Source organism: Spinacia oleracea, chromosome 6 (genome assembly GCF_020520425.1).
Source record: "Spinacia oleracea cultivar Varoflay chromosome 6, BTI_SOV_V1, whole genome shotgun sequence".
NCBI classification, from domain to species: domain Eukaryota; kingdom Viridiplantae; phylum Streptophyta; class Magnoliopsida; order Caryophyllales; family Amaranthaceae; genus Spinacia; species Spinacia oleracea.
The window spans coordinates 119,853,674-119,997,852 of record NC_079492.1 but is presented as its reverse complement, the minus strand read 5'-3'; the positions used below and the strand labels follow the sequence as shown (position 1 = coordinate 119,997,852).

Genomic DNA, 144,179 nt, shown 5'->3' with positions numbered 1-144,179 from the left:
TTGCTATTTCTCCTTTTTATTTAACGAATCTCAATTATGGGACAGGATACGTTCTGTTCGATTTATGGATCGATTGCGACAGAACGCGTGAACAGTTTCGCAGCGAGAGGCTTAGGCTAAGGGGTTTAGAGTCAATACTCAGAATATATTATGTGTTGTTGTGTGTTGTTTCACGTCGAAATTAGGGGCCTATTTATAGGGAAGAGTCCGTGGAAAGATAGAATTGCAAAGTTCTAATCCACAAAGAATTAGGAAAAGAGACGTACCCAGGTATTTTCAGCGCCCAGGCCTGGGCGCCGAAGATTTCGGCGCCTAGAGCCAGGTGTTGAAAATAGGGTCTGGGCAGTTTCGTTTAGTCAGATTCGGATTCCTAAAATCCGTAGAGTTTCAGATTAATTCGAGTCTTTTAGCGCGTATCAATTTTATGACGGAATGCGTCTGGGCCCGTTACGAACTCTAGGTTCGTTAGGATTTTAATTAATACATAACTCTTATTTCCGAATCCTATTAGAAATAGGATTCTCGCAGTTTTCTATCTCATTTAGGATTTATGTTGGAGTGCAACACCTAATTCTGACAGGTTTCTATCTTTTATGATTTGCCACTTTTAGAAGCTAACTTTTACGGCAGATACTATTTTTAGCAGGTTTCCATAAATAGCAGGTTTCGGGTGAAATAAAATGGGGAATCGAGATTCGTTTATTTTATAGGAGATGCGTTGTCAAGTGGAGTTTTTATGCTTTCATCATCGAACCTTTCCCTTGCGGGAACGGGGACAAAAGTAGGTGTCTACAGTTAGCCCCCACTTTGACTGAGTCTTGGAGTAAGACGATGGTCAAAGTATTAGACGGAGTGCGTCACACAAGCAATGGTGTATGTGACCTGTTTTGCGAGGGTCTCACGAGCCCCCGAGTGATAACATTTGACTTAAGGGTCATCACTTGAAGTATCGACATATCCCTCACGTGTCATTGGGATTTGTCACCTTATAGTGTAGAAACTTCCTCACTTTGTCATTGGAAGGATCTAAAGATGCGTAGAAACTCCCTCACTTTGTCATTGGGAGTAACTACAGATGTTTTCGAAATTAAAGCTGTAAAGTGTAATTGGGCCTGGCCAAGCCCAACCACGAGGTAAAACATTTTTAAAGATTCTCATTTTCAGGGCTAGCTAAACGAGAAAACCCCCTTGTTTTTATAGGACGTAAAACGAAGGAAAATCCAACACATCGCTCTTTTTTGGAAAAACGAAAAACCAATCCTTTAATTTTTGGAAAAAGGGAAAACCAATCCTTTAATTTTCGGAAAAAGGGAAAACCGGTCCTTTAATTTTCGGAAAAAGGGAAAACCGATCCTTTGATTTTCGGAAAAAGGGAAAACCGATCCTTTGATTTTCGGAAAAAGGGAATACCGATCCTTTGATTTTCGGAAAAAGGGAAAACCGATAAAAGTTATCGCTGCAGCGACTAAGGACCTGCGCTGTTAGTGACGCAGACCCCGCCCGCTGAAGGTGGGCGAGTCTGTCCGCTGAGGGTGGACCCCCCGTCCGATAGAAGTGGACGAATATGTTTGATGTTTTTGAAAATAAGGGCCTACGCGGTTTGTGACGTAGACCCCGCCGGCTGAAGATGGCGAACCTGTCCGCTGAGGATGGACGCCCCGTCCGATAGAAGTGGACAAATCTGTTTTGAAATTTTTGTTTTTTTTTTTGAAAATAAGGACCTACGTGGTTTGCGCCGTAGACCCCGCCGGCTGAAGATGGCGAGCCTATTTTAAATTTGAAGACTTTATTCTTCGAAAAACTGAGGACCTGCGCGGCTTAGTGACGTAGACCCCGCCCGCTGAGGGTGGGCGAGCCCATTTTGAATTTCTTATTTTTCCTATGTAGAAGGGCTTTTGTGATTACAACCTGTTGGTGGGCCGTAATATTTCCTGATTAGATGTGTCCTATAAGTGGGTCCACATTGTGTATTTTTTGTTTAACAATATTTTTGTTTAACAATATTTTTCTTCTCTTTTTTTTTGGGATAGAAATATCAAGATAACGGATATCTTACACAAAATAGGGGAGTACGCGTGCCCGACAGCGAATATTCGCTGTATAGGAAGCATTTTCAGCGCCCAGCAGTGGGCGCGAGAATTTCTAACGCCCAGAGCTGGGCGTTGAAAATGCGAAGGGGGGCTGGTCTTTAAATTCGTGGACCGTCTCCTTCCTTTCCCATTTCCACCATTTTCGCTCAAACTTCTTCACTTCTCTCTACTGATTTTTGCTCGTTTTCTTCACTTTCCTTCACGAATTCTACTCCAAATTACTTCCCAATCTTCCCAATGTAAGAAATTTTCAATAATTTTGAGCTTTTTTGTCAATTTCAGTATTTTTGTCAAGTATTTTCGTGCATGAAATTGATTTGGGGGTTTTTGATTTTGTGCCCCTTTTCTTCAATTAGATAGTTGGAAATGTTCCACATACATGTTAATTAGTTTGTGCATGTTAATTTTTGCAAGTATGTTGATTTTTGTTGAATTTGGGCATTTTCATGCTAGCCCCCAAGTATACCTACGAATCTAGTATTTTCTTATAATTTAGGTGTTCTTGGTATATTGCTTGCGTTCCTCATAATTCATGAATGACAAATTATGGGAGAATTTTGATTTTGCTGGAGTTAATTTTTACTTAGGGAATTTTGCTAAGTATGAACTTAGTATCATGTTTTTAGGGAACAAAAATTGTATGACTCCATTTCATGAGTGAAATGCACTCTTTTTAGGGATCGGTATGAGTGCCGATTTTGTCAAAGGTATAATGCCTTGTTGTATTGTTGATCAGCATGTCTGACGAGTCGTTACCCCCTCCTGGTGGCCACGAGGTGCGTGGCATGACGCGTCAGTCGACTGGCCCGGATCCCCTATGGGTGGGCCCTGAGCTTTACGATGGTCGTGATCTGCACTACGACCTAGAGCACCATGTGACTTCCCGCCTTCACGCGAGGAGAGAGACTACGGTTCGCGGCTATGGCGCCGCGACGAGTGAGACCGTTTTTAGCTATCTGAGCTCGGACGCCCAGGCCTTGGTGAGGGCGAGCTCACTATTTCCGGTGGTTGAGACCTTCTGGGAGATACTGCGGCTCAACATCTCCCTGTCCTTTCTGCGGTCGTTCATGAGGTGGTGGTGGGATACCACCAACACCTTCCATTTTCCTTGGGGCGAGATGACGATCACTCCTGAGGACTACACACCTTTGACGGGTTTGACCTTTACAGGGAACCCCGTTCGTCTGAGGTCGGACGGCCCATCGCCGACGGTTGCTGAGGGTACCAGGCTCCTGGGCTCGTGGATGGGTAGTAGGTTACCTTCGTACCAGCCCCGTGGGATACCTTTCGCTGACCTGATGTGGGCTTTGGAGCACGGGGTAGAGGAGTCGCCTTCGAGACAGGCTCGGCTGTTCTACCTCTATTTTATTACTTCCACTTTTCTATCGGGTCCGACTGACACCTTTGACCCGAGGTGGATAGGCATGGTGGAGGATGTGTCTACACTGGGTGACTATCGCTTGGGCGATTTGGGCTATGCGACGCTTGTCGGCCAGATGAGTTTGTCGGTGCGCGACTCGGACCCGAGTAGTCGTCACTTTGTGATTACATTAGCGGGAGTGCCGCGTTTGATCGAGGTATGTGCCTAGACTTTCTTTTGTTTTTCTCGCTTTTACCCGGCCTCTTTTTTTAACGTTTTATTGCCCTTTTCTTTTTGCAGCTGTGGGCCTTTGAGCACTTACCTTGGCTAGCTCCCCGAAAGGGGCAGAGGCCTTTGGAGTTCCCTGCCGGTCGCCGTTGGGGTTGGAAGAAGAAGCTGACAGTGCGTCCACCGCCCGATACCGTGTGGGATCTTATCCGGGACGGGAACTCTGAGCATGTACAGAATCTTATCCTCTATCTCGTATTCTTTTATATTATATTTTATGTGCGAGTTCTGACTGTGTTTGTACAAAAACAGGTGGTTTGGACCCCATGGCTCTCTTTTAGGGGTACCCATGCTTCGGTTAGGGATAGTTATGCCCTGAGCCAGATGCGGGTCTTGTTCGTTGGCCGCCGGGACCCCGTCTGGTACCTGGGAGAGCGGGTACGTATGCAGACGGTCGGGGTTTTTTCGGTGCCCAGGCCTCCGCCTGCGACCATGCTGTCTACTCGCTCGATAGGCGAGTCGTGGAGGGTCCACTCGAGGACTGGTGTGCCAGCGACAGAGTTGGTGATATAGGGAGCTAGCTATTACCAGTTTATCCAGGATTCTCTTCGTCTCCCGGAGCCTGGCGCTGTAAGTTGCCTCCTCTCTTTGTATTGATTTTAGCGTTTTCATGTTCGTGCCCATGTGTTTATGCCTACTGTATTTTGTGCAGGAGGGTCCCGACCCTTTGTTGGGGGGATGGGTGCTTCCCGATGCTCGGATCTCGTATACCGGAGAGAGTGAATCCGAGATTGTGGACACTTTCCCGGAAGACCGGGTTTTCCATGCTCCGCTCCCTGAGGGAGTAGAGGCGGTATGCACCTTTTATTTGTGTACTCTTCTTTATATTTTTTCTTTCTTTTTTACTGACATTCTTGTTTTAGGTTCCGGCCCGTACGGCTAATGCGATGGTGGGGGTGATCAACCAGTTGAAGTCCGCGTTGGTTCGAGCTCGGTATGCACTTTCTTGCAGGATCCCCCACTCTACTCGGGTAATGTGCCCTTTCTTTTTTCCTTTTGATCTGTACCTTTGGTTTGGCTTTCGGTTATTCACTCTCTTTTTTGTCCCTTTTTGCAGACGGCTACTGGGCGTGCTGGGGCCGACGGCGCGGGTCCCTCGGGCGGGGGACACGGTCGTCGCGAGAGAGAGAGAGAGAGCACGGCACTCGCCCCTACGGCATCGCCGTTCTGACGCGGGGGTGAGTTCTTCCGGGGAGAGGTCCGAGCCGGAGCGTAGGCGGCGTTCCGTATCGGTGGCCCGAGAGCCTAGCCCCGAGTTGCAGTCGCAACCTCATTTTTGGGGTGACTCTGGCTGGGGTCCCTCATACCACGGGGAGTGGAGTGGATGGACCGGCGAGGCTTGGAGACATGGAGCCGATGACGAGTCTTAGGCTGACCTCCTGTTTTATACATATTCATTCTTGTGTTCCGCATGTATATATATATTTTTTGCGATTTTTGATGCAAGAATGTTTTGAGCCTTCCGTGGGCTTTGTTTTAACATATTATAGCAATATTAGCTTCCTAAACCAACGACGAATTTTGAAAAGGAAAAGACTTTCGTAAAAATAATGAGTTCATATAAGAGTGCACATATATTTTTAGACTAACCGACTACTTGGGGTATTACATATGCATGTTCACTATTTTTTGTTTTTTGCCGACTCGTGTCATACTCCTTTGTTGGGCTTGTTCCTGGAAACTCTTGTGGCTTTTTCATTTTATTTGGTCTTGCCCGTGCATGGGTTAGGGTAGAGTGCCCTTTGCAATATCTTTTCTTCTTGATGCGTTGCATGACTTTATTATTTTTTAATTTTTTTATTGGACCGAATCCTTGAGAAGGATTGCCTACGTATCTTGTCAGAATCAGGTCGCGCGTAGTTCTAGCTTTTTTGGAAAAAAAAACTTTTTGAAAGGGTGTTCATTACTCCTCTGCTTCCCCCCAAGTGTTCGTGGTTCTTTTGAGGGTTAGAAAAAGGAGTACGAACACTTTGTAGAAGCGGGAGGGTAGGTGGCAAGAGAGAACGACGCCCGATTTAGGGCGAAGGAAATATCGGCGCCCAGACCTCGGCGTGAGAAATTACAGCGCCCAGTCCTGGGCGTTGAAGTTTTGTCCTTCGCTTTTTCTACTTTATCGAGTTTTATGCCGTTTGTTTAGAGTAATGCGCAGAATGTTTGCTTATGAGTCTTAATATGTTTTATTAGATGCCTTAACTACAGACTGAATTTTATTAAATACAGTACTTTTTCAATTGGTCTAAGTTCGTGAGGTTAGCGAATTCCGCTCCATCTATGTCGGCTAGTTGGACTGCTCCGCCAGGTAGGATGGTCTTTACAAAATATGGTCCTGTCCAGTTAGGCCGGAATTTCCCTCGAGGGTCCGTAGTAGGTGCGCAGACTTCTTTTAATACAAAATCGCCTTCTTTGATATTTCGAGGTTTGACTCTTTTGTTGAATTGCCTTGCGATGCGCTTTTGATACACTTGCACGTGATGTAGAGCTCTCAACCTCCGTTCGTCTAAAAGGACGAGTTCGTCGTACCTAGCTTGAACCCAATCAGCTTCGGGCAGCTTGCTTTCTAGGACGATCCGGAGGGAGGGAATCTCCAACTCGACCGGTTGGACTGCTTCCATTCCGTATACCAAGGAGTAGGGTGTTACTCCAATGGAGGTGCGGATTGAGATTCAATAGCCCCATAGTGCGAAGTGTAATTTATTGGGCCAGTCCTTATAATTTTCGGCCATTTTTTCGATTATGACTTTAATATTTTTGTTGGCCGCCTCTACCGCGCCGTTCATTTGCGGCCTGTAGGGAGAGGATTTATGGTGTTTGACATGATATTTTTTGAGCAGGTCTTGGACTTCGGCCCTGAAGTGGGAACCTTGGTCGCTTATGATTTCATGTGGAACCCCGTATCGACAGAATATGTTCCTTTCTAGGAATCGGGCGACATGTTTGGCTGTTAACTTTGCATAGGAGACTGCCTCTACCCATTTAGTGAAGTAATCAATTGCAACTAAAACGTACTCGTGTCCCCCTACGCCTGTTGGTGTTACCTTGCCGATTATATCTATACCCCAGGTGGAAAAGGGCCATGGCCGGAGAAGTGAAGGTGTATAGTTCTGAGGGAGGTAAATGGTTAAGGTTACTGAAGATTTGGCATTTTGGGCAAGTTTTTACAAAGTGATGGCAATCGGTTTCCATAGTGGTCCAATAGTACCCTGAGCGGGATATTTTTCGGGATAGCATTTTTCCTTTCATATGGGGTCCGCACACGCCGTTATGGTATTCTTCCATTAGTCTTTGGGCTTGGTTTTGATGGACACAAAGTAACTTGATTTTATTCGGCGTGTATTTGTAAAGTTCTCCCAGAATTATGCTATATTGTGAAGCGAGGAGGCGTAGGGCCTTTTGTGCTCGCGGGGAAGTGTTTGGGGGGGAATTCCCCACTTGTTTTGTAACGAAGGATGTCCATGTACCATGGTTCTTCTTCGGTGTTTACAGGTTCGTAGTCTATGGCACAACAATAAGCCGGCTCTTTCCTTCGCTTGACCCGAAGGGTCATTCCGTCCCATTCATTCGGGATGTTGAGCATTGAAGCTAGCTTCGCTAGTGCATCCGCGAATTGGTTGTCGTCTCTTGGCAAGTACGTATGCTCGATTTTTTCAAATTGCTCGAATATTTGGTCCAAGTGAGCTTGATATTTTGAGAGACTAGTGCTTCGGACCTTCCATCTTTTGGATATATGGTTGATTATTAGGGAAGAATCCCCGAAGACTTGTAGGTATTTGACTCCGAGGCTAACTGCGGCCTCTAGCCCGACTATGCAGGCCTCGTATTCGGCGGCATTGTTTGTGGCCTCGAAGTCAAGTTTGACGGAAATTGGTATATGGGCTCCTTCGGGACTGACTAGGAGAACTCCGACGCCGCATCCTTTTTGGTTGGACGCGCCATCGAAGTATAGTGTCCAATTGTCATCATGTATCATCAGAAGTTCCTCGTAGGGGAGGAGGTAAGCTTCCGGGGTTTCCTCATTCGTGGCATGCTCGGCCAGGAATTCGGCTACCGCTCTTCCTTTGATTGTTTTTTCCGGCATGAATTTTAGGTCGAATTCTGAGAGCATGACTAGCCACCTGGACAGGCGACCACTCAGGGCGGGCTTTTCGAACACGTATTTTAAGGGATCTAGTTGTGACACTATATGAACAGTGTGGGCCAATAGGTAATGTCTGAGTTTTTTGGATGCCCAGACGAGGGCGAGACAGGTTTTCTCAAGTTCTGTGTATCTCGTCTCGTACTGTATGAACTTCTTGCTCAAGTAGTAAATGGCTCGCTCGGATCCATGTACACACTGTGAGAGCATAGCTCCTGCTGCAGTATCCGTGACGGTTAGGTATAGGCGTAAAGGGATTCCAGGCAAAGGTGGGGAAAGGACGGGTGGCTTGCTTAGGTATTCTTTGATTTTATCGAAGGCAGTTTGGCATTGTTCATCCCATTCGGCCTTTTCCTCTTTTCTTAATTTTTTGAATATTGGCTCACAAGTCATAGTAAGCTTGGAAATGAGCCTACTAATGTATTGCAGCTTTCCTAGGAAGCCCCTTATCTGTTTTTCAGTTTTTGGTGGGGGCATTTCGGTAATGGCTTTGATCTTAGATGGGTCAATCTCGACTCCTCACGTACTAACAACATATCCTAGCAATTTTCCCGAGGTTACCCCGAACACACATTTTTGTGGATTTAGTCTCATGTTATATTTCAAGATTCGAGTGAAGAACTTTTTAAGTGCCGGGAGGTGACCGCGCCGGTCTTTAGATTTGACGATCATGTCATCCACGTAGACCTCGATTTCTTTATGTATCATGTCATGGAGTAACGTGGTGGTTGTTCTTTGATAGGTGGCCCCCGCGTTTTTCAAACCAAAAGGCATTACAGTGTAACAATATGTTCTCCAAGGGGTAATGAAAGTTGTTTTGTCCATGTCTTCTTCTGCCATTAGTATTTGGTTATATCCGGCGTACCCGTCCATAAAGGAGAGGAGCGCGTGTTTTGCGGTGTTGTCTACTAGTATGTCAATGTGAGGTAGGGGGAAGTCATCTTTAGGACTGGCTTTGTTGAGGTCTCGAAAGTCTACGCACATTCGTACTCGTCCGTCTTTTTTAGCTACGGGGACAATATTGGCTACCCATTCTGGGTAGTTGGAGACTTTTATAAAGCCGGCGTCTAATTGTTTAGTGACTTCTTCTTTTATTTTCAAGGCTATCTCTGGTTTGAGCCGCCGTAGCTTTTGTTTTACTGGCGTCATTTTGGGATCTAGCGGAATTTTATGCTCAGCGATTTCTCGATCTGTTCCCGACATGTCTTTGTAGGACCAAGCAAAGACACCCTCGAATTCTCGCAAAGTGGAGATTAGATCGGCCTTTTCAGTGGGAGTTAAGGTGAGGCCAATTTTAATAATTTTAGGATTTTCTTCTGTTCCAATATTTACCGATTCTGTGTCCTCAATTATAGGAGTTTTGAGTTCTTGTTCATTTACAGCTTTTATTAGTTCGGTATATTCCTCTTCTGGCTCTTTTTCGTGCTCATTAGTGGCGAGACATTCTGCATTATTACTCTGATTTTTAAGCGGCACATACTCAAAAGTTTTGTTTATCTTATTAAAGTCATGAAGCATTACATCAAAAAGATCTCCCGGAGTAGAGATTTCCGGGTCTAAACTATTTTTGGGAGGGGTTACAATTTTGCTAGGTTCGGACTCGGAGTCAGACTCGGATTCAGACTCTAATTCTTCGTACATCAGACCCTCTCCCGCAGATATCTTGAACTTTATCCCACGAGCATTAGTCCATTTGAAAGTCTTGCGCCTCCCTCGTTGGATTCGGTCATCTTTTGAGGGTGATGGAGCGATCAATTTAGTAGGACCGAACACTTCATCTTGGAGAGCTAGTGCCATAATTTCTGTTTCTTTCTTCGCTCTTTTCTTTTCTAACCCAAACAATAGCCCGAAAGCATGTGAGTTGGGGAGCGTTTTTGGCATAGCATGGTTCTTTGGGGCGAGTGGCCTTTGAGAACGTAAAGGGTCGTGTCCCAGAGCATGCATCTCTTGGGTTTGTGCGACCTCTAGGTACAGATGTTCGGGATATGCTTCTTCCACCACGTTTCTTGATGGCTATCACGGGCAAGTACTCAGGGGCCCTGCATTATTGTTGTGGAGTAGGAGACACATTAGTTTGTTTCGTGAGTCGGTTTTTTAGGCATTCCATGACTACCCTCAAGTCGGACTAGTATATTTGGACTGTTATGTGTGCATTTTGAACTCTTTATATTTTTTTGAAAATATCTGCCCGTGTGACATTCATGATTATTTGCATGGTCGACTTTTAGTGTCGAGCATTGCCGTTGTAGGAGGCCTAACAACGACGCAAAGAGTTATTTATTTTTCGCGAGTCGCTTTTGAAATCGAATGCTTTCCTTACGCCCTCGTAGCAATTCTTTTTACGAACATTTTTTGCTACGTATTTTCCTTTCGTGCGGGTACCGAAGCTGTTGTGCCTGACCAGAAGGCCAAGCAGCAACTTCAGCGCCCAGCTAGGGGCGTGAGAAATTATGGCGCCCAGCCAGGGGCGTTGAAAATGCGTCCCTGGCTGGTTCTCGTTTTCTGCTTTCTGTTTATGCGACTTCGATTTGCGTGCTTGCCTAATAACGTCCTTTACGCGTAACATCGTTTGTGGGATTCGTTACAGGCCATCCCGAGCGTCGCTTATTTTGTGGCGATCATTCGGGTTTGCGGAACACGTGTTTCGGTATAATTCTTTGGCAAATTATTCTATGAATGTTTGGGCAGTTTTTAAGGTCGTTGGTTTTCTAGGATAGTTTGTCACACACAATCACATATTTCGCTACACATAACTACATTGCAAACATGGATTCGAAAATTAAATATGCCACGTAGTTTATGATAGGCTTCTATGGGTAGTTTATCTGCGCCTGGCTTGGTACCGCTTCTATCGTAGATCCAACACATGCCCCAGTCGAGGTAGTGTCTTCAACAGACGAATTTCGCTCAAGAGGCCAACCCGCAAGTGCAAGCCAAGGGGGCATGCAGGCGAGAGGGACCTAATGGGCGAGCGATTGGGTTCGGGATAGGTGTACTACCTGCACAAGTACCGAGTGGGAAACATGCGCGGCGTATGCACCCCCCTATTGGCGAAAAAAGGTATCCTTAGTCCCAACTCCCGAGGGAGCCAAGATTCGTTATGATGTTCTGCCCGTTCACATTAATATGCTGATTTTCAGGTCGTCCCAACTTGATGGGGAAATAAACGCGGGGTAGGATCGTTTCACCCTTCGGCTATTTTGATTACCTACAAGCACGAGTATTTCCTTCACTATCCCCAGTGGAGTCGCCACTGTGAGGGGGTCGAAAAAGCGCGAGGCTAATGCGTGACCTTGTCCCTCGTGGGTGTGACGATTATTTTTATTCAATCAAGTGTAATTAGATTTCCTGTGAGTATACACCCAATTGACTAGTAATATAGGAGTCGCCATTCAGTTTTTAACAACAATGAGAAAAACTGACAAAACCCGGTTATCGTGACATAAAGGGAGTGCAATTATGTTTGACCACGACGGCCGTAGGTTCCCTTGTGATCCCTGGTGTGGGGATCTCTCAATATACACCCGCAAGGTAGAGATTGAGGGTTCGGGGGACTGTAACTACCGAGAGGAGTAATTCGCTCGTCGATAACTCCAGAGGCAGGATATCCTTACTAGCTCAGCATAAATAATTGAAGGGACATGCGTTAACTATTAAACTAATCTGGATTGATTTTAGCAATATGCAACATATAATACTAATTCGATCGTGATTATCTGATTTAAATAACATTAAGGGACCTAGCATGATAATCCGATTTCCAAAAAATATTATATTTGTTAGGCGTGATTGAACATTCAAATTAGGTTAGTTTAACAGTTCATAAAAAGGGCGAGGAAAGCGGTTAAATCATCGAAAAGGGACACATTACGACGCACCCTTGGGAGGTGCGTCACGGTTCTCAGAAAACTAACCACTTTGACTTTGCTATTTCTCCTTTTTATTTAACGAATCTCGATTATGGGACAGGATACGTTCTGTTCGATTTATGGATCGATTGCGACAGAACGCGTGAACAGTTTTGCAGCGAGAGGCTTAGGCTAAGGGGTTTAGAGTCAATACTCAGAATATATTATGTGTTGTTGTGTGTTTTCACGTCGAAAGTAGGGGCCTATTTATAGGGAAGAGTTCATGGAAAGATAGAATTGCAGAGTTCTAATCCGCAAAGAATTAGGAAAAGAAACGTACCCAGGTATTTTCAGCGCCCAGAGCCAGGCGTTGAAAATAGGGTCTGGGCAGTTTTGTTTAGTCAGATTCGGACTCCTAAAATCCGTAGAGTTTGAGATTAATTCGAGTCTTTTAGCGCGTATCAATTTTATGACGGAATGCGTCTGGGCCCGTTACGAACTCTAGGTTCGTTAGGATTTTAATTAATACGTAACTCCTATTTTCGAATCCTATTAGGAATAGGATTCTCGAGGTTTTCTATCTCATTTAGGATTTATGTTGGAATGCAACACCTAATTCTGACAGGTTTCTATCTTCTATGATTTTCCACTTTTAGAAGCTACCTTTTACGGTAGTTACTATTTTTAGCAGGTTTCCATAAATAGCAGGTTTCGGGTGAAATGAAATGGGGAATCGAGATTCGTTTATTTTATAGGAGATGCGTTGTCAAGTGGAGTTTTTATGCTTTCATCATCGAACCTTTCCCTTGCGGGAATGGGGACAAAAGTAGGTGTCTACAACGGTTACGAGCACAAAATATGGATAAAAAGCAAAATACGAACAATAAAAATAAAAGACTTGCCCGCATATTTCTTAGCTAAAAAGTACTTTTTAGGGGCATTATAAATTTCATTGATGCTAAAAAGAAGGTTTTAGAGGCAAATATTACTTTATTAAAACTAAAAGAAATAGGGAAATTCTATTTGGTAGCATTATACTTTTGCAAATTCTCATTTATAACAAATATTTTGTCACTTTCTCTAAAATAGCTAGCCTTAGTAATCTATGTTTTCTCTAATATAACATTATTTCAATAATTTTGACTTAATTAATCTAATTAGAGTTGACCATGAATTAAAATTATAACATTTCTTTAATATAACATTATTTCTTTAATTTTGACATAATATTTTTTTTTTAATTATTGTATACCGAATCTTACTGCTATAAAGTACTTTTTAGGGGCAACCATTATTTCATTAATGCTAAACAATACTTTTTAGGGGCAACGAAATTTTAATTGATGCTAAAAAAGAAGTTTTAGAGGCAACCATTATTTTATGTTTCTAAAATAAATATTTTAGAGGCAACCATTATTTCATTAATGCTAAAAAGTACTTTTTAGGGGCAACATAAATTTTATTGATGCTAAAAAAAAGGTTATAGAGGCAACCATTATTTTCGGATGCTAAATATATGTTTTAGAGGCAACCATTATTTCATTAATGCTAAAAAGTACCTTTTAGGGGCAACGTAAATTTCATTGACGCTAAAAAACAGTTTTAGATGCAAATATTATTCCATTAATGCTAAAAGGTACTTTTTAGGGGCAACTTAATTTCTTTTGATGCTAAAGAAACTTTTTAGGGGCAACCATTATTTTATTAATGCTAAAAAGTACCTTTAGGGGCAGGTTAAATTTCACCGACCCTAAAAATAACTTTTAGAGGCTACCATAATTAACTAATGCTAAAAGGCACTTTTAGAGGCCATAAAAAAAGAATTGCCTCAAGGTGTTGCCTCTGTATCTAAATTTTCTTGTAGTGTGTAATTAGATCGGCCGGAAGAATACCCCCTACAATGTAGTTTGCATAATCTGCGAACCATGGTGACTGACTGGAAAGTGCAAGTAAGTGATCATCCGAAAATGAATCATCGATCGGTGTAGACACTGTGCCATCATCATACCTCAATCTAGACAAGTGGTCTGCAACCACATTCTCAGCCCCTTTCTTGTCGCGAATCTCTAGATCGAACTCCTGTAGCAGTAGTATCCATCTAATAAGCCTAGGCTTGGCTTCCTTTTTTGAGAGCAGATACTTAAGAGCCGCATGGTCAGTATAGACTATCACCTTGGACCCAATTATATAAGTGCGAAATTTGTCCTAGGCATAGACTATGGCTAGAAGCTCCTTCTCAGTAGTAGCATAATTAACTTGAGCTTCATCTAAGGTCTTACTTGCATAGTATATGGCATGCAAGACCTTTTCCTTTCTCTGACCCAAAACTGCCCCAACTGCGTAGTCACTTGCATCACACATTATCTCGAACGGAAGATCCCATTCGGGAGAACGGATGATAGGAGCCGAAAATTAGTGCTTGTTTAATCCTGTCAAAAGCCTCAAGACAAGGATCAGTAAACACAAATGGGGCATCCTTGAGGAGGAGCTGGGGTCAGTGGTTTAACAATTTTAAAAAAATCCTTGATAAAGCGGCGATAAAACCCCGCATGACCAAGAAAACTTCTAACACCCTTCACATTAACTGGAGGGGCAATTGTTCAATCACTTGGACCTTGGCTCGATCCACCTGAATGCCCTTATCAGATATTAAATGCCCCAAGACCACTCCTTCAGTAACCATGAAATGACATGTTTCCCAATTTAGGACTAGATTACATTCTTCACACCTTTTCAACACTTAAGTCAAATTTGTCAAATAAGAATCAAAAGAAGTACCATAGACACTAAAGTCATCCATAAACACTTCCATGATAGACTCAATAAACTCATAAAAGATGCTCATCATACAACGTTGGAAAGTAGCAAGTGCATTACACAGACCAAAGGGCATCCTACGATATGCAAAGGTACCATAGGGACAGGTGAAGGTGGTCTTTTCCTGGTCGTCTGGATGTATGGGAATTTGGAAAAACCAGAGTAACCATCTAGATAACAGAAAAACTTGTGACAGGCTAGCCTTTCTAACATTTGATCAATAAAGGGAAGGGGAAAGTGGTCCTTTTTAGTAGCTACATTTAGACGCCTATAATCAATGCACATGCGCCAACCTGTGACTACCCTAGTTGGAATCAACTCATTTTTCTCATTTCTAACCACTGTTGTCCCCCCTTTTTTTGGCACTACCTGAATAGGACTCACCCACTTAGAATCAGACACAACATAGACAATACCCGAATCAAGCAATTTCATAACTTCAACTTTCACAACATCTTGCATGATGGGAATCAAACGACGCTGGGGTTGAATGCATGGTTTTTTTTATTATCATCTAGATTTATCCTATGCATACAAAAATCAGGGCTAATACCATTTAAATCATCAATACTGTACCCAATGGCCTTTTTGTGCTTTTTCAACATAGTAAGAAGTTGGGACAACTGGTCTGCATCAAGTGCAGTACTGACGATTACAGGGCAAACTTATTCATCATCTAGAAATGCATATTTAAGATTAGCAGGAAGAGGCTTAAGTTCGGGTTTCGTTACCTCTTTAAAAGGACACACCGGTCGAACTAACCTCTTCAATTCGGTGCTCTCTGGTTCAGACCCTCCACCATCAAGAGCCAACTCTAGAGCATCCACTTCAGCATTCCAAGATGTAATAGCCCAGATTTTCAGCAACTTTTGATTTACTGTTAAGTATACTTATTAGCTTAAATTCGTTCTTAAACGACTTTTAAGATTAATTCGAAAGTAGGATTTAGAATTTTGTTAATCTAAAATAGTTTACTTACCATCAATGAGTAAATATAAAATCAAGATTTCTATTTTATATCGAATTTACCAACATATTTTGATAATGTATTTGCTGTTCAATATAATTATTTTCTTAATCTCACTCTTAAAATTTATTTTACGACAAACTCGAGTAAATGATTTGAGGTTTTATTAAAAACTGGATTTAATTTTATTATTATCTCTCAAAATTAGCTATAAATGAATTCTTGAGTTTTACCCAAAGATAATTTATTTATTTATTTATTTATTTATTTATTTAGAGATGTTCGTTCAAAGCATTTAAACTTTGAACGAACATCTCTAAATAAATAATTCCATCTTTCTTTCACTCTCTCGATCTCCCTCTCACTCCTCTCATTTTCTCACTCTTCACCTTCTCCTCTCCCTCCCCTTTACCACGCATCCCTCTCCTCCTTGCTCGTCGCACCGTCGCGCCGCCGGCCGTCCCTCTCTCGCCGGCGACATCAGTTCTGCTGTGATGTTGGTCATTGTTGTTACTAGTTGTGATGCTTCTTCCTCGTTCTCCCGTCTCCTCTTGTCCGTACATGTGCCGCCGTCGACGGTGGCTGACATTAACCATCATCAATGCTCCATCATCAAACGGTAATTGATTTGAAATCCTTACTCAATTGATTGATTAATTGATTCAAGATGTTAAACCCTAACTCAATTTTTCTCTTTCCTTTGAGTGGTAGCCACCACCGTCGCCTCCCCCTCGTTGCTGCATGCGGCGACTCTACTCCGTCGCCGCCGCCGCTGTTGTTGTTGTTGTGGTTCTCGGTCCTGTTATTGCTGAATTCACTTCTTGCCTTTCCATTTAAATTTAAGGGTATACCTCAACTCCTTTTGATTTATTTTAGATTAGCCCAATTAGATTGAAATAGTTATTAGAAATCAATTTGTCATTTAATGTTTTTATTTTACGAAAATAATTTTTGATAGTTTAATTAAGTGATTCGATTCTTGTAATTGAACAACTCAGTTTATTATTTTGTATTCTAAAGTATCTTCTTGATGATAATGTAACTAAAATTTTCTAGTTTGGTTTTATTGATTTAGTAGTCTTTATAAAACACCTTATTAAGTTATTATTGAATAATCACTTTTATTACTTGGAAATGATTTTTGAGTTTTTCTAATTAAGCCGATTTTGATAATATGTTTGAGCAATTCATGTTGTTTTTTTTCATAATACAAAGAAGGGTTCTAATGTAGAGATATGATTGAGTTTTTCCTAAATTGATTTTGTTAATCAAATTGAATGTTATAATTATGATTTTAAATCATAATCCATGTCTATCAACCCAAGTCGATTTTCTCGAGGTAGGATGTGTCATGTTCGTTCTAACTATGTTTTCGAAAATCATTTAAGAATCTAGAGAGTTCATCAAGTTCTAGTTGATTCTAGTAAGTAGTTTGTTAATTCGAGTGCTTCTTGTCGAGGTAATTGATTGGAGAATGATTAAAGAGATTTGAATCATGGAGTGAGGTGGAGAACGATGACCGAATGAGACTTGGGATCTATGTGTGGCGATGCGAGGTAAACATTGTCCAACCATCTTCGATGTTGAAACTATATTTTGTTTTTATTTAATATGTATATGTATATATGTATGAATTTTGAATTGTGCCTTACAAGTTGAATTGTGTTTTGCAAATTAAAATCGTTCTTTGAAAATGAATTGTGTTGCTTTTAAGAATCTCGATTTGAATAAATGAAGGTTGATGACGTCTTCTAAATTCAAATGAGAAATAATTTGAGTTTGAAATATCTAGAAGAGAGCTAAGAATGTTGGTTTAGGTATTGAACCTATCGAAAGTACTTTGGGTTGAATAGAGGAAATAGACAACGTTAAGGTAAAATATGAAGTATGCAAATGAGAAGATAGTCTAAGAAGAGGTATGCCAATAAGAGGATTATAGTGAGGATGCTAATGGTAATTCAAGTGGAGTCGAACTCAAGGGTCATGAGGTTGCATCGAGTGTTAATATGAGTCACTGTCTATAGATCGCATGTTAATAATGAAGGAAACAAAAGGTTAGAACAAAGGTATTAAACTATATTGAGTATGTAACTAAAAAGCAAGTTTTATATTTTTTTTTCTTAAAGGCAATAATTCTTTTAAAAGATATACTATAAATTATTTTTATTAAACCAATTTGAGCCTTCAAAAATCAAACATATTCTTAAAATCGTGAATTTCAAATTAAGAAAAGCTTTGAATGTCGACAAAGAGCTTTAAGGATCATATGTATTTGAATAACGATAATTGAAATATATATTTTAGCGTGAAACATGTTTTCCTTAAATCTTTAACGTATTGGAGTTTTCTAAACACACCATGTGTTCTTAAATTTACTATTCATGGATCTTGAACTAGATTTGAACAACGTTAAAGTGTTTTTAATTAACTTAAGAGTTAGAACTATTATACTAAAAATGTTTCCCATTTGTTTTGAGCTCTTAAAATCACAATAATTGCAAATAAAGAAATATTCAATAAGTTTTAAAAGGAGTTCATTTCAAAGAGTAAACAACGTGTTCTAAAATTTAAAAATCAAGTTTTCGTGTTTTATAACTTATGAGTTTGAAATATAGCTAGTAGGCAATCTAAGAATATTAAAGTTCTGTGAATATTGATGTTGATTTCGAGCATTTAAGTTTCATGTAAATATTTATTAAATACATTTCAGGCACACTAAACTCAGCTAGTTGAATTTAACATTTATAATTAAATCAAACTACGTGTCATATTAATATTATATTAGAGTCTCAAGATAATTTATGTTTAAGGATATCACATTAGAAGTCGAATTATGGATTAGTGGTTTAAGAAAGTTTAATCAAAGGAGTAAATCAAGAAAGGCGCTCATGTCCTACTGGTTCACTATGGTCTAAGTGTTGTAAGGTTAAAGAGTCAACGAGTCTTGAGGATGATAATTAATTGGGTTTAGAATTTTTCTGAGAAAGGAATTGATTTGAACTATATAAGAATGAAGCTAACACTTGAATAAGGGAATGCGAATAAGTTTTGGGCAACAAATTAAGATAATTGATAATAAAATGCTTAAGTAGGGGAAAGTAGCCGTGTATGTGTTGCATAGTGCTCACGTGCATCGGTGATGGAAAAACATTGGAAGCGAGTGCTACATCAGTAGACTCGTGGTAAATGGGCTTGACCCATATTTGGAAGCGAGTGCTACATCAGTAGACTCGTGGTAAGCGGGCTTGACCCGTAGTTCGACGGGATAGACCCGTTAAAGCGGCTTGGCCGTAAAGCGAGTGCTACAAAAGTAGACTCGTAGAAGCGGGATAGACCCGTAGTTAGGGACATGTCCTAGTTAAGTCTTGCAAGCGTATGTTAATCGGGAGGGTGACGACCCCCACCGTATAGAGCAGCTGGTCATGTTGACCCCTCTCTATTCGTGTTCACTTTCCCCAACAACAATCTAATATGTTGAAATGAATTATTTCTTTTCGCTTTGAATTATGAAATTATATCGAATATGCATTGTGAGTTTGAATTGTGTTTGTGGTAATATTATGTAGCAAAGTTACATGACTTTTGGCAGTACTGTGGCAATAAGTTTCGCATTGAGTTGTGAATACATATCCTGTATTTCACTTGTGGCAAAAACTATAAATTGGGGAAAAAGATATACTTATAATACTCGAGCTATCGTTATGAGTCATTGTCGAATTAGGTTATGATTGAAAATGATTAAGAGTATGAGAATGACAAGATGAATCTTAAGTTGTGAGTCTAATTCAGTTGATGTGATCGTAAATTTAGAAACTTTATGACATGGTAAGTAAAGTCTGAAGCTTTTTCGAGTAATGCTAGTGTACCGTTTTCCAAATCGTTGTTTGAATAATAAGGATTTTGCGAAATAGATTTCAAAGAAGTTATAATGTTTTATCAAGTTATGTTTTTCAATCAAGTTTGATAAGCGAAGTTGTTTTTCAAAACAAAACATAAAAACTATAAATAAAATTATTTGAGCCATCTATCAAATGCATTTTAGGTTGGATGTGTGTACTCAGATTTCCGCTGATTTTGTTCAATGAACCTGTCCTGGTGGGGGCAGAGTTAAAATGTTTTGCAGGCAGCGAGAATCGAGTCTCAGTTCAGGTTCAAGGTGCGTAGAGTCCTCCAAGGGCCTTATATGTTCCAGGGCGGGCTTATGGATTCTCCAAGTGTATTTAAGTCTTTCCTAATTTATTAATGGGTTGTATTATTTCGTTCTAGACTTTTTGGTTATTATTTATGGATTATATATCCTTGTTGAGTTTGGTGTCACCCTAATGATGTTTTGGGAATTATTATATGTTGGCACTACTACATTTCTGATCAGATGCAACGGTCTAGAAAAGGCTAATGCGACACCTTAACGAGAACCTTGCAATAGAAAGGACTAATGCAACAGTGCCTTATGTAGCATTTCATAAATTCGGGCTAATGCAACGGTTGGTCTTAGCCGTTGCAATAGAGGAACAAATGCAATGGCATATTGGGCTAATGCAACGGACGTGGTAATGAAATATATTTCCCCGCCTACACTTTTACTTTATTCCCTCCATTGTTTCCCAAATTTCAAAACCAAGCGCACTTGATTTGTTCCGAAAATTTAAATGAAAAAAATTTAAGAACAAACACTTTCCTTATTCTAGAACATCTCCACCACCGAAAAATAGAGATGAGAGAGACTGAGAGCGAATACGCAGAGGTTTCTTTACAAGGTTAGGGTTTCAACCAAATTGTCGCAAGATCTAACAATTTGGTCTGCAATTCGCAATTAGGTCCCAGCTTAATCATATTTCTTGTAAGGTGTAGCAATTGGCTGCGAGAATTCTCTCACGTCGCTTAATTGCTGCTCGAAATGGTCTATGCATCGAGAGGGTTGAATTGGGGCTTTTCAATAATAATTCAAACAAGTCATCCTCTACTATTCACGGTAAGCAATTGATTCACAATTCAGATTTGTGTATTAATAATATGAATTTGGATAATTTTGTGAGGGTTTTGTTCGATATTTGTTCTGTTTTCCCCTTTCCTGGGAAGAAAATTAAACACTTGCTGAAATTATTCATAGTTGATTATTGGAATATTTTGTAAATTTTAAATATTTGATTTAGTTTTACTAAATTTTGATGATGGAAGGTCAAACAGTCATGAGTTTCTAGCCTATAACTTAGGGCTACTTTCAATTGTGTTGTATTTGGGAATATTTGTTAAATGTACAGAACATTACTTACATGAATTTTGAGCATTTAACAAGTAATGTAGCATAGGCTGAACAAGGAATTGATAACTAATGTTAAGTTCATGTTACAACTTTTACACTCACCATACAGCTTTTAAAATCCCATTAACAAAAAATGAAAACTGAAATGGATAGGCTCTTAGCATTTCTTTTAATAGAGTAAGTTCTGAAATAATTTATTCCTAGGAAATTTGGTTAGTTTTGAATGAAATGATTTGAGTTGGGTTTTAAAAAATTGTAATGTTCAATGGTTGATTTTATCATGATTCGATTAATACTTGGTCTTGCAAACAAAAGGGTATCTTGATTTTTTTATTAATCTGGTTGTTCCGTTTGTTGAATTTGATATTGGCTATTCTCGGGATAATAATTTAAGGGTCTTGCAACAATATCTTGATTGCGCAAAGTCCAAGCACTGTAACCTGGGTTATCAAGCTCGTGACGAGATGGTCAGGTATAGTAATCTCAAGCTCTCGTCAATATTCAGACTTCAGAGAATACATACACTGCTAAAGGGCTAATGGATGTTTTTGCTTTCATTCGTATCACATGTGTTCAGTCAACATCAGTGCCCTGCTTGTTTATCTTTTGTTGGTCTTTACAAGGTTTTGATTTTTCCAGCTTGTGTGTGCAACTTGTCCCGCATTGTTTAATTTACTTCTTTGCTCCTTTTTATGTCTCGATGCATTTGATAAGCTTGTCGATATTGGTATATAATTAGATATTGATATTTGACAGGGCACAAAAAGTGCAGCAGCTGTTAAATTATATCCATAATCATGTGTCTGCGAGTTAGCTTCTAGATTATTTATGTTCACAAATTGTGAGTCCATTCCAACTTCAGATAGGGCAAATGAAACATTTGTGTGTTTGACTCTGTGTGTTTTGTACGTACCCCATTCTTCTATCAAGCTTAGGTTGTTTAATAGTAGCTTATATTTCCCTAGAATAATGTCCATGGCTACTTCCTTTCTTTTTTCATGACCTCCATTTCCAAAATTGAATACAACTTATCCTCTAAGATTCTGGGTTCTCAAAATTGTCTTTTGAACACTTTTTCACATACTCTCTGCTTCACCTTGATCATTGCACCATTACTCAATAGTTTTTCTTTGTGTCGTTGGTTGTTAAGCATTGATTTTGTACCAGAATTCAATATCAGGTTCAATTTGAAGAGGATATGAGAGCTGAAAAGGCTTCAAAACCTGCTTTTATGGCAGAACAATATTGTGGGTACTATTCCTGATGAACTGTAGGGATGCACCAATATTAGAACTTACTCATATGAAGCATACCGAAAAGTTTCTGGAACCTCTTGGGTTTACAAGAGCTTCAGCTGAGTGTGAACCGGATATCAGGAACCATACCTCCTGAGCTCAACCACTGCACAACCCTCACTCACCTAGAAGTTGACAACAACACTCTTTCAGGTGAGATACCGGAAAGTATTGGCAAATTGAAGCTTGACTCTTTTCTTTGCCTGGATAATAACCTCACAGGGAAAATTCCCACGAGCCTAGCTCAGTGCGAGAGCTGCAAGCACTTGGTCTCTCTTACAACAGTTTTTCTTGCTAATTTCCCAATTAGTTTGCATGTGAATAAAGAAATCTATGCTTAATTAAACATTTATTTATGTTGTTCCAATTTCATGCTTAATTTCCTCAATTTAAGAAAGAATCGCTTCACTAGAAGTATACCACTTTCTTTGTCAGGTTGCTCAAGCCTGGAATTCTTCGACGTGCACTCGTATGGGCTCACAGGCTCCTTGCCAGATGCATTGTCTAAACGTCTACAGTTTGTAGACATATCAGACAATAGACTCTGTAGCTGATATCTTTTTGTTTAGTCTCCTTTCTTTTTTGCACACGCATATGGATGATTGCAAAGAGGCAGACAAGAGAACAGATGAAGCAACACATAGGATTTCAAGGGGACTTTATGAAAAGGTATATGTTTGACCCTTCTAAATCTCCCTTTTTGGATATCTATGAAGTTGGGTTATCTAGTTTTACTCGAGTCTTGACTCTTGACTATGGTTACTTGTGGTCTTCATATTTACTATTTAGGTTGGTGCTACTGAATCAAATAGAAGAGAGAGAAAATAAAAGAGTTATACCAAACTGTCCTTTGTTACCATGGTTGTGTCCTATTTATATATCTTGATGTCGGTGCTTACATAGGATTAGCATACCTTTACCATATTAATTCCCCTTTTGGGTGCAACAAACAATTATTATTGGAATTTCATAAACGAGATACTCATGATGCTTCTACTAGTGATCAAGGTCTTTAAAAGTTGTAATAGATCTATTTATGAAAAGATGGATGCGTCAATCTAAGCCATTTTCATAGAAGGGATGAACTTATTCTGTTTATACTTTTGGTTCACTGAATAATTCCGTTTATAGCAGCATTTATTCTGAACTTATTTTACAGGGCCATTCAGTTACTAGGAAGCTAAATTCAGATGGCAATGTGGACATACAAACACTGTATAATCTGAATGAAGGTAAGATCGTTGTAGATTAATGGAAAATGTATTGTTTTTCTTCTCGTTAGCTGTGAGTTGTAAAAAAGGATAATTAAATTTCCTGATGAACTCGAAAGCTTTGAAGATGCTTGGAAAAGAAACGGCGAAAACCATCTGCCACCACGTCCAGGTATATTCACTTATTCAGCATCCAGTTTACCCACTGACTAAGATTTAGTTCACTTGTGTGAAATAGTATTGATTATAAGATCTAGGAACTATCATGCTGTCAGACGCTTCACAAGTTTCTGTGTACTGTTAATGACCATAACATTCAACCTTATGTATCTTTTGTCTTATATCATGAACTATTACTAACATATGAGAGACACTGTTAAAGTTTCTAATTTCTATCAGCTCTTGATCTCTTTTGCCTTTGTTATTTTCTGAAATCTGCTGCTTGCTTGTTATACTTAAAGGGAATCTTTGAAAGGTTTTTAATGACCGATGCAAATGAAGAGTTTTCCACTAGTGATCTCTAACTTGTGCCCTTTCGTGATTTAAACTTGCAGGAGCATGGTGAGCTAAATGGAGAAGAAATGTAGATCTAGCAATGACACGGTGGAGACTCTTGTTTGTTTTTGAGTCATTTTGTGATTTCTAGTAATGTACGTTGAATTTGTTTATGTGGATTTTAATTTTATGCATTTTGTATTTAGAAACAGTAAATTAATTAGTGAACGATTATTTTGTAATGCATGTGTCCTATGGGCACTAATATTGTAATATTACTCTTTAAGTCAATGAAAATCTTTTATTATTGACATCCTTTCTTAATTTAGAATAATAATTTTAATTCTTATTATGAATAAATGAACTCGTTGCATTAGGCTAAAACGTGTTGCATTATTTCTTTAAGCCATTGTAGATATCCGTCGCATTAGCTAAAATAACCGTCGCATTAGCTAAAACAAACCGTCGCATTAGCTTAAATGTCAGTCGCATTAGCTAAAGAACTGATGCGACACCCATCTAAGGACCATCGCATTAGATGTTTATCTAATGCGACGGTATTAATTTTACCGTTGCATTAGGTCACTGATCGTCGCATTAGGCCTAATGCAACGCCACCGGATGTAAGGGTCATTTGTCGCCGCATTAGGTCTAATGCGACGGATTTTGATGCCTAATGCTACGTTTTTAGGCGTTGCATCTGATAAGAAATGTAGTAGTGTGGAATGATGTAATAGCAGGTGAAAAAAAAATTATATATATATGACGTAATTTCCTAAACAATATTTTTAGGTTGTCCATATTTAGGGGAAGTGCTGCCGAAATTTCTAATAAATTAATTAAGTTTAAGACTTAATTTGTGATTAAATCTCTGAAGTTGTTTGAGGAGTTAAGTTCGTTTAGCAAGGTTAATTGTAATTTGCAAGCATCTCGTTAAGGGTGGGCTGTTACACAAGAACTGCTATCACCTGTAGAAGATTCACAACAAAGCACTGCCTCCAAAGGATCCCTTTCGAGAACTTGGGAGACGTTATCACGCATAATAAAATCAACTACATCAATTCGATAGCATTGTTCTTCCTCTAGCATGGGACTCTTTAAGGCACTATTCAGATTAAAAGTCACCTTATCATCCCCAACAGGCAAAGTCAATTTCCCACATCAATGACCGCCCCCGCCGTGTGAAGGAAGGGTCTACCTAAGATAATGGGAATTTGCGAGTCCTCTTGCATGTCTAGTACCACAAAGTCTACAGGTATATAGAATTTACCTACTCTAACAGGGACGTCCTCTAAAACACCTAAGGGGTATTTAACAGAACGGTCGGCCATTTGCAGAGTAATATTGGTAACCTTAAGCTCACCCATATTCAGTTTAGTATAGATAGACAAGGGCATAACAGACACACTAGCACCTAAATCACACAAAGCTTTATCAATAAATACGGTGCCAATGTTGCATGGGATGGAAAAACTCCCGGGGTCTTTAAGTTTAGGTGGAGACTTATTTTGCAAATAGGCACTACATTCCTCAGTAAAAGCTACAGTCTCTACATCACAAAAAGCACGTTTCCTGGTCAAAATATCTTTCATAAATTTAGCATATGCAGGAACCTGTAAAATTAATTCAGTAAAAGGAACCGTTACCTGCAAGTTTTTGACCACTTCCAAGAATTTGCCAAACTGTTTGTCTAGCTTATTCTTGAGTTGCCGGTTTGGGAAGGGGAGTACAATAGGTGGCACTTGAATATTTGTCCCCTTCTTAACCTCAGTTGTAGCCTCGTTCTCACAAACTACCTTTTCAGCTTCCTTACCATCCATGACTATCTTTGGGATCTCCTCACTAACCAGGCCACTAGCAGACACCCCAGAATCAACCTCAACGGGCATAGAAGGACCATCATAACCCCTACCATTCCTCAATGTAATAGCATTCGCAGTTTCCCTATTTTCAGGTTGTGAAGGAAGTTGGCCGGGGGGCCTCCCTGCAAAAGTAGTAGCCATCTGTGCCAGTTGTGTATCAATGATCTTATTGTGAGCAGTAAGAGCATCGATTTTATCATCCTTTTCACTTAGATATTTCTGCATCTGTAACATCATGTTTCTCATCTCTACTAGCATAGGGTCAGACTGTGTGGGTTGAGGTTGTGGTGGTGGAGGTGATGTGTGTTTTCTAGGGAACCCAGGTGGTCCACTAGACTGTTGGTTGTAGTTGTTCCGTGGTTGGTATGATTGTTGTGGTGGGGGTGTTAGGTTATGATACATATGAATAAACATAAATCATGCGGAAAAACCATAATGCCAGGAAACATATTATTAACACATAATCATTTAGCATAATTCAGATGCATACACTTTGTAGCGTGCCCTCCCTAGCTGCGCCCGAACCGAACAAGAACAAGTCTTTAGGACTCCAAGTGTCGTCCCTCCGTAGATAGTCCACAGCACGTCCGGATCCGCTTGACCAACTAGAATCGCCCTTAAGGTACTTAGAATTTTCGGCTATTTGTAGGCAATGATGTGACTGAATTTTTGCTCTCAAAAATCACTTTGAATACTTCAAAATCGTCTATCAAATATGTGACCCTAGGCCCTTATTTATAGAGTTCATGGAAAGGAATTATAATCCTACTAGGATATGGATTTATTAATTAGAATCCTAATAGAACTCTAAATAATAAATTTAATCTTTTAGGATTAGGATTTAATCAATGCACGAATTCCGATAGGTTTAGGATTCGTTGTGAACACGAGCACAGGCCCACGCATGCACGCTCGCACGCAGGCCTTGCGGCCCACGCCGAGCGCAAAGCGCATGCGGCCTCTCAGCCCATGGGCTTCGTGCGCGCCAGCCAGTGCTTGGCTGGGCCTGGCCTTGCGCTGGGCCTGGTCGAGCAATTGGCGTGTGGCTTGCTGTGCGTTGGCCTAGCCTCATGCTGGGCCTTCGTCTAGCAAGCCTCATCCGATGCTAATTCGTACGATTACGCTTTCCGATTAAATTCCCGATTCCGGAATTCATTTCCGATACGAACAATATTTAATATTTCCGATTCCGGAATTAATTTCCGTTTCGAACAAATATTTAATATTTCCGTTTCCGGAATTATTTTCCGATTCCGATAATATTTCCGATTCTGACAATATTTCCGTTTCCGGCAATATTTCCGATTCCGGCAATATTTCCATTTCCATTAATATTTTCCGATACGTACCATGTTTCCGTTTCCGGCAACATCTACGACTTGGATAATATTTATATTTCCGATACGATCCATATTTCCGTTTCCGGCAATATCATCGTTTCCGGAGTATTCATTTGCTTGCCTTTGACGATCTTAGCTCCCACTGAAACCAAGATCCGTCGATTCCGAATATCCATAGATGGAGTATTTAATGCCATTAAATACTTGATCCGTTTACGTACTATTTGTGTGACCCTACGGGTTCAGTCAAGAGTAAGTTGTGGATTAATATTATTAATTCCACTTGAACTGAAGCGGCCTCTAGATAGGCATTCAGCTCACTTGATCTCACTGAATTATTAACTTGTTAATTAATACTGAACCACATTTATTAGACTTAATAATATATGCATACTTGGACCAAAGGCATTATTTCCTTCAGTCTCCCACTTGTCCTTAGGGACAAGTGTGCATTTCCTAATTCCTTTGTCGCTCGATGCTTGCTCTTGAACATAAGGTAAGAGTTGTCATCCTTATTATGTCCAGAGGTGTTTCTCGGTTTCAGAGTTCAACTAATCAAATAAACAGATAATCATAACCTATGATTCATCCGAGCACGGCCATGCATTTCACAGTTTCTAGCTCTCCGAGTGGCCTTGTACAACTTTTAAGCATCTCATCCCGATTTATGGGAGGACAATCCTAATCTTGCGATCTTGAGATTAGACTTCGTTTGATAGGTGATTACCTGAGCGTTGCCTTTATAGCCTCCTTTTACGGTGTGACGGTTGGTCAACGTCAGGGTAACCAGTTCTCAAACAAGTAATCTCAAATCATTCAGGTATTGAGGATTTAGTGTCTAATAATTTTAATGAAATTTACTTATGATAGATTTTCATCTCTTACAGTAAAGTTTCATAGGTCTGTCCGATACTAGTCTTCCCAAAGTAAGTATCTATGCAAATGATTACGACATTTCCATGTCCACATAGTTCAAGAAACAGAACTACTGATCGTCTTGCATTCTAGTCGTCTAACGTTTTCTATGCGTCCATCTTTATAGAAAACTCCGACCAGGGACCATTTTCAACTTTTGACATTCAAGTTCACTTGATAGACATTTCTTAGTCACAGGACTGGTCCTGGCAGTCTATCTTGAATATATCGTCAAATTGAAGGGACTCATCATCTATATATTATACTAAAAGAGAGGGAATCAATGTGGTGATGACAAATGTTACTCATTGATTCGCCTCTCTTTTTAATTAAAAAAAATTAATTAATTTTTTTGTGCTGGAATTAGAATATTTTATTTAAGGAAGTGTATTATTTAATTTTATTACAAATTCCTAAAGATTCTGTTGATAATATACATTCTAAAAATATTTTCTGCACAAACAAATCAGTTATATATACGGAATATATATTTCAGTTCATTATCATATTATGAAATATGTTTTAGCTTATAGTTCAATATCATATTACGAAGTATGTTTTCAAAGTACGGTTTATGGAATTATTCTCTACAATTTAGAGAAACAATTCCCAAACTCTTCCCACTGTAAGACCACCACCCAAACCAATGCAAATCGATCTATAACATCAAAAACAAAAAAGTAATTCAACACCAACAATGTCAATCATCCATAAAAGAGCTCCATTGTTCAACATTAAACAACACGAGGAACAAACGAACAAGGTTGAAATAAAAGTTGGTTATTTTTATTAATAGCGGCATAACGTCTGTTTAATAGAATCAAACAACTAAGACACTATTTCTTTTTAATAGCGGTTGTTTAATAGAATCAAACAACAAAAAGTATTACATACTAATTATTTACCTTCAAGTAAATTTGTACACTATTGTGCAAATAGTTTGTCGTATCTAAATAGATTAAACAACACGAGGAACAACCGAACAAGGTTGAAATATAAGTTGGTTATTTTTATTAATAGCGGCATAGCGCCTGTTTAATAGAATCAAACAACTAAGACACTATTTCTTTTTAATAGCGTCTGTTTAATAGAATCAAACAACAAAAAGTATTGCATACTAATTGTTTACGTTCAAGTAAATTTGAATGAAATACTTACTATCTAAAATATTGTGCAAATATTTTGTCGTCTCTGAATAGATTATAACAAAATATCAATATTGCAAATATTGTGCATAAATATAAATTTATTTGTCGTATTTAAGGAAAAATATGCACCTGAAATATATTGTGGTTGTTATAAATCGTAAATATTCTTTTGATATTGAACATCTTAAAAATTTACATATAAATGTAAATCATCAAGATTCCATTCTTAAAGTTCATATAATTATGTATAAAAAAATAAGTACGTTATTTTCCTCAAACTAAAAATCTGACGACATGGTGCTGACAAGTATACCTGTCTCTTTTATTTGCTCACTAGGTTAGGTCCCGTGCAACGCACGGTTATTACTAAAATATTTTACTATTTCAATAGTATCTAAATAAAAGACTTGTGATATTAGGAAAACGTGAAAGTAAAAAGAATATATGCAAAATCATGAATTCATAGTGTATAAAATAAATATCCAAATAAGCTAAATATGCATATTAGTACAATACGGAATACAAAGTTAAGGATTATATAGTTTTATACTTACCACTTATTATTATTATTTTAATTAACATCCGTACTCACCGTGTATTATTATTAGACTAACATTAGAAATCAATTCTTCAACATTATATAAATTAATTAATAAGTTATAACAATACATAAATAAAATCAAATTGTAAAGGATAAAATAATATTGATTCACCTTTCCTCCAATAATATATTATGTACTACGTAGTTACATTTATGGTTGTGAGAAATAATTCCCATGACTTTCATTGATTGTTTATTGTCGATCAGTATATATACAAACTATATGTTGTACAATAGCGTGATATGAGGCTATTAATTTTGTATCTAATTAATACATAATTTTTACAAAATAACTGCATATTCTATCACACCTCCGCAGTCGAAGTGGGAGATTGTCGTACGTTGAGACTGTCCAAAAAATCATCAAAAAGTACGGGCGGAAGACCTTTTGTAAAAATATCAGCAATTTGGTGGCGGGACGGTAAATGAAGGACATCAGTATATATACAAACTATCTGCTGTACAATAGCGTGATATGAGGCTATTAATTAGGAATCTAATTAATACATAATATTTACAAAATAACTGCATATTCTATTAATGGTAATTCAATTATATTTTTATTTCATTTTTATCTTAGTTTCCTAGAAAAAATGCAAGGTAAATCTTTTTAAAAAGGTTAAAAAAAAATTGGCGGGAAAAAATCGCACCAGGAAATGACACTTGTCATTCCTGGTGTCTCTTTTAGTATATAGTAATAGATTTTATAATATAGAAAATTATATTACACATAAATTAATTAATAGATAAATTAGAGTCATACTAAACTGAATGCATTATATTTCATGGTAACAGTGACTTATCAATATGGAAAATTAATTTTAAAAAATTCAATGTTTTACGTACGTAGGAAATTGACACCTAATATCTTAATTATATGGAGTACTACCTAATAAAATTGTATCTTATCATGCATATTTTTCTTAAATAATATATCATGAATATTTTATTATGCAATACAATTTTATGCAGTATCTTTATACACAATAATATCATTGACAACATTACTAACATAAATACATACTTATTTAATCCATTATACAATTTTATGGTACACTCTCACGTCTTTATAGAATGGAACTGAATATCTATGCATATTTTTAAAATAAGAATTATAAACAAATATCATATTATTTTTACTAATAATATGAATTGCATAGTAATTTCTTAGAGGGGATAATTTATGTAAGAGTACACAAGATATGAATCTTAAACTTAAATTATTTTTATATTTGATAAAATGTACTACTATAGAAAAACAATTAAATTTTAATAAAATTAGTTTACCTTCCCTATATAATATAGGAATTAACACAATTTTTGTCTATCAAGGAATGAAAGCATTTTAGTATATACTACTCTTCGTTCTTTTGAGCGCTACTATGTTATTCATATTGACCAAAATCGTGGAATACTCAACAACCAATTTGACAATATAACAATAAGCTGTTAGTTATAATTTGTTAATGGTTGTTTTAATTTTTATTATTAACCTTTTACGAAGTATACATTAGAAACATATCAATGAAGTACGAACACTATATCCAAATAAAGTAACTAATATCTAAGATATTATGACTATACGAGAAATATTATTCTCAATTGCATGACATTATTATCTACAATATCTCCATATAAATATGTTAAATCATAATTTTTAAAAAAACGGTGGAACATATTTAATGGACATTCATCTGTCTCCGCCCTGTTTAGACGTGAATAAGTAGTGGTTTGATAAGTGATGAACATTTATAGAGATAAAATAATATTCTCCATGGTGACGTGGTGAGTTTGGTTTTAAGTTTTAGCCAATATAGTTTATTTCTTCATAAATACAATCCACAAAGTACAACCAATTTTGTAAATTTTATTTTGACCACATAAAAACAAATGGAACAAAAAAAATGGTTGTAGGGTGCATTCTTTTCACCTTATATAAAATTAATTTAAATTTATCTAAACTTATTGGATTTGGACTTGATTAAATCTAATAGACCTATTTAACCTTATTGGATTTGATCATAACTGATTTCAAAAGAGTAATCTTCAAATAGAGCGAGTAACAAAATGAGGTGGGCAACAAAATGATACGGGTAACACAATAAAAAAAATGTCATAATATCTGAACATATAACTTTTTTTGTTCAAGGGTGAAGAAAACACATATGTAATATAAGTTATAATCATTTGTTTTGAATATTTCCATAATTTTTATAGTTAATAACATATTTTGTTAATAAAATAAGTTCAACATTCTCAAAGTGAGTAGATATACTGCACATTTTATATCCATTCATATTTAAATTTTAAAGTTATTATGTAAGGTAAAAGAAATTTCGGATAAGATGTATTTGTAGTGGGATAATAACTAGAGATGGCCAACGTGGCGTGTTGGATGGCTCATGAGTGAGTTTGGTGGGTCGTGGGGCTGGGATAATTAACACACAAACCCCGCGGTAAAATCAGGGTGGGTCGAGTCGTGGGTTGTGTCGGAAAAAATGGACAAAGTACATGATGGGTCGTGGGTTACATGGGTCGTGGTGATTTGTGCGTGTCGAGTGCGTCCGACGGGTTTGGTGGGTTACGACGGGTTTGGCCCATATGTGACTCCAATGGGTCAGGTGTATTAGGTGGGTTTGGTGGGTTTAGACGAGTTTTAGGAACTGGTGTGGGTTAGGTGCGTTTAGACGATTTTTTAAGCGTTAAAAAGTTACAAAATTTATATGAATTTAAATGAATTAATATATGTTATTCACATACTTACATAAATGTGATTAATGTATATTTAAACAATACAATTAGATTTTTTAGTATTTTAAATATACAAAGTAGTTTAAATTAGAAATGGTTTGGTGGATTTAGTTCGTGTATCGGGTGGGTTTGGTTCGGTTGTTGAGTTGGATGCATCGGATGTACCGTGGTGGGTTGTGTCGAGTTCGATGGGGTCGGTCGAAATGGATTGCGTCGAAAAAACTCGAATGACGACACCTTGTGTCATGGGTCATAAGTGGGTCTGACCCACGTAACCTTCTATGTGCTGTGTCAGGATGGGAAATGTCAGACCCGACTCACTGTCCATCTCGATCTAATAAAGACTAATGAGGCATGTAATCAAATGGGTACGGGTAACACAATAAAAAAAAAGATAGTATAGGATGTTAATTGATTTTTATACCTAACATTAAATTATGGGTGACGGGTGCAAATGAGAATGAAAAATCCACAATTTTTTTCTAAACAAATTTAACTTCGCACTTAAAGTTAAGATTTGTAAACCATGCATCACACGGGTCCTATACTAGTTTAATACTAAACCAAGATTAAATGGAATATGAAAATACATTTCATATATGATAAATGTTCAACCCCAATGTTTTGCAACCATGGGCCTCAAACCCATCTTTAAAACAGTTCATGGAATTCAAAGCTATGCTTGATTTCCAGTGCTACAACGTGAGTGTTGCTTCTCACTTGTTGCATAGGTTTAGTTATCATGCTTTGCCAATCTTAATATCCTTTTCATCGAATGTTCTTCGAGATATGATGATAAGATCTTTTGAGTATGTTTATTTTGTGATCTAGTCTTTCTAGCTACATTAGTGGTTCTACGCATTTTGCAATGAAGAACCATCAAGTCAACAGACATGTGATCCACCCAAGTTCAGTGAAGAACTCTTTAACATAAACAACCCTGTTTTATTGCTTCTTAGGCAATAAGTACTTTTACTTCAACTGTATAGGTTGCTAGTGATGCTTTGTTTGGATTTACCTATCCAAGCAGTTCATAGATATGTGGAAGACTTTCCAGCTGTATCTTAGAACATAGAAATTAATATTTAATTTCCCATGCAACAACTCATGGTCTCTAATCCATGTTGCCATTTTAAAACAAGATGCTCTATAGCTCGTCCTTGCCAATGGTTAACTCCAAAGATTTCTTGCTTGATCCTTTTCCAGTGTTTATGCGTGTAGCATCAATATTTAGCATATCTTCATTTCCTTGAATCAACAACTATTCCTATGTACCTTTTCAAGTACCATAAGTATTCTTGATCTCAATCTAGTTGATCTTCACTTAGATCAATAGAGATTGGTATATGTTCGTCATGCCTAAAGTCATACGATACGTTTTTGGCGATCCTCATATTATATCATACATGATAAATTCTTTTGCAGAATAATTCCCAATTGAATTTTATTCATGTAACTTTAGCTCATTCAGTTTTAGTAGATACTAAATCCAGCTAAATTCTTTGACATATGATATAGGTTAAGAATCTCACTTAGATCCTTTGATGTTTAACTTAGTAAATGCTTATACATAGTTCAAACATTCTTTACTTAGATTTATTCACATGGGTCGAATATCTCCAATGGAGTATTTCGTGTTTTGATTTAGTAAATTCCATTACTTAATCCAAAACAATATTATAAGATCTTTGTAAATAGATCTTAATACCCAGTATGTACTAAGTTTCGCCATGGTCCATCATTGATGAATAATTTCAAATCTAAGTCATTAGCATTTGAATGTTATTTCACAATAGAGAGATATGTGTGTGATACACATAGGACCAATTAAGTTTTACGTACTCCCACTAAACTTCTTATATATCTATAAGAATCATGTACATTTTATGAAACCAAAATACTTATTAGCTTCACTAAAATACAATTCCAATTCCCAATTGCTTGCTTAAATCTGTACTTAGATTTCATAAGCTAGCTTTCCTTTTCAAGCATTTATTTGGATCCACAAATCCTATGACATACCATGTACATAGTTTATTCCAACATTTGATTGAGGAATACGTTTTGTCATCTAATTGCCATATGTACCAATATGAAATCATTGCTTGATTTATAGACTTGAGCATTACGATTATGCATGAGGTTTCAACATAATCCACGCCGTGAATTTGCTTGTAACTTTTAGTAACTAATCTAGCTTTGTGTGTGAACACAATTCCATGTTTTTATGGTTTTTATTCTTAAAACCAATTTGCAACCAATAGGTGTAAACCATTCTTGCAAATCAACAAAATTTCAATTTTGTCATTAAAACATTGGTTATGTTTTATGGACTTTAACCATTTAAAACATTGAGTCTATATATGGCCTCTAACCATTTTAGGGAATCTATATTTCGTCATAGCTTTCTCACAAGTCACAAACTCATTAATCTACGTGATAATAGTTTGACTGCAAGTTGTAGGTTTCTTCACTATCTAATAGAAGAATCTTATTGACCTGAACTTTATGTTTCTTCACTATCTAATAGAAGAATCTCATAGTTTCAGTGACTTGAACTCTATGCCTCCTTGGGTATAGAACATCAAACAATAGAATATCAACAGACACTTTGAAAGTCCTTTGAATATTCTGTTCTCCTTGAAGCACTTGTAAAGTCTTCTGAGAGATGTTTATTCTTTAAAGCCACTTCTAAAGTCCTTAAGAATATGTGTTCGGATTTTCTGAAGAACTTCGGAAAGCCTCCGGAATGTCCGTTTATGTTTGTTGTTCGCCTCGAAGACTTCCGAGGTCTATTTTCTCCCACTTGTCATTTTGGAAACGAATCTCCAAAAGGATATTATTTCGAGCAAACAAACATTATGTTCTCAAAAATTCGTGGTAGAAACAATACCCCTGTGTCTCATTTGAATAAATCACAATGAAACATATATCTATACTTGGGCCTTAGTTTGTTGAATAACAAACACTAAGCTCCCACTGAGTTTAGGAACTCTTTAGATATATAGTTATGAAAAGATATTTTGAAATTACTTTTCAATAGCTTTGACGAATTTGGTATAGTTTGGTGGTAGTTGAGCATTTTGTTTTAGAAATTATAGGAAAAGTCTTTATGATTCATCATTGATCGAATCAAGTACTAATTGACTTCGATCATTCCAACTTAGATATGCCATATCTTATGGAGCTCGATCGTGAAATTACAACACATAATCATTGATGATCTTTTTTTGTCTCAAGTAATCATTAACATGATCTATCCTAGATCTTTATGATTTCTTGCCAAGTGGATTTTATACTTCTGAATCTTTGAACTAGCCAAACAGATTCAAACTTATATCACATTGAGTAAATAAACCAATATTAACTCAAATCTAGGTGAAATAATAAAGTCATAAAATCTTTCTTTAGCTTTGAACTCTATTGTCTAGGCGTTCTAACAATAGTTCATATCTTTTGTTACTTTCAACAAGTAAGACTAGCTTGTCTTGAATGATCTAGAAATCAATCAACTTTCAAAAGTCCATCAAAATAGAGCTTTAGAATGTTAACTTGTTGATATGGTCTAAGTAACAATGCCAAAGACTTGTGGAACTCAAATCAAGAGGTTGATTTGAACCTAGTAAAGTTTTTATTGTTAAAGAGTTGTTTGTTTTAATCAAGCATATTGACTCAACCCGTAAATGACCATTTCATTCAAATAAACAAACAAACAAACAAACATGCATTGTTTTTGTTTTTCTTGAATGTGAGTCTTTTTGTGTTCGAAGCAGAAATTTAGGTATGCTGATTATGGAACAAAATAGCCATTAAGTTCCAGCCTTTGAAAGGACTTAAAACAAACTAGATGACCTTACAACTAATGTAGCATTGCCATGCTTCATTTCCCGCTTGTAGGTCATTAGTGTATCATAGCTTCCATTGTTTGAGTTATTACCGAATTAAAAACCTCAAGCGGTATATGATACCAAGGAAGTTTGATTGCTAGGTCACTTCTCTTTAAACATAAACTTATAGGTAGAAACGAAATCGTAAATTCCTTTTCATTTGTTCCTTGTTTTCCTATTTCTTGTACCCTTTCTTATAGTCTTAAGAATTGAATTCTTTAGTGTTGACTTTTATACTTTGTTAGACATGTCCAATGTCACTCCAACAAAGTTCTTACCATTTAATTTATGTTGAATATTTTGTTTCAACTAGATGATCTTACCAGAAGCTTCTAAAGTTCTCTAAGCATCGATCTATTCGAATGTCTAGGGACCAGACTCATTCGAGAATTAAATGGACAAAGATATTAGGTTGTTAACCATTGGTAAGGCTGAGCGTTTAAACTCAATGCTTTATGATCTCAAAACTACATTGTATTTTGAATTCACAAGCACCAATCGGTTTGCCATTCGACTTTGATACTCGAAAACAACCATAAAAGTCACTAAAAGAAACGTACATTTTAAATTGCTCACATCTCTCATTTCCGTGAATCGTTCTTGGATTCACTACCAATCGAGGAAATTTACTGTTACCTTTCTAAAAGGATTTATTTCAGTGCAAGATATTTAATTATAAACAATAATTAAAACATACATTGAAGCATGCAAAGTCTAAACATTTATCATGAGTAATAACTTGAAAATTAAAGCAATCATGCAATTTAAACAAGTTATTAGCATTTTATTCGATTTTATTGTTCCGTCAGGTGTGAATAAAATGATTCCAAGACCCTAAAACCATTGAAGAATTAAGCACATTATGTATTTAGACTCAATTCTAAAATATTTTAGGTAAGCAAAAGCCTTTTGCTAATAGTCTAGAAACTACTCTTGGTTGATAGGTACGTCTAAGAACTTATTAGGTAAACCTATCGATTTTGCCACGACATAAAAGGACTCCTTACTTATATCGTTGAGTTTCACCAAAACTAACATGTACTCACAATTATTTGTGTACCTTACCCCTTTAGTATCGATAAGTAACACCTCGCTATGGCGGAAAACTATTACTAAGATAGATGAAAAAAGGATATCCAAGTAAGTGTTATTTTGGCATGGCACTTTTTAACTCAATTTTTAAGTTTGGAACTTAAGGCTCTTACTATGTTGGTTAGATTTTAAGTGAACTAAAATCCTTAATCATGCAACATAATCAAGCTTCGATCTCATGCATATTTAAGACATATTTAAAAGCAATAAATAACTTAAAGCATGCATAAGATAAATGTGATCTAATATGGCCCGACTTCATCTTGAAGCTTCAACTTCAAAGTCCGCCTTGAAAATCTCCGTGGGAGGCGCCATTTTCTTCAAATAGGATAAGCTATAATTAAACTAATTACAACTATTTGATGGTACGCAAACCATATTTTAATTAAAAAATAAATTTGGTGCTTTAGACCAATTACATTCAAATTAATGGTACGCAGACCATATTTTCTATCCTATTTGGGTCATACTAGTCACTTCATAACCTCCAAAACAGTACATATACAATATATACCATTGACCCATTCATTATCATGAATGGCCCACATAGCTGGTTAGTAAAAACACGTTATGCATCACATAAATATTTGGAGCAATTAATCAAGAGCACCAATAATCTACCAATTATTCAGTCCTTATTAATTCTAATCAAGTTGTTTAACCTTAAAGGATTTGTAGACCTAATCAAGAGTTTATGACTAAAATTGCTCCCACTTAAACCAATAAATTCATATGCTTTACTAATTTTAAACATAAAATTGTATTTCTAGTCTAACCGGAAACATACGAATTTAATTAAAATTTAAAGCTCATATAAATTTATAATTGAATCCATTTTATTTAATTTATTTTTCAGTTTAATTTAAATTAATTCAAGGTTTTTAATTTTAGTAAAATAATTAGAATAAATTAAAATTTATAATAATTATAATATTCAAAATTAAAATCCAAGAAAAAAATTTAAATTATTAATTTTAAAATTAATTAAAATTACTCGAACTGAAAATCTCAAATTAAAATTTAAAACGATTTAATCGTAACACAAGGTACGCACATCACCACGCAACGCACAACCATAGGCCACACGCACACGTAGCCATCGCTGGCCACGATGCGCGCAGCCTCTGTGCTGTGTCGCGTCTGCTGCTGCTCACCCTCGCAAGGCACCGCTCGCTTGCACGCGAGCCATCGCTCGCTGCGCGAGCTTTGCTTGCATGCGCGAGGCAGTGCGCATTGTGGCGCAGCTCGCTTGCTGCCCACATGCGACTGCTCGCTTGCCTTGCCTCGCCTACGCCCATCGCATAGCACACACGGCCAGCACCTTTGCTTCGCGCGCGCGCTACTCTATGTTGCTCGCTGCATTCGTACCGCACGGGCGACGAGCTCCCTTGCTCGTCGTCGCTTGCCCGCACTATACAACACCCCTTAAGGGTAACACGTAGCTTCCATTGCTTTGTGCGTGCAACATTCATGAGAGTTTTCATAAAAAAATTTAATTTTTAATTTAAAATTAATGACAAATTAATAAAACATATTACTTTCATAATTTTAGGGCGAAAAATCGAAAATTTATTAATTAATTAATTTCCGATTAACATGGATTCAAATCTAGGTCATAAAAATTAAAAATTTAACATAAATTTACAATTTTTATGGTGGATTTTAATCATTGGTACCTAATTAAATTATTAATTAATTATGAAAAAGAAATCAATTCTAAATTATTCGAATTTCAACAAATTAATCATAATTACAAATTAGGTTGTATAATTAACAAGTCTAGGCATTCATAATTGTTAAACATATACAGTAGGTCAATCAAAAACTTAAGATTTATCAACAAGAATCGCAAATACTTAATTTAACATCTTAAATTTACAAACTTTTGCGTTCGAAAAACTAAAACCTCCGAAAAGTCATAGTTAGGCTTCGAATTTGGGAATTCTGGCTTCGGCCGGAAAAAAAATTGTCAAAAATTTAGAATGCCTTTTACATGCGGAATTGACACAAAAATCACTCGATTTGGATGAGTAACGAAGAAGCTGCCGAAAAACTGCGTACATATAATTAAATAAACGCAATTTGCAATTAATTACGATAATTAATCACCCCTTTAATTCTTTGCAAATTTGTAAAATTTAACCATGTTCATGCAATTTAGATTATGAAAATAATAAGAGGCTTGTGATACCACTGTTAGGTTATGATACATATGAATAAACATAAATCATGCGGAAAAACCATAATGCCAGGAAACATATTATTAACACATAATCATTTAGCATAATTCAGATGCATACACTTTGTAGCGTGCCCTCCCTAGCTGCGCCCGAACCGAACAAGAACAAGTCTTTAGGACTCCAAGTGTCGTCCCTCCGTAGATAGTCCACAGCACGTCCGGATCCGCTTGACCAACTAGAATCGCCCTTAAGGTACTTAGAATTTTTGGCTATTTGTAGGCAATGATGTGACTGAATTTTTGCTCTCAAAAATCACTTTGAATACTTCAAAATCATCTATCAAATATGTGACCCTAGGCCCTTATTTATAGAGTTCATGGAAAGGAATTATAATCCTACTAGGATATGGATTTATTAATTAGAATCCTAATAGAACTCTAAATAATAAATTTAATCTTTTAGGATTAGGATTTAATCAATGCACGAATTCCGATAGGTTTAGGATTCGTTGCGAACACGAGCACACGCACACGCATGCACGCCCGCACGCAGGCCTTGCGGCCCACGCCGAGCGCACAACGCATGCGGCCTCTCAGCCCATGGGCTTCGTGCGCGCCTGCCAGTGCTTGGCTGGGCCTAGCCTTGCGCTGGGCCTTTATCAAGCACTTGGCGTGTGGCTTGCTGGGCGTTGGCCTAGCCTCGTGCTGGGCCTTCGTCTAGCAAGCCTCGTCCGATGCTAATTCGTACGATTACGCTTTCCGATTAAATTCCCGATTCCGGAATTCATTTCCGATACGAACAATATTTAATATTTCCGATTCCGGAATTAATTTCCGTTTTGAACAAATATTTAATATTTCCGTTTCCGGAATTATTTTCCGATTCGATAATATTTCCGATTCTGACAATATTTCCGTTTCCGGCAATATTTCCGATTCCGGCAATATTTCCATTTCCATTAATATTTTCCGATACGTACCATGTTTCCGTTTCCGGCAACATCTACGACTTGGATAATATTTATATTTCTGATACGATCCATATTTCCGTTTCCGGCAATATCATCGTTTCCGGAGTATTCATTTGCTTGCCTTTGACGATCTTAGCTCCCACCGAAACCAAGATCCGTCGATTCCGAATATCCATAGATGGAGTATTTAATGCCATTAAATACTTGATCCGTTTACGTACTATTTGTGTGACCCTACGGGTTCAGTCAAGAGTAAGCTGTGGATTAATATTATTAATTCCACTTGAACTAAAGCGGCCTCTAGCTAGGCATTCAGCTCACTTGATCTCACTGAATTATTAACTTGTTAATTAATACTGAACCGCATTTATTAGACTTAATATTATATGCATACTTGGACCAAGGGCATTATTTCCTTCAGGGGGTTGGTATGGTTGTTGTGGTGGTGGATGTTGGACTTGATGGGGGGTTCTGGATATTGTTGCTCTTGTAAGATAGTAGGGGATTGTTTTTATACCCCCATTGTAAGAGTTGGAGAATGGGTTATTTTGTTAGTAGGTTTGGAATGCATTACATTGTTCAATATAGCTCTTACATTCCTGTGCATAATGACCAGACATCCCACAATTATCACTGACATTGGCAGTTTGAACATTCATTGCAGCTACACTAATATGTTGGGCAGATTGAGCATTTGCTGCTTGCATATTATCAAACTTATAATGTAAAGCAGTCAATTGGGCAGTTAATTGTTCTATGGAATTCAAATCATGCTTACCACCCTTGTTAGATAGGCCTCTAGGATTCCCATACTGGGCATTATGAATGGTCATCTCCTCGATCACCTCCATAGCTCTAGCCACCTCAAGTTGCATCAATCTCCCATTGGCAGCTGAATCCAAAATAAGTCTAGACTCATTACCCAGACCATTATAAAACTGCTGAATCAAGAACCAATCCGTCAAGCCGTGGTGTGGGCATTCTCTCTGCAGATCCTTGAACCTTTCCCATACCTCGAACAGACTCTCATCTGCTTGTTGACTAATAGAAATGATCTGGCCCCTCAGGCGAGTTGTCTTCTCAGGCGGGAAATAATTTACATAGAATGCAAGGGCCAAAGACTCCCAGTTATCAATTTTCTTGGCTGTTCGATTCAACCATTTAATCCACAACTTTGCTTTCCCGCTCAGAGAGAACGGGAAAATCATCTCCACAGTCTGCTCCAGAGTCAATCCTTTTTGCTTAATGGTAGAGCAGTATTGGATGAAGGATTGTATGTGAAAATTTGGGTCTTCACCTGCTTCCCCACCGAACTGGCGTCTCTCAATCATGTTAATCAATGCAGGCTCAATCTTGAAGGTCTCAGCTGCAATAGAAGGCATGATTGCCTTTGGTAGCACATACAGACTTGGCTTAGAATAGTCTATAAGCCGTGGCGCAGGTGGTGGTGTTCCGTCACCCATCTTTATCTCTGAAAGTGAATCTGTATCTGAAGGAAAAAGACCGCCAATATTATGATCAGAATCAGAGTAATTCCCACACTGTGCAATGAAATTTCTTCGTCTACGAAAGGTTCTTTCGGGCTCAGGAACGAATGGAGTAAGATTACTAGTACCTACGGTCCTGGGCATAGATAAAGAAACTACAAACAGGTGTGAGATCCGGTCTCAAGGAACGGGGGTTCCTTGAGAAGTAACAAACAATAATCTAGAATAAACAATTAATAACAGAAAATAAAACTGTTTCCCCGGCAACGGCGCCAAAAATTTGACAGGCTAAAGTCGTATCACCTAATCAAAGATAACCTAAGTCCACTAACAAGATAGAAAGGGAAGTAGGGATCGTATCCACAGGGAAACAGACGTTCTTTCTACTATTAATCAACTAATCTGGACTATTGGGAAACAAGGACTGGTTGGTTTGTATACTAAGACTACGAAAATAATTAAAAAATTAAGAATTCAGATATTAAAGAATCTAGGGCATAGGTTCACCAACAAATAACAATCCAGGATGACAATCAATCGACAATAATCAATAAAGTAATTAATTAGACTAGCATGCTCTCTCGAATCGATACTAATCACAGACTTAGAATTAACGGGCTCTCGCTACGTATTAATCCTAATTCCACCTATTGACACAAGCCTAAACATCAAATTGTATCTCTCGAATCTTAATTTGATATTTCTAGACTATCACAATTAAACCTGCACAAATCTAATCGCATAGTAGAATAAACCAATCAATAGGAATCAAATACAATACCAACAATCAACAATATTCAATCATCCCTTCATAATTATTCATGGATCCCCAAACCCTAGGAATTAGACTACTCACACATATTATCAATAAACGAAGCAATTAACATGATTGGAAACATGATTAAAGCAATAAAATAAATTAAAGTAAGAAGCAATACGTAATTGAAGAACAATGAATAATGAAAGCTTGAATTTTTGATTGAAAATAAAAATTAAGTGTTGGAACAAATTTGAGAGAATAATAAGCTAAGAAAAATAAACTAAGTGCTTAATACTAGAATGAAAGATGTCTACTAAAAATAAAAGGGCTAGTATTTATAGTTTGCCCAAAACACAAGCCAAAAACTGGAAAGAAAAAACGCGAAAAAAGCCTCAGGGGTTGGCGTCGCCTGATCGGGCGACGTTTCGCTCGATCGGGCAAATTGCTCGATAGTCGGCCCGATCGGGCCAAAATCCGCCCGATCGGGCGGTTGCGAAAAGCCCACAGCAGGTACCAGAATGACCGCCCGATCCGGACCGGGCAAAGTGCGCCCGATCGGGCGTGCATTGACAGCTTCAGTTCCTTTTTAATTCGCCCGATCTTCGCATTTCGCCCTCAGCTCAACGGGCGATTTGCAATCATCAACATCCTTTGCCCATATCACCGAGTCTAACTCCCGGGGCTCAACCGTAAGCATCTAATGCTCCCGAAAGTTGACGATAATGGTCCCAACTTCCTCGGGTTTATGTAGTGGCCTAAATCATCATGAAACGGGTCTAAAAAGACCAATTTCTCACCAATTCATCCTGAAACTCGAGGCACACTCAATAACACAGATTAGTACTAAAAATGGCTCCTAAGAGCTCATTTGATGCATAAAAGTAATAAGGGACGGGGGTAAAACTCTATATAAAACACACATAACAACGACCCAAAAAAGAAAGCGGTGCAAGTATTAAGGGACAAAGGGAGTAATCCGTTATAGAGCATCACAATGCTAATTCATAAGTAGGAATATGAAGGGAAAGAATTGCCCCGGATGAGTGACATGAATCCTTATAGAAACCATTCCATATTAGAGTTGAGTTCATTTCTTCTATCCGAGGATCTTTGAACGTTAAATCCAGAATCTTTAACCCATCTGGCCCTCCGGATATCACCTGATGGACCTGATCCAATTTTCTTGTAAACCTCATTCCTCTACTATCCAATATGCTTTTACATACAAAAGCCTTTAAGATAATAGGAATTATGAAACCATTTGAACAGTTATTTGGGCACATAAGTTTTAAGAGATAAATTGTGGTTGGATAATCTATTATTATCTTAATAGAAAACTAGATGTGAATGAATACAAATAAAAAATGAAAGTGTTGAAACTAATCTGAGGTAGATGGAGTATATGATACGTTATATACTCAGGACGTAGATAATTATTCTTATTAATACGGAATGCCTATATTGCCAAGAGAGCTTTATTGAATAAATCAATGTCCCGTAACTCCAGTCCTCCAAGCCTTAGGGCCTAGGGGGGGGGTTCTAAAAATTTCTTCCTTCTCCAATGGATAGGGTCAGCAATAGCATTACCAGACTTAGACCACCAAAAAGTTACATATGATAGAACTAGTATTTGCTCAAAGAGACCCAAGAATTCCATTTGCTAGAAGCAATCTTCCTGTTGGGGACAAGGCCAAGTATTTCCAGGAGGAAACTCTCTTTTTGAAGTTATCAATCAGTACATTAATTGAGTAATCTTCAACTCCAACCAAATAGCTTCTAAGGCCGTCTGAACCCGGGGTTCCAATTTCAACTAAGTGTGTGTCCCGGGCAACGCTCCGCTTACAATGTTGGATAATATACAAAAATTTTACGCATTGTTTACATGAGTTGCGAATGTGAGTTTGACCTTTCTTTAATAACTTCCCGGAGATCATTTATTTTATTTGGATGTGATGTATTGTATGTAGTACGTATTAATTTTAAGTAATAGTGTTCTTCCCTTTTTGGGTTGTTAATATTTGTAAGTCATGTCCAATATCTAATAAACGTTTTGTGTATATGTTATGATCCCCATATGCTAACAAAATTGTTGACTAATTAATGAAAAAAACGTGTTTTATTATATGTAGAAAATGCAAATTAAAAATGCAGTCATTATTCAAAACCATTTTCAATAATGGTAACAAAAATAACTTTTCGTGCAATCACTATGTGGTGAAATTAGAGAATTAATAACACAAACCATGTGAAAAAATAATATAAATACACTTACACTAATCCTATCTCACTTAAATATATATATATTTAAATATAGTTAAAAGGCTTCAATAATAGTATAGCTAAGATGGTAAGCTTTCTACTATATTTCTTTGTTGGTTCCATGTTCGAACCCTAACAAAGACATTTTTTGTATCAATATAACAAAAGCACATCATCCATGTCATTATTGATGTGGCGCCTTGTCATTTTAGAGAAGGTGACACATGGCGGCGTGACATGATTTGCCTTGAAGATTTAATAATAGTATAGATAGATAGATAAGTCATTTTGAAAATTTGAATAGCTACATATTTTAGTTAATTTTCTTGTTATTTTAATTTTACAAATCTCTAACCATTTGTGTTTGACCTGCAACTTCAAAGGATTTCTTTCCTTTGTACTAGCCATCACCATAAACATGCTGAACACCATTTTCGAAAATAAATTATCCATACTAAAAAGTAAGCTATTACAAAAGGTGCAACAGCTGTTAGTCTGCTACTACATGGCACATGTTTCAGTGTTTCATTCACTTTTTCAGCTGCTACCTTTGGAAGTATGAGCATTTTGTAAAAGTTCTGATTAAGCAGTTCAACTTATAACATCAGTTATAAGTTTCTTTATTGTTAATAATTTTATGCTTGGTAAATGAAGTTTTATGGCAATAGATACTTTCTACTTGTATTTACTCAAGGCATTGTTTATGTATCGAGTTTTTGCTTCAGAAATTTGTGTGAGCAAAAGATAAAATCTGTGTTTTGTAGCGACACAATGTACTCTATTTCTATAACTTTGGAAGAATGGCGGAAGCGAAAGCTGGATCGTGTCAGACAACGGGAAATGGGAAGAAACGCAACAGCTACCTCTTAAACAATATGTAAATCTAGGTCCTGTAATGATTAGTATTCTTTGAGAATGCGGCTAAGTTGGGGAAAAAAGTGTAAAGAAAATCAAATTTACACATCATGCATGTTTTCAAGTGACTTTTGAGTACAATATTGTAAGTTGTAATGAAATTTTTTGTCTAATATATCTATTCGATGTCCAGTCTACTTTCATCTAACTTTTGTTCAAATGAATTGGACTTCGAGATAACAGTGCATCCATTTTGTATATCTCTGAAGAAGGCATGAGGAATTGAGGATAGGAAATTTTGTAGAATCTTGTTTCTAATTGCTCTTTGGCATTCAAGGATGCAAATGAGAAAGAGGACAATTAGGGGAACTCCGCCTAGTAAATCTTCCAGAGGGAAGCATATCAAGAGGCAATATTGAAAGAAACGTGACAAAAGAAGAAGAAAGCAAAATCAATGGAAACGGTTGTGAAGAGACTGAAACAATGCAAGTCAATAGACGTTCAACGACATTGAATTTAAAATTTAATGGAGTTCTTCCCAAATCCTTTTCCCATCCTTCAATCTGAAGATGCTTTGCGCGCTTCAACCAGAATTTAAGAGCAAAAACCTAAATTTCATATTTCTCAATCGACATTATGCGTAATCACCATTGTTATAGGAAATTAGTAAGCTGGAGCCAATATCTCCTTAATCTGAAGAATCGACTGTAGTTCATCATAATTTCAGGTAGCGTCATTGTTTTTTTTTGTTTGGAAGGATCCTCCACATAAACGTTGACATAGTATTAGTTCCTTCATTTTCTGTTAATTGGACATAACTTTAGTAAATTGAAACTATATTGCATGATAGGTGAATTAAGTGTATTGAACTGGAATTGCATGGAAAAATGGATGAAGTATCAAATGTTGAAAAAACAAAGTTCAAGTCCTGAAAGGTGAACAAACAAAAAAATGTTAGTCCTCAAGCTTTGAATTTACTTTTATCTTTTGACCAAAGTACCTAATCTTTTAATCCAATGACTTAACCTTTTAAAGTACTCTAGTTAAATTTGATCGGAAATAGGGAATGAGGTCCCAGATAGTGGGGAAAAAATGATATGGGCCTAAACGGTGAAAATTCCAAAAGGTTGGACCCCCGTATTACGTATATTAGCTTAACTCTTTCAGAAAAATTATTTGTCACCCTTAATTGAGCAAACAAAGAAAAATGAGAATATCATTTCTCAAGAAAGTGTTTTTCGTCAAAACAAACAGAGCTCAATTGGAAATTTGGAATCAATTGAATACAACTCATATGATCATATGAAATAAAAATCATTGGGAAACTGAAATCAATAAATGTGTTTTGTGAATATTGCAAATAATTAACATGATCATTTTCGTAATTACATCGACAAAAACTTTTGTGTTCTCCCGATCTACGGTATTTTACTGTACATCCAAATAAAAAAGTGAACCAGACCAAAGATATAAGTGACCTTATTCGGGGACTAAAGTTACCTTACTCAAGGATAAATGTGACCCTAACCATTGAAAAAATGTGACCCTAACAATAAACAATGAAGTGCCCTGATCAAGAATGATATGCTTGTTAAAAGTTATAACTATGACCAATACAACACCAACAATGATAATATACACCAATACACAAGTGTAATATAAGTAGTAGGCTACGTGGAGTTTGACCTCACACCATGTACAATATTATACATTGCTCTACCACTTGAGCTAATAGCCTTGAAAATAAGGTAACGTATAACTACAATAAAGAAAACTTATAACATCAATAAGGGTAACTAATAACAGAACATGTGCGGATAACCTTACCCTTTTACACAATATATTGCCGTAGATCGGCCTTTCTGAAAAGTTTGTGTTACATCGATAAGAAAAACAAAAAAAAGGTGGAAATAAAAGAGAAATGAAAAAGTGAATTAAATGAATAAAGTTTGAGATTAAATTAATAAAATTTGAACTTAAATGAATAAATATTAAGTTTAATAAAAATTGAATCTAAATGAATGAACAATCGCTCGTAGAAAAAGGCAGACATTATATTTTGATATATGACACCATCTCCACCACCACAATCGTTCGCTTTACTTCAACTCTAACCATCACAGCATTCTGTCATTAGACGAAATTTGATTTTTGGTGGTTGGTTTTTTTACAATTGAAGCTACAAATCTAGACTTCAATGTCCAAAATTTCGACGATTAACAATATATCTAGGTATTTATTCAAAGATATGTTCAGTTAAATTATTTTTCAGTATTCTAATTTCGTCTTTTTGGGTTCTTACGGGGGTGCTGATGGTGGCGTCAGGTAGCATTGGCGATTTGATGGCGAATCGACGGGGCAGTAATTTTGTAGTGTAATTTTTATGATATTGATTTTTTGGATAGCTTGGGCGGCGACGGTGGTGGAATAACATTAGCTAGTCTGCATGGTGTTGGTTTGATCGAGTTTGCACTGTCGATTTTATTTTCAGTAAAAATAATTTCATATACCCACCCCTTGAGTATGAGAACTCGATACCATAGGGGGTTTGAAGGTGGGTCCCCAAATTTTAAATTTTATGAAAATAGTTAACCAAACATAAAATAGTTAACCAAACATCAAGTATGGAGTTTCAAACCCATTACTAATTCCAAAATATGCTAATCCAAACATACACTTAATGATTTAATTTCCATTTGTCTACTTGGGCCAGACCGAAATTTGTTGCACGGTTTCGAATATAGGCTATGTAGAAATACAGAGTAACTGATATCTTCTTCAACCTATCTTCTTCAACCTAATTTCAGTTTTCTGGGGGAAAAACTTTCATACAATCAGCAAGTTTGCTTGGGAAGCGTGAATAATAGATTGAAATCTCGTTCCCCATTCGTTTCCGGGATGAATTCAGTTTCAAACACGTCTCTATTTTTCTGAAACGGTTTCGGCGCGTTCCCAAACGCGTTTCCCGGTTTCCCCATTCCAGGACGTTTCGGAAACGGTACGTCGTGAATTTTTGGCGTTTCCGTGCTTCGTAGCTTTGGTGACTCCGACAGTTTCTTCTTTTCTCTCTCATCATTCTTGCTTCAAAAAGATGGACTCCATGGTTTTCACTTCATCTTATGTAACTATATCGTGCTTTCTAAAGGTTAGTATGATTCTTGCTCATTTTTTTGGGAGTCTGTATTGTTTAAAATTTTAAAAAATTGAGTAAATTTTAATAGTTTTTGGAAAAGAATGGCAGAACAAAGCAAAGGGTGGAAATGTCAAATTTTATGTTCATAGCTCAATTTAACTTTTTGCTCACCCCTAAATATAATACCCCAATAATTCCTATCACATCTACTTTAACTTTGTACAAAGTTAATTGTAAAAGATTTGAAACGGAGGGAGTATTTAAAAAGTACTTCACTGTCGACTACCATCTACTCCGTAATTAAATAATAAGTTCATTACATTGTATCAAACTTTGTGCGGTCAATAAACAAATTTTTAACTTAAAAAAAAAAAATCTGTGCGAGTCAAACTAATTCGAGTATCGTAATACTCCCGTGCTCAATTTATGCTGGTCAAACTAAACTAAACTTAAACCAGTGGCTTCTGCAAGACTGGTATATATAGTAGAGAGATATAGCGAGCTCCCCTCCTCCGAGACATTCATTACCAAAAACCAAAACAAATTTGGTGACTTCGCATATATTCATCATCATGGCAATTTCTCAAGCAATTTCTTCAACATCTTCATCCTTTTTCCGCAAGGTTATTAATTTTTAATCAAATCAATTCAACTCCCTTCTGTGTATTGTGAGTTTGATTTATGACCCTTTTATATTTACATTTTTTTTTTGGTTGCAGAATGATTTGGGACTTTCTGCTTTGTCTTCCTCTTCCTCGAATTGCTCTCAATTTTCAGCTTCAAAATACAGGAAGATGAAGTCTAAGAAGATAGTTTCAGTCATGGCTCCACAACAAACTCAGAGAAAACCTTCTACAACGGGCTCGGTTTGTTCTTTTCTAACAGTCCTATTTATTAGTTTAGATTTTTTTTTTGGCGTGACGAGAGCCAGGCTATGGAAATGATGTGGACGTGATTCGATTCTAGGTCTTTGGGTACTGGGAACCACACTTCCGAAAACTTTAAGCTTGTTAGCTTTGACAATCATGTTGATTCTTTGTTTTTATGATTTTATTGGTTTATAGTTTGGGAATTGTCGTTGAAGTTTTTCTGGTATTAGGCGAGACACATAGGACAATGATGTAGATGGGATACGTTAATTTTGATTATTTGTTTGTATGATTTTTATTGTTTCGTTGTTTGGGAATTGTCATTGAAGTTTTTCTAGTGTGACAGAGACACACATAGTGACATAGGGCAATGATGTAGTCGGGATACATTAACTTTGATTATTTGTTTGTATGATTTTTATTGGTTCATTGTTCGGGAATTGTCATTGAAGTTTTCTGGTGTGGCGAGAGATACATAGGCCAATGATGTAGATGGGATGCACTAATTTTGATTATTTGTTTATATGATTCTTATTGGTTCATTGTTTGGGAATTAGGATTTGCTAAGTTTTTGTAGGATTAATTTGATTTCGGATTTGTATTTGAATATTTAGGTGAAAAATGCAATGACAATGACGGAGAAGATATTGGCTAGGGCTTCAGAGAAACCCCAGTTAGTCCCAGGTGATAATGTGTGGGTTAATGTTGATGTATTGATGACCCATGATGTTTGTGGACCTGGCTCCATTGGTATCTTTAAGAAGGAATTTGGAAATAATGCCAAGGTATGTTTTTTCATCATAGAAGTGTTAGTCTTTGGTTATTGATATTTTTTATATTTGTTATGTAGTTCAAATTATCTGTGTGAAAATGTTCATTCATGATTTAAAAACTAGACCTAGTTATTGAACTCTTTCATTCACTACGCACCCACTTGCAAAGAGATTTGAGACAACCTTGCCAAGAGTACTAGAAGGTCATGGTTTTCTTTTAATCTTAAGAATATTAAGAATGAGAGCCTGAGAGGTGTGTTGAATATTGTTATTAGGAATGTAATACAATGACTAAATTAAGTATAGAATCTTAAGAATGAGAGCTCGAGAGGTATGTTGAATATTGTTATTACGTATGTAATACAATGACTAAATTAACTAGACTTTTCCTGTACATCATACTTGAATAAGAATTATAGTTTTAGGTAGGCACATGCCTAAATGCACTTTAACAGATACTCCCTCCGTTCCACAAAGTTCTTCCCATTTGGAATTTTACTATTCACAATGGAAGAGAATCTTCTAAACTATTTCCAATATATAGGAGAAAAACTTAGTCATACGAGGTGTTTGATTCGTCTCAATGAGTATTTTAACAATATCAAAATTTTAATTTTTTTACTAACATGTAATTAGAGATATTAACCATACAAAATGTGCATTGAAAAATGTGCCCAAGGGAAATGGAAAGAATTTTTAGGAACAGAAGGAGTACAAGATTAGTAGTTCTTCTATCCAACATCAATGTATAAAAAGGCTCAAGGCGCAACAAGGCGATTTGGAGTTCCCAGCGCCTTAGGCGCGCCTCGGTGCGCCTCATTGAAGTGAGGCGCCCTAATAAAAAGTGAAAAAAAAAGTGAAAAAATGGTGTGTCTCTTGGTAGGTGCGCCTTTTTTGCGCCTTTTTCTGCCTCAAAGTGCGCCTTTGTGCGCCTTTTTGCGCCTTAGGTGTGCCTCATTGAAGTCGCCTCGCCTAGACAATAAAAGGCGCTGGCTCCAATCGCCTTGCGCCTCAGAGCCTAGGCGCGCCTTTTTATACACTGTCCAACATTTATTGTACATTTGATTAAGCATAATACGACGTATGTATTATTTCTTCTGTTTTCGAATACTCGCAACACATGTGTTTGCGCGTAGTTTTAGGAATGTTTGTTGGTCGTACATGAAAATGAATAAATTAATGTGTAAGTGGGGTAAAAAAGGAGAGAAAAGAATAAAGAATTAGTGGTCTCATGCTAAAAAAAATGTTGCAAGTATTCAGAAACGACCGAAAGAGACAAGTGTTGCAAGTAGAAAGAGAGGGAGTATGAAGTAGTTATCCTATCTCACATGTCCCCAAGTGTGTCTTCAACTATGAAGGCATATAGTGCATACCTAGGTCAAGAGATGAAATTTGATGTCGTATTAACCTCTACAGTTATTTTTGTTGAACTAATATATTGTCTTGGGGGATTTTTATAATGTACTCCCTCTGTTTCTTTTTCTATGTACCACTTCCCATAAAGAAGGTGGTGTCTTTGTTCTGTCCGCTTCTACTTTATTCTATTTTTCGTTAATATATTTTACCATCTTACCTTTTTCCCCACAATAATTATACCTTTCCACTATCTCTCTCTTACTTTACTTACCTTTTTCTTCGACCACCAACTATTACCCATTATTTTACTACATGCATCTTTCTTAGTTGTTCCATTTTTTTTTCTTAAATCCAATCACCTCTGCTAGAAACAAGAGTTCACAGTAATTGGGTACATAATAAATAACGGAAGGAGTATGTGGCTATGTGCCAAGTTAATGCTCCTAATCTCTTTGAAATGAAGGATGGGTTCGTCTGTACTTACTACTTGCAGAGCTGACTGCCAAAATAACTTAAAAGAAAGTGCAAAGATAAGGACATTTTACCCCCACCACCTTGTAATAATCCCAAGTTATAGGATAATTGTGATGCTCAGACTTGAATACAAATGTCAAACTTGGATATGGTTCCAAGAGTCTGATATGAAAATTTCTAAACTAGAAGACGCATGTGTTACGGTTATTAGTATCCAAGTTATGATTGGGACACATGTAAACAATAATTGCCTTCGCCGCCTTTGGTACGCATGTGGATATGAAGTATAAACTTCTTTGTCTGGTGAAAAATTAAAGTATCCAAATGCCCGGAAGAATAGGGGTCCTGCTGCGCCTGAACTGAGGCGCAATGAATAATTTTTTTTCAAAAAAATTGGTGTAAAAAAGACTGATGTGCGCCTCTTTTAAATCTCTATGCCTAGGCCATTTGGGGCACTGAATGAGCTCCAAGGCGCACTTTCCTATACACTGGTCCATACCCATTTAGAGTGTCCAGTTACTCAAGTATTTGACATGTATAGTTGAGTTAAAATTAAGAATGCAAACATCATAAGGAGACTCTGATCCGAGGCTTTATAGCAGATGCTTCACCTCTACATACCCAGTGTCCCAGTCCATCCTTTAGATTAAGATTCCTTTATTTGTTTTAGCCGTGGCACGAAGGAAAACCTTTCGGCTTTAAGATATTGAATTGCCTATACAGCAATCTCCCTTATATTCACCTTTTAGTGAACCTTAAATAACAAATTCTCTCACGCTTTAAAAAGCTTTAATAATGGAAGAGCATATTAAAGGAATTCAACTGCACACTGTGGAAGTTATATTTTTTTCTTGTAGTTACTTATTACCGAAACTTCCAGTATCAACAGCTCAATACTTTCTATTTCTGATAAATACCACTGTCTGTTTTATCACAGGGAATAACCATATGGTGAAATAATTCCTGTTTCTTTTTGAAGGCAGGAGCAAAATAATATATACTGCCAAATGACCTTAATTGTTCATATGAATGTATAATGAGAATTTCAAGCTATCTTGGTTATTAATAAAACTTATTAATTGCCAAAAAATAAAATAAAATTGAGGGGCTTTGTGTTTAAACAGCAGTAGGAGGAGACCTATGTGTGAGACATGTAGCAATCAAACCCAATCACCCCCAATTTTGAATTTACATATTAGCTTGAAGTAAGATTTTAGCTGTTTCTCATAAATGCTTACATTTTCCTTTGAGACCTATCCACTCCAGAAATTTGATGATTCCCTTAAAAGCGTAGAATTCTTTCGCAGCAGAATCAGGAAAATCCAGCTCTTTTATTAGACCTGACGAATTTGACAGAACTGTAAAACTGATTATCAATGGGAGCTATAAATGGCTTCAGAATAGGTCATGCATTGCTTTTATAAGACATCAAATGTTTCCATGATGCTCTTGAGTAGTCATCGTCAATGATACATTGGTGATAAGATAGTGACAGTCGGTTGCTTCCTACTAATAGTTTATGGATTTTGCTCTAATGCTCATTATGAGCCCTGAAAGAGACACTGATTAAAAAAAAAAGGCCTGACTGGTCTGGAAGACTACGCCTTGACTAATTTGCATATAAAATACTGTCGGTGTAAACTTCATAGTACCCTTATGCTCCATGGTGCCATTTGGAATAGTGTTGTGCAAGCTGAAGGTGTATGAGGTGATCTGTGCTATGATGTGCCACTATCTAGTACCATTTACTGATTTGCAGTAGGGTGAAGGCAACAAGAGTTACCTACCATGAGTTCAGGACCAGGTGTCTGACTTGCGGCAGTGATCAAGTTGTGTATGTTAAGCGACGTCATTAGCTGAGACTTCCCAACTGTCATTGTATTTTGATTGTTGCTTGTCATTCCTTCACCGTTACTATATTCTATTTACTGAGTAATGCTATCCACTACACCATTCCGCCATCAACACTATCATCAAAATGTCCTGTTCGATTGTGTTATATGTGTCATTTATCCCATTAAAAGTCGAATAGATTTCTGGTTTGTTCTTACCTTGTGAACTTTCAGTGCTTCTCTTGAATTGATACAACAAGAACAATTAGGAATATGTCCATATGTTATAATTTTGTCCAAGCATTTCTTTAGTTTGTTACTGTAAGTTCCAATCTGGACCTAATTGCGCTTGAACTTGATAAGTTGGTGCTCTGTTTTACTGTCCAAACCCCAAAGTGTTCAACCAACTCGTCCTTTGTCTCTTGTGGTGTAGCAGGGTAACACACACTATCCCTAAAGTCATCCTATAATGTATGAATCTACCAGGAATTACCATGTCGTTACAGTGCTCTTGTTGGCTTGATTGCTATGAATTTGCGGTGAATATATATTGGTATTTCAGTGCTACCATAAATGAAATATGTATTTGGCACATAAAGCAACCGATGAAGGTAAAGAGGAGTGTGTCTGTTCCATTATTTTTTGCATGCAAAAGGGGGATAACTTGATAAAATACAGAAAGAGATGAAAATTCGTGACATATATTTTCTATAGTGGTGTCTCATGGCCCGGTCCAAAGGGGCCTGAACAGACTGGGTCAGTATATGAAGAACCATGAATGGAATACTTAAGCATCTTGAGAGGGTCGGCCATGGGCCAGTCTGCGGGCCAATCCATGCCAGGCTAAAGTGTTTGTCAATTGCTTTAGTATTTTGGAAATGAATTTGGATAAAAAGATGCTGAGTTACCTTGGCTGGATTTTTGTCATTGACGCTACAAACAGGCCTCCCCCTGGCTGTTATTCGGGTTATATATGGTTGGGTCTGAGCCAGTCCGGGCCACTAGTCACCTCCACTTCAATGCATTTTGAATGATACTACTCCCCTCTATTGTCCAAAATTTACTTCAAGATGGAACTTATCATTTGTTGTTCATCTATGCATTAGCTTCTTATATTCACCTGTCAAGTCGTAACCGTTACTTCGTGTTGTTTTTTGAAGGTCTGGGACCGTGAAAAGGTTGTCATTATTCCCGATCACTATATTTTTACAAAAGATGAACGGGCCAACCGGAATGTTGATATCTTGAGAGACTTCGTGAAGGAGCAAAATATAAAATATTTCTATGATATAACTGATCGTTCCGACTTTAAGGTATGTTGCTTGCTGAATACGCTGATACTATTAAGTATTAACAGTTTTCGTTCATGATTATATACTTCCTCCATTTTTTTTATAATTGCACCATCTTAGATTTCACGCTTGCCAATGCACTATTTTAACCATTAATATCTCTCGTTATACATTTGAAAAATTTATAAAAATTTGATAATTTGAAAGTATATATCGAGACGAGTCTAACAAGATCCCACATGAATATATTTTTCTTTACATATAAATCACAAAAAATAACTATATAAGAATATATGAATAGTGCCAAAACCTAAGATGGTGCAATTAAAAAAAAATGGAGGAAGTATTAATGACTCTACACCTGCGCAGGTTAATCCTGACTACAAAGGTGTATGCCATGTCGCTCTTGCACAAGAGGGTCATTGTAGACCTGGAGAGGTATATGGTCCTGGCAACTTTGTCACTTGTTATTTTTTCATTTATTGTTGTAAAGCCACACGTCTAATATACTTATAAATTATAGGTCTTGTTAGGGACCGACTCTCATACATGTAATGCTGGAGCATTTGGCCAATTTGCCTCTGGAATTGGCAATACTGATGCTGGTTTCGTTTTGGGCACTGGTAAAATATTGTTAAAGGTTCGAAACTCATTTCCTTTAACTAATAAGTCCATGTTCAACTTATTTAATGGTTTTTCTGTTGTTACCACTTTTTTCTGTTCCGAGCTTTATTTGAAAGGCTAAGGTTTTTCTTTTTAGGTGAGGGCTTTTGTATGGTTGCTAGTTTTGGGCGGGATTAATACCTTATGATACGCTCTAAACCTACACCTGAGTTTAGCCATCTTGCAAGATATCTTCCCTTACTTAACAGTGCAATTTTCTCCCACGCCTTTCTCCGTTGTCTAGTGGCTCAATATCTTTGGGGGAGTTGTTAGTCACGAGTTATTAAAGTTGTTGTAAATTCCCTTTGTGGGGTTTAGGCCTTTAGGGTAACCAAGGGAAGAAGTTACAGCAGTGTGCTTCTTGATAGTGTATTTTGTGTGAGCTGATTTTGCTTATCTTCTTGAGGCTGCTCATTCATGCCGTCATGGGACATGTTTTTGGATAGGACTTGATAGCAGTGTATAAAAAAGCGCACTAAAGCGATATGAGTCCTAGAGCTTAAGCGCAAGGCGCGCGCTTCATCGAAGTGAAGCGCACTTTTTAAGAATTAAAGGTTTTTTACTATTACGCATGTATATCTTACTAAAATAACCACAAAAATATATAAACATCAGATTTGCTTCCAAATATATATCAGATTTGCTTCCAAATATATGTTACTCTTTATTTTGACAAAAATAAGCATATAACATAGTGTTTATCCAGAAGCTAGGGTCGGCTACTGTGACTGTTGTCTTCTTCTTTTCTTCTTTTTCCTTTCTTTTGGACTCTTGGTCTACTTTCTATTGTTAAGGATTAATAGGGATTGGTTCAAAATAAAAAAACAACATATTAAAAAAAGCTTTTAACGTAAAGTAATAAAAAAATAAAAGAATTTCAATGAAGCGCCAAAAAGCGCGCTTTTTGCGCTTCACGGGCTTCATGCGCTTAAGCACGCTCCGGTGCGCTTAATCACAAGAGCTTCGCTCATACCTAATTAAGCGCTTTTCCCTAGAGCTTCGAGCTTCAGGGCTTAAAGCGCGCTTTTTTAAACACTGCTTGAAAGCTGAGGTTTTCCACAGACTTAGAGCATCTGGCGCTTTCATGGGTTACTCAATTTTTAGATTCAGCAGATCATGGATTTTTATTTTCTTTTCACTCAGACAATTTCTCTTGCTTTGTTCTTTTGAGTTATGACATTTTATCAATATAATCTGTGTTTCCGTTCTTTATTTATTGTAACAGTTGGGTTGGCAGAAAGATTAACAAAGAGGAAAAGAGTAGGGGTAGTCCAACATTTTTTTTATTGATGCTAGGGGTAAAGTTGTAACTTTATATGTAAATATTTCCTAAACGAGAACTGTCGCAATTAATGTGAAATTTCCGTAAAAGGAAATTGTTGTAAACTAAAGAACGGAGGAAGTATTATTATTCTTTAAAAGAAGTAAATGTGGAAAAAATTTATACATTAATTCCAAACAGTCCAATCATCATTGTCTATTTCTCATACATATCTCTGTTTAAGCCTTTAAGGGTTAAATATTTTAGATACTTTTGAAACTTTTTCAGGTTCCTCCAACTCTTCGATTTGTAATGGATGGAGAAATGCCTGATTATTTGCTTGCGAAGGATTTGATCCTACAAGTAAGTGCAGCATTTTCTTGATTGGGCGTGTGTAATTGCAGCCCTATAATCATATATTGATTTCTCACCCTGATATCTGATTGGTTTGCAGATCATTGGTGAAATATCAGTGGCAGGTGCAACATATAAATCGATGGAATTTGTTGGATCCACTGTTGAAAGTTTGACTGTATGATTTATATTGTTACTCTTTAAATTTTGTTTAGTTTGGAAGTTATATCGTCCAAATTTTACAATATATTGCGTATTTTTGTTTGATGTTCTACAAATTGCTGAAGTCACAATTGTATATGTGTGCTCTTAGATGGAAGATAGAATGACCCTTTGCAATATGGTTGTTGAAGCTGGAGGAAAGAATGGCGTTGTTCCTGTTGATAGTACCACGCACAAATATCTTGAGGTTTGTGCATTATCTTCTATTTGGTATTCACTATCTGCCAAAATATCCTTCTACTTTTGAACGAGTTTTATGGACTTTCAGTCCTTCACTACGGCTTGGTGTATTATCCGAGAACAGTTATGTTCATTTACCCAATTATACTCCCTATTGCCCAGAGACCAGTGCTGCATCTTGTTGTATTTAGCCATATTGTTGAAGATACTCACTCTTCTCTGCTGTGGTACATGTTTTTTCTTTGATTGATCTATTAGACTGCTCATATATGCGTTGCTTAGAAATTGACATTCTTTCTGATACTCCGAATCATGATTTTTTCAGACTGTAAGAGAGAATAAGTTCATGTTTCTTGATACATAGAACTATTTGGATTGAGTTGTTTGGTTTGGTTACATAGGGTGGTTTCGGTTTGTGCAGGACAAGACTTCTATTCCCTATGAACCTGTTTACAGTGATGATCAAGCGAGGTACTTATTGAATAATGTTAATGTTTTTGCAAATAGTATTACTGTTTATAACATTGGCTTTTTAGCAATTTAGCTCTGTAATTAATAACACGAAGCCTTGGATTTTTATTTTTAAATTTCCATTGAAGTCATGAAACTCCAAGCTCTTTTTTTTGGAAATATGTATAAAATTTATAGATAAGTGACACTGTGGCTTTCTTAAGCAACTCGTGCTAGCTCTATTGAGTAGTACTTTTGCATGCCTAATATTTACCTTAGACACTCCTCTGATGTCTTTTCTTCATTTGGATTTTAGATTCATGTCTGAGTATCGGTTTGATGTCTCAAAGCTAGAACCTCTTGTTGCAAAGGTAATGACATCACACAATCTAATTTGAGCATTTCATCTGTCTGTCTTTATTGATCACGTCTCTGTTAAAGATTGAATTCATGTCAACTAACATCCTTTTTAATTATTTGTAGCCTCATTCTCCAGACAACCGTGCTTTAGCAAGAGAGTGTAAAGATGTCAAAATTGACAGAGTATATATTGGTTCCTGTACCGGTGGGAAGACAGAAGATTTTCTAGCCGCAGCCAAAATCTTTATGGCCTCTGTAAGACCATACCCATGTTGCTTAATTACTGATTTGCTGATAAATTTAATTTGAAACTCTTTTATTTCTTTTAATGACATGATGTGGGATGTCGTTCACCTGAGCTCATTTAGAACGGCCCTGCCCGATGTAATTGGCCCGGCCCAATGTAACTCCCATATTTTTAAGATCGTGGGCCGGCCCGGCCCGCCTTTTGATCAGGTCTAGGATTAAGCTCTTGGATTTGTGCATTGCATAAGAACCTGACCACTTGGTGGAAATGTTGGATTTTGTATTTCTTCTCTCTTTGTTTCTTGACTGGAAGATACAGAGCTAATCTATGGATACTTTGGGTAATCAAAAACTCATACTTTGTGAAAATGTTCTCAGATGTTTTTGTCCCCTGGGGTGCTAAGGTATTATTAAGACCATGTTCGTAGGGGAAAAGGGGTTTTCATTTGTATGAGAATTACGATCACAGAGAGACAAACCCTTCTGTGAAATTTTGATCTGGTTTTCTATAGTAGTTATTCAATGTTTAGAATTAAATAGTTTAAGCTCATTTTCTCTCCCTTTCTTCATATTGATATTACACTTATGGTATTTGACAATAGTTTCTTTTATCCGTTTAGTTTAGTGCTTTGGTGCAACCCCCTTTTATTCTGTTAGTTTATGATATGGCCTATTCTTTTTGTTTGCATTAATTAAGTAGTGTATACAAAACAATTTTGGGAACAGAGATGCACATATGCTGTTTGTATTATGCTTTGCCAAGTTGTTAAGGGTTCCGGTGTAACTAAGATCCTGTCAGTCGCTTGTTACTCTTGTTAGTTGTTTTAATTTTTCGGGAGGGAAGATTGATAATTTACAGAGAATGTGAGAACTATCTTCTTCATGATCAAAACATTTGTTTATAATTTCCCTGAAGTGTGTTTGTTCTTTAAGTTGACATTTCTGATGAAATTCCTCGATGATGTTTGGCAGTCTGGCACCTTAAGTTAGTGGAGTATGTGGACGGTTTGTTTGATCAAGTATGTTGTAGAGTTTATTTTATTACCTGTGTGTTAATTTCATTAAATTTTTTTTACAGGGGAAAAAGGTCAAAGTCCCCACTTTCTTAGTACCTGCCACCCAGAAGGTTTGTAACCATCCATTTTTACTATGCACCTAGGGTCTAGGGATACGAACATTGAAAGGTGAAGTTTTTATATTAACTATCTCTGATGAACTATTTCAGGTCTGGGTGGATGTATACACTCTTCCAGTCCCTGGTTCTGGTGGTAAGACATGTGCTCAGATATTTGAAGAAGCGGGGTGTGATACACCAGGCAGTCCAGGTTGTGGAGCTTGCCTTGGTGGCCCTAGAGACACTTATGCACGAATGAATGAGGCACAGGTAACTTACTCAACTCCTTATTCTAGTGTCTGTTGTGCACTTCAAGTTTAGTGTAGCTCCACGAGATTTTTGTATAGTATTTCAAACAAATATGTGCCAAAATTGGAGGTCAGAGTGTAAGACGAGGAAAATGCATGCATCTTGCTTGTTTAAGTTCATAAATGCTGGGATTGAGTTATCCTTATACCATCCGTTTTGCCATCTCTGTTCTGTTACATCCCCTATTCTCTGAAGTTTTATATTTCTGTTTTTGCCATTTCTTTTATGTTACCACTTACGGTTTTCCATTTTTCTTTTGTCCATATCCTTGATAGTGTGCTTTGGACATCAGGAATTCAGGATCCAATTAGAAATACATATAAAATTGAGGAAAAAGTTAACCCAAAACCACCCTTAGTCTAATATTAAGGCCCTAACTGATATTTGTGTATTATTAAAGCTGATTATAACTCAGTTTCTGCCCACATGTAGAATATTTCTTATTAGCGGAGTATCACATAGGGATGGTTTTCGAGAATTAAGACGGTGGTTATTTGGTTAAAAATCTCCTTAAAGGGTTGCTTTTCCTCACTTGGTTATAATAACAACCTTAGCAATCTTGGTGAATTGGTAGTCACTAGTTAAGCATAATGTTGTATATTTTAAATTTGTAAAGAGAAGTGTCATATCCTTGATCATGTGCTTGTGAGCTAGCACTAAGCTAATTGAAGCAACATGATAATAAGTTAATAGCCAATGTCCTTGTCAGATTGTGATGGCTGTATCCTTGTTCTTTACTGTATGATATACTTCTCCAACGTGCTAACCTATTATCATTAACTATTCTAAGTTAAGAGTATGTCTTTTTATATGCATATCATTCTCCTACATTTGGGGATCCGGTTGTTTCATCATATGCATACTACTCACAGAGATCCGGTTATCCTGTTGTTTATTTTTGGGAAGTTTACTTCAAAAGTTTGTGAGAGGGATATGCTGCATATGAACGAGGTAGACACATAGTTTAAGCTACATTTGACTAAGGATGATTATGAAATGAATTGCAGGTTTGCGTGTCAACAACAAATAGGAACTTCCCTGGGAGAATGGGAAACAAGGAAGGGCAGATATATCTAGCATCTCCTTACACCGCGGCTGCATCCGCGTTGACTGGTTTTGTTACTGACCCAAGAGAGTTCTTGTAGTGTCATTCATACATTTATCCACCTTCTGTTGTTGCTCAAGTCTTGAATCTTAATTTCTAAATTAATCATGTCTTTTTTCTGAAGTGAATGTATTTGACATTTTAGATATCACCTATTGTGTTTACTTCTTCAGAACTTATAAGCTTGATTTACTCGTTTGAAGTGGATTGATTTTTATTTATTTATCAAGCTTGCAATGAATATGAGGAAAGTAAACGTACGGAAATACGTAGAATGTGGAAACATACGAGAAACCATTTATGTTTAGAGGGCGTTTGGTTGTGGCATTTAGGAAAGGGAAAGGGAAAGGGAAAGGGAAAGAACTTGTATGATTCCCTTTGTTGTTTGTTTAGCGTTTTTTGCCATCTCTTTTACCCTATTTTCTTTTCTTTTTCACTTACCCCTAAACCCCTCTACATTGATATTCTATCCCGCCCTAGGTTTTTCCATTCCCTTTCCTTCAACACCTTGACCACCATTGACCAACCATAAAACACCATCCACCACCTGCAACGTATCTAAACCCACTGTCGACCCACCACCCCACCACCCTCCCAACCTCGTGAACTACGCCTACCACCGTAAACCCATCCCGAAACCACTCAAAATCACCACAAACCACTCGAAACTACCGCAAACCACCCTCAAGTTACACACAAACCACCTACAACCCCTGGATCTAACCCGAATTCCAACAACAAACCCTAAGATTTCGGAAAAACATCAATTTGCAAGAATGGATAATACAAAATACTTTTTCTTCTTGTTAGTTATGTCTTGAAATGGTGAAATTCGGCCATAAAACTTCATATCTGAAGTTTTTATGGTCGAATTTGACCTTTAAAACACCAAGTTTGGCGGCGGTGCGAGGGGAGGGGGCGGTGGCAACAGAGGGAGGGGGAGGGGGCGGCGGCAATAGAGAGAATGGAATTAAATCCCCAACAATATTTTATATCAAGAGTTTTTATTTCATTCTCCTTTATTCCCCTTCTCATTATAACCAAACGGTCCCTCGATTTTTAGTTTGCTAATATGTTATTATAACATAAAACATTACTAACAGTTGCAAACCAGTACTCAAAATCAATGACATACCAGGAAGCTATAACGCATTCCTAACCAAATCAACTAGCCAAGCACCAAGTCCACAAATAGTTGGTCAAAGTTGACCCATGTCAAGTTATCAAAATAGTCGAATATCAAATCATGGTCAACAAATCAACAATGCTTGTCATCAAAAACCAAGAATCAAAACAATTTTTAATCAAGGGGCACAGGGAAGCATGATTTTGTATTTATCGGAACGTATTTTTGTTTTTTTTTTCAAAGCGGTAAAATTATCCTAGAAAGCAAATAAACACTCACACAAAAGCAATAAATAGAGTATAGAAAGGAAGAAGAGAAATCATACCTAATATATACAAGGAAATGAACACCCCCCGAGCTAAATCAGACAATGTCCTCATTGGCTTAAAGGGGTATGGAACCCATCATCGAATGGGGGCACCAAAGATGGTGCCATCTATTATCGAACTAACAGCTCCAGATGAGTTATGCAAAGGGAACATAGGAGGGGGAACGTCGCGACCCCGATCATGATTGCGGTGCCCTCCGTTGACATAATTCTCAGACTTTTGGGTTACAGAGTCGTCAAGCCTTACCTCTTTTTGAGTCCACACCAAAGAATTCATGCTCCTGTCACCTCCACCTGAAAAACCATTCAAAACAAATGCACCCTCCATATAGTCGCTAGAGGTGGTGTGAGGCAAATTATCATATATTGCAATAAACATAAAAAACATCTATATACTACAACATGACTCCTCTATCATGGGAGTATGGGACCCTTAACAACATGGGTTAAGTTGAATGTAAGTATGTAGCCTTCTCATCCCCCACATTTAAAGTCAGTTTCCCATGCTTAACATCTATGACTGCCCCTGCAGTATGCAGGAAAGGTCTACCTAGTATAATGGGAATCTGTCTGTCCTCTTCCATGTACAATACAAAAAAGTCCACGGGAATAAAAAATTTACCTACTCTAAAAGGCACATCTTCTAGAACACCTAGGGGGTATTTCACAGATCGGTCGACCATTTGCAGAGTTATATTGGTAACTTTCAAATCACCCATGTTCAATTTAGTGCAGACAGATAAGGGCATGACACTAACACTGGCACCTAAATCACATAAAGCCTTGTCAATAAATAGATTGTCAATGTTACAGGGGATAGAGAAACTCCCAGGGTCTTTCAACTTGGGTGAAGACATATTTTGTAGTAAGGCACTGCACTCTTCAGTAAATGCAACAGTCTCCACCTTATTGAATGCTCTCTTCCTAGTCAAGATGTCTTTCATGTATTTAGCATATGCAGGTACTTGAGTAATTAATTCAGTGAAAGGAACTGTTACCTGTAGATTCTTTACCACTTATAAGAACTTACCAAACTGCTTGTCTAGCTTGTTCTTAAGCTGGCGGTGAGGGAAGGGAAGTTTGATAGGTGGTACTTGTATCTCAACTTTCTTCTCTAGCTTTGTGCTAGCCTCCTTCTCCTCGACTACCTTCTCAGCTTCTTTTCCCACGAAATCACTAGCAGACGCTCCCACTTCGCCCTCAATAGACATAGGCGGCCCATCATACTCATATCCATTCCTAAGGGTGATTGCATTAGCCGTCTCCATGTTTTCAGGCTGTGAAGGAAGTTGACCTGGATTCCTCCCCGCTAGACTTGTAGCCATCTGTGCCAACTGAGTGTCAATGATCTTGTTATGAGCGGCAACTCGGCAAGAGCATCAATTTTAGCATCATTTTCATTCAGAGATTTTTGCATATGCATCATCATGTTTCGCATCTCCACTAACATAGGATCAGATTGAGTGGCTTGTGGATGTGGTTGTTGAGGTTGTATATGTGTCTAGAGAACCCAGGTGGTCCACCAAACTGTTGATTATAGTTGCTCCGTGGTTGGTATGGTTGTTGTGGAGGTTGGTATGGTTGTTGTTGTGGAGGTTGGTGGTGAACTTGGTGTGGGTTATGAACATTCATACTCCTATTGGAAAGTAGGGCGTTATTTTTGTACCCCTCATTGTAGGAATTGGAGTATGGATTATTTTGTTTGTATGCCTGAAATGTGTTGCATTGCTCAATGGAGCTTCTACACTCTTGCATATAATGACCTTGCATCCCGCAACTATCACAGACATTCACAAATTGGGCACTCATTGCAGCGACTCTAGCATGTTGGGCGGATTGAGAAGATGTAGTTTGCATGTTATCAAGTTTGTAATGTAGGGCAGTCAGCTGAGCAGTAAGTTGTTCAATAGAATTCATATATCTCGTGCTTACCACCCCTGTCAGCAAGGCCTCTAGGATTCCCATATTGGGCATTATTAATGGCCATTTCATCAATCAGCTTCAAAGCTCTAGATACATGAAGTTGCATAAATCTCCCCCTAGCAGCAGAATCCAGGATAAGCCTAGAATCGTTACCCATACCGTTGTAAAACTGTTGGATCAAGAACCACGGTTGTAGACCATGGTGTGGGCATTCTCTATGCAGGTCTTTGAATCTTTCCCAGACTTCAAACAAGTTCTCGTCTGCCTCTGGTGTAATGGAAATAATCTGGCTCCTCAGACGGGCTGTCTTCTCAGGCGGAAAATATTTCACATAGAAAGCAAGAGCCAGAGAATCCCAGTCAGTGATTTTCATAGCTGCTCAGTTGAGCCCGTTAATCCACAGCTTTGCCTTCCCACTCAGAGAAAATGGAAAGAGCATCTCCATATTCTGCTCTGGCGTTACATTCTTCTGCTTGATAGTAGAGCAATATTGAATGAAAGACTGGATGTGAAGATTAGGGTCTTCACCCTTTTCCCCACCGAATTGGTGCCTCTCAATCATATTTATCAATGCGGGTTCAATCTTGAAACTCTCAGCCGCAATAGAAGGCATGATCGCGTTGGGAAGCACAGACAGACTCGGCTTAGAATAGTCTGTAAGCCTTGGTTCTACTGTCTCGTCACCCATCTCTGAATCTGTATGAAATAGATCGCCAATCAGATGATCGGATTCAGAGTCAGAATAGTCTCTCAACTGTTCGATGAATCTACCCCGTCTACCGAAGGTCCGTTCAGGTTCAGGATCAAATGGAGTAAGATCACTAGTATCTACAGTCCTGGGCATAAACAAGCAAGACAAGCAAACATTCGTGAGATCCGATCTCAAGGAACGGGAGTTCCTTGAGAAGTAACAAACAATAATCTAGAATAAACAATTAATAACAGAAAATAAAACCGTTTCCCCAGCAACGGCGCCAAAATTGGACAGGCTAAATCGCACTCCTATCAAAGATAAACCTGACGTTCACCAACTAAAATATAGCAAGGGAAGTAGGGATCGTATCCACAGGGAAACAAGCGTTCTTTCTATTACTAAAACTAAAGTCTGGACTATCGCGAACAAGAGTTTGGTTGGCTTTGATACTAAAACTACGACAATAATAAAATAGAGGTTATTCAGATATTAAAAGGTCTAGGGCATAAGTTCACCAATGAACAACAATCCAAGATGATAGACAACCAATAATAATCAATAGAGAAGGTAATTAGACTAGCATGCTCTCTCGAATCGATACTAATCATAGACTTAGAATTAATGGGCTCTCGTTACATATTAATTCCAATTCTACATATTGAAACAAGCCTAAACATCAAATTGCATCTCTCGAATCTTAACTTGATATTGCTTGACTAATACAATTAAACCTGCGCAAACCTAATTGCATAGTAAATGATAGTTCACTCTATTAGGCGTCATATGGGTCTGCCATTACTGGAGTGGGTCCGGTGTCTGATAGTTCAGATTCAGCTTCATAGTGTTCCTGACGTCTCGAGGAGGGCCGCAAGATGGCCGGTGGGTTTCCCCTGGATGGTGGTCGCGTAACCTGCTCTCGCTGAGGCAGAAAGGCTTGATGGCCGCGGTCAATCTCCGAGCGTTCTGCCACGGGACTGACTCCACGGCTGGCTTATGGATGGGAGCTTTCTCCTACTCTCCATACATTGGATCTAAGTGGTATTCTGTTTATCCGATTGACGCCCAGACTGAGGGGCCTCTGCGTTTCAGTGCTGTAGATTAACATATTCCTTCGTATTTCATCCTCCAATGTGGTACTCATCTGCTGTCGAAAGGTTTGATTCATTTGCTGTTGGAATCCTGCTAGGATCTCGTGCAGCGATCCCACCGAGATTGGCAAGTCCAAATTCTCATCCAGCACGGCGTCTCGGACACTGGGGCTTAGGTGGCCGCCCGGTTGAGATGCTTCCAGGACTGGTTCTTCCTCTACAACCACTTCGGCCTCCTACACTCGGCGTGGTGTGTTTCCGGCATTTGCGACTCGATTGGCTTCTTTTATATGGCGTTGACTCCTTTCGCGGGGCCGTCTCTCCTCTTCTTCACCATTATACTCTCTTTCAGATTGTGGCTCAGCCATGATACTATACCTCCCTACAGACTACGCCAAATGTTGTGGGATCTTTTCCGGTGATGATGTGTCACACGTTCCTCGGAGGTATCAAGTATGAGCTGGCACGAACCTCTGGCAACCTGCAAAACAAGAATATACCGTAAGAATATTCTCTCCGATGCTTAAGTAAGTATAGGCTAGAGAGAGAAGTAATTTTTAGAGAGAAGGCAGAGCAAAGATAGTTTAAGGTAGGTGGGAATGAATTGATTCCCCCCCCCCCCCTTTCCTTGGGATCTGAGCTATTTATAGAGCTAGGGTTTCTTTGGGAATTGATGCTCAAACCTTGACCTGATGATTGGGTATTTTCCCAGATTAGGACATGTATCCCATAATAATAAATCTAATTAGACTTGCTGGGCTCTTTGCATGTTGGGCTTTCCTGCAAGTTTTGGGCTTTCAGACATGTTTTGACCAAGATTTTCTCAATGGGCTTAGTATGTGTTGTGGCGATCCATGAAAGGATCTTTGTCTTCTTAATTTGGCCATTGTAGCAAAACCAGGTGGCAGTATGCTATCTCAAGCCACATCAGTTTCTATAAATGGCAAACTTTATTAATATTATACTTACTCATGGACCAACTAATATCTCTTTTCCCTAAAAAATATATTAAAAAAAGTCATTTTCCACTATCCATCTTATAAGTTGACCTATTTTCCATTATTATACTCCCTCCGTCCCATATTAGTTGTTACACTTTCCTTTTCGGCCGTCTCAGATTAGTTGTTACACTTCTAAATTAGGAATGACCCCACAATTATTATATTGTCTCTCTCTTCCCACTAATTTTTTTTGTCCCAGCACCTTCTCTCATTCAATTAATATAATTTGGGGTGAGCGAGACCGGGTACCCGATCAATTTCTAAGGATCCGGAACCGGAACCGGTCAGAATCAGTTCCGAAGAATTGGAATCGGTCCCGGAACCGGTTAGTACCGGGTCCTCATTTTATGGAACCGGTCCCGGAACCGGTGGGAACCGGTCCCAAACCGGGTACCCAATGTAATTAAAAATTAAAGAAAAAATCTAATAAACTAACATAAATTAATGTGGTAACGCTCAATTCTCATGGATAAATTGGATGAATTCATACAAATTGCAATTTTTTCCAGAAAAGTAGGATCTTTTCTTGTTCAGTAACAACAATTGGGAACACTTAATGTCTTTTTCAATATACAAATCCGACCCACATCTATTTCTCTGCCATCAATTCAACTACACCCTCCTCGCATTAATAATAAAATCGAAAGATAGTAAGAATGAGAAAATGAAAGATAAAGATAAAGAGTAAGTTGGTTTGTTATTGTGTGCGTGAATGGAGGGATTGAGGGTGAGTGGTTGGCTGCAGTAGTGAAAATTTATTTTAGGGTTTAGTTATTTTATTGGCGGGTATTTATGGAGTAGTAAAGTTGATATAAAATGGGATGTGCTTAAAAAAGTTGTTCAAGATGTTCACAATTTAGTAAATTTACACGAATATTTAAATTAGGACCGGTTTCACTTGGTACCCAGTGGGTACCGGGTCTAAAATATCAAGAATCGGAACCGGCACCAGCTATGACCGGTTCACAAATTTTGGAACCGGAACCGGTACTGGTTCCAGGTCCGGACCCTCCGGTTCTCGTTCCGGGTCCGGTACCGGGTACCCAAAATTTTTTCTCACCCCTAAATATAATACCCCAATAACTCCTATCACATCTACTTTAACTTTGTGCAAAGGTAAGTGTAACTATTTTGGAACGGAGGGAGTATTTAAAAAGTACTTCACTATCAACTACCATCTACTCCGTAATTAAATAATAAGTTCATTACATTGTATTGAACTTTGTGCGGTCAATAAACAAATTTTTACCTTAAAAAAAATATATGTGCGGGTCAAACTAATTCGAGTATCGTGGGACGGAGGGAGTAATACTCCCGTGCTCAATTTATGCCGGTCAAACTAAACTAAACTTAAACCAGTGGCTTCTGCAAGACTGGTATATATAGTAGAGAGATATAGCGAGCTCCCCTTCTCCGAGACATTCATTACCAGAAACCAAAACAAATTTGGTGACTTCGCATATATTCATCATCTAATGGCAATTTCTCAAGCAATTTCTTCAACATCTTCATCCTTTTTCCGCAAGGTTATTAATTTTTAATTAAATCAATTCAACTCCCTTCTGTGTATTATGAGTTTGATTTATGACCCTTTTAAATTTACATTTTTTTTTGGTTGCAGAATGATTTGGGACTTTCTTCTTTGTCTTCCTCTTCCTCGAATTGCTCCCAATTTTCAGCTTCAAAATACAGGAAGATGAAGTCTAAGAAGATAGTTTCAGTCATGGCTCCACAACAAACTCAAAGAAACCCTTCTACAACGGGCTCGGTTTGTTCTTTTCTAACAATCCTATTTATTAGTTTTAATTTTTTTTTTTTTTTGGCATGACGAGAGCCAGGCTATGGAAATGATGTGGACGTGATTCGATTCTAGGTCTTTGGGTACTGGGAACCACGCTTCCGAAAACTTTAAGCTTGTTAGCTTTGACATTCATGTTGATTCTTTGTTTTTATGATTTTATTGGTTTATAGTTTGGGAATTGTCGTTGAAGTTTTTCTGGTATTAGGCGAGACACATAGAGCAATGATGTAGATGGGATACGTTAATTTTGATTATTTGTTTGTATGATTTTTATTGTTTCGTTGTTTGAGAATTGTCATTGAAGTTTTTCTAGTGTGACAGAGAGACACATAGTGACATAGGGCAATGATGTAGTCGGGATACATTAACTTTGATTATTTATTTGTATGATTTTTATTGGTTCATTGTTCGGGAATTGTCATTGAAGTTTTCTGGTGTAGCGAGAGATACATAGGCCAATGATGTAGATGGGATGCACTAATTTTGATTATTTGTTTATATGATTCTTATTGGTTCATTGTTTGGGAATTAGGATTTGCTAAGTTTTTGTAGGATTAATTTGATTTCGGATTTGTATTTGAATATTTAGGTGAAAAATGCAATGACAATGACGGAGAAGATATTGGCTAGGGCTTCAGAGAAACCCCAGTTAGTCCCAGGTGATAATGTGTGGGTTAATGTTGATGTATTGATGACCCATGATGTTTGTGGACCTGGCTCCATTGGTATCTTTAAGAAGGAATTTGGAAATAATGCCAAGGTATGTTTTTTCATCATAGAAGTGTTAGTCTTTGGTTATTGATATTTTTTATATTTGTTATGTAGTTCAAATTATCTGTGTGAAAATGTTCATTCATGATGTAAAAACTAGACCTAGTTATTGAACTCTTTCAATCACTACACATCCACTTGCAAAAAGATTTGAGACAACCTTGCCAAGAGTACTAGAAGGTCATGGTTTTCTTTTAATCTTAAGAATCTTAAGAATGAGAGCCTGAGAGGTGTGTTGAATATTGTTATTAGGAATGTAATACAATGACTAAATTAAGTATAGAATCTTAAGAATGAGAGCTCGAGAGGTATGTTGAATATTGTTATTACGTATGTAATACAATGACTAAATTAATTGGTCTTGGAGCATTTTCCGTTTAGAATTGCAGACCATGCATCAACAATAGCGTTGTGTATGTAGCCATCACGACCCAATGTTTGTATCTCATCTCGATCTATTGAGTTTTCTCCATCAAAATATAAAACTTCCCTACAATATTGATACAATGATGTTATGAAAAATCATCCCAAAAGATAAAAATAATAAAATAAATCTTAGATTAATTACGTACTTTTCGTCTCCATCACCAAACGCATAGTCTGAAATTATTGCTCTCATGTTCTCGACAGTCTTGAATAAATCTTGGTACTTGACCATGAATGGTGATTTGAAGCAAGCAGGTACGTCTCGAAGTTCCCGTTGAGGCCGTTTTTGGGGCTTTGGTATTCTGCATTAAAATAATATATGTATGAAACAAACATCTGAACATCAACCAGAAGAATTTTGAACATGAAAATCATAACATTAAACCTTCACTTAAACACATATTTAACATCATATAATTGTACGAATATTAATTTGAACATATAGCAGTAAAAGTTGAACATTTAACAAAAACCATTTTATCATTTATAACTTCAAAATATTTGATTTGAACATATAAGAGTAAAAGTTGAACATTTACCAAAAAACAATTTATCATGCATAACATCAAAATATTAGATTTGAACATATAACAGTAAAAGTTGAACATTTACCAAAAACCATTTTAATTACATATATTATTTCATATATTATCATTCATAACATCAAAATTTTGTTTAATAATTACATATTTTTTTTATAATATTCAATGTTCAGATTCATATGACTTGAATCCTACCCTTCTGTGACATTGGTAACGGTAGCGACTGGTTCACCCGCCACTGGTCCACCTGCCACTGCTGCTGTGCTTTCCCCAACATTTGGGGCTTCCACAACATTTGAACCTTTCCCAACATTCCTAGTCTGTGGTGCCTTCCCCACTGCTGCTGTGCCTTCCCCAACATTCCCAGTCTGTGGGGATTTCAAAACATCATCATCTGTTGGTTTTGATTCCATCTTTAGATCGAGGTTCAGGTCCTCGCCATCATTTTCTCCCGGGGTTTTTGAAGTTGATGCTTCAGCCTTATCTTTGGGGACTTCTGGGGTTAGGCCAATTCCTAGGCTAAAGGGGCGATCTGGATTAAATGGGATGTATTCGTCTTCCTCATTTGCAATCCTAATGTTCTCTTGTGCAATATTCCTTTCTATTTCTGCCTCTGCCATCAAGAATTCATCAGTCCCTTAGAATTCTTCTTCTTGACTAAGAATTGATGGCTCTCTTGCCATTTTTCCCATGAAATCTTCAACATTCTTCACCAAATTGTTGTTCGGGAAGAGTTCTTGAGCCCTTTTCAGTTTTGTGCTCAACATAGACCAGTTAGCACCTAAATTGTTCATTAACATAATGAAGTCTATCATGAAATCCTGTAAAAAAATAATCATGTAAATATTTCAAATATGAACCTCAAATATTTATCGAGTTTAACATCCAATATTTACCTTTGGGTTTTCTTGTTGTTGAACATTAGGTGCTTCACCTTGCACATGTTGTTGCACAGGTTGTTGCATAGGTTGTTGCACAGCTTCTCCTTGCATAGTATGAGGCACGTTTTCTTGAGGCACTTCCTGTCCCGGCAATAGTATTCTGCCTAGAATTCGGCCAAGCCATACCCTTTCCTTTCTTCTATTATTCTATTTTTGACCATTTGCTTTGTCCAAGTTGATATTAGGGGAAATGTTCTTGGTTGTTCTACCATTTTCTTCATGACACGGTCGAAATAGAATAGCTACGCATTAAAATTAAACGTATTAATAGTTAAAAACATTTGAACATGATGAGTTAAAAATTGAATATTTGATCTGGCAATGACAATTAGTTAAACTAGACATGACTGTATACCGAGCATGATGTATTTAAAGTTGAACATATTGTATTTAAAGTTGAACATGTTGTATCAAAAGTTGCACATGGAACATAACATGGAATCATTGAACATTAAACAACTGAACATGATGCATTAAAAGTTGAACATATTGAATTAAAAGTTGCACATGAGTATGGAACATAACATGGAATCATTGAACATAAAAAAAATTGAACATGATTCATTAAAAGTTGAATATCAGGTATTGAACATTGAATTAAAAAAGTATGAAAAATAACAATTGAACATAAAAACAATTGAACATCATGAATTAAAGTTGAATTTCAGGTATTAAACATTGAATTAAAAAAGTATTGAATATTATTGGTTAAATGTTGAATACCTGTAAGAAAGGCATTGGTCCTTTGAAAAATCATGTCTTGTTCTTTTTCCAGTCTTCCACTGTAGCATCCAAACTCGATAGCACATATTCACACCAATCCAAATTGCTGATCTTGTTACGATCCATCATGGATAGCAGAAATCTGTAGTTTGCTTGAGTACTTTGACTGGACTTAATGAACATATTCACCGCAACCACTAAGAAGTCAGTGATGAAGTTATCATGCGGTTCACAACCTATGAATTCAACATCAGTTGTGTATCGCTTGATTATCTTTGAAACACTAGGGGCTCCAGCTCTGATATTCCAGGTGTTCCTCCATTCTATGAGAAAATTTTTGTATTCCTCTGTATCAGTGTCAAAATTGGACTCAATGATTCTGTGACCACCCATATGAAGACCGTACACAACGTGTACATCATCCACCTCCAATCGGATTGTGTTCCCACGCGGTAAGTACAATGTTGAAGAATTTTCTTCATATTGATCAAGAAGCTAATAACAAAATGCCTGCATTCATATTTAAAAATTTAATAAGTTTTGAACATCATTCTTTATATATTGAACATGCTACATTAAGAATTTGAACATCAACCTAAACAAACTGGCTGTTTTTTACTTTTAAAATTTTTAAACATTATAATTTTTGAACATAATTCTTTATATATTGAACATTCTACATTAAGAATTTGAACATCAACCTAAACAAATTTTTTTTTAAACATTATATGTGTTGAACATAATTCTTTATATATTGACCATGCTAAATTAAGAATTTGAACATTAAAAATTAAAAATTACCTGATCATTTTGGGGCAGATTAACAGTTAGCAATGGTCCTAACCCGATCTCTTGAATATCGTTTCTTTGATTAACGGTTAGTTTAGGAACCCATTCCATGAATGCTGTATGATTAGCTCTCACCCCTGTATTTTTCATTTCCTTTTTGTTCTGATCCTCCTCCTTGCCAGCTTTACAAATTGATGTTTCTTTCCTTTGTACGAGTTGTTTTTGTGTATTCCTTTTCTTTGACGGGATATTGTCATCGTCTTTATCACTATCAGAACGTTCTGACAACTGTGTAATGTCGACATCCTCATCATCTTCATCATCATCTTCAGATGAGGTCCCATTCTCACTTTCCTCCCTATCATTTTCCTGAGGCTCCACATCAGTTCCAGATGTCTGAAATTTTGTCATTCTCTTTTCCAAAGAGAAATTCATCACCTCTTTCCCCTTTTGCTTTCTATTAGCAATATGCTTTCTTTTTGGAGGTGGTTCATCTACAGCGTCCTTTGCTCACTCCTTCTCTTTCCTTGCAACCTCCAATTTAGCCTTCTTTTTTTCTGCTGCCAATTTTGCAGCTTCCCTCTCAGCCTTTTTTCTTTCAGCTAACTCTTTTACAGCTAATTTCTTTCTTTCAGCTTCCTCTTTCGCAGCTAATCTTTTAGCTTTGGCAGACTCCTTTCTCTTTTTATCAGCTTCCTCTTTTTCAACTTTTTTCCTCTCAACTTCCCTTTTTCTCATCTCAGCTTCCTCTTTCTTCTTCAACCCAGCTTCCGCTTTCTTCTTCATCTCAGCTTCCTTTTTCAACCTCTCATCTTCCTCTTTTTTCTTCCTCTCAGCCTCTTGTTTTCTTGTCCTTCCAGCTTCTTCTTTTTCAGCAATAGCAGACTCTCTCAAAACAATCGTTTCCATTTCTAAATCATCTTTTTTTTCTTTTGTTGCTGCTTTTTTATTTTTATGCTATTTCTTCTGGACTGACCATTTCCTTCCTGCAGCACATATGGTGAATGTTAGAGTCAAACTTAAGAAATTGAACATTGGTTTTGATAGGTTGAACATAGGTTGTTGTAAGTTGAACAAAGGCTATTATAAGTTGAAAATGGTTTCTTACAACTTGAACATGATTTCTTATAAGTTGAACATTATAATTAAAAATTTGAACATGATCCTTATAAAACTGAATACCACAATTAATAGTTTTTAAAATATGAACATAAGATTTTAAAAGTTGAACATGATCCTTTAAAAACTTTTGATAAATGTACTATGGATTTTATAAGTTGAACATGATTCTTAATATTATGAACATCATACTTAGAAATATGAATATGACACTTAATACCATGAGTTTTTTTTACCTGAAATTGAACATTATTTTAAAATATTAACATGAGAATTAAAAACTTGAACATGAGAATATAATTAAAAACTTGAACATGATCCTTTAGAAACTGAACACTACAAAGATGAAGACAACAACAGTAGAATATTTTATACAGAACATAATAACTGATCAAATTATTACCTTCCAGGGGACATAGTTATCCTGCGATGGTTATGCTGAATATGCCTTTTACGTTTAGTAAACTTCAATACATTACGCAGGATCGTTGTCCTAGCAGCATGCATACCATCAGCAATGTGTTGCCTGAAATGTGAGTGTATTTTATATTATTAGCATGTTTTTTTTTATTTTAAACTATCAGGATTAGGATTAGTGGAACACATCTATTTTGATACCTTTCATTTGAAATATCTTCCTCCTGAACCGGAGCAGCTTGAACCGGAGCAATAATTTTTCAGCCGGAGCTTTGAAATTTCTATGCTCCATAGTTTTTTTATTCAGCTCCCACATATGAATGTGATTTTGGACCTTTTCTGATTCTTTGGTTGAGGGTTCTTATATAAATAACAACATTAATTATAATCCATATAGCAACAAAATTCCTGCATTCATAGTTGAACATTATACGTTTAACGTTTTGAACATGATTCTTTGTATGTTGAACATTATATGTTAAGAAGTTGAACATCAACCTAAAGAAAAGTGAATAGCACACTGAACAATTTTCAACATCATCGATTGAACATTACTGATAATATATTGAACATGATGAATTAGAAAATGAACATATAAAATGCATGAAATCAAAAAAGCAGCAACAACCCCAACAACAGCACCACAAACCACAACAACATTTGATAATATGTATATTCTAATTATAGAAGTGAACATAAACAGTTACATACGCATCATTCACGGTTTCCTCTGTATATGATTCATTTATGCTTTGCAGAAGTATTGGATCCAACACTTTTGAAGTCGTTGCAAGTTCTTGTTGCTTTCTTTTCTTTAGGATTGCTAATGGAATATTTTCTTCTTCATCGATCATCCTGTGGCTGCAAATATAACTATTAGCTTCTTATAATGATCAACTACCAAACAGTTTCGAACATAAAAATTCTCTCACGTTTCAGAATCTAATTCATCTATTGTCACTGGTTTCACAGAATTCAACGGTTTTGGATTATGCATAAAGAAATCAAACAATTTTTTTTTATTATAACCTATTTGAACATAATGTTTTACATTTTGAACATGTTGTATCATATTTTGAACATGAATATTTCAACAGCTAATCTAACCAAATTTTTTATTTTACCTATTTGAACAAGTTATTTGACATTTTGAACATTTTGATTCACCTTTTGAACATGTTGTATCATATTTTGAACATGAATATTTCAACAACTAATCTAACCAAAATTTTTATTATAACCTATTTGAACAAGTTATTTGACATTTTGAACATTTTGTTTCACATTATGAACATGTTGTTTCATATTTTGAACATGAATAATTCAATAGCTAATCAAACCAAAAATCTTATTATAACCTATTTGAACATGTTGTTTCACATTTTGAACATGAATATTTAATGTTTCCACACGCTCTAGAACCTTTATAATATTTAGACAGGGACACTTCAGATCTTATAGTAAAGGATAATGAACATTTGGTCCAAAATTATGAACATGATCAATTATGAACTTTTAATAAATGTTTAGAACACTTACAATACATCATCTGCATCCGCATCCGCATCCACAATACTCGATTCCACTCGTTTGTTGTTTTTCCTGGAAAATGCGAAAAATTATGTACATTATAAACAATAATCAAATTAAAATCTGGAAAACGTGAAAAATTATGTACATTATAAAAAAAAATGCAGATATTATACTTACTTTTTCGTTTTTCCTCTTTTAAATGTAATTTTTGTTCTACTGAGCTTCACTTCCTCACGAATATCTATTTTTAGGGTTTCGAATTTTTCGAAACCGCCTCGATGCTCAGTTTTGTCACTGAATTGCGCTTTTGAACTGCAATTCGAGGTTTTATAGAGCGAAATCGGCGGTTTGAAGTGAGAGAGTGGGCGGTTTGATGAGTGAGAGTGGGAAGTTTGATGAGAGAGAAAATGGCGAGATGTTGAGGAGAGAGAAAATGGCGAATTCTCTTCCAATGACGTTAGGTAATGCTTTTATACCTGTTGCTGGTAAGAAGCATGTGCTTCGCGCGTGCCAATTTAATGATGAAACGACGATGTTTAGTTGCATATGCATATATAGATAGGTGGATACCTATCTATATATTAATAATTACCAAAATAAAGTTCCTTATATATTTTAGTTTACTTGTAAAACAGCCGGGCTTCAGCTTTAAGCCCGACCCGTTAGGATGGTTAGTTAATTGATTCTACTACAAGTTTTTCTAATCTGGCCTTTGCTGCCGGTAAGGACATCAAGCGCCCGCAGTTTGTGAAGGAAATAATGCCCTTGGTCCAAGTATGCATTCTATGTTAAGTCTAATAAATGCGGTTCAGTATTAATTAACAAGTTAATAATTCAGTGAGATCAAGTGAGCTGAATGCCTAGCTAGAGGCCGCTTCAGTTCAAGTGGAATTAATGATATTAATCCACAGCTTACTCTTGACTGAACCCGTAGGGTCACACAAATAGTACGTAAACGGATCAAGTATTTAATGGCATTAAATACTCCATCTATGGATATTCGGAATCGACGGATCTTGGTTTCAGTGGGAGCTGAGATCGTCACAGGCAAGAAATGAATACTCCGGAAACGATGATATTGCCGGAAACGGAAATATGGATCGTATCGGAAATATAAATATTATCCAAGTCGTAGATGTTGCCGGAAACGGAAACATGGTACGTATCGGGAAATACTATCGGAAATGGAAATATTGCCGGAATCGGAAATATTGCCGGAAACGGAAATATTGTCAGAATCGGAAATATTATCGGAATCGGAAAATTAATTCCGGAATCGAAAATATTAAATATTGTTCGTATCGGAAATATATTCCGGAATCGGGAATTTAATCGGAAGCGTATCGTACGAATAAGCATCGGACGAGGCCTGCCGGACGAGGGCCCAGCACGAAGCCAGGCCATCGCCCAGCAAGCCAAGCGCGCCACACGAACAGCCAAGGCCACGCCAGGCCCAGCGCAAGGCCAGGCCCAGCAGGCCGTGGCAGCGCGCACAGCGCGCGCAGCGCGCGCAGCTGCGAGCAGTGGGCTGCGAGCATTGCTGCAGCTCGCGTGGGCTTGTAGCTCGCGTGGGCCGTGCGGCCGTGTGGGCTGTGCGCGGGCATGGCCTGCACGCTTGCGGGTCATGCTCGCGTAAGTGTTTGTGTTCGCGTACGAAACCTAAAACGTGCAGAGTTCGGTTAATGATTAAATTCCTAATTCTATTTGATAAATTAATTAAATAAGAGTTTTATTATAATTCTAATTTAATTAATTCGTATCCTAATAGGATTCTAATTCTCTTTCCATACCCCTATAAATATGTGGCCTGGGTTCACAATTTAGGACGAGTATTCAAGTATTCAAAGTGAGTTTTTGAGAGAAAAATTCAGTCACACATCTTGCTCAAAAGTGCCGAAAATTTATAGTACCTTAGGGGCGATTCTAGTTGGTCAATCTTAAGGCGGATCCGATCGTGCTGTGGACTATCTACGGAGGGACGACACTTGGAGTCCTAAAGACTTGTTCTTGTTCGGTTCGGGCGCAGCTAGGGAAGGCACGCAACAAAGAGTATGCATCTAAACTATGCTATATGATTATGTGTAAATAATATGTATTCCTGGCTTAATGGTTGTTTCCGCATGATTTATGAATTGTCATATGTATCATAACCTAACAGTGGTATCACGAGCCTCTTATTATTTTCATAATCTAAATTGCATGAACATGGTTAAATATTACAAATTTGCAAGAATTAAAAGGGGTGATTAATTTTCGTAATTGTTAATTAATTGCAAATTGCGTTTATTTAATTATACGTACGCAGTTTTTCGGCAATTTCTTCGTTACTCATCCAAATTGAGTGATTTTTGTGTCAATTCCGCATGTAAAAGGCATTCTAAAATTTTGACAAAAATAGTATTTTGCTGCCGAACCCAGAATTCTCAAATTCTTAGCCTAACTATGACTTTTCGAAGGTTTTAGTTTTTCGAATGCAAAATTTCGTAAATTTAAGATGTTAAATTAAATATTTGCGATTCTTGTTGATAAATCTTGAATTTTTGATTGACCTACTGTATATGTTTAACAAGTTTGAATGCCTAGCCTTGTTAATTATGCAATCTAATTTGTAATTATGATTAATTTGTTGAAAATTAGAATAATTTAGAATTAATTTGATTTTCATAATTAATTATAATTTAATAAGAAACCTATGATTAAAAACCACCATAAAAATTGTAAATTTATGATAAATTTTAAATTTTTATGACCTAGGCTTGAATCCATGACAATCGGAAATCAATTGAATAATAAATTTTCGATTTTTCGCCCTAAAATTATGAAATTAATATTAATTTATTAATTTGTCATTAATTTTAAATATAAATTTTTATGCGATTCGTTCATATAACTTGCACGCACAAAGCAATGGACGCTTCGTGTTACCCTTAAGGGGTATTGTATAGTGCGGGCATGCGACGACGAGCAAGGGAGCTCGTCGCCCGTGCGGCACGAATGCAATGAGCAAGGGCATGGTGCACGAGCACAAGGCAGCAGCCCTGCCTTGTGTCGTGGGCCACGAGCTATGGAAGAATGGGCATGGGCGAAGGCAAGGCACGGCAGTCGCGTGTGGGCAGCAAGCGAGCTGCGCCACAACGCGCACTGCCTCGCGCAAGCGCGCGCAGCCTCGCGCGCAGCGAGCGCAAGCTCGCGTGCCACGAGCGCTGCGCCCAGCGTCGATCGCGCGCAGCGAGAAATTGCTCGCGCACAGCGAGCGGTGGCTCGCGCACAGCGAGCGATGGCTCGCGTGCATCGAGCGCTGGAGCGCGCGCAGCAAGCGCTGGCGAGCGCGCACAGCGAGCGATGGCTCGCGTGCATCGAGCGCTGGCGCGCGCGCAGCGAGCACCACTTGTGCGATGGCTTGCGATGGGAAGATGCAGCAGCTATGCGACGAGCGCATGGGCTGCGCGCACATGGCCAGCGATGGCTGTGTGCGTGTGGCCCATGGGCGTGCGATGCGTAGGGTGTTTGCATTACGATTAGATCGTTTTGAATGTTTAATTTGAAATTTTCAGTTTACGTAATTTTAATTAATTTTAAAATTAATAATTTAAATTATTTTCTTGGATTTTAATTTTGAATATTGTAATTATAATAAATTTTATTTATTCTAATTAATTTACTAAAATTAAAATCATGAATTAATTTAAACACGACTGAAATCAAATTAAAATTTTTGGATTCAATTATAAATTTATATGGGCTTTAAATTTTAATTAAATTTGTATGTTTCCGGTTAGACTTGAAATACATTTTTATGTTTAAAATTAGTAAAGCATATGAATTTATTGGTTTAAGTGGGAGCGCTTTTTAGTCATAAACTCTTGATTAGGTCTACGAATCCTTAAGGTTAAAACAACTTGATTAGAATTAATAAGGACTGAATAATTGGTAGATTATTGGTGCCCTTGATTAACTGCTGCAAATGTTTACGTGATGCATAATGTGTTTTACTAACCAGCTATGTGGGCCATTCATGATAATGAATGGGTGAATGGTATATATTGTATATGTACTGTTTTGCAGGTTATGAAGTGACTAGTATGGCCCAAATAGGATAGAAAATATGGTCTGCGTACCATTAATTTGAATGTAATTGGTCTAAAGTACCAAAGTTGTTTTTCAATTCAAAAATGGTCTGCGTACCATCAAATAGTTGTAATTAGTTTTAATTATAGCTTATCCTATTTGAAGAAAATGGTGCCTCCCACGGAGATTTTCAAGACGGACTTTGAAGTTAAAGCTTCAAGATGAAGTCGGGCCATACTAGATCACATTTATCTTATGCATGTTTTAAGTTATTTATTGCTTTTAAATATGTCTTAAAATGCATGAGATCATAAGCTTGATTATGTTGCATGATTAAGGATTTTATTTCACTTAAAATCTAACCAACATAGTAAGAGCCTTAAGTTCCAAACTTAAAAAATTGAGTTATAAGGTGCCATGCCAAAATATACACTTGCTTGGATATCCTTTACATCAATCTAGTAATAGTTTTCGCTCAGCGAGGTGTTACTTATTGGTCCTAAAGGGGCAAGGTACACAAATAAGTGTGAGTACATGTTAGTTTTGGTGAAACTCAACGATATAAGTAAGGAGTCCTTTTATGTCGTGGCAAAATCGATAGGTTTACCTAATAAGTTCTTAGACGTACCTATCAACCAAGAATAGTTTCTAGACTATTAGCAAAAGGCTTTTGCTTACCTAAGATGTTTTAGGATTAAGTCGACAAACTGTGCTTAGTTCTTCAATGATTTTAGGATCTTGGAATCATTTTATTCACACCTGCCGGAACACATAACTTGAATAAAATGCTTAATAAACATTGAATTATGCATGTATGCTAGAATTTAAGTTTATTAAGAGAAACTGTGAATGGTTATTTATTTGTTTATTCTTTTCAATTGTAGTTTTTAATATGGCAAACAACAATTCATTCAACATTCGATCAATTCTCGAAAAGGAGAAGTTGAACGGGAAAAACTTCCTTGACTGGCAAAGGAACTTGCAAATAGTTCTTATGCAGGAAGAAAAGGAGTATGTCCTAGATGAGGCGATGCCCGAAGCCGCAGGCGACGGGGTCACTCAGGCAACCCTCAATCGTTGGATTGATGCCAACAAGGATGTGAAATGTCTAATGCTCGCCACCATGAGTGCGGATCTGCAGAAAACGTTCATCAACTCAGATGCTTTCACAATCATCAGTGAGTTGAAGAACATGTTCCAAGATCTGGCTCGAGTCGAAAGATTCGAGACTCATAGGCAAATTCTTGAGACCAAGCTTAAGAAAGGCGAGCCCGTAAGTCCACATGTTCTCAAAATGATTGGACTCATTGAGAATATGAGTCGGCTGGATCAGCAATTTTCTCAGGAAATGGCTATAGACACCATCCTCCATTCTCTTCATAGCGGGTATGATCAGTTCAAACTGAACTACAGTATGAATAGTCTGGACAAAACGCTCACTGAGCTTCACGGTATGCTGAAGACCGCTGAAAAGACGCTCAAAAGTGATAAGCAGGATGTGCTTATGGTGCGTGGGGGCAAGTTCAAGAAATCTGGAAAGAAGAGGAATGCTAAGAAAGGTGGCAACAAGGCCAGCCCAACTAAGCAAACTGGCGCCAAATCTGTAAAGAGGAAGGTCAGTCAACCCACTTCTGAATCCGAATGCTTCTACTGCAAGAAGAAGGGGCATTGGAAGAGAGATTGCTTGAAGCTAAAGGAAGATCAGAAGAACGGAACAGTCGTTCCATCTTCAGGTATTTTCGTTATAGACTGTATACTTGCTAATTCAACTTCTTGGGTATTAGATACAGGTTGTGGCTCACAATTATGTTCCAATCCACAGGGACTAAGAAGAAGTAGAAAGTTAAGCAAGGGTGAAGTCGACCTACGAGTGGGAAATGGAGCACGGATTGCTGCATTAGCTGTAGGAACTTACTTTTTGTCGTTGCCCTCCGGGCTAGTTTTGGAACTGGAAGAATGTTTCCATGTTCCAAGTCTTACTAAAAACATCATTTCAGTTTCTTGCCTAGATGCTAAGGGATTTTCCTTTTTAATAAAAGACAATAGTTGTTCGTTTTATTTTAAAGAGATGTTTTATGGATCTGCTAGATTAGTCAATGGACTTTATTTATTAGATCACGACAAACAAGTATATAACACAAATACCAAAAAGGCCAAAAAGGATGATTCAGATCTCACCTATCTGTGGCATTGTCGATTAGGCCATATAAACTTGAAACGCTTAGAAAGACTTCAAAAGGAAGGAATTCTAGAACCATTTGACTTAGAGGATTATGGTAAATGCGAATCATGTTTACTTGGCAAAATGACAAAGCAACCTTTCTCTAAAGCTGGAGAAAGAGCAAGTGAACTATTGGGTTTAATCCATACAGATGTATGTGGACCAATGAGTACAAATGCTAGAGGTGGTTTCAGCTACTTTATCACTTTCACTGATGACTTCAGTAGATATGGTTATGTCTACCTAATGAAGCATAAGTCTGAATCCTTTGACAAATTCAAGGAATTTCAGAGTGAAGTAGAGAATCAATTAGGCAAGAAGATTAAGGCACTGCGATCTGATAGAGGCGGTGAATATCTGAGCTATGAATTTGATGACCATCTGAAAGAATGTGGAATTCTATCAGAATTGACTCCTCCTGGAACACCACAATGGAACGGTGTGTCGGAACGGAGGAACAGAACCTTGCTAGACATGGTCAGGTCAATGATGGGTCAGGCCGAACTTCCATTAGAATTTTGGGGACATGCACTAAATACAGCTGCACTCACTATAAATAGAGCTCCGTCTAAAGCTGTCGAAAAGACTCCATACGAATTATGGTTTGGAAAGCCTCCAAATGTGTCTTTTCTTAAGATTTGGGGATGTGAAGTATACGTCAAACGATTAATTTCAGACAAACTTCATCCAAAATCTGACAAATGTATCCTTGTGGGCTATCCAAAGGAAACAAAGGGGTATTACTTCTACAATACATCTGAGAACAAGGTGTTTGTTGCTCGAGATGATGTCTTTTTGGAGAAAGATCACATTTCCAAAATGACAAGTGGGAGAAAAGTAGACCTCGAAGAAATTCGAGTCGAACAACAAACTCTAGAGAATGCTCAAGATGACATTCAGGATGAAACTCAGAGATCTTTAGAAGAATCTGGTGAGAATCATGGTCAATCTAGAAATGTTACCCCACGTAGATCGCAAAGATATAGATCTCAACCGGAAAGGTACTTAGGTATTTTGACGAACGAGAGCTATGACGTTCTATTACTTGAAAGTGATGAACCTGCGACTTACAAACAAGCTATGACGAGCCCTAGCTCCAAGCAATGGCAAGAAGCCATGCAATCTGAATTAGACTCCATGTCTGAAAACCAAGTATGGGATTTGGTCGATTTGCCAGATGGCTACCAAGCCATTGGAAGCAAATGGGTTTTCAAACTGAAAAAGGACAAGGATGGGAAACTTGAAGTTTTCAAAGCTAGATTGGTTGCAAAAGGTTACAGGCAAGTCCACGGTGTGGATTACGATGAAACCTTTTCACCAGTTGCAATGCTAAAGTCTATTCGGATAATGTTAGCAATCGCTGCATATTACGATTACGAAATATGGCAGATGGATGTCAAAACTGCTTTCTTAAACGGCGTTTTAACAGAAACTGTGTTTATGACACAGCCTGAAGGTTTTGAGGATCCAAAGAATGCTAAAAAGGTATGCAAGCTAAAGAAGTCAATCTACGGATTGAAGCAGGCATCCAGGAGCTGGAATATACGTTTTGATGAAGCAGTCAGTGACTTTGGTTTCATCAAGAACGCGGACGAATCTTGTGTATACAAGAAGGTCAGTGGGAGCAAAATTGCTTTCCTAGTATTATATGTCGACGACATATTACTTATCGGAAATGACATTCCTATGTTGAACTCTGTCAAGATTTGGCTTGGGAAATGTTTTTCGATGAAAGATCTAGGAGAAGCACAGTACATATTGGGCATCAAGATTTACAGAGATAGATCTAAAAAGATGATTGGACTTAGTCAAAGCACTTATATCAATAAGGTGCTTGATAGGTTCAAGATGGCGGACTCCAAGCGAGGCTACCTACCCATGTCTCATGGAATGACTCTAAGCAAGACTCAGTGCCCAAAAACACTTGATGAGCGTAGACGAATGAATGGGATTCCATATGCATCATTGATTGGTTCAATAATGTATGCTATGATATGTACACGCCCAGATGTTGCGTACGCACTCAGTGCTACGAGCAGATACCAGTCAGACCCAGGAGAGGCGCATTGGACTGCTGCCAAGAACATTCTGAAGTACCTGAAAAGGCACAAAGATGACTTCCTGGTCTATGGTGGAGATGATGAATTAATTGTTAAAGGCTATACGGACGCAAGTTTCCAAACCGACAAAGATGATTTCAGATCACAGTCTGGGTTTGTCTTCTGCCTCAACGGAGGAGCAGTAAGCTGGAAAAGTGCTAAGCAAAGCACCATTGCGGATTCTACAACTGAAGCGGAGTACATTGCTGCACATGAAGCAGCAAAGGAAGCTATATGGCTAAGGAAGTTCATAGGTGAACTCGGTGTAGTCCCCTCCATTAAAGGACCAATAGCCCTGTATTGTGATAATAACGGAGCTATTGCACAGGCAAAGGAGCCTAGACACCACCAGAGAGTCAAGCATTTACTTCGTAGATTTCACCTTCTACGAGAGTTCGTTGAAAGAAAAGAAGTCGAGATAAGCAAAATTGGTACTGATGACAACATATCAGATCCATTAACTAAACCTCTGCCGCAGGCGAAGCACAACTCGCACACTGCAGCTATGGGAATCAAGCTTATTGGAGAATGGCTTTGATGTCTCTGTTTAATGTTTTAAAGTTTTAGAGTTTAAATCTTTGTAAAACATTATTGGTTAATCATTCACAATAAATGAAAAGAATTCATTTTTCCATTTAATTTGTGGTTTATTAAATGATGAGTCCCTTCAATTTGACGATATATTCAAGATAGACTGTCAGGACCAGTCCTGTGACTAAGAAATGTCTATCAAGTGAACTTGAATATCAAAGGTTGAAAGTGGTCCCTGGTCGGAGTTTTCTATAAAATTGGACGCATAGAAAACGTTAGACGATTAGAATGCAAGATGACTAGTAGTTCTGTTTCTTGAACTATGTGGACATGGCAATGTCATAATCATTTGCATAGATACTTACTTTGGGAAGACTAGTATCGGACAAGACCTATGAAACTTTACTGTAAGAGATGAAAATCTGTCATAAGTAAATTTCATTAAAATTATTAGACACTAAATCCTCAATACCTGAGTGATTTGAGATTACTTGTTTGAGAACTGGTTGCTTTGACGTTGACCAACCGTCGCACCGTAAAAGGAGGCTATAAAGGCAACGCTCAGGTAATCACCTATCAAACGAAGTCTAATCTCAAGATCACAAGATTGGGATTGTCCTCCCATAAATCGGGATGAGATGCTTAAAAGTTGTACAAGGCCACTCGGAGAGCTAGAAACTGTGAAATGCATGGCCATGCTCGGATGAATCATAGGCTATGATTATCTGTTTATTTGATCAGTTGAACTCTGAAACCGAGGAACACCTCTGGACATAATAAGGATGACAACTCTTACCTTATGTTCAAGAGCAAGCATCGAGAGACAAAGGAATTAGGAAATGCACACTTGTCCCTAAGGACAAGTGGGAGACTGAAGGAAATAATGCCCTTGGTCCAAGTAGGCATTCTATGTTAAGTCTAATAAATGCGGTTCAGTATTAATTAACAAGTTAATAATTCAGTGAGATCAAGTGAGCTGAATGCCTAGCTAGAGGCCGCTTCAGTTCAAGTGGAATTAATGATATTAATCCACAGCTTACTCTTGACTGAACCCGTAGGGTCACACAAATAGTACGTAAACGGATCAAGTATTTAATGGCATTAAATACTCCATCTATGGATATTCGGAATCGACGGATCTTGGTTTCAGTGGGAGCTGAGATCGTCACAGGCAAGAAATGAATACTCCGGAAACGATGATATTGCCGGAAACGGAAATATGGATCGTATCGGAAATATAAATATTATCCAAGTCGTAGATGTTGCCGGAAACGGAAACATGGTACGTATCGGGAAATATTATCGGAAATGGAAATATTGCCGGAATCGGAAATATTGCCGGAAACGGAAATATTGTCAGAATCAGAAATATTATCGTAATCGGAAAATTAATTCCGGAATCGAAAATATTAAATATTGTTCGTATCGGAAATATATTCCGGAATCGGGAATTTAATCGGAAGCGTATCGTACGAATAAGCATCGGACGAGGCCTGCCGGACGAGGGCCCAGCACGAAGCCAGGCCATCGCCCAGCAAGCCAAGAGCGCCACACGAACAGCCAAGGCCACGCCAGGCCCAGCGCAAGGCCAGGCCCAGCAGGCCGTGGCAGCGCGCACAGCGCGCGCAGCGCGCGCAGCTGCGAGCAGTGGGCTGCGAGCATTGCTGCAGCTCGCGTGGGCTTGTAGCTCGCGTGGGCCGTGCGGCCGTGTGGGCTGTGCGCGGGCATGGCCTGCACGCTTGCGGGTCATGCTCGCGTAAGTGTTTGTGTTCGCGTACGAAACCTAAAACGTGCAGAGTTCGGTTAATGATTAAATTCCTAATTCTATTTGATAAATTAATTAAATAAGAGTTTTATTATAATTCTAATTTAATTAATTCGTATCCTAATAGGATTCTAATTCTCTTTCCATACCCCTATAAATATGTGGCCTGGGTTCACAATTTAGGACGAGTATTCAAGTATTCAAAGTGAGTTTTTGAGAGAAAAATTCAGTCACACATCTTGCTCAAAAGTGCCGAAAATTTATAGTACCTTAGGGGCGATTCTAGTTGGTCAATCTTAAGGCGGATCCGAACGTGCTGTGGACTATCTACGGAGGGACGACACTTGGAGTTCTAAAGACTTGTTCTTGTTCGGTTCGGGCGCAGCTAGGGAAGGCACGCAACAAAGAGTATGCATCTAAACTATGCTATATGATTATGTGTAAATAATATGTATTCCTGGCTTAATGGTTGTTTCCGCATGATTTATGAATTGTCATATGTATCATAACCTAACAGTTTGACCATGGCACTGGCCAATTTTTTGTTGAATAAGAAATGATCTCCAGCGAACTGTAGAACAAAGCCACTCGTTTGAGGATCACGAGCCAAGTCTTGGTCGATTGGAAGAATACCTTTTTGCTTAACGATTTGATCAAAGAAAGAGTTGTCAAGTATGTTGGAGCTTTGTGGGTTTTGATCAAGAAACGCCACATTGTTTGAATTCGCGTTTTTAGAGGCATGTTTGCTGTAGTTGATTGCGAAGCGTTGGGTCCATTAATGGGTCGAATTGGGTAGTATCATTGTAAAGTCTAGCTTCAAAGAATTGACAATGTGAGATACCTACAGAGTGGCAACCTAGAAGAATGACCATTTCTTCTGGTGTAAAGTTCTTGGCGCTGAATTCTGAAATGCTTTGACTCACCGTCAAGGATGGACTTGGAAGTTTCACATCTCCGGCTCTAGACACCAATCCATCTCTTCGCCCTGTTTCTACTTTGATAGTCTGGACCACCTCCCTATGAGAGAAAGTAACATTTTTTAGGGCGATACAAATTACAAATGACATAAGAGGAATACACATGCTCTCAGTCTTAACCACTAGATCAAACTTTATTAGTTATGATCGAGAAAGTAAGATAATTGAATAAGTAAATCAAAGGATATTACGATAAATGATCATCAATGCATTAAGGCTGAAATTTGGAAAAACATTAAGGTTATATAAATTAAATTACCATCTTGATAACTTCTTTGGTAGCAATTGCAATAATGTCAGCACATGAAACAACGCCTGGACATTGTGCTTCCGCAATATCTTTCAAGACATCGATAACGTCATAACCTCTTACTCTAAGGTTGGGACCTGCTGCTTTCTCGGAAGAAGGCCCGTCTATAAGTATGGACGCATCACAACCCTTTGAAAAATAAAACACACACACACGTACATAAGCACGTACTATTAGATGAAGTACGTATTTGTAATTTCACATGCATAAACGGGACGGGGGTAAATAAAAGTAGTTGATCATCTTATACAACCTGCATCCTAAATTTTGACGGTCATCGGTATTTAGCTAGTACCTTCAAAAAATGATCCTATTGCAATTAATTAAGAAGAATAAAATTAAGGAAATGGTCAATTACTTGCTTACATGAACAAAACAATCATGAAATTACAAGCGGAGGAGGGCAGGAAGAATAGTAGAATTCTTTCGGAAAAGCTCTTGAACCTTTATGGTGAGGATTGCCTGAATATCATCTAGTTTGTTAGGGCATAGACCTTCATAGAAACCGACCTTCAAACCAGAAATAGTTGTAGTAGGGGTAGAAGGGCTAGGAGGAGGAGGGCTAGGAGGACTCAGAGGAGGAGGACTAGACGTAATAGGAGGAACAAAACCGCGGCCCTTAGGCCCTTGAGCAGCACCAAAACCACGCCCCGAATTTGATTCCCCTTTTTCAGAACGAGCATGAGATTGACCCAAATGGCTTAGTGCCAAGATGAGCATTATGACTACAATACTAGTAAAAGAAAGCTTAATTTTCTGGTTTTTTTTTTTGTTTTTTTGTTTTTTGTTTCTATCTTCTTACGCAATGTAATTAGTAAATTGAGTTGTTTGTTTAACTTGGTGCATGCAAATTGCTTATTTATATTGCTAGGGAGACATGTAGAGCTATAACTAATTGGTTAATAAAATTCGTTGGCACAATGCTTCCTATGCTTGCCTGTTACAAATTACGTGCGCAACAGTTTCTATTGTCGCCAATTCTCCATGGAATTGTACGTCGGTGTTGCCCTAGTAATCTGCCGAATAAAATAGTATGGTTGGCGATGTCGCAACACAATTGTCCTAGAGCTATTATAATACAAAAATTTATTTATGACAGTCTTATGTTACGTATGTATAAATTCACCAGAAAAAAGGTCTTATGTATAACACATCGGCTTCTTGCTAAATAGTTGTACTTTCTAATAAAATAGTTACTCCGTACGCATTATGATCAAATATTATGTTCAATTAATTACTTTCAAATTCACCAAGAATAAATAAATAAATAATCAAATAGTTATACTCCCTCCATCCCATATTACTCGTTACACTTAGCTTTGCACAAAGTTTTAGGTGATAAGTGGTGGTTTGGTTATCAATTGTTATTTTATTGAAAAAGTAGATGTGATAGAAGTTAGTCGGATATAATTTTAATTGAATTAGAGAGGGTGTGAGGACAAATTTTTTTTAGTGAAAGACATAGACAATATAATAACCGTGAGGTTATTCATAATTTAGAAGGGTAACAAGTAATCTGGGACGGACGAAAAAAGGAAAGTGTTGTAGGAACTATGACTAATAACAATAATAATTAGAACAAACTTATCTGTAACAATGTCGTGGCGTGACACCAATCACTGCGCTAAAGTCGAATTTGAACCCGCTAAGTACACGCGGACTCGTAGCAACCGACCCCCAGGGATACATGACTTCAATCCTTCGGTGTACGACGAAGAACTAGATTGAGAACACCCTTAAGCAATGCCTAGAACAATGGTGGTTTTGTGTTTTCATTTCGGAGAAGAGGAAGAGATTAATTTCTGTGTATCTTTTCTGGAAGGGAAGGTGGTGTTATATATCCAAAAAGGCCAAGCCACAAAAACGGAAACACAATCAATTAGTCTTTGATTGATTCCGTAACTGAAGCAAAAATCGGAATAATATCTTTGACGGAAATCAAATCGTCAAAGAAATCAATTAACCGTTACGTAAAATCTTGCAAAGATTACACGACCAAAAAAATAACGGTTAGGACAAAGGAGCCCTACCCACACCCGTGAATGCGCCGCGTCAGTCGCCCCCGCCCGGCCCGGCTCACGCGTGCGTGTGTGGTTACTAGTCCCACCTCTCTAGTCTTCTAACAAATCATTAAAGGGTAGTGGTACATTTAAATAAGGTAACATGTGGATTTTTTTTATAAATGTGGGACAAGTGAGATTTCCTTCTTTAGAAGCATTACTTTGAAAGAACAAACTGGATCCAACATTCCCCCACATGATTCAAAAGAAGAACAGCTTGATAATGAAAGATGTTCTGGGCAAGGGATACTTAGTTTTACAAGTATCAATGTCTTGTGGACTTGAATTGATACCTAGTGCATACTAGTATGTCATACAACCATATAAGGTGGGTTTATCCTTGAACCTTGCATGGGGATTGTAGTAACACAACAGCGCACCAAACTTTTCTCAAAACAAGTAGTGTTCTCGCGAACTTTAATAGTCAGTGCCCCACAAATTCCTGGTCTTTCATGAACGCTCTAGAGGTCCTAAGCCAAGGAACCTCATAGGGGGTAGGGCGTAGCCCCCACAGTCACATAGGTAAGTTAATCATGTTTATACTGTCATAAACCACCTCAATAGGCTATGAACTTATTAAGAGATTTGGCTCATCCTTACACATTTGGCAGTAAAACAAAATACTACATCACTTTATTAATAGGAATGGTTGTAGCATAAAAAATGTGAGTTCTTTTGTGACTTAGTTTGACCCATTGAACTTAGATTTCTCCAAGATGGGTATCCATAACAAATCACTCCAAAAAAGGATTAAAACCGATTCCTTGTGCTGACTCATGTACCATTTCTTACAAAGGCCTTTGGTGAGAGGATTTGCAATATTCCTCTCTCACTTTACATACTCAAGTGATATCACATTATTTCTGATCAGATCTCTAACAATTGCATGCCTCACGCGAATGTGCCTCCCTTTTCCATATTAGGATTGATTATTCGCTACCCTAATTGCAACCTGTGAGTCACAATGCATGGACACTGTTGGAGCTGGCTTCCCCCACAATGGAATATCAGCTGACAGGCTCCTTAGCCACTCGTCTTTTTGACCTGCCAATTTTAAAGCAATAAACTCAGATTCCATTGTAAATTTAGCAATACAAGTTTGTTTAGATGATTTCCATGAAATAGCACCACTAGCAAGAGTGAAAATATAGCCACTAGTAGAATGAATCTCATCATTATCTGAAACCTAATTAGCATCGCAATATCCTTCTAAAACACAAGGTGTCCTATGATAGTGCAGATCCGAATTGATAGTGCCTTTTCAATAGTCTTATTAAAGCATTTGAATAATCACGATTAGGACTATGAGTATACATGCTCAATCTACTAACAACATATGCAATATCTGGTCTAGTATAATTCATTAAAAACATCACACTTTCAATGATCTTGGCATATTGTTCTTGAGAAACACTATCACCTTTATTTTTCTTCAAAGTAATATTAGAATCATAAGGTGTTTTCGCAGGTGTACAATCAAATTGATTAAATTTATTTAAAATTTTCTCAACATAATGAGATTGGTTTAAAGACAATCCATATGAAGTTCTAATAATTTTTTTTGCCAAGAATAACATCTGCCTCTCCCAAATCCTTCATTTCAAAACAAGAATTTAAGAAGGTCTTGGTTGCATTAACAACATCTATATTGGTTCCAAAAATTAGCATATCATCCACATATAGACATATGATAACACAACCAAGCTTGCCTAGTTTAGAATACACACAAGCATCAGAATCATTAACACAAAACCATAAGAAATAATAGTTTGATGAAACTTGTCATACTATTGCTTAAATTAGGTGATTATTTTAGACCGTATAGTGATCTAATGATCTTACATACCTTGTTTTCTTGTCCAGGAGCAATACATCCCTCTGGTTGCTTCATGTAAATATCCTCTTTTAAATCACCATTCAAAAAAGCAGTTTTCACATCCATTTGATGCACAATAAGATCATAACTAGATGCAAGTGCAATTATAGCTCTAATGGTAGCAGCCTTTGTCACAGGAGAATAGGTGTCAAAGAAATTTAGACATTTCTTTTGATGATGACCACCAACTACTAATCTAGATTTAAACTTGATCAAGTTTCCATTAGTATCCTCTTTCTTTGTAAAAATCAACTTACTTCCTAAAGCTTTACAACCCCTAGGAAGTTCAGTCAAAATCCAAGTATTGTTATTATGATAGACCCTATCTCAGTATTTATGGCCTATAACCAAAAACTAGAGTCAACATACCTCATAGCCTCCCCATAGGTCCTAGGGTTTTCTTCTAAGTTAAATGCATCTATCTCATGCTCATTCAAAAACTCATTCTCAATAAGAAATGTAGTTATGAAATCAGGACCAAAACTAGACTTGGTTCTAGCTCTCTTACTCCTTCTAGGTTCTACATTAGATGATGCAATGTCATGATGCACAACAGAAGAGGAAGGACATGCAACAGGTAAATTTTCTTGCACATTCAACTTCATAGGAAAAATATGCTCAAAAAGTTTAACATCCCTTAACTCACGAATTGGACCAAAACCAGATGCATACTTAAGAATGAGCCTATATGTAGAACTGTTAGAAGCATTACCAATAAAAATCCCATCAACAGTCTTAGACCCAATCTTACTCCTTTGGAAATCAGGAAGTCCTATTTTTCCTAAACACCCCCACACTTTAAGGTAACTCAAGTTTGGCTTGAAACCTCTCCATAACTCAAAAGGGGGTTTATCTAGCTTTTTATGGGGAACATGATTAAGCACATAGCAAGTAGAAAGAATGGCCTCACCCCACATGTTAGTAGGAATACCCGAAATAATAAGCATATCATTCATCATACCCTTAAGGGTTCTATTTTTCCGCTCAGCTAGTCCATTTTGTTCGGGGGTATAAGGAGCTGTAATCTTATGAATAATACCATTAGTTTCACAAAATTTCTTAAGGGGATTGCTATCATAATCTCCACCTCTATATGATCTCACCCTTTTAATATTAAGGTCTAATTGATTTTCAACTTCAGCCTTATAGATCAGAAAATTTTCCTCAGCCTATCTTTAGTACTCAACAAATAAACCTTAGTAAATCGGAAAAAATCATCAACAAAAGTAATATATTAACGCTTTCCTCCTCTACTCATAGAATTCCTAAAGTTACCTAAGTTACTATGAATCAACTCAAGTAAAGAAGAAGTACGAGACACACTTTTGTTAAACGTTTTCTTAGGATATTTAGCCTCCACACATACTTCGCACTTATCAAAGGAAGTATTGCTAAATTCAGGAATTAAACTAAGTTGTTTAAGTTGTTTAACAGATGCAACATTCACATGACCTACTCTAGAATGCCATAAAGAAACAGACTCAGCAATATAAACAGAAGCAGTAGGAGTTTTATTATCAGAAACAACATCAAGCACAAACAAATCCCCATTACAAAATCCATTTCCCACAAAATCCCCATTTCTGGTGAGTACAAGTTTATCAGATTCAAAAGTTTATTTGATGCCAGCTTTATTTAATAGTGCACCAGAAATGAGGTTTCTGTGAATATCAGGTACATGTAAGACATTTTGCAAAGCAATGGTTTTTCCAGAAGTTAATTTCAGAAACCTTTCCTTTGCCAAGAACACTCACAATGCTTGAGTTGCACATGAAGACGCATTCTCCTTTAGAATTTTTTTTGTACTCCTTGAACATCTCCTTGCTAGAACAAATATGACGAGTTGCACCGGTATCAAGCACCCATTATGTCACATTGCTTACCAAGTTCACTTCCGACACCACAACAACAATGACCTCATCTTTAACAATGTTGGATTTAGCTTTGTTCTCCTTTGCTTTGTTGTTCGGTCCATTCCCTTGTCTTCAATCTTTTGCAATATGCCCGAACTTACCACAAGTAAAGCAGTTTCCCTTGAATTGCTTATTTCCTGGCCTTGAAGTTTTTGTTGGCTTGTCTGGTCCCATGAAGTTGGTTAGAACCTTTTCCTTTCGAACCTTTATTATAACCTGCATTTTTAGATTCAACAAGGTTAGCAATAGAAGATTAATGATCCTGAGATTTCCCTTTGGTTTGAATGCGATTCTGCTGTTCTATCTTGATCCCAGAAACCAACTTTTGGAGGGTGAAATCCTTCTGTTTATGTTTCATGGAGTGAACATAATTTTTCCAGGAAGGAGGTAGCTTTTCAAGAAGACAATTAGCTTGAAACTGATCACAAATCTTCATTCCTTCAGCAATAATATCATCACATAGATTCTCATACTCATGCACTTGATCCAAAACAGGCTTATCATCAGTCATACGGAAATTTAACCAACGAGAACACGAGTACTTCTTAGTCCCAAAATTATCAGTACCATACTTAGACTTCAAAGCATCGCAAATATCCTTTGCATTTTTTGACTTACTATGAATCATGTAAAGAGAAGTAGTCATATAATGCAACAACATACCATTTCAGGTCTTATTATCCTTATCGAAATCCCTAATAGAATTCACAGGGGCTACATCAACAAAAAGAGTATAATCTACCCCAATCTAACCCAAGAAAATTTTCATTTTATCAGACCACATCCTATAGTTTTTCCCATCAAAATGTTGCATTTTCGACATATCAGGAATAAAAGCATGGGAAAGTAGGGATGAGAAAATGGGTATAGCACACTACTACAAAAATCGAAATAAGTAACGCCGGATAGAGTACGGTTAAGTGTGATAAGCGATTCCTAGGATAATATAGTACGCTTTTCTTTGATAACAGTTCTACGGGGGAAAGAATATAGAACGGGTACCTTATTTAACAGTTTCATATGTTTTTACCCTGATAAAAGAATAAAATAATATTATTAAATCTATACATACAAACCACTAACATATAGAGCGGTGCTAGATAAATGCGTACTATTTCCTAAAAATGAAAAATAAATACAAAATAACTGTATCAACATTGGCGGCAGACCAAACTCAAATTAACTCTAAAAAAATTAAATATCTCCCGCAAAGCACAAACCTAAAGCCTATAATTAAAAAACTCAAATCAAAGTGTTATTACTAAAACTAATATACTCATACCCTAGCCCACCTTCCCCATTAGCCGCCAACTCCTCCACTCCTCCGTATATCTCTCTCTTTTACCTATTAGTACGCCTATGTATGTAAGATGTTCTGTATGTCAATATTTAACAGGAAGAATAGAGGACGGTTATGTATGGAAGGCGCGCTTTATTGTAGAGTATAGGAGACGGTTATGTACGTTAACCGTTCTATATTCCTTCTTCATTTTCTGATTTTAGGAAGGGAATAGAGGGCGCTTATCTCTTATCAATGTATTTTATGACTAGGTATATAAAACGCTTCTTTTACCCGTTTTATAAACCTTATAGCGCGCCGAGTTGGAGAACGCCTCTAAGGCGTCCTATAAAGTGTATTTCAACATTACTCTATGCCCTTTTTTGTAGTAGTGGAAGTAGAATATTATCATCCATAATTTACTATAAAAAAAATATATCGACTTTAGATTGTAGGAACTATGACTAATAACAATAATAATTAGAACAAGCTTATTTGTAACAATGTCGTGGCGTGACACCAATCACTGGTTCTTGGAGTTGGGTGGTGGTTTGCTTTAATAGTTGGTAAACGTTGGTCAAGGAATATAAGTCTAGGGGAGTTTGGAGGTAATTAAGGTAGATACCATATGGGGTGTGGTGATCAGAATAATGGTAGAGGAAAGTGGGGTAATAACATGGGTAAAGGTAATGATTAAAATAGAAAAACAACAACAAGAAAAGGAATAAAGAGTGTCGATTCTCTTTCCCTTTCTTAAAGACCTCAAAACAAACTCCCCCTAAGAGAATTGATTAAGGGAATCAATACATAAAGTGTGAAGGGTAGTTTGGTTGGAGAAGAAGGGGAAAGGGAAAGGGAAAGGGAAAGAGAATGGGAATGAGAATGGGAATCAAGGAGAATGGAATAAAAATCTTTTGTTTAATAATGGTGTTTGGTTTCCCTATTCTTCTCTCCTCTCTCTTCTAAGTAACTTAATAATAAATAAAAAATAAAAAATAATATATAAAAAAAATAAAAAATAAAAAAATTTAATAAATAATAAAAAATAAATAAAAAAAATAAAAAATAAAAAATAAATATTAAACACTAATTATTAAAAATTAAATAAAGTAATAATTAACAATAAATAAAGAATAAATAAATACGAAGTACGTAGTAATAATTAATAAAAAAAATAATCAATAATAATTATGAATTATTTATTATTAGTATAATTTTTATTATTATTATTTATTATTTATTATTTATTTATTGTTTATTATTTATTTGATTACTCCGTATTTATTATTTATTATTTTTACATTTTTATTTATTTATAATTATTAAATATTATATATTATTATATATTATATATTTATTACTTTATTTATTGTTTATAATTATATAGTAGGTATTATTTATTTATTATGAATCATTTTTTATTTATTATGAATTATTAATTATTAATTATGAAAAGAGGGTGATCAAGGACTCAAGGAAATGAGAATGGAAAGCCTGGGGGGATAGGGTATCATTGTAGAGGGATTTGGGGGTAAGTGAAAAGTAAGGAGAGTAAAAAGAATGACAAAAACCACAAACAAACAACAACAAATGGAATGAAACCCCATAATTCTCTTTCCCTTTCCTGAATGCCCCCAACCACCACTGAAAGGTTTAGGAAAGGAGGAAGGGAAAGGAAATAAGGGGTAGAAGAGGGTCGAAAAGGTCAATATGCATTGCATTAGTCAATTACTATAATAAAGTTTTAAATACAAAATTTAAAAGGTGGTCAATAACGCATTTGGTAAGAAACCAAATTTGTAATAACTTTAAAAAACATAGAGGAGATAATTATATACTAACATATTTAAGAAGATGACACGTTTCAATAGGGTTTGAGTGTAAAACATTAGATATGGATATATGAAATTGACAAATTGCATCAAATGGAATTGCATTAAAAAGGAATAAGGAGACATTTTTGTCACTCTTTGAAACAACCTGGTTCCAGTCTTCAATTTGTTAGTAAGTTAACGAGGTTGGTTTATTTCGTTAATCATATCAATTTGCATTGTATATTGTCCAGACATGATTTCCCCAGTGCTCATATTACCATTAAAATTAGTATTTAAAGGCAACGGGTAAAGATCCTTTTGGTCCATTAAGTTGCTTGTATCCTCCCCTTGATTCTGATCAGTCCAAGGATGCCTATTTTGCTTCTTCAATCCCTCTAATTCAAGAGACACTTCTTTCATTGAAGGCCTATCTTCACCATGAACATTTAGGCATTTCTTAACAAGTTTCGCCATTGTAACTAGCTGCTCTTCACTAGCTTCCCTCACTAACTGGGGATCAAGGATATCCATCAAACGATCCTCTACCAACGACATAAGGAAATACATTGCCAAATTTCTCTCTTCCATTTTCCTTTCTAAGGAGAGAGGCTTTTCTCTTGTTAAGAGTTCGGCAAGAAGAACTCCAAAACTATAAACATCACTTTTCTCCGTCAACTGACTTGTTTGAAAGTACTCCGGATCTAAATATCCCAATGTCCCTTGAACTAATGTTGTCACCTGAGTTTGATCAACTGGAACCAACCTTGAAGCGCCAAAATCAGATATCTTGGTTGTATAAATTTCATCTAATAATATGTTGGTGGATTTAACATCTCTATGAATAACTGGTATTGAAGCGGCTGAATGAAGATATGAAAGTGCATCAGCAGCCTCTGCAGCAAGCTTAATGCAACTAGCCCAAGTAAGCCATGATGTGATGCCCTTATTTTTATGTATATGTTCGAAGAGAGTGCCATTTGAGATGTATTCGTACACTAACAAAGGAACCTCGGTTTCAAGACAACAACCTAAGAGTTAGAATAACGACTTCATTTATGAATTGCTCAACCTGAGTTTTATCAGCTACTCTTGATTTTTTTATTGCTACTACGCGCCCATCCTTTAGAATCCCCTTGTATACCGTACCATAACCACCTTTGCCTAAAATACGATCTTCACTGTAATTATTTGTTGCTTCTTTTAGTTCCGCAAAGGAAAATATTTTAGATGAGTCCATAGTTTCTCCATTTGGAGAAAGTTGTTGTGTTAACAGTATCCCTCCATTCTGCTCAAAGAATCTTTTCCTCGTTTTCACAAGTTCCCTATTCTTGATGAAAAAATATATCAAACCCGCTACAACCATAAAGAACAAGAGTCCAAAGCCCAAACCTGCACAAACGTCTTATACTGAAATTATGCTCGTATAATTAGTGTTTTTTCCTTCAAAATTTCAGTTTATAGTTCAAATTCAAGCAAGTTCAGTTTATTTCTATTATTAATTTTAATGTTATTACTCCTTCCAATTTTTTTAAAATGCATCACTTACATTGACACAAAGTTTTCAAATTGTTAGTTTTGCACCTAGTATCCTGACAAAACCTATATCTATAAATATATAGTAGAAAGTTACGAAATCATGAGCACGGGGAAATCATGTCTAGACAGTATATTATAAAAAAACATTATTTATAACATAAATGTATATCCTTGATTTTATTGTTCTCACAACCACTCTCTATTCGTACTTTTGTTATGCCCGTTATACAGATTAATTTTTTTTGTATTTTAATGCATAACTTTCTAATATCATAAATATTTTGTGCATTAACAAATACGGAGTAGAAAGAAACATACTAGTGTATATATTCCATGTATTAGTGTAATAGTGTATACGTAGTATTTATAAAAAGGGAAGAATTACCATAACCGAGCCTCGAAACGAATCCTGAATTATGTTCCTTTAAACAACCGCCGTCTTTCTTCCACCCATTTCCCCTGTATCCCTCAGGACAGGAGCATTTGTAACTGCCGGCTGTATTCTTACAAATATGAGAACAAGGGTTGTTTGGACCAGCTGCGCACTCATTAATATCTGCAAGAAGGAGCATATAACGTAACTAACATAGTGATTTGATCTTGTATAGGTTTCTAATACGTAGTACGTTGTACAAATACTGATTTGTTGATGAGGATTCGTGGCGTATGGCGACATCGTGTTGGTGTACACTCACCTATTGCTACTTCTAATCTTATTCTCTCTTCTATTCTACACAACATCAAAGCAAGGCGCAACATTACAAGCAGCATCAACAATGAGCATGATCAACCAGCAATACAACATTCTAGAAGCTTCTCCACATGATCAGTTTCTAGCTCTAACAACCTACCTTAAATCTAGGGAGTTAGTTAGTGATTCTGTTATACTGCATTCTTGTAATAAGCTGATTCTTATCAGCTGCAATGGCTGATGTGTACAAATAGAGCTATCTCATTGGTTGCAACACATCATCCTTAGATTGTATATATATATATATATATATATACATATATATATATATATATATATATATATATATATATATCATGCTTGTTGTACGAATTAATCATCAATAAAATAATAAAAATTCTGTTTGATCAAGTTCTTAGAATTCTCTCTCTTTTTCTCTCAAAGCTTAAACTGAAAATCAGTTTAGCAAAGAAATCATCCTAAGTGTTGATTTCTAATATGGTATCAGAGCAAGTGATCATTCGATCCTGCCAAATTTCTTCTTCTGTTCAGATTGATTGATCTTTCACAATTTGATCAAATTTTTCTTTGAAATTGCAAATTCAAAATGCCTGCAGATCAAACAGATTCATCTCAAAATCCAAACTCTGCTTACTATCTTAGTAACAGTGATTTAAATGCCACGAAATTAGTGAGCATTGAATTTGAAGGAAATTTTTTCAGTGATTGGAGACGTTCAATGATGATAGCTTTATCAGCAAGAAACAAGCTGTGCTTTGTTGATGGCAGCTTGAATCCACCAGCAGCAAATTCTCAAAATTATAGGATGTGGAATAGGTGTAATGATCTGGTAATTTCATGGATGTTAGCTTCTCTAGAACCAAAAATTGCAAGAAGTGTTTTGTATCTCAAAACAGCAAGGGCAATATGGCTTGAACTAGCAGATAGATATTGTAGAGAATCTGGACCTCAGTTGTTTTCTGTTCAACAACAACTCAGTGAATTAAGTCAAGGTGATGATCGATGATGAAGTTTCTAGTTTCTTCACAAAGATTAAAATTCTTTGGGATCAGCTTGATGGATTAGAGCCTTTACCTGTCTGTGAGTGTACTGGTTGTAGCTGTAATCTCACTCAGCAGTTGCTCAAAACACAGCAGAATCAAAGATTGATTCAGTTTCTGATGAAACTGAATGAAAAATATGAGCATCCTAAAAGCACTATTCTCATGATGAATCCTCTACCTGCAATTTCAAAGGCATATGGTTTGCTTCTACAGGAAGAACAGCAGAAAGAAGTGCATAATCACAAGACACAAACACAGACTGAATCTGCAGCATTCAATGCTAGAAGATTTGACAACAAGCCATACAGGAATCAGTATAACAACAATTCTAACTCTCAATATGCAGGCACTGGAAATCAATTCAGGAACAACAACAATAAAAACAGGAATAATCTCTTCTGTGATCATTGCAAAATGAGAAATCACACTATTGAGAAGTGTTGGAAACTGCATGGCTACCCTAAAGATTTCAAAGGAAAGGGAAAAAGAATAGCAGCGGCAGCTCAATTAGATGAGTACACTCCTAAAGAGGTTCAAACAGATGCAGAAGGACCAGGAGTGGTACATGCCACATTTACTGAAGAACAATACACACAGCTGATGAATTGTTTACACAGCCAACAAGTTGCTAACCAAGAAGAGAATTCTGGCTCTCACTCTCTTGGCTTAGCCACTAGCTATCAACCTCAAGGTAAATTCTGTCTCACGTCTAATTTTAACAATCAATGGATCCTAGACAGTGGAGCAAGTGATCACATGTGTTCCAATTTATCTGAGTTTCACTCTTTTGAACCTGTTCCTGATGGTAAACACACTATAACTATACCTGATGGCACAGAACTACAAGTTAAACACAAAGGTATCATACAGCTAGGTGGGGGAATTACACTTAGAGATGTTCTTCATGTTCCAGGGTTTAAATTTAATCTGGTCTCTATCTCCAAATTGTGTTGTGATACAAATTTCTCAATCTCATTTACCAATGGCAACTGTTTTATTCAGGACCCTTCCAGGAACAAGCATATACAGCTTGGTAAGATGCAGAAAGGATTGTACACTTTGTGTGAAGAATTCTTGCTTTCAGACTTGCATTTAGATTCAAATAAGTTTGCTCTTTCTACTGTTAGTTCAAAAGCAGTTCAAGAAGCCAAACTGTGGCACTTAAGACTTGGACATATGTCATTTGGGAAAATAAAGAATGTACAGGGTTTGGATGTAAAGGGTTGTTTAGCTGAATCATTTTGCCAAATCTGTCCTTTGGCTAAGCAAACTAGGCTTTCATTTCCAACTAGTTGTATTAAAACTACTAAGCCTTTTGAGCTGTTGCATATTGATGTTTGGGGACCATATTCCATTTTGGACTCATCTAAGTGTAATCAATTCTTAACCATTGTTGATGATTACACTAGAATGACTTGGACTCATTTCATGAAAAGTAAAACAGATTCAGTAAAGATCATGGCTCAATTTCTTGTTTATGTTGGAACACAGTTTAACTTGTCAAATAAGGGGGTTAGATCAGATAATGCTCCTGATCTTACAGAAGGAGAAATGAAGGAATTGTTTCTCACTAAGGGTATTCTAAACCAAAAAAGTTGCAGCCATACACCTCAGCAAAATGGTGTGGTAGAAAGAAAACACAAACACCTTCTTGAAACTGCTAGAGCATTGGCTTTTCAATCCAAACTACCTGATAAATACTGGAGTAGTTGTGTCCTCACTGCTACTTATCTAATTAATAGAATGCCATTGAAAAGCATTAACTTCTGTACACCCTATGAAAAGCTCTTCCACACTAAACCTGATCTTTCCCACTTAAAGATCTTTGGTTGCCTGTGCTACATTACAACTGCAAAACCCAACAGATCCAAATTTGATCCAAGGGCAGATCCCTGTGTCTTTATTGGTTATCCTCCCAACCAGAAAGCTTACAAGGTGTTGAATCTAGCCACTAATAAAATAATTGTTTCCAGGGATGTTTTCTTTCATGAGAAACATTTCCCTTTTCACTACTCTTCTACCCCCAAGTCCACCTATTCTACCAAATTATTTCTTCCTGTTTCCACTTCTTTTTCTGATTCTACTTCACTCTCTCCATTTTTTCAAACTCTCAATTCTAGTTTTCTTTCCGAACCTCCCTCAAATACACCATCTTCTCCATCTTTATCTCAAACAGATTCTATCCAACATGATCTGTCTACTCGACCTACAGTCACACCAGATTCACCTCCTACCCCACATACAAACTCTTCTATTCCTACTCTTAGAAGGTCAACAAGGATCTCAAAAGCACCTTCTCACCTTCATGATTTTGTTTGCTCTAAAACTGTCAAACATTGGTGTAACATAGTTTCTTATGACAGTCTTTCTGATGCTCACAAGGTTCTTATTGCTGCTCATATGGATCACATTGAACCAACTACTTACAAGGAAGCTGCTGGTGACAACAATTGGCTTCTAGCTATGGAAAAAGAGATCACTGCTTTGGATCACAACCATACTTGGGATTTTGTTTTGCTCCCTAAAGGCAAGAAAGCTATTGGTTGCAAATGGGTGTTTAGAATTAAAAAGAATGTTGATGGTTCTATAGAAAGGTATAAAGATAGGCTAGTTGCCAAAGGGTTCACACAAAAATATGGTATCGATTACCATGAGACCTTCTCTCCTGTTGTAAAGATGTCAACTGTCAAATGTCTTATTTCACTTGCTGCTTGTAGAAAATGGAAATTGTTCCAGTTAGACATCAATAATGCTTTTGTCCATGGAAACCTAGATGAGGAAGTTTACATGAGGGTTCCTGAAGGTGTTACTACTCCTGCTGGACATGTATGCAAGCTCAATAAGTCATTATATGGCCTTAAACAGGCTTCTAGACAATGGTTTGCTCGACTTTTGGATGAATTGAAAACCCAGGGCTTCACACAATCAAAGAATGACTATTCTTTGTTCATTAAACATGATAATAGTGACATCACTGTGGTTGCTGTTTATGTTGATGACATAATCATCACAGGCTCTAATGAAGCTACCATTCATGCTCTCAAAGCTCATTTGCATCACACTTTTAGCATCAAAGATCTTGGCCTTCTCAATTTTTTCCTTAGCATTAAGATCAGTCACACTTCTGAAGGTTATGTTCTCACTCAAAGGAAGTACACCAAAGAACTGCTCACTGATTGTGAACTTGACATCTCCAAACCTACAGTCACTCCTTTTCCTCTCAATTTGAAGCTCACTCCTGTAGGAGATCCTTGCCCTAATCCTGATTTGTATAGGTGCTATGTTGGCAAGCTCAATTTTCTCACTCACACCAGACCTGATCTGGCTTTTGCAGTTCAATCTCTCAGTCAGTTTATGCACTCCCCTAAAAATCTCTCACCTTGCTGCTCTCACTCACACTCTTAGATATGTGAATCATACAGCTGGACAAGGTATTTTGCTAAAATCTAATGATCAACTCACTTTGCAAGATTTCTCAGACTCTAATTGGGCTGCATGCCCTTCAACCAGAAGATCAGTCACTGGTTATGTGCTTCTTCTTGGTAACTCTCCCATCAGCTGGAAGTCCAAGAAACAATCCACTATCTCCAGAAGTTCATCTGAGGCCGAATACAGAGCTATGTCTCAGGCTGCAAGTGAGGTCACTTGGACGGTTAGACTCCTTGAAGAATTAGGGATCAATGGTTTGCAACCTGTTAAGCTTCACTGTGATAACCAATCTGCATTACACATTGCTAAGAACCCTATTTTTCATGAAAGAACTAAGCATATTGAAGTGGATTGCCACTTCACTAGAGATAAAGTTCTTGAAGGACTTCTCCAACTCAGTTATCTTCCAACCACCAATCAGCTAGCTGATATATTTACCAAAGTTCTCCCTAGTCCACAACACATAATTCTGTCTTCCAAACTTGGTATGATCAATGTTTTACCCATACCAAGTTTGAGGGGGGGTGTTAGTGTACACTCACCTATTGCTACTGCTAATCTTATTCTCTCTTCTATTCTACACAACATCAAAGCAAGGCGCAGCATTACAAGCAACATCAACAATGAGCATGATCAACCAGCAATACAACATTCTAGAAGCTTCTCCACATGATCAGTTTCTAGCTCTAACAACCTACCTTAAATCTAGGGAGTTAGTTAGTGATTCTGTTAGACTGCATTCTTGTAATAAGCTGATTCTTATCAGCTGCAATGGCTGATGTGTACAAATAGAGCTATCTCATTGGTTGCAACACATCATCCTTAGATTGTATATATATATATATATATATATATATATATATATATATATATATATATATATATCATGCTTGCTGTACGAATTAATCATCAATAAAATAATAAAAATTCTGTTTGATCAAGTTCTTAGAATCTCTCTCTTTCTCTCTCAAAGCTTAAACTGAAAATCAGTTTAGCAAAGAAATCATCCTAAGTGTTGATTTCTAATACATCGATTTAGATGTACGTCAGCCTTCATGTACACTAAACTGAATAGATCAATTTAAAACTATAACAAATAGACAAACCCGTTTATTGAAGGTTGTAATTAACAAACATCGATGTGAGAGAGGGTTTGTAGAATTGTCAAATTTCAAACGTAGTACATAATTAGGGTTATTCACCGGTCAAAACTTGAATCAGATTGAAGATCAAAATTGTTCAAGATCCTGAAAATAGACCAATTGTACATGCTTGGACAGGATTCGAAGCGATCCAGAAAATATAGTAAAAAACCGAAATAAATAAATAAATATGAAACTAATTGTTCAGCGCCTTATAACTTTTGTCTATATTAGAACATCTCCAATGACAAGTTTATTGTCAAATTAGCTTGTCATGCCACATAAGATTTCAAGCTAATCTATTTTCTAGCTAGTTTGTGTCTCAATGGTTAGCTATTAGCTTATTATTTGACTTGTACGTGAGTTGTGAAATAGGCAGTATGGAAGAGTTGATTTTTTGTTCGAGATTTAGTTCTAAAGCGGAGCATCAAAGATGTAAATCAAAGAGTTAATCACTACTTAAAAAATGGTCAAATCGAGTTGGACCTATGAAGTTTGAATTTTTAAGTCGGACTCGAATTTGGATTTAAAAATAAATTATTATTAGTACCAAGGTTATCAAAAAAGTGATTCTACTTTGAATCGTAAGGGACTCTTAGAATCGAATCGTAAAATCGAATCGTAAAATCGAATCGTAGAATCGTAAGATTCTACAAACAAATATAATCAAGATTTTATTCTCAAATTTCATTTAAAGTGCTTATATTATAGGAAAGAACTTAATAATGGAAATATATATTTGTTTAATAGTTATATAAAACAATAATTATAAATATTTTTCTATTAATTACTTTCTCTACATGATTCAAATTTACGAGGTTTTCTCTAGTCGAGAAAAAAGTGTAGAATCATGTAGAATCGTGAATTGAATCGTAAGACATATTTGAATCGTAGAATCGTAAGATTCTATGATTTAAATCGCGATTTTAATAACCATGATTAGTACAGAGTAATAACATATTATTAATAATAACTTAAAACATATAATTATTAGTATTTGAAGTAAATAACAAATACTTTATTAATCTATACGTAAAAGTTATTAATATTTGCAATCAACTGTGATAAATATTCTAATGACGACTAAATGTTTAAAAATAATTTAATAAACTTTAAATAAGGTCTTATAAGATTTAATAAGGTCCAATAAGGTTCTAAAGAGTATGAAATAAATAAGGTAGTTCTATAAGTTCAGATAAGTTCAGTTTAAATAAGTTCAGATAAGTTCAGTTTAAATAAGTTCAGATAATTTCAAGTAAAGTCAAATATAATAGAACGCACCGTAGCTAAAGCAGGGGCGAGGCTAGGGGGTTCCAGGTTAGGTCATACCCTCTGGACAGTTGGTTACACTACATCCGTTCCTGAAAGGTTTTTACGCTTTTCGTTTTATCCCGGTCCTAAAAGTTTTTTACACTCCACTTTATTCCATTTTTAGCGTATGAATTTTACATCTATACCTCATTTGGCCCACCACAACATACAACTTGCAATATTTTATTATGAGAATCCATCATAACTTAGCTACTCACAATACTCTAATACTTCCTCCGTCTATTAATACTCGCAACGTTTGTTACTTTCAAGCATGCCAATGCACAACTTTGGTCATTTACATCTTAAATTTTCTTTATGCAAAAATTATAAAAAGTTGATATTTTGAAAATGTACATTGAGACGAATCTAACAAGAACCCACATGACTATGTTTTATCTTATATAAAAAACACCAAAAATAGTCAAAGCAGACTATATGAATAGTGTAAAAAGTCCAAACGTTGCGAGTATTAAAAAGCGGAGGAAGTATTAATTTTCATCTACGTACTCACATTGTTGGACAATTTGTAGCTACATATTTTCCTTGTTACCCCACCATAAAGTCCTTAATTACCATGCAAATAGCAAGCGTAAAGATCATTTAGGAACGAAGGTAGTATAATTTAAGTACAATACAAATAGTTGGATGTGTGGGTAGCAAGCATATTTTTCTTTTACTCCCTCCGTCCCTTAATACTCGCACCGGTTTGACCGGTGCGGAGTTTAAGGCACTTGAATTGAATTATTAATTTAATGGGTGTGAGTTGATAGTGGGGTATTTTTTTAATATAGTTAGTGGGAAATGTGTAAGGGGTGGGGAGTGGTGAGTGAGGGATGTGAATTTTTAAATGATTTTTTGTAGGGAGTATGGGTGTAGGTGGGTTAGTAGGTAAGTGTGAGAAATAATATAATATTGATAAAAATTTGTATTTATAGAAGCGGTGCTAGTATTAAGGGACGACCCGAAGAGGAAAGTGGTGCGAGTATTAAGAGACGGAGGGAGTATTGTATATGGCCTCTTGTTCCGAGGTTCAAAGCTCACTAACGCATGCACCTTTTTTTTAAAAAAAAGAATTATCTCGTTCACATACATTTTATTTTTCATGATTATAAGATAATTATTGTTCACCTAAAAAGTGAACCGTAAAAAAAATCTCGTATTGATGATTATATTGAAATTCTCCAACGTAAAGAGAATCTCATATTGATGAAAATATTGAAACCCTGCTAATTATTTTATTTTAGTGCTTGACAAATATAAATTTGGCCCCTTAGTTAAGAATTTTTGGTTTCGCCCCTTGCCCCCTTCCCTAACTTATGTAGTGATTGACAAATTTCTACTTAATAGAAATAGAAGATCTAATTTGTTAGTTAATTAATTACTAATTGAGCATATAATGTTAAATTGATACTGACTCCGTTTGGTTTGACGTAAAACGTTTTAGAACAGATGAGGATTTGTTAGTCAATTACTCTGTAGTTCTTTTAATTGAGCATGCAATGTCATTTTGATTCTGGCTCATTTGGTTTGGCATAAAATATTTTCATTAAAAAATGATTTTTCAAGTAAAAACCACAATCAAACTAGTTTTGCTTTGTTTAGTTCATTTACCAGAAAAATTAAATTTTTTTTTGGATATTTTGATATTTACCACCTTTTAAGTTTCATGTTTTTGTATTTACCACCTTATATAATGTTATTTCATATTTACCACGTTAATCTTATGAAATATTTTAAATTCACCACCTCTTAGCGGTTTTCATCAAATTTTCGGCCCATGTGAACCTTGTTTAACTAACTTCTTCAATTGAAAACCTACTAAAAGATGAGGAAAGTTAAAGAAGTTGGTCAAGTGGAGTTCACATGGATGAAAAATCTGATGAAATTCGTTAAAAGGTAGTGAATACGAAAATTTTCATAAAGTTAAGGTGGTAAATATGAAATAACATTTTATAAGGTGGTAAATACAAAAACATGAAACTTAAAAAGTGGTAAATATAAAATAACATTTTATAAGGTGGTAAATACAAAAACATGAAACTTAAAAGGTGGTAAATATGAAAAATAGGAAGACTGACCTGTTGCGCATCCAGGACTGAGATAGGGGTTTCCCTGGTAACCAGGGAGACAACTACAGCGGTATCCTGATCCGAAGCCACCATTAAAATCTATGCAGCGGGTATTTTCCTTGCAAGCATATGCATTGGACTTGTTCCGTTGAGCTTGACGACACGTCTGATTGACATCAATGAACCAATCCAGCACCATTGGAACATGCTCAATGGTTGTATTGATTAACGCGGTGTTATCACCGGAAAAAATGTCAGCTACATTAAAGCTGAATTTGTTTTTCTCAGCTAAGAAAGCGGCGGTACAATAGGACTCATTAGTGTCCGTGGTGTCCTCTTGAGTATTAACTATCGCTATCCCCAATGCTTTCAATCCTTTGTTTGGGATCATTGTTTGGCAGCAACCTACCTCTAAACACGACGTATCATTACGCTGAATCATATCCTCCCGGAGATTACACGTAGGTACACAGCCACTCAAGTGGCCAAGTTTTGAACTGGCGGTGAACATAAATGCCATGTCATAATGCTCACTATTACAACCAATGACGATAAACATGTTTGCTGTGTCTGAAACCACAACCGGTAAACTTGAGAGGTCTATCAGTTCTGGATCCATCATCGTGGATCTTACTGCCCGCCCTCCTTGGTAGCATCTAGTGGCCAAAACATTCCTAATTCGCAACTGGCCAGTATGGGATATGTTTATGATCTCAAATTGAGTATCATTAACACCTGATAAATATGGTTTTGGGGGGTCATACGAGGTGTTGCAATTTATGTTGTAGGGTTTACTATGGTAACATTCTAGGCCACCGATGCCAAATGGGTACGGAATAGTTACCTTCCCGCATTTAGTTGGGCAACCGGGTTTGACAATGGGAAAGACACCGAGACTGTTTACTGAAAACATGGAAAAAGTAGTAATCCATAGCCATAAACAGGGATATAAACTTGGCCGCACTTCCATCATTTATTAGCTTTTGATGTCAATAAAATGGTGAATATCAACCCTAAAACATGCCCCCCCGAAAGTACCTACACTTATTAACCAACTTATGACGATGTTTCAACGGATATATAGTTGAACAGTATTGAATCATTCAGATTATTGAATCATGTAGCTAGCTTGACATTTGAAGGACTTGTTGGCACAATAATGTGCTAAGTCATCTTAATTAGTCTTACATACGTTTTGTCCACTCATTAAGCAAGTAGCCAAGTAGCTAGTATTATTATCTTTTTACGGACGTGATCAACAGCTCGTTGACTCATTATAGTATAGAATGTGGCAAATCTGGAGTCAGCTAGAGCCTAGAGCCTCGATCGGAGGGGGACATTGTGTGCCACTTTTGTCAAACCATACTTCATGCATGTTTTGAGAGAGTATGTGATGTCCCTGCAACCATTAACCTAAGCTCTTCCTAATTTCCAACATACCAAACTTTGATCTTTCTCTGTTTTTGTCGATAATTTTTTAATACGGAAATGATAAAGGTCGCAACATGCCACCTTTAAGCCGTGTCACAGTGGTGACATGGCACGTCTATATGTCATAAATGTATTTGGAAACTAAAATATTTAGATTATATGACCTATTATACATGTCATAAAAAATGTAGGAAGTCTTAATATTCTAATTTACAAATTGTATGATATAATTTTTTATTTCAGAAAAATAATTCTAATTTGTATAGAAAATTAGAAAAAATACTTTTAATTATTTATATGAATAATATGATATAGGAAATTGAAATAAAAAATACATTTACTAATTTATACTTAGATTAGTAAATCATTACCGGCAATAGGTCATATATTCTTAACCTATGCGACTGTTGACAGAAGTTCATTTCAATGAGAGGCAACCTATGCGATTACATGCAATCATTACAGGCTACTAAGGTTAACCGTACATTAGAAAGTTACATGTTATAAAATTGTTGTACATTTCATAATGCAAGGAAGCCTGTAATGATTGTACATTTCATAAGGTTAACCAATTAGTAAATGTAATGATCGTTCCATACAGGTTACCAAGGTTAAAAAATAAAAAAATTAGGAAAATGATTTGTCTTTATTGGTTTAGTGGGTTCTTCTTCTCTAGATGGGATGATGATAATGGTGCGTGACTAAATTGATGTATTTTTAAATTAAATTGATGTATTTTTTTAATTGCACAAAAATATATTATTAAATTATAATTTTTATTTTTTTATTGTGTAATTTATGAGATGAAAGGAAATATATATTTACTATGAATATAATAAATATTTGTTTCCTTCTCTGTATTGATTGCCTTATTTATATAATTTCATAGTAAAAATATTTAATTGATAGTAAAAATAAATGGATGACGTGTAGCCTACATGGTGCTTATTTGTACCAATGAAATGCCGACACGTAAGATTGCGACAACAAAATGTTGTCGCAACTTGCGACCGTACCTATATCATCGCCCTTTTTAATAGTCAACCTTGCTAATTACTACTACCTCCGTTTCAAAAAGATCTTTACAGTTACTATTTGCACGAACTCCAATGCAATATTTAACTACTAATATATCCAATTTCGTATGTAAAAAAATTATAAAAATTTGATATTCTGAAAATACATCCCGAGACCAATCTAACAAGATCTTACATTTAATGTTTTGATGTATATAATGGTGAGAATTTACGGTCAAAGTTTTTATACTTTGGACACATTTTTCTAAGCGTAAAGAACTTTTTGAAACGGAGGTAGTATATATATATATCTCAAGTGGAAACAAATAATAAGATGTAATGACTAAGAAATGGACAAAAATTAGCAATACTGTAACTCAAACCTCCGCTATAACCATACAATATTTATTCATTCACAAATTCTTATTTATAATGGGTGTACAATAAATATTGTACACCGGAGTAAAAGTTAAATCAAACTACTTAAAAGTTAAGCTTATATATGTAAAAGTTATATACTTTTAGTGATAAATTTTTTTCATTTTAATAAAACTTATTTCTTCAAATCACTAATAATGTATAAAATTAATCATTTAACCATTTAATATGCTCATCCATCAACTTTTTTTGTTACTAATATAAAAGTTAATCAAAAGTAGGTTAAAGTTACAAAAAATGAATAAAAGTTATCTTGGTGTATAATAAATTTATTGTACACCTTGTGCGCGCAAGACCTTTTGTTATTCATTTAACAAAAATAAGCAATAATGTAACACAAACCCCCTCTATAGGCCTATAGCCATACAATATTTATTCATATTATGTTACAAGTTAATAGTAATTAAATTACAAGTTAATACTCCCTCTGTCCCTTAATACTCGCACCGTTTTGACTTTTTGCACTATTCACATAATTCACTTTGATCCTATTTTATTTCTAGTATATGAAAAAAAATGTTAATATATAATATATTGTTGGATTCATCTTAATATATATTTTCAAAATATTAATATTTTTACAAGTTTTTATAATATGTAGTTAAAGATATTGGTGGTCAAAGTTTTACATTGGCAAGCGTGTCAAGTAGAAACGGTGCGAGTATTAAGAGACGGAGGGAGTAGTTATTAAAACATACCAAAGTTGTGGATTTGGAATTTAGTAAGCGTGAAACTCCAAATATTAATTCAACTAAAAAAGAGTGGCGGACGTACTTGACAAAGAGATTACAAGTGACCGAGTAATTGACCTTTTAAAGGCATATTAATGCTTCTAAACAATATAACCCATCATCTAATTAATTAATCCCTAGCATAAGTAGTAGCATTATTATAAGAGCTCAATTCTTGTATTAAGGAACTCAAATCACAATAAGATGAACCACCAACTTCAACAGCCATCCTTGCTAATTCTTTCATTTTCTTTGCCTTACTTCTTAACTCCAAAGCTTCTTCACCCACCATAAGTTTTCTTATAGCATCTCTAATATCTTCCCATTTGATACCCTCTACCATTCTATTCCATTCCTTAGCTCCAACACCCACTCCAGTCTCCAAAACTTGAGTCACCAACTTCTCATTATAAAATTGCTCGGCAAATACCGGCCAAGTGACCATAGGAACCCCACACGATAAGCCTTCTAGAGTTGAGTTCCACCCACAATGAGTCACGAATGTACCTATCGCTTCGTGGTCCAATATCAGCACTTGAGGTGCCCATCCCCTTATTATTAGCCCTTTTCCTTCCACCCTCTTCTCAAATTCTTCAATGTTTTTAGTATTACTTCCTCTTAACACCCATATGAAGTCTTGCTCAGACGCTTCTAGACCCATCGCGATTTCTTCAACTTGTGAGTTCGAGACTTGAGCTAAACTACCAAAGCAGATATAAACAACAGAGTTAGGCTTTTTTGAGTTAAGCCAATTCAAGCATTCATGCTCATCAATACAAGAATCCTTCCCTCGTTGGAACTTAGCTTCATTTTCGCGGTTACATAATGAAACCGGACCAATACTCCATGCCCTCCTACCAATAACGTTTCTATAATAATCAGCATATTCAGGCTCTAGCTCGTGAAAGCTATTGACAATAACTCCATAGCTCTTCGCCTCGGCCTCCATAGCTCGAACAAATATTTCCATCCATTCACTATTAACAATATCCATATCCATATCTAAATCCCCCCTCATCATATCTGGTAGTTGAGACTTCATAAGCTTTACTTCATGAGGAAGGTAAGGGATGAGAAACTCTTCATCATCGGACGAGACGGTTTTAAACGGCTCGTATTTGATCATGGAATGTGTAACACATTGTGAGAAATAGTTAGTTCCATGGAATACTAACCTCGGAATGTTGAACTTAGCCGCAACGTCGGTAGCAAAAGGTAAGAGCATATCGGCAACGAGGCAATCAGGTTTGTGTTTCTCCAAGATTTGTTCGAGTGATTGTTGTAGCAACGTGGTAGCCTTTAGGAATTTGACTGCCATTTCATTGGAAGTAAACTGGTCGAAGTTTTCGATTCCTTCCGGAATTCCGTCAGCTTCGTTGGAATTAGGAAACGGGATGACTTCAACATCGATTGTCGTAGTCGTAGTGGTGTTAAGTGCTTTGGTGAAGGTTGGTGCGTTAAGAGGGGTTGTGACAATGGTGGTCTTAACATGGTGGGCTGCAAACAGCTTGGCGATGTCTAAGGTTGGGATCATATGACCGGCAGCCATAAGAGGGAAGAACACTACATGTAGCCTTTGTGGTTCGGCACCCATTTTTAAGCTAAGCTATTATTGTTTTTATCAATGATTGATGATGAAAGTGTTGCTAGCTATGAGAATTGACAAGTGTATGAATTTGAACAAGATAAGCTAGATTTATAGCTTTTTATATATGTTGGACTGGTGGAGTGTAAGAATTAAGAAATCAGATTTAAGTGCATTCTTTTATGTCACTCCCAACGTCACTATATTTGTCCACTTGAAATCTCTATCCCATAATTTGTTTAGGTACCATATAATTTTGCATTCTTTTTTGTTTACTTTGTATTCTTGTCCACGTCTTAATTGCAAAATAATTAGACAAAAGGATTTCGTGTGGATATTATCATTGTTTAAAACCTTCTGGAAAGAACAGTACGTAGTAACTTGTGTTTGAAACTCTTTTGGCTCTTTTGGGCATAATATTTGGTGGTTATTTTTCAGTGGTTCATAGTATATGAATATGATCCACTCCTTTCATTTTCATTTAATATATGATCTCCATGTATTGTGCAAGGGTACAATAAGATCCACCCTTTATGAAGTTTTATAAAAATTTCAGGTTGTCAAAACTCAAACAAATTCTTATTTAAACGTAAATGTGATGTACACTAAATATTATACATCAGAATAAAAGTTAACCGATATAATGTAAAATATATATATTTCATTTTAATTAAAAAAAAATTCTTCAAAATCACTAATAAATGTATAACCATTTAACCCTTTAAAATATTATCATCAATTCTTTTTACATAAAATAAAAGTTAATCAAAATATGTTAAAAATATGTATATTTTGTCATACAATAAATTTATTGTACATCTTGTGGTTGTAAAATTTTTTGAGTGGTTCATAGTATATGATACATCAAAGTGTTTTTTCTTATTGAATTAGTGACTAATTAAGATTGTGTTCTCTTTAATGATCTGGTCAGAATATCTCCTGTAATTGTTTTTTGTTTTTTCTGATTTAGTTTAAATGTTTTACGTGATTGTCCTTTGCTTTTTATGTTCTGGTATGATCTGCATTTTCTAGCTTGGACTTATTTTATGGGTGTGATTTAATAATCAATAAGAATAAGGTAAATAGAATAGAATCTAAAGTATAACTAGAGTGCGAACCTATAATATCGACCCCATCTATTATTACTAGTAGAAGGTTCCAAATAATACAACTAGATATTTGATTCTTTAATTGACAAAAAAAAGTATGGGAAACAATTTGTGATCTCGTGAAATAATAATGCAGCCTGGAGCTTCTAGATGGAGAAACAGGACACGTTGGTTCTTTTGTTACAGCCTTACAGGTATTTACGAAGTACTCCGTATACGGTATACTACAACAATAATGCCAGCCTGATCGCGCTCCCGTGATATTCTACTGCATGCCAATGCTAGCTTGGACTAGATACTTAGTACTACGTACTACAACAATGCCACCAAGCTACTCGCGCACCCGTTTAATTTATACAAATAATCAGTGGCAGATATACAAGGGGGTTTAAGTTGGGTTACATGAATACATCAAATAGATTGAGTGTTTTCGCCACTGCACACGTTATATGTTGTACTTTCATAATTTTATAAAACGTTATGTTATCTTGATGTTATATATTTGTATGTTATTTTCTTACACTCTGTAACAATATATTAGACTTAATAATTCGTATAAAATTTACGCTAGCTTATACAGAGTATTTTGTTATACAAGGGATTACGGCAAGTGAACACATTTTGTTGAGTAGTTGTGCAACCTCACATTGTTGCCAACTACTCCGTAATAAAATTTTACTTGACACAATAATTGTAGCTTGTAAGTAATTTGGGTGTTCAATATTCCCGTCTTTCACATTTTCTAAGTGATATGCTACACATGAGTGATTGCGAGTGGTATGAGCAATTAGTTTACGTACGTAGTACTACTCCGTATCAAATAATAGAAGAAAAGTTATATGTCTACAAACAACCAATTCAAAATCACAAACAAACATCAGCCAAAGCACAGACGGAAATATTTACCAACATATATGATCATCCAGGGGCGGATCCGGGAATTTATATATGCGCCGGGGGTCCAAAAAAAATTATGATTTATTTTTCTTTTAGTGGGTTAAAGTTGAAGGTAAATAATCGAAATATTATAAACGCCGTAATAAAATACGTAGAGAATTTAGGAACTTTAATTGTGGGTTTTCATAACAATAGTCCAAATTACAACAATAACTTGGCGCGATTTCAATTTAAAATGATAAACGAGTTTTTCATAATTTGAAGGAGATTACTTTATTACAATATATAATTGTCACTGAACAAATAGCACATAAAGACACTAATAAAAAAAAACATCATTCTCAACGCTTGTGGGGCATTGTAAAACTATATACAAAATGTAACATGCAACTATAATTCTATAAAAGTGGAGTATAAATATACATATATTACTAGAAGTATATCTTATGGGAAATATAAAATATTTTTGAAGAAAAAATGACACTACTAATTTTTGGTGTTTTTGTAAAGTAATATCATGAATCATCATAGAAACAACAAAATAAAAAATAAAAAGTGATAAAAATAAATGAAAAATAAAATAAATCCTCCTATGAGGTTTCGAACCGCATTACTTGGGTAGAAATTTAAATATGCAGCCATCATGACAGAGGCGTTAGTTTAACAATTTCTTTTCAAAGTTAGTTACCTCAAAATATATATTAATTTTTTTCAAGTGCAATTAATTACCTCAAAATTAGTTTAACAATTTCTTTTCAAAGTAATGGGGGTCCCTTTGGACCCCTCTAGGACATAGTAGGTCCGCCCCTGTGATTATCAGCTAAAACTCAAAAAAATACAAATAAAGATGACAAGTTGACACAAATAAAATTAGTAAATTAGCTAAAAAGTAGAATAATGAAGAGGATTGCAATAGTCTTGGAATGAAGAGATTTTGCCTGGGAATGGAGTGATGAGAAGGTCAGTCGGAGTGGTGCGTTTGACTTTGAATTGGATGGTGAAGATAATGGTCTGATCGCAAGAGAAGTTACAGCCAGAAGCAACCAAGCACAAGATTCCTTTGCCGAGATTAAGCAACTCATCAAAGTCAAAGCACCAGAGATCGGAGTCAACGTTGGAGGTGTAGGTAATGTTCAACTTCCTGGATTGTTGAGAGTCGACATCAAAGGCATCAAATATGTGATGGTTTCCTTCGACAGGAGAGCAGCGGAAGACGATCCCCGATTGAACGGCCCAAATCGAGGAGGAGGAGATGTAAAAGTGAGGGAGCAGAAGTTTCCAGTCGCGATGTGGTGGGTAGTAAGCGTAGAGTAGCCGCGAGGAGGTGTCGTCTCCTTCTCGGAGAGAAACAAGGAGGCGGTTGTTGGAGTGATCAGCGAGGGTTGGACTTTCAAGTTTAGAAAAATCTTTAAAACCACGAGGGGGAGATAGGATACTCCATTGATTCAGCTTCGGATCAAACACCTCCACTTTTCGAAATTTACCAGTAAACACATAGATCTTCCCACACAGGGCAACGCCGCGAGGCCACCAAATGTGAGGACGATTCACAAGAAGATTAGGAGGAGCTTCCTTCCATTCAATGGACCTTTCTTCTACTTGCTCACTCAAATCTACGTATGATACACCGCGGTGAATATAGGGTTCTTCCGGTAGATTTGATCGATCAAGGCCGATCGATGACATAGATCACAGAATGCAAAGTCACCAAGGAGATCAAAATTGCCTCTTTGCCTAAACCCCCAATTGGCAATTTCGTCAACTTTTCCGTCTCCAACTCTATAGTGTAAAATTAGCCCAAATGCCGCCTGCACCAATATTTTTTCCCCCCTCTTCTTCTCACCTTTTTCTTTCCCATCCTTCCTACCTCGCCGCCGCCGTAGATGTTGATGATAGATGATGATTCTAGGGGTTTTTTTATATAAAAAAAAGGGAGATGATGATTCTAGGGTTCCTTCTTCTTTCCTTTTTGTTCGTCTTATGTTTTTACTTCCAACCCTGTGAATGAGTTCTCTATTACCCTAAACTTGAAATACTATAATACCCCCCATCACTTTATTTTAGAAATTTGAAAATTTTGCCAATCTCTATAATCTAATCTATATTATTAAAGCAGATTGATGGTAAACGTGAGGCCTCCAAAATCCCATCCCTCAACTCTCCTTCGTCGTTATTTTAGAAAATTCCGGACCATTAAATAAAATAAAAAAGAAAAAGGAAAAGGGCCAAATCAGTAGCACATTCACGCACACAATTACTTGGGTCTTTAATATGGCAAGAACAACAATTAAGCAGCTAAAATGGTAATACTCACTGTCTAATTCCAGAATAATATGGCAACGAGAATAATTCAAACTACACAATCGAATTATTCCGGCAATTTACTAAATCAAAAGAAATAATCACGCACTTAATTAGGTCTTGAATATGGCAAGAAGAACAATTACCCATCGAAAATGGTAATGACTCACTAACTAATTTCAAAATCTTTCAAAACCATGATAATCTATATTATAGTCAATTACACTTTAATAACATACGCAGTAACATTTAAAAAATTGATAAAGATTTGCCTTCTGTTGATTAGTATGGATATAGATACAAATGAAAACCGATACAGAGCTTGGTTGCAACAAAAGATAGCAAGATTGGCGGCTAGACGGAGATTGCTATTTAAAAGGAATTTAGATCATAACAACGTGACTTTCACACGGCGTCGTCTCTCACTGGAGAAAGAAGCCAACGAATATACTTGCCCATTGAATACGAACAATGACGTGCCAAAGGATATAATTGGCCATTGCGTGGATCTTTTGTAATTTAGTTAGAACATAGTGGGCAATTACATTACAAAAAAAATCGAGATAATCCTTGGTTGTCAAGCTTCACGTATTAAAGAATTTGTAACACATGTAAGTGTATACTTTGTTGAGTTTAATAACATCGATTTGAAGACGTCTAACCATTATATCTAATTTTATTTGTGTTTAGGAATCCAGAGACAATGTTTTGAGGAAGTATTTAAGTGAACGTCTTATGAATTCATTCACTTTTATCATACGTGCCCCGCAAACAGAGCAAGAAGAAATAAGGGTCGCTGCAATTTTTCAAGTGAAATGGGAGGAGGAATTTCGTTATTTACAAGAGAACATCAACAAAATTAAAGTATCTACATAGTCAATTTTACTATTTCGAATGTTTTTAGACCATCATGGAACTAGAACTTAATTCTGGATATTTTTGAGCTTCTTACTTCGAATTAAGTGGTTTTTTAAGACACATATATACAATATTTAGATACATTTTATATAAATTTAAGAGATTTTATATTTTTAACAGGTACCCGTGCAATAGCACGGGCATAGACGTACTAGTATTATATTATAATATCTATAAATAAATTAGACCTATTTGCTGAATTATTAGATCGACCGACACCCCTCGCCCTTGCACACCGCACAACACGAGATCCCTTACTCGCACGTTATGCGCGCACCGTAGAAGCAACGCCCATGGGGCACTTATACGTCTTTACGTCTTTGGGACCCCTCGTTCGTCTATGCAAGATTGTGAACGTTTTTTATACAATAACTTTTATAATTTTTAAAATTCATCACAAATAAATAAATCGTATAAATTTCATGAATTTTATCAAAAAATTATTAATCAATTAATTTCCTATTACATTAATTTTTGGGATTAAAAATTAGGGTTCATAAAATTTTAAAAGTTACAACCTTTACTACTTTCAGGTGGTCTTTTAATCATTGGATCCCAATTAAACTATCAATTAATTATGAAAAATTGAATCAAAATCAAATTTATTCGAAAATTCAACAAATTAATCAAAATTACAAATTAGGTAGCATAATTAACAAATTTAATTATTAAAATTGTTAATCATATGCAGTAGGTCAATAATTAAATCAAGAATTACACACAAGATTCACAAATATTAAATTCTACATCATTAAAAGTTATGGTGTTCGAAAAACTAAAACCTCCGAAAAGTCATAGTTAAGCTTCGAATTTGGGAATTTTGGGTTCGGCCGATAAAAAATTGTACATTTTTTTCCAAATTTTAAAACGTCGTTTGGATGCGGAACCCACTATAAAATTATAAAATTCTGACCATTATTGACAAAAGTGCCAAAATTCCAGCGAACATATAATTAAATAATTGCTTAGATTTTGCAATTAATTACCAAGAAATCAATTTACCCCTTTAATTCTTTGCAAATTTATAAAATTTAATCCATGTGAGTAATTTAATTAATGTGATTTATTCATTTTTGAATGTAATTTAAATACTCTCTAATTGATTAATAATGTTCTTTACACTGTGCTTTATTTTATTTTCGGACATGAAAAATTATTACCTTATTTTTCTTACTCCACAATATTTACAATTTTTCCCTCATTTTCTCTTACTTTTTCATTTTTTTCTTACACCCAACCACCTTTTTACACATTTCTCTTATTTTATCCATATTTTATTATATGCAACAATTTTTTTTACCTTTATCTTAATATTTGTACAAACAGTAACTGTAAATATCTTTAGAAAACGGAGATAGTATAATGAATATATGATGCATCCAAGAACAGAATTTGTGGAAAAATGACATTGTAATAAAAGCGCATGAGATATATGTTCTTTTATTTTTTTTAATTAAAACTTTAAGAATTTTTGACATTTACTGTCTTCAAAATCCACTTCACCCATTAATACCATATGAAATTTTTAGTGTTTATATTACATTAAGCTGTACAAACATTTAAAAACGTAACCTTACATTGCTTGATAACTTGATTGGCTTCCTCCATTTATTTTTTCTATTCTTTCACGATTCTTCCTTTTCCTTCATTATCAATTGGGCGGGGGTATTAATGTATTATCATTATTAAACCTTCTAGAAGAGTAGCAGGAACTTGTGTTAGAGACTCTTTTGGGTCTAACGGCCATAAGATATCTGTGGTTATTATCAGTTCGTAGTTCATATGATCCACACCTTTCATTTTCATTTTCATTTTCATTTTCATTTTCATTTTCATACCAAATGAAAATGAAAATACCAAATGTAAAGAACATTTTGGGACGGAGAGAGTATGCGATAATATAAAATGAAATGTAAATAATATTTTGGGACATCCGAAATGAAATACATAAAGAACATTTTGGGACGGAGGAAGTAGTATAGTATAACTAATGGCAATAAAGTGCATGGAATAATGAAAGACAAATACTCCATACAAGTATCAAAGCTAAGGTTATGTTGTTGCATTGAGATTTCATTCAACAAAAAAACAAACTCAAAGCTGCCATTTTGGCAGCCTACTTCACAACCATATCACAGCTTAATACTCCGTACAATATATATGTTGCGAGCTGAGGCCACTAACAAAATTAAGCTTTTACAAAATACATTATTCCAACGCATCAAGTTAATAAACACAAAAGAATGTACCAAAATAAAGTTCGTTAGTTGACTTGTAAAACAGCTGGGCTTCAGCTTTAAGCCCGGCCCGTTAGGATGGTTAGTTAATTGATTCTACTACAAGTTTTTCTAATCTGGCCTTTGCTGCCGGTAAGGACATCAAGCGCCTGCAGTTTGACCATGGCACTGGCCAATTTGTTGTTGAATAAGGAACGATCTCCAGCAAACTGTAGAACAAAGGCACTCGTTTGAGGATCACGAGCCAAGTCTTGGTCAATTGGAAGAATACCTCTTTGCTTAACGATTTGATCAAAGAAAGAGTTGTCAAGTATGTTGGAGCTTTGTGGGTTTTGATCAAGAAACGCCACATTGTTCGAATTCGCGTTTTTGGGGCATGTTTGCTTTAGTTGATTGCGAAGCGTTGGGTCCATTAACGGGTCAAATTGGGTAGTATCATTGTAAAGTCTAGCTTCAAAGAATTGACAATGTGAGATACCTACAGAGTGGCAACCTAGAAGAATGACCATTTCTTCTGGTGTAAACTTCTTAGCGCTGAATTCTGAAATGCTTTGACTCACCGTCAAGGATGGACTTGGAAGATTCACATCTTCGGATTTAGACACCAATCCATCTCTTCGCCCTGTTTCTACTTGATAGTCTGGACCACCTCCCTATGAGAGAAAGTAACATTTCTTAGGGCGATATAAATTACAAATGCGATAAGAGGGATTTGGACCTGAGACATATCATACACATGCTCTCAGTCTTAACCATTAGATCAGACTTGATTAATTAGTTATGATCGAGAAAGTAAGATATAAATGAATAAGTAAATCAAAATATATTACGATAAATGATCATCAATGCATTAATTAAGGCTGAAATTTGGAAAAACATTAAGGTTATGTAAATTAAATTACCATCTTGATAACTTCTTTGGTAGCAATTGCAATAATGTCAGCACATGAAACAACGCCTGGACATTGTGCTTCCGCAATATCTTTCAAGGCATCGATAACGTCATAACCTCTTACGCTAAGGTTGGGACCTGCTGCTTTCTCGGAAGAAGGCCCATCTATAAGGATGGATGCGTCACATCCCTTTAATTTGAAAGATAAAACACACACATAAGGCCGGACATATTATTAGATGATGCATATACCAGCCAATTAGTAATTTGATATGCATATACTAATACAACTGCATGTTAAAATTTGAAGCCCGCAAATAATGATGATCCTATATATATATTGCAATAAATAAATTAAGAAGAATAAAAGGAAAGGGTCAAGTACGTGCTTACATGAACAAAACAATCATGAAATTGCAAGCGGAGGAGGGCAGGAAGAATAGTAGAGTTCTTTCGGAAAAGCTCTTGAACCTTTAGGGTGAGGATTGCCTGAATATCATCTAGTTTGTTAGGGCATAGACCTTCATAGAAACCGACCTTCAAACCAGAAGTAGTTGTAGTAGGGGTAGAAGGGCTAGGAGGAGGAGGGCTAGGAGGACTCAGAGGAGGAGGACTAGACGTAATAGGAGGAACAAAACCGCGACCCTTAGGCCCTTGAGCAGCACCATAACCACGACCCGAATTTGATTCCCCCTTTTCAGAACGAGCATGAGATTGACCCAAATGGCTTAGTGCCAAGATGAGCATTATGACTACAATACTAGTAACCTGAATTAGCTTCATTTTTTTCCCTTGTGAATTACGTAGTAAGTCTATATTTCAAAATGTGATTACTAGTAACTTAATTGGCATGCATGTTTGTTTAACTTGATCAAATGCGTATTTATTTATACTAATACAGAGACATGCATGCATGTAGTGATGTAGAGGTCCGTATATATATATGACTAATTGGTTAATAACAATTACGTCCGCAGCTTGGCTGTTAGAAATTACGTGCGTAGCAGTTTCTATTGTGGCCATGGAGTGTCCGTCGGCGTTGATTTAGTAAGCTGCTCAATAAAATATTGTGCTTGGTGATGCAGTCTAAGTTTTTTAAACAACATCAAAATCAAAATATACCGTGTATGCAATATTTATGTTACGTAATATGTAAGGAAAAATGTGAGAGAATGTACCTTAGGTATGTTAGATGCAGCCAAAACAATTATTCGAGGAATTATAACTATAATTATTATTATTCAACGCTCAGCCACACCATCAACTTGATGGTGTGACACGCGCAATTAATATGGGGAAAGTTATTGACGGGTGTTATTAATTTGACTTTCTATGTTGGTGTTACTTATAAATTGTATTCGCTGTTACTTTTCTTGTTTTACTGCAGTTTCTTGAAAATCATGTTAGAGTTTCCTTGTATAGACTTGTGATACTTGATTTTCTATGCTGGTGTTATTTATACATTGTATTTGCTGTTACTTTTCTTGTTTTATTGCAGTTTCATATTAGAGGTTCCTTGTATAGACCAATGTTACTTGACTTTCTATGATGATATTACTTATACGTTGTATTCGTTGTTATTTTCTTGTTTTACAACAATTTCTTGAATTTCATGTTCGAGGTTCCTTATATAGACTGACATTACTTGACTTTTTATGCTGGTGTTACTTTTAATTATTGCAATTTCTTCAATTTTAGGTTTGAGGTTCCTTCTATAGACTGGTGTTACTTGACTTTCTATGCTGGTGTTACTTTAATTTCTTTGCTGATGTTACTTTATTTTCTATGCCGATGCTACTTTACTTTCTGTGCTTTAAACGCGATGTGCTTATTTATAAGTGTAAACATGCCACACCGTCAAGTTGATGGTGTGGCTGATCACATATAAGACTCGATGACTATTACTATTAAAATTGGGTGTGAGAAGCATAAAACTCCACATTTTGCAACATTTATGAATAACAGAAGTATTACTATGTACGAAATTGTATTTATTTATTTGTTAAATAAAAATGGGAATAGAAAAGACGCGTTGTAATACAAATGGAATTCGTCCAAGATTTTTGACATAACTTATACGAAGTATTTTATTTTTTAGATGAATGTATCCTTTTGAAAATGAGAATAGGTCACCAATTTGAACATGAATGATAATGGAAAACAAGTTACTCCTATGAAGTTGAGAATTTACTTATGGCTGGCCTGCTTTTATTATGTTATGTAAGGGTCATCTCAAATATTTTTGGGATATTGGAGATTTTCTTAATTTGAAAGTTGCATCATACTAATTAATACTTCGTCCGTTTCTTTATAGTTTCTTTATAGTCGCAAAACTTTGATTTTTGCATTATTCATATATTCAATTTTGTTTATTTTTGACGATTTGTACTTAAGGAAAAACATATTCATGATGGATCTTGTTAGATTCATTTTAATCTATATTTTTAGAATATTATTTATATATATATTTTCTACTTAATGGATAATTAAAGATATGAATTTTACGTCAAAAAATATTCCCTCCGTCCCAGAGTAGTCGTTACACTTACCTTTGCACAAAGTTTTAGGTGATGAGTGGTTGTTTGGTTGTCAATTGTTTTTTATTGAAAAAGTAGATGTGATAGGAGTTAGTGGGGTATTTTTTTTTAATTAAATGAGAAAGGGTGTGGGGATAAAAAAACATTAGTAGGAACAGAGACAATATAATAATTGTGGGTCATTCCTAATTTAGAAGTGTAACAACTAATCGGGGACGGACGAAAAAGAAAAGTGTACGTAACAACTAATCTGGGACGGAGGGAGTATTATTTTAATTGTTCAAGTATGCATTAAAATTAAGCAAGTGTTGCAAGTATAAAGAAACAGATGAAGTACTTTGTTCGTTTCTGTCGTTGACACATTTTGATTTTTACTGTATTATTTTTTTCACGTAAAAGAACAATATCATTAATAATCAGCCATATGACATCTACAATTGATAAAATAGATCTGTATACCACAAATTTAAAGAAAATACATAACCGTTACAATCAAAACGATTACTATTATATCTGCCTCCTAACATACAACTCGCGCTCTACCGCTTTTAGCTTGACGCAAGCAACTATTTTTAATGTTTTCGCATCTTTTCAAATAGAGTGCTTTCGCAATCTGCACACGTATTGTTCCAATCAACGAGTTTATGCCATACTTTAAACTCTTAAGAATCCAGAGTACCTTCTCAATTATTAAAACCCTAAAAATACTCTTTTTTTTCTTCAATCAATTCTGATTTATACTTTAGGAAAAAAAATATAATCATATGACATCTTATTACATTAGTTTCAATGTATTACATTCGATTTCAATGTATAACTGTATATATATCAAGTTTTATAATTTTTAGCAATTGATTTGTTGTTGGAAGGTGGGGTGCTTCTTCTTGTAAGACCCTCTAGTTTTAGACAGAAGCGAAAAAGTAATACTCCGTAAGAAAAAATGTACTTATTCCTAAAAGAGGTGTCAATTCGGACAAACAGATCGGATTCAGGTCGGGTTTATCGGTTCTGGATAAAACAGGTTCATTTGGCTATCGGGTGGTGTAGACACCTACTTTTGTCCCCATTCCCGAAAGGGAAAGGTTCGATGATGAGAACGTAAATCTCCACTTGACAACGCATCTCCTATAAAATAAACGAATCTCAATTCCCCTTTTCATTTCACCCGAAATCTGCTATTTATGGAAACCTGCTAAAAATAGTAACTGCCGTAAAGGGTAGCTTCAAAAAGTGGCAAGTCATAAAAGATAGAAACCTGTCAGAATTAGGTGTTGCACTCCAACATAAATCCTAAATGAGATAGAAAACTGCGTGAATCCTATTTCTAATATGATTCGGAAATAAGAGTTACGTATTAATTAAAATCCTAACGAGCCTAGAGTTCGTAACGGGCCCAGACGCATTCCGTCATGAAATTAATACTCACTAAAAGACTCGATTAAGTCTCAAACACTACGGATTTCAGGAATCCGAATCTGACTAAGAAAACAGCCTAAACATCAATTTCAACGCCCAGCCCTGGGCGCTGAAATTGCATGGGTCCTATTTTCAACGCCCAGATCTGGGCGCCGAAATCTTCGGCGCCCAGGCCTGGGCGCTGAAAATACCTGGGTACGTGTTTTTTCCTAATTCTTTGTGGATTAGAACTCTGCAATTCTATCTTTCCACGAACTCTCCCCTATAAATAGACCCCTAAATTCGACGTGAAAGGAACACAACAACACACAATTATATTCTGAGTATTGACTCCAACCCTTAGCCTAAGCCTCTCGCTGCGAAACTGTTCACGCGTTCTGTCGCAATCGATCCATAAATCGAACAGAACGTATCCTGTCCCATAATTGAGATTCGTTAAATAAAAAGGAGAAATAGCAAAGTCAAAGTGGTTAGTTTTCTGAGAACCGTGACGCACCTCTCAAGGGTGCGTCGTAATGCGTCCTTTTTCGATGATTTAACTGCTTTCCTCGCCCTTTTTATGAACTGTTAAACTAACTAAATCTGATTGTTCTATCACGCCTAACAAATATGATATTTTTGGGAAATCGGATTATCATGCTAGGTCCCTTAATGCTATTTAAATCAGATAACCACGATCGAATTAGTATTATATGTTGCATATTGCTAAAATCAATTCAGATTAGTTTAATAGTTAACGCATGTCCCTCCAATTATTTATGCTGAGCTAGTAAGGATATCCTGCCCCTGGAGTTATCGACGAGCGAAGTACTCCTCTCGGTAGTTACAGTCCCCCGAACCCTCAATCTCTACCTTGCGGGTGTATGTTGAGAGATCCCCACACCAGGGATCACAAGGGAACCTACGGCCGTCGTGGTCAAACATAATTGCACTCCCTTTATGTCACGATAACCTGGTTTTGTCAGTTTTTCTCATTGTTGTTAAAAACTGAATGGCGACTCCTATATTACTAGTCAATTGGGTGTATACTCACAGGAAATCCAATTACACTTGATTGAATAAAAGAATCGTCACACCCACGAGGGACGAGGTCACGCATTAGCCTCGTGCTTTTTCGACCCCCTCACAGTGGCGACTCCACTGGGGATAGTGAAGGAAATACTCGTGCTTATAGGTAATCAAAATAGCCGAAGGGTGAAACGATCCTACCCCGCGTTTATTTCCCCATCAAGTTGGGACGACCTGAAAATCAGCATATTAATGTGAACGGGCAGAACAGCATAACGAATCTCGACTCCCTCGGGAGTTGGGACTAAGGATACCTTTTTCCGCCAATAGGGGGGGCATACGCCGCGCATGTTGCCCACTCGGTACTTGTGCAGGTAGTACACCTATCCCAAACCCAATCGCTCGCTCATTAGGTCCCTCTCGCCTGCATGCCCCCTTGGCTTGCACTTGCGGGTTGGCCTCTTGAGGGAAATTCGTCTGTTGAAGACACTACCTCGACCGGGGCATGTGTTGGATCTACGATAGAAGCGGTACCAAGCCAGGCGCAAATAACTACCCATAGAAGCCTATCATAAACTACGTGACATATTTAATTTTCAAATCCATGTTTGTAATGTAGTTATGTGTAGCGAACTGTGTGACTATGTTATGATTGTGCGTGCGAATAATGCTAGACAAATTATGCTAGAAAACCAACGACCTTAAAAATTGCTCAAACATTCATAAAATAATTTGCCAAAGAGTTATACCGAAATACGTGTTCCGCAAACCCGAATGATCGCCACAAAAATAAGCGACGCTCGGGATGGCCTGTAACGAATCCCACAAACGCTGCACAACGCGTAAAGGACGTTATTAGGCAAGCACGCAAATCGAAGTCGCATAAACAAAAGTAGACGCAAACAGAAAACGAGAATCAGCCAGGGATGCATTTTCAGCGCCCCTGGCTGGGCGCCAGAATTTCTCACGCCCGACGCTGGGCGCTGAAGTTGCTGCTTGGCCTTCTGGTCAGGCGCAGCAGCCTCGGTTCCCACGCATGAAGAAAATACGTAGCAAAAAAAAAAAAAAAAAAACTTTCGTGAAAAAAAATTGCTACGAGGGCGTATGAAATAGCACTCGATTCTAGAAGCGACTTATAAAAAAAAAAATAACTCTTTGTATCGTTGTTAGGCCTCCTACGACGACAATGCTCGGCATCAAAACCGAACATGCTAATAATTATGAATGTCACATGGGCAAAGTATTCAAAAATAATGTTCAAATGAAGTTTTTAAGGAAAAATAATGTTCGAATAAAAAATAAATCCGAGTCTAGACTAGGCTATGCCAAAGTACAATCTAAATCCTAAGTCTTAGTTGTCCTATCCATAGAATCGGTCCTAATGCTTGGTGTCGTTCTGCAAATTAAAAGGTTAAACAATATTGTGTCTCCCTCCCTAACATTTAAATCAATAAGCACCCATATGTAATTGTCATCCCTTGCTAAGAATCCACGGCCTCAATACTCTCTCTCACCAATAAAAAGAATATATTATAGTATTTGCAAAATGGAAACAGTCACATTCTGAAAATCATTCCTCCATAGTCGCACAACCCCCAAAGTGAACCTAAGGTGTCAATACCATTGGCAAAGAAAAATTAATGGCCTCAAGGCTAATATTCACATTGGGTCACGACTATCATAGTCCTCTCGAGTCACTCGCTCCTTGAAATACTACTAAGTACGGACTAAAAGATTTTCCATGAATGCGACATGACCAACCATGAAAATACCCAAATCGGCATACCATAAGGCTACCATTGGGGTAAAGCAATACACACTAAGAGAGAAGCCGCACTAATGATTCTAGCCTTGAAAAAAATAAAAATTTGATCTCCCCAACTAACTACCTTGCCAACATTAAGCAAAATGGCGCATGACAAATGAACACCCAAGGGTTAAAATCTAAAGTGTCAACCAACGAAAGTTATGGTCCAATTAGCCTAAGTCTGAGAGTCGCTTGGTCAAGTATTATAGGCTTATGCCACGTCATTATTTTGAGTCTAGGCCACCTCCTTGTATTCATACACGGGTTATAATCAGAAAGATTAATGAAAGTTTGAGTCTAAATCACAACTTCCAATTAAATCCCGGAAACATCAAAAAATTATTTTCGATGTAATTCTTTCGTTAAATTTCAATAAGGTAAAAACAACAATTTGAATCTACGCTATTTGCACATTTTAAGAAACGACTAAATACACTTGCAAAGTAAGACAATTTAAAAGGTCCACCCTAGGCCTACTAAAGCTAAAGGTCCACCCTAGGCCCACTAAAATTAAAGGTCCACTATAGGCCTATCAAACGAGGCTCACTCAGTCTCGCCTCGTGACTCAAAGACCACAACCATCTACCTTTTAGCCTAAATAAAAAAAGGGGGGGAAATCCCGAGCAAAAAAAGAAAAAATAGAAAGAGAAAAGAGAGAGCGAAAAGAGCGAGCCACGAAATACTTAGCCCGTACCTCCCAAAGTGCGAAATTTACCCAAGTAAACGAAGGAAAAGAATTGAGTCAACCAATCCAAATCATAAAGTTCTATGATGTCTACCCTTTCCAATCTTTATGTTCTTAGGCGCCTTCGCTCTGGGGCCCCTGTTCAGCTCATTTAACCCATCCATGTTCTCACTGCCATAACCCAACAAACCATTACCTCGACTCTTGTTCTTGAACTTGTTGTCAACCGCAAACCACGCACGGCCATTAACACGTGCGTCATACCCATTATTTCCAAAGCCCAAACCTGTTCTTACACCACCATTAGCATAATGACCATATAACTTGTGTGGATACATCCTGTTGATATACCCTTGAGCCGTCCCCATGCTACTCATTGACCTTGGTTGATTTAAACTCATGACACTAGCTTGAGGCTGCAAATTGTGAGTCCTAGCAGATATAATCCTCATGCTTGACCAATACCTATACAAATTATCCTATCTCATTCAACCCATTTTTCAAACCGTCTTGAGTCACGAGTAAAAAAAAGAAGACAAATGAAAAGTACAAAACAATAATGAATAATAAAAAAGCAAACTTTGCAAAGCGCATTTAAAAGTTCATCTAAAAAGAAAGAGAAGCATTTAGCGCACCAAAAAAAAGATCCGCCCATAAATAATTTTCAGCGCCCACAGCTGGGCGCCGAAATCTTTAGCGCCCCAGCCTGGGCGCTGAATCTCTCTGCTTGCCAAATATTGTCCAGCAGTGCTCGTCATTTTATCACTTGGAGGGGTACAACACGTATTCAGGTATACGTACCAAAAAACAAATGAAAAGAAAATATACGTACTCAATCAAAAAATATAAAAAAAAAATTTTGGCTTACGGCAAGGCAGCAGATTTAAATAATAATAAACTTTACTTATTCTACCGTTTCAAATAATATGTTTCCATCTCAGAACATACTTATCGAGTTAGGCATTCTAAAAAACCATTTTCTAGGCTAAGAACTACGCAAGACCTGATTCCAAATTAAATCTATTAAAGGCGGATACGTAGGCAATCTATGATTCGGTCCAACCAATTTGCAAAAATGTTAAAGCCTATAGAATAACAAGAATAAAAATAGAAGTCCCTTATTGAAATTTAATTACTTGCAACCCAAATCGAAAGAAAAATTTAAGTCAAAGGAAGAATCCAAGTCACCAAGATGCCAAAATTAATGAGCACACATCAAAAAATAATAAAGGCACGTACCCTTGCCAGAAGGAGCACTCGCACTCCTAGGCACTTAGCCAAGACTCAAAAAGATCGCTTTGCCTCAATTGAATGGGGGCTAGCGCAAGCGTCCATGACCTCTAAAGTACTCGACTTGACCCTCCCTAAAGCAAACTAACTCACTTAAAGACTTTCTTTCACCACTAGACATAGTCGCTCACTTAAAGACCTTCTTTCACCACTAGACACAGTCATGATCGCCAACAAGTAGTAAGGGAAGTAAGCTTGCAATAAAGAGGATTATTCTACGGCATTGCCCCATCGTTCCTTCGAACTCAGGGCACCTGTTCATGGTAATTCAAATGCTTGCAAATCCCCTTTGAAAAAATCACACATTGTCAATAGGACTTGGCACTTAACCAAGGCTCACCCTACTCAGACATATGATACGGGCATCTAAAATCTAAATCTGAAAGCATCCTTAATGGCAAGACATAATAGCAATTGGGGGCTAAAAATTGAAATGAAAGAGCTAGGGAAAGAACTAAATATACCTTGACCTTTTGTACAGACATACACCAAGTAAATCTAAGTCAATTTGAAAACGGTTTATATTCCCGCAATTCTAGAAAAGATGGCCCTAAAAGCCCAAAGCATATGCCAAACGGGCACAAGTAATATCTTGACGCCTGCACCCTGGCTTCCAGCAAATCCTTAGACAGCATTCCAAAAATTGTAACAGTATTTTGATTCACTCATGTGATCCTGTACGAACCCTTCTATAAGTCAACTTACTTAGGACACCTCGGATTGTACACAGTAGGATTCGGATTTTAAATGATTTTCAAAGACTTCCTCGAACATAATAAAGTGTCGTTGGTTTAAGCTAATATGTGTTTATCTCGATGTTGCAAGTGAGTCAAAAAGATTTCCAAATATGATTATGGGTAAAGAAAGGCACCTAGCTTTTGGACAAGGCACACTTCAACATGTGACTACCTTGACCATGGCAATGTCGCACAATACGATATTTACAAGAGAAGCAACAAAATCACTACTCGAACATACCTCGCACTAAACGAGTCTGGTTCAAACTATTCATGATCCATGTCACCATGAATGCATAAAAACGTATGCAAAGCATTATAACACCAAGCCAATCCCGTAGCTACAATTGGGGGCTTGAGAAAAACACTCTAAAAATGCTCGAAATAACGATTTTATCTCAAATTCTCGACGCTAATGCTATACACACGTTATAGGGGCACAATCCTAAGGTCAATCGTGAAAAACAAACCTTAGGATGGCTACAACCCCTCCCAAATTCTAAGCACTACTTAGAATATATAAAGTCACCCCACTAACAAAGGGTAAATGAAAATCGCGAGTCACCCAAACTCCGATCAAACTACTGCACCTAACGCTCGCCCTATAAAGCGCCCGTTACACAGTCTACCTCGTTCCAAAGCAAAAGCGAAAAAAAAATCAAGGATAAGAACTGTCAAAATATACCCAGAGATAATTTTCAACGCCCAGAGCTGGGCGCCTATATCTTTAACGCCCCAGCCTGGGCGTTGAATATTTCTGCTAGCCAAGTTTTGCCCAGATATAAAAATAAGAAAGAAACACCTATGAATCCTCGCATCGAACGAAGTAATAAACCGTGCAAACCCACGCAGAAGGTGCTACACTTGTTCGAACACCTGAACGAGGCGTGATAAAGTACTCCAATAATAATGATATCCCAACACCTGGAGGAATGTTCTAAGACACGCTGTTAGGCCACACAAGCCTACGTCGCACCATAAGTTCAACCATCTCACGGTGCAAGTCTAAAAAAGAGTAAGGCATATTGCACTAATGTAGGCACGACCAAGAGCACGTGTAAAAGAGGCAAAGACTACTTATCGCCCAAATGCAAGCCACACGACTTCTGCATTAAGGATTAAAGGTAGCAAAACATTACCTACCCCGAAAGGGATAGCTCGCACCTACACGAGCGGAACCCCAAGGCATCTTTTTCGAAAGAACCTACAAAAATCGTACGCCAAAAGGAAGCATCCCAACATGCATACTTGGGGGCTCCAAGCTACGAAACAACCATAGCGAAATAAAAAAAATCTCGAAGCAAATGTTTGGACAATCGAAAGGGCACGACGTTTGAACCCACTTCATGAATGGGCCTGACCCCTATCAAGCTTCTAAGCAAACTATTCAAAATCAGTCATTGTTCAAAAAAAAATGATTCAAGCAAACTGATTAATGGACCGCACACAACGGCCATTCTATGAACGCTCGTTCGCACATACATATCATTATTCTAAGTATCGAACATTCACGAACGCGTTCAAAAGGAAAAATATACAACAACAAGAGCGGTCAAAGTCTTACGCCTCAAGGTATGTTCCTCGGGCCATATAGACTCGCCCAACTATCGCAATAACTGTACGCCTTAAGAGCAACAGTTCCTTAAAATAATCGCCCCAAAGCAACAAGCACCGTAGTCCACCAATCGGCTACGGCTTCTCAAGAAAATCATCACGTTCTAAAAATAAAGAAAAAACAAAAGAGAAGAGAATACATAGAACTTCCAAGTGAAATAAACGAATGAACAAGAGGCCGACTGTGTCATCAAAAGACCAGCCCAAACAACACTTTCAACGCCCCACCTGGGCGTGAATTATTTCAACGCCCAGGCCTGGGCGCCGAAAATGAACCCAGGCTCAAAAAAGGCCCTAACTTCTATTGGGCCCTGCCGCATCCATTAGACTCGAAAATTTCCGATTTCCTTACTGAAAGTCGCACCTCATGACTTTGTCAAGGGTAGCACACCACTACAAAGGTCGCTCGCACTTACGAGCACAATCCCAAACACGATCAAGGACATTACAGAATGCGTATCCCCAAGGAACCTCTTTGACAAGAAATGACCGTCAAGCACGAGTGCTTGGGGGCTCGAGTGAAAATATATTATGCAAAGTTAAAAACAATATTCCCAAACTACGCTGTACGAAGTCCCGTGTTTGGATGTCTCAAAAGATAAAACCGGTTTACGACCTCAAGACAAAGGTCGCCGTTGATACTTATACATAGTCCCCTAATCAAGGACCCCAGTAGTGGCAAAATTGAGCCGAAAAGACTAGCTCAAAACCATGAAAGATGATGACCACAAGACAATGGTCCGTCTAAGCACGTTGTCAACCCACATTCAGGTTGCAACTAAATCCGAGCATCCCTCGAAAGAATTCGCTCTTACAAGAATGAATAAAAAGAAAATCTCAAAAGAAATCACAATGAACGAAAAAGAGACTTGCCCACCTCGATCAGGCAAGATCACGTCACGAACCACGCGAGTTCTAAATCAAGAAAAAACGAATTCTGATGTCCACCCTTAGCGGACAGGGCTCGCCCACCTTCAGCGGGCGGGGTCTGCGTCACTAGCCGCGCAGGTCCTCAGTTTTCGAAAAAATAAAGTCTTCAAAATTAAAACAGGCTCGCCATCTTCAGCCGGCGGGGTCTACGTCACAAACCGCGTAGGTCCTTATTTTCAAAAAAGCAAAACAAATTTCAAAATAGATTCGTCCACTTCAATCGGACGGGGTGTCCACCCTTAGCGGACAAGGTTCGCCATCTTTAGCTGGCGGGGTCTACGTCACAAACCGCGTAGGTCCTTATTTTCAAATTTCAAAAACAGATTCGTCCACTTCTATCGGACGGGGTGTCCACCCTTAGCGGACAGGCTCACCATCTTTAGCCGGCAGGGTCTGCGCCATTAAACCGCGCAGGTCCTTAGTTGTTGCAGCGATAACTTTTGCTGGATTTTCCTTCGTTTTACGTCCTATAAAAACAAGGGTGCTGGATTTTCCTTCGTTTTACGTCCTATAAAAACAAGGGTACTGGATTTTCCTTCGTTTTACGTCCTATAAAAACAAGGGGGTTTTCTCATTTAGCTAGCCCTGAAAATGAGTATCTTTACAAACATTTTTTACCTCGTGATTGGGCTTAGCCAGGCCCAATTACACTTTACAGCTTTGATTTCGAAAAACTCTGTAGCTACTCCCAATGACAAAGTGAGGGAGTTTCTACGCACCTTTAGATCCTTCCAATGACAAAGTGAGGAAGTTTCTATACTATCAGTTGACAAATCCCAATGACACGTGAGGGATATGTCGACACTTCAAGTGATGACCCTTAAGTCAAATGTTATCACTCGGGGGCTCGTAAGACCCTCACAAAACAGGTCACATACACCATGGCTTGTATGACGCACTCCGTCTAATACTTTGACCATCGTCTTATTCCAAGACTCAGTCAAAGTGGGGGCTAACTGTAGACACCTACTTTTGTCCCCATTCCCGAAAGGGAAAGGTTCGATGATGAGAACGTAAATCTCCACTTGACAACGCATCTCCTATAAAATAAACGAATCTCAATTCCCCTTTTCATTTCACCCGAAACCTGCTATTTATGGAAACCTGCTAAAAATAGTAACTGCCGTAAAGGGTAGCTTCAAAAAGTGGCAAGTCATAAAAGATAGAAACCTGTCAGAATTAGGTGTTGCACTCCAACATAAATCCTAAATGAGATAGAAAACTGCGAGAATCCTATTTCTAATATGATTCGGAAATAAGAGTTACGTATTAATTAAAATCCTAACGAGCCTAGAGTTCGTAACGGGCTCAGACGCTTTCCGTCATAAAATTAATACGCACTAAAAGACTCGATTAAGTCTCAAACACTACGGATTTCAGGAATCCGAATCTGACTAAGAAAACAGCCTAAACATCAATTTCAACGCCCAGCCCTGGGCGCTGAAATTGCATGGGTCCTATTTTCAACGCCCAGATCTGGGCGCCGAAATCTTCGGCGCCCAGGCCTGGGCGCTGAAAATACCTGGGTACGTGTTTTTTCCTAATTCTTTGTGGATTAGAACTCTGCAATTCTATCTTTCCACGAACTCTCCCCTATAAATAGACCCCTAAATTCGACGTGAAAGGAACACAACAACACACAATTATATTCTGAGTATTGACTCCAACCCTTAGCCTAAGCCTCTCGCTGCGAAACTGTTCACGCGTTCTGTCGCAATCGATCCATAAATCGAACAGAACGTATCCTGTCCCATAATTGAGATTCGTTAAATAAAAAGGAGAAATAGCAAAGTCAAAGTGGTTAGTTTTCTGAGAACCGTGACGCACCTCTCAAGGGTGCGTCGTAATGCGTCCCTTTTCGATGATTTAACTGCTTTCCTCGCCCTTTTTATGAACTGTTAAACTAACTAAATCTGATTGTTCTATCACGCCTAACAAATATGATATTTTTGGGAAATCGGATTATCATGCTAGGTCCCTTAATGCTATTTAAATCAGATAACCACGATCGAATTAGTATTATATGTTGCATATTTCTAAAATCAATTCAGATTAGTTTAATAGTTAACGCATGTCCCTTCAATTATTTATGCTGAGCTAGTAAGGATATCCTGCCTCTGGAGTTATCGACGAGCGAAGTACTCCTCTCGGTAGTTACAGTCCCCCGAACCCTCAATCTCTACCTTGCGGGTGTATGTTGAGAGATCCCCACACCAGGGATCACAAGGGAACCTACGGCCGTCGTGGTCAAACATAATTGCACTCCCTTTATGTCACGATAACCGGGTTTTGTCAGTTTTTCTCATTGTTGTTAAAAACTGAATGGCGACTCCTATATTACTAGTCAATTGGGTGTATACTCACAGGAAATCCAATTACACTTGATTGAATAAAAGAATCGTCACACCCACGAGGGATGAGGTCACGCATTAGCCTCGTGCTTTTTCGACCCCCTCACAGGTGGGATCGAGTTGAAAAAAATAACGGTTCGGTTCTGGTTCGGGTTCATATCGAGTCGGGTTCATGTTAGTTCGGGTTAATATAAGGTCGGATTCATATCGGTTCGGGTCATATTGGGTCGGTTGTAAACAAGTTTAGTCAGGTTGTACCGGGTCGGATTCATGTCGAGTAAGATTCATATGGGGTCGGGTTATAATCGGGTCGGCCAGATCGGGTCGAATTATAGTCGGGTCGGGTCGGCTTGGGTCGGCTCGGGCTGGAGCACGTCAGATTGTAACGAGTTTAGCCGAGTTATAACATGTTCCTATCATTATTATGAAGTACAAAAGATTTTGATAGATTCTCAAAAGATTAAGTTTTAGTCAAATATAATGAATCTTTTCCATACAAAGTTATTGAAACAAATAAATGAATTAAAAAAGTTTTGGCGGGTAAATTTTTCATCAAGAAGTCACATGTGTCATTTTTTGTATCTGTTTTAGTATAATGTAATATATTTCTGACAGACATTGATTTGAAGAATGTAGTTGGAAGTTATATACGTGTAGCAGAATTTTCAGATGAATTGTCAAAGATTTTTTTAATTTTGTTATAATTTCTGTAAACTTAGGTGCATATTTGGTTACTATTCTCCATTGTTGTTTCCCTTTTTTGTTTGGCAGTTCACGATTACACCTTTTTTGTTTGGCAGCTCACGATTACACTTTTTTTTTATTTTGGCAATTCACGATTCTTATCAAATCTATTGTAATTATGACCAATTTAAGTGCAATTAGAATTGTCAACCTATTATTTATATAAAGTTTTTGAAATCTTAATTATGGCTAAATATTAATAATTTTTATTTTGTATGTATATAATATTTCTAAAATATTTTATTTAATAGGTAATTTCTATAACGTGCATCATAGATTACGATTCTCCATACTCTTTTCCTTTTTTCTTGGAAGTTCATGATTCTATATATTTTTTTTCATTTTTTATTGGAAATTCACGATTCGATCTAATCACATTGTAATTATGACCAATGTAAGTTCAATAAGAATTTTCAAACAGTACCTTTATATAAGGTCACTATAATCTTATTTTCAAGTCAAATATTAATAATTGTACCCATTTTAAGGATTTTAAGAGGGAAAAAAAGGAAAAAAATCATGACAAATTTGAATGCATTAAGAATTAATTAAATGCATTAAGAATTGTCAACTTTTTTAATTATGAAAACGATGCGATATTTCTTTAATATTCCGTAGTACCCAGTTTTAGTAATTTTAATTAGTAATTTAAGAGAAAAAAAATGAAAAAGAATTAAACTTTTCGGCTAGAAAAAATCGCACCAGAAATTTATACGTGTCATTCCTGATGTCTCTTTTAATATAGTAATAGATATCGGGTTATTACTAAAATCACGATTTTCTATACGTTTATATTATAACATGGATGTCTTAATTAAGAGAAAATGTCGGTAACTAAATTTTAAAAGTGTTAAAATTTTAAAAGCAGTAGAGTTAGTTTTTTTTTTTTGTGTGTGGTGCAAATGAGCCATAATGGCAGGGATGAGAATCGATCCTAGGATCACCTGAAACCGGGAGAGAAACTCTAACCAACTGAGCTATCCCCCACTCTCAAAAGCAGTAGAGTTAGTGAGTATATAGTATTTGACGTGTATTCTATTAGTCATTAGTTCACCGTAAAAAAAAAACGATGAACTAATGACTAATAGAATACATCACTTCGTATTCATGAAATATTTATTGATGAATTAATAACTACTAATGAAGTAATTAATAATCGATAATGATGAACTAATACGTAATGAACTTCTAAAGTTTGTAAATAAGTTTATCATATATTCATATTGGTTTAAACAACAACGAAACGAGACAAACAAATTCAACATACTTTTTCGATTAGTTCTTTGGTTATAACTTATAATAAGATTATAACGTATTGAATTAAATCAATTTATTTTAGTAATTGATTAATCAGTTGAATATGAGTCAATAAAAGAGTGCAAGACTAATAAAATAATACAAATTCATAAGTTTTATAATGTTGTCAAGAATTAACGAATATAACATTCTACATTTGATTACTCTAATAAATGGGTTACGGGTTGTAAACGGTTCGAGTAATAGACGGTCCGAGTTGAAACAGTTTGAGTTGTAAACGGTTCGGGTTGAAAACGGTACGGGTTGAAATAGTTCGGGTTGTAAACGGTCCGGGTTGAAACAGTTCAGATAGAAACAAATCGGGTCATTAACGGTTTTTGGGTCCATTCGGTTCAGTTAGAAACGGTTCGGGATGCCGCATTACGGTTTGTTATCAGGTATCGGATCTTAATCGGGTTAATATTTCCGAGACGGTTCGGGTTGAATACTATCGGATCGGATCGGATTTCGAGTTCCAGCTCACGAGTTATTAACGGTTTGGGTTCTTAACGATCGGATTAACGTAGCGGGTTTAACGGTTCGGAACAAGTTTTATCGAGGTATCGCGAATCCGAGGATTCTGGACGATGCCCCGAAGTGCGTGATTTGGTCATTTCCTGCATTTTATCAAGGAATGGGCAAAGTCAACCTGTTTTTAGTCTCGGATTGATCAGATCCGAGGCAGCATGCATATAAAAGGACAATGAATTTTAAAATATAGAGATAGGTTTAATGAAACGCATGGTGCCACAAAAGGCTTTCCTCTTCTCATTAAACAACTTACTTGGCTTACAGAGAGGTCATACAAAATATTTCTTAAGAACATCGGTATTCCAATGGTTCTTCAAGATTGTTCCATCTAACTGTTTCAGCATAAAAGTGCCTGGCCTTTTTTCAGAATGGATGATGTATGGTCCTTCCCAGGTGGCTGAGAGTTTGCCATGGATCCGTCCTTTCTGAACCGAGGTGGCGTTTCTGAGTACTAGATCGCCGACTTTTAGGGGTCTGGCGTTGACTCTTCGATTGTAATGCTTGTTGACCCTCTGCAAATAAGCTGCGTTGAGTGTCCTTGCATCGTTCCGAGTTTCATCTAGTAGGTCGAGAGCTTCAGACAGAAGTTGATCGTTGCTTTCTCCTTGGAGTCCATCATATCTGTTGTATGCCTGGATCCTCAAGCTTTCTGTTCCGATTTCCACAGGGATGACAGCCTCGGATCCGTATACTAGGTGGAACGGTGTTTGCCCAGTAGCTTCTTTCTCGGTGGTCCGAAGGGACCATAACGTTCCGGGTAGCTCTTCTAACCACTTGTTTTTGTCATCCTCGACTCTTTTCTTGAGTGCGTTGAGGATGAGTTTGTTTGCAGCTTCAGCTTGCCCGTTGCTTTGTGGGTGGCAAACTGCCGAGTAAGCTAGGTGTATGCCGAATTGTTTGCACCATTTTTGCAGCGGGGTGTTGTCGAACTGTTTCCCGTGGTCGAAGACCATTAGTCTTGGTATGCCGAACCTTGTGATGATGTTCTGCCATATGAACTTGCGGACCTGAGGTTCGGTGATGGAGGAGACAGCTTCGGCTTCGATCCATTTGCTAAAATAGTCGACTCCTACAATCAGCCACTTCTTCTGGTTCGTAGCTGAGGGGAAGGGACCAATGATGTCTAACCCCCACTGTGCGAATGGTAAGGGATATAGTGTTGGTTGTAGAGTTTGAGCTGGTTGATGGATAGCTGGTGCGAACTTTTGGCATTTCTCGCATTTCCTTGCCATCTGCTTTGCTTCGGAAACCATAGTGGGCCACCAGTATCCGGCCCGAAGGGCTTTGTGTGCCAATGTCCTGCCTCCGATGTGGTTTCCGCATATTCCGAGGTGGATTTCCCTTAGGATATAGTCAGCGTCGGTTGGACCCACACATCTTAGCAGTGGAGCGGAGAATGATTTCCTCATGAGCTCTCCTTCGGCGTCGATGATGAACCACTTGTTGAATCTCTTCAGCTTTCTCGCCTGTAGCTTATCTTCGGGAAGTTCTCCCCTTTCTTTGTATACAATTACTGCGTCCATCCAGCTAGGTTCGGTACGTAAACTGCATACTGTGGGGGGTGGAAACTTCTCTCTTGGTGAACCTCCACGTGGACCGACCTGTTTAGGTCGATGAGTGTTGAGCTTGCGAGTTTTGACAGTGCGTCAGCTTGCGTGTTTTGTACTCGGGGAATGAGGATGACTTCAAAGGATCTTAACTTTGACGTTAAGGATTTAATTTTCGCTAAGTAAGCTGTCATGCTGGGCCACTTGGCCTCATACTCCCCTCGGATCTGGTTGGCTATAAGCTGGGAATCAGTTTTGAGACAAACATGCTCGGCCTCCAAGGATAAGCAAAGCTCTATCCCTGCGATTGCGGCCTCATATTCGGCCTCGTTGTTAGTTGCTTTGAATCCGAACTTCAATGCATACTCTATGCTTTTCCCTGTTGGGGGGAATAATACAACTCCTGCTCCTGAGCCGTTTACTGTGGAAGATCCGTCAGTGAAGACCTCCCAAGTGCTTTTCGTATCATCCAGCATTTCTTGGTATGAGCACTCGGCCAAGAAGTCTGCCAATGCTTGTGCCTTGATTGCTGTCCTCGGCTGATATTTGATGCCGAACTCTGATAGCTCGAAGGCCCAGGCAGCCAATCTTCCTGACCTCTCTATTTTGTCGAGTACTTTCTCGAGTGATTGGTCGGTCAGTACTGTGATCTGATGGGAGTCGAAGTATGGCCTCAGTTTTCGTGCAGATACCACCACTGCATATGCAACTTTCTCGATGAGTGGGTACCGAGTTTCGGCCCCTGTGAGTGTTCGGCTAGTGAAGTAGATCGGATGTTGCTTCTTCTCTTCTTCCCGAAGAAGCACTGCACTGACGGTTCCAGGGCTGACTGCGACATATAGGTATAGGGTTTCCCCTTCCTTTGGTCTGGCCAGTGTCGGCAGTTGGGCTAGGTGGGCTCTGAGCTGTTGAAAAGCCTCTTTTTGCTCTTGCTCCCATATCAGCTCGGGGTCCACTTTCCTCGGGACCCCCTTTTTCTTGATTGGTTCTGCTTCTCCCCCGGGGAGGCTCTTTGGTTTTAGCGCTTTGAAGAAAGGGGCTCCCTTGTCCGAGGCTTTTGATATGAACCTTGTTAGTGCGGCTAACCTGCCGGTTAGCCTATGCACGTCTCTCTTGGTCCTCGGCTCGGGTAGATCCAATGCTGCTTGGACTTTGTCCGGGTTCGCATCGATTCCTCTTTCGCTCACCATGAATCCGAGGAACTTCCCTGACTTCACCCCGAAGACACATTTTTTCGGGTTCAGCTTCATGCTGTATTTCCTCAGATTTCCGAAGGTCTCGGCCAAGTCCTTGACATGGTCTTCCTCCTTGATGCTTTTTACGATGGAGTTATCCACATAGACCTCGACGTTCCTCCCTTTCTGGTCGGCGAAGACATGATCAACTAGCCTCTGATAGGTAGCGCCGGCATTTTTCAAGCCGAAGGGCATCATTTTGTAGTTGAACACTCCTGCACTCGTGATGAATGCTGTCTTCGCCCTGTCGTCGGGGTGCATGAACACTTGATGGTAACCTGAGAAGGCATCCATGAAGCTGAGCAGTGCATGGCCGCTGGTAGAGTCGACCAATTGGTCTATCCTCGGCAGGGGATAGCAGTCTTTGGGGCAGGCTCGGTTCAGATCTGTGAAATCCATGCACATTCGCCAAGAGCCGTTTGCTTTCTTGACCATCACCACGTTGGCCAACCATTTTGGGTACATGCATGGCTCGATGAATCCAGCTTCCTGCAACTTTTTCACCTCTTCGGCGATGGCTTTGTTTTTCTCCGAGGAGTAATTCCTCTTCTTCTGTTTGATCGGCCGAGCTTTAGCGTTGACGTCCATCTTGTGACAAATCAACTTTGGATTTATCCCTGGCATATCTGCTGCTGACCATGCAAAAATGTCTTTGTGATCCCTGAGCAGTTGGATCAAATCGATTCGGTGCCCCGAGCTTAGGCCCTTGCCTATTCGGATGCTCCTGTCCGAATCCTCTTCGAGGAAGATATCCTCCATTTCTTGATCTGGCTCGGGAGATAGGGTTTCGGGGCGGGCGTCAACCTCCGCGGGAGATAAGCTGCTCGTGCCTGCTTTTCTCCTCTTTGCCTCGTTCTCCTCTCCTGGAGCATCTTTCTTTTCTCCCTCAGCTTCGGAACCGTCTCCTAATTTAGGCTTTCGGATGGCGGTGTGGCAGGTTCTTCTTGCAACCTCTTGATCACCTCTAATTCGTTCGGTGAATCCTGCGTCCGAGACGTATATCATCAGCTGATGGTACGTGGATGGGACTGCTTGCATCTTGTGAATCATGGTTCTTCCCATGATTACGTTGTATACTGAGTCACAATCCATCACTAAGAATTCGTCTCGGAGGGTTTTTGCTGCTTGACCTTCGCCCACTGTGACTGGCAGGGTGAACTTTCCGCGAGGAATAGTTGCGGATCCGTTGAATCCGATCAGGGGGTAGCTTACTTTCGTCAATGCTTCCTCTCACTCCTCGAGGATCAGTTGCTCGAAGCAATTTCTGAAGATGATGTTGACGGCACTTCCTCCGTCGACCAACACTCGGTGTACGTTGTGGTTATTGAGGTCCATGGAAATGACCAAAGGATCGTCATGTTTGTACTGGACCCCGAAGCAATCATCGGCAGTGAAGGTCATGTTTGGGGGGTGTGGTTGGTTATCTCCCACTGCGCTGAAGTTGACTCGATGGGAGAGAGCTCTTAGGTGTTTCTTGCTGGCCTGGCCAGACCTCTGTCCCCCGAACACCACTAGGATGTCATTCTTCTTGTGCCCTGTTGCTTCGTAAACCCTTTTCTGGGATTGCTCGTGTTGTTTGCCGCTTGCGGCCTTTTCTTTTTCCTCCCTTCGGTCTAACAAGTATTGCTTCAGGTAACCTCGGCGAACGAG

General features: G+C 37.2%; 4 protein-coding genes, 1 non-coding gene and 2 pseudogenes across 6 annotated transcripts; 3 read left to right on the top strand and 4 right to left on the bottom strand.

Annotated features, from left to right (window-relative positions):
• The first annotated feature begins 41,475 nt into the window (after window positions 1-41,475).
• On the top strand, window positions 41,476-41,582 carry LOC130464639 (small nucleolar RNA R71). The gene has a single exon (XR_008925009.1). It is a non-coding gene; the product is annotated as a small nucleolar RNA R71 (small nucleolar RNA).
• A 7,103-nt stretch (window positions 41,583-48,685) lies between these two features.
• LOC110794276 (3-isopropylmalate dehydratase large subunit, chloroplastic-like) lies at window positions 48,686-62,091 on the top strand. 2 transcript variants are annotated; one of them, XM_056833331.1, is made up of 15 exons: window positions 48,686-49,018; window positions 49,726-49,872; window positions 50,490-50,660; window positions 55,471-55,623; window positions 55,972-56,040; window positions 56,126-56,242; window positions 57,815-57,889; window positions 57,981-58,058; window positions 58,194-58,289; window positions 58,704-58,753; window positions 59,049-59,103; window positions 59,216-59,347; window positions 60,417-60,464; window positions 60,564-60,722; window positions 61,769-62,091. In XM_056833331.1, exons 1-15 carry the CDS (start codon window positions 48,965-48,967, stop codon window positions 61,904-61,906), a joined length of 1,542 nt encoding a protein of 513 aa, XP_056689309.1. In that variant the 5' UTR covers window positions 48,686-48,964; the 3' UTR covers window positions 61,907-62,091. The 2 variants fall into 2 exon arrangements, with proteins under 2 accessions (XP_056689309.1, XP_056689310.1); XM_056833332.1 differs by lacking the exon at window positions 48,686-49,018 and adding an exon at window positions 49,484-49,629.
• Window positions 62,092-69,428: 7,337 nt separating this feature from the next.
• LOC110794277 (3-isopropylmalate dehydratase large subunit, chloroplastic-like) lies at window positions 69,429-70,670 on the top strand. The gene is made up of 4 exons (XM_021999223.2): window positions 69,429-69,552; window positions 69,648-69,794; window positions 70,417-70,587; window positions 70,653-70,670. The coding sequence occupies exons 1-4, from the start codon at window positions 69,502-69,504 to the stop codon at window positions 70,668-70,670; spliced, it is 387 nt and encodes a 128-aa protein (XP_021854915.2). The 5' UTR covers window positions 69,429-69,501.
• Window positions 70,671-77,763: 7,093 nt separating this feature from the next.
• LOC110794280 (peroxidase 57-like) lies at window positions 77,764-89,996 on the bottom strand (annotated as a pseudogene).
• Window positions 89,997-98,157: 8,161 nt separating this feature from the next.
• On the bottom strand, window positions 98,158-110,263 carry LOC110793124 (wall-associated receptor kinase 2-like; annotated as a pseudogene).
• A 2,585-nt stretch (window positions 110,264-112,848) lies between these two features.
• On the bottom strand, window positions 112,849-114,594 carry LOC110793128 (scopoletin glucosyltransferase-like). Its single transcript, XM_021997970.2, has one exon. The coding sequence runs from the start codon at window positions 114,454-114,456 to the stop codon at window positions 112,993-112,995; it is 1,464 nt and encodes a 487-aa protein (XP_021853662.2). The 5' UTR covers window positions 114,457-114,594; the 3' UTR covers window positions 112,849-112,992.
• A 7,035-nt stretch (window positions 114,595-121,629) lies between these two features.
• Window positions 121,630-123,685, bottom strand: LOC110793126 (peroxidase 57-like). Its single transcript, XM_021997967.2, has 3 exons — window positions 123,195-123,685; window positions 122,812-122,991; window positions 121,630-122,562 (listed from the first exon to the last, which is right to left on the bottom strand). The coding sequence occupies exons 1-3, from the start codon at window positions 123,582-123,584 to the stop codon at window positions 121,996-121,998; spliced, it is 1,137 nt and encodes a 378-aa protein (XP_021853659.1). The 5' UTR covers window positions 123,585-123,685; the 3' UTR covers window positions 121,630-121,995.
• Window positions 123,686-144,179: the final 20,494 nt, after the last annotated feature.

Coding starts and splice junctions, on each gene's coding strand:
- LOC110794276 (XM_056833331.1), top strand. CDS start 48,965: ATGGACTCCATGGTTTTCACTTCATCTTATGTAACTATATCGTGCTTT. Junction 50,661..55,470: donor AATTTGGAAATAATGCCAAG/GTATGTTTTTTC, acceptor TGTTTTTTGAAG/GTCTGGGACCGTGAAAAGGT. Junction 56,041..56,125: donor GTCATTGTAGACCTGGAGAG/GTATATGGTCCT, acceptor TATAAATTATAG/GTCTTGTTAGGGACCGACTC.
- LOC110794277 (XM_021999223.2), top strand. CDS start 69,502: ATGGCAATTTCTCAAGCAATTTCTTCAACATCTTCATCCTTTTTCCGC. Junction 69,553..69,647: donor CTTCATCCTTTTTCCGCAAG/GTTATTAATTTT, acceptor TTTTGGTTGCAG/AATGATTTGGGACTTTCTTC. Junction 69,795..70,416: donor ACCCTTCTACAACGGGCTCG/GTTTGTTCTTTT, acceptor TTGAATATTTAG/GTGAAAAATGCAATGACAAT.
- LOC110793128 (XM_021997970.2), bottom strand. CDS start 114,456: ATGGGTGCCGAACCACAAAGGCTACATGTAGTGTTCTTCCCTCTTATG.
- LOC110793126 (XM_021997967.2), bottom strand. CDS start 123,584: ATGAAGCTAATTCAGGTTACTAGTATTGTAGTCATAATGCTCATCTTG. Junction 122,992..123,194: donor TTCATGATTGTTTTGTTCAT/GTAAGCACGTAC, acceptor TTCAAATTAAAG/GGATGTGACGCATCCATCCT. Junction 122,563..122,811: donor CCAAAGAAGTTATCAAGATG/GTAATTTAATTT, acceptor TTTCTCTCATAG/GGAGGTGGTCCAGACTATCA.